The 144,179-nt window shown below is 37.8% G+C and overlaps 2 protein-coding genes and 1 non-coding gene across 4 annotated transcripts; 2 read left to right on the top strand and 1 right to left on the bottom strand.

Annotated features, from left to right (window-relative positions):
- Positions 1-45,089: 45,089 nt before the first annotated feature.
- LOC136220870 (shaggy-related protein kinase epsilon-like) lies at positions 45,090-53,383 on the top strand. Of its 2 annotated transcripts, none has more exons than XM_066008698.1 (13): positions 45,090-45,457; positions 47,168-47,416; positions 47,510-47,602; positions 48,696-48,755; positions 48,872-49,147; positions 49,261-49,335; positions 50,640-50,696; positions 50,792-50,932; positions 51,578-51,628; positions 51,721-51,816; positions 51,907-51,990; positions 52,108-52,210; positions 52,867-53,383. In XM_066008698.1, exons 1-13 carry the CDS (start codon positions 45,395-45,397, stop codon positions 52,935-52,937), a joined length of 1,419 nt encoding a protein of 472 aa, XP_065864770.1. In that variant the 5' UTR covers positions 45,090-45,394; the 3' UTR covers positions 52,938-53,383. The 2 variants fall into 2 exon arrangements, with proteins under 2 accessions (XP_065864770.1, XP_065864769.1); XM_066008697.1 differs by lacking the exon at positions 45,090-45,457 and adding an exon at positions 46,876-47,004.
- A 2,746-nt stretch (positions 53,384-56,129) lies between these two features.
- LOC136220945 (pentatricopeptide repeat-containing protein At4g21065) lies at positions 56,130-58,894 on the bottom strand. The gene has a single exon (XM_066008802.1). The coding sequence runs from the start codon at positions 58,862-58,864 to the stop codon at positions 56,441-56,443; it is 2,424 nt and encodes an 807-aa protein (XP_065864874.1). The 5' UTR covers positions 58,865-58,894; the 3' UTR covers positions 56,130-56,440.
- An 18,473-nt stretch (positions 58,895-77,367) lies between these two features.
- On the top strand, positions 77,368-77,438 carry TRNAG-GCC (transfer RNA glycine (anticodon GCC)). Its single transcript has one exon. It is a non-coding gene; the product is annotated as a tRNA-Gly (tRNA).
- The last annotated feature ends 66,741 nt before the right edge of the window (positions 77,439-144,179 follow it).

Raw genomic sequence — 144,179 nt, forward strand, 5'->3', positions numbered from 1 at the left:
TTTACATCTTATCGTTTCGTATCTATATATTAATCCTTAGATTAATATAACCATATAGAACGTCGATTATGCATGTTCCAATTATTTTGATTTCAATTCATTTAACATTTTGATTTACAACTTGGTAAAAACAAACTTTTAAACGAATTTTTCATTCGATAATCAAAACAGAAACTATTGATTTCCGAAACATATATATATATATATAAATTATTTACAAGCCGATTTTAACAATTAAAATCATGTGGGATTCGGGTAGGGGCCCGAAACTGGGCTGCTGCCGTTTGGCAGCAGCCGCGCGACAACGGCTGATCGCGCCGTGAGGCGCGACCCGAGCCGCTGTCGTATTTTATTTTTTATTTTTTTTAAAATATATATATATATATATATATATATCAGATTTAAAACGATTTTAAAAAACGATTTTCAGAAATAGGAAAAACTACAATAGATTTCTGTTTTATCTTTTAGAATTAATAAAACTAATTTTATTAACCTAACTATAAAACAAATAGATTTTGTTACAATGATTATCAACCGAAATAATTAGGAACACACGCATAATCAATTTTAATTAACAATTAACTAAAATTTATTTATCTTTAGAATTAATTAATCAAACAATTTGTTAATTAATCCTAACCATAAATATTTATTCAATCCTATTGAAAAACTTCTAAATTTTCATATATGAAATAACGGATTTAACGATGGCTCTGATACCACTGTTGGAAATTAGGCTAGGGTATAGCAGCGGAAATATAAAAATTTTAGCCTACTTCCTTTTAACCATAGGATCCGTTAATCGTTATTTCATATAAAGAGGGATAAGAAGGAATACCTTTTGATGAACAATCTACCGTTGTTAAAGAAGCGCCCACAATTCTTCTCCGAGATTCCAACCACGAAGTATAACATGGTGAGGTTAAGATGGAATCAACCCTTATGAGATGCAACCAAAATAGATTGCCTCTAATTAACCAACACAAGATCAAAGAGAAAAGGAGATGAATGAAATTAATCAATTGACGGAAGCCGTATGAATTCTTGTCCACGAACTTGGGGATGCGAATTCACTTTCTCTCTCTTAATGTAGGTTTCGAAAATCACATAGAGGGGAGTAGTATGGCTTAGTCGAAATTCACACATTAAGGGGGTATATATAATAACTTGTATCTAAACCCTAGTTAGATAGGAATAGGTTACTTAATAGGAATTCAATTCGGAATAGGATTCCTAATTATTATCTTATAATATATCTAATATATTTGGGATAATAATAAATAACCTAATTGGATAATAATAGGAGTATATTAATCTAATTAAAACTCCTAATTTAATTATCTCTCTTAATTAATTTAATTCACAAACCTAATCAAATTAGGATTAAGGGAATTAAAATAATTCCTAACTTATTATATACAAATTTTGGCCCCCCTAATTAAATGGGCTTTACTGGGCTCATTTGGGCTTCCATCTATTAATGACATCCATCTCTCTTTTGGTTCCAAGTCTTATGTGTGATCCATTAGGTTCTTACTACTTCTGGCCGTATGCAACTATTAAATTAATTTCTTCAAGAATTATATTTAATCCTTGCATAACAGAATGATGTACTGAGTATGTTATTGGCAAGTCTGTAATCATTCTCCCAGAGTCCGTTAAGAAGACAGGTTGATTCTGTCGTTAACCCTTCCGTATTAGTTACAATATAATTCGATCCTTTATCAATTATATCCTTGAACTGAATCTTATGACTATGGGTGATGTCAAGTCACATATAGCGAGACGTTCATTTTACTTGTTCAGCCGAGTCAACTCAAATAGATAGGTTAAGTGAAATCTATATTTCAAGTCTTAAGCTATCACCTTGCAAGGATTTAGAGTCGAGTCTTCCACAAGCGATCCTTGGATATATCTCCCATTAATCGGGAGTGACAAATGCTCAATCCAATGTATAACTACCCTGACATTACTTCCTGTGACACCCAACCTTTGTAGTTCACACCCCAGAGTCATCTCTGTTAAGGATCGTGGAACCACAGGATCAAAGTCTCACATTCAGTAATTCAGGATGACCAATTAACATTCCTTTGAGTCTGAGGATTACTTATACCTATTAATACCAATGAGATGAACAGGTGACAAGGATGAATCTACCCATCCTGTTATCTCAAATCGGATCCCCAATCCTAATGAACGACGTTTCATCGGATCTATGTAACTGTCCAGATATCTATATATATGAAGCTTGTGAGATCAGCTTTCTGTCGTACAGAAGACATTGTTACATACAAGTCTCAACAGTGATATATCAATCCTAAACATATCACTTGACTTGGGGTGGTTTTAAGTTTATTAGTTTATTATAAAGTTTTGTCTCACTTCATGCTTGTATGAATACTTTATAATCACTTTAAACAAACTTACGGATTTCCTTTTATTAGACTTTATTTAGTGCTTAAAAGGGATTGCCTTTATATAGTTATAAAACATATATCTCATTAAAACAAATGATATAAAGAACAATTCATTTACATTAAGTTTGTATCCTGCAACAATTGTCTATAGGACACTAAACCCCAACAAATCATTTTTTTCTAATAATATTAATACAAAATCATTGTAATTATAAATATCATTATTATTTAGATTTGATTCTCTTAAAGAAACTTCTCCTGACTAATTATATCATTTGAGCCCATTTTTATTATAACATTTGCATGTATATTTCAGTAAGCTATTGCATGGATTTGAATGACGAACTATACTAAACTCCATAACCTGGTGAACAAATAACTTGGAAATTATTGGTTTTTGAATTTTTATATGTTTTAGAACGCGAAGTTGGAATAATGAAACGAATTCAAATGAAAAACAGAAGAGAAAAATTCTCTTATTGTTGTAGGCAACATTTGAAAAGATTCCAGCTTTATAGTTAGAAATGCATATGCTTTTTGTTAACTTATTATTATTAGTTTTTTATCTGACCATTTATTCATTACGAAAAACTATATGGAGATGGTATGCATTTATTATAGCACTGAGATATTTACATGTTCACAAGTTAAGCTTTCATTCTATTTTTTAAATTAGGTTAATACACATATTTGTCCTTATGTTTTCGCGGAAAAACAGATTTACCCTTAAATCAAATAAACCCACAAAACTATCCCTAAATTTTCCATAAACTTACAATTATACCCTAATCTGACGGAGCTGCTAAACGGCGATGACATCAAACCTTATTGTTTCCAAAAAAATTGGATGACGACAATCAAAATTCATTTGGTTTCTTATTGTTTTTTATTGCTATTGCTTTTGGATTAATTAGGAGGTTTAGACGCCATTTTATTAGGTTGATTGAGTTTTTATGAAAATGAATTTTGACCAATCTGTTCTTCTAACTTGCTTTTAATCGAAATTGAATGTGCATATTTTTTTCTGTTTGTGATTGATTGTTCTTTTCTGAAGTTTTTCTGGAGATAAGAAGGTTTGATGTCATCGTCGTTTAGCAGCTCCGTCAGATTAGGGTATAATTGTAGGTTTATGGAAAATTCAGGGATAGTTTTGTGGGTTTATTTGATTTAAGGATAAATCTGTTTTTCCGAAAAAACACAAGGGCAAATATGTGTATTAACCCTTTTAAATTTATGTGTTTTTTTTTTTTTGTAAAGGGATATATTATCTAGGTTTTAGAATAATGTTAATATATTAATTGAGCTATACAATCTCAATTTTATTTTTTACACTATTAGAATTTACCTTTATCAAATTGAAATAAATTAGGTCTGTAAAGAGTTTTTACTTAATAAACTAGAAATGAATTGAAGTGTTGGACCTATTAATAGTAAAAAAACAAATTTCTTTCACTTTTTAAATTTCATATATAAAAAAGGAGAATATATATATCATATTGTCCGGCTTAATCTAAAGTAATAAAATATAACTCTATTATAATATTATTAGCTTCGAGCCCGTGCATTGCACGAGATTTTTTTTCCATTTGAGCTAATATATTTATTTATTAAAAAAAATATCTTATAAAAACTTCAACTAAAAAATAGCAACAAACACTAAACAATAACAACAAACCATAGATAAATCAAAGCGGCTCTTGATAAACGAAACTGACTCTTAGACATAGTGCAATATGGTAATAAATTGAATATGAATCCTATTTTCTTAAAAAAAATATGAATCATTGTAACATCTCAATTTTGTGCATTTCATTTCATATAGACATATGCATTACACGACATTATTCAGGATATTAGAAAATAATATTGCATTTTACATGTCATTATGTCATTGGATACATGAAAATTTATGTAGATACTAATATTAGGATAAGTGAAAGTATATGAAATGGATATTTAAGTTTGTCTTAAAAATATAGGGACTAAATTGAATAATCTCAAAAGTATAAGGACTAAAATGTAATTTTCCAAATTTATAATTTAATAATATTATACATAATTTCAGATCTAATAATAATAATAATAATAATAGGAATGATAATAAGATAGTGGTAGTGGTAATAAGAGTATAAACTCATGGGTAAATAAGGAATTGTGTCCAAACCCATAAGATAATCTTGTGGAAGGATTAGGTGAGTCATTCATCTCAAATTCTTCAGAAAATTTAGAGAGAGAAACACTTTTAAGAGAGAGAAAGTGAAGAAAAAAAGAATAAAAAGAAGATGAAGTGGTAGAAGAAGAGAAAGGTTTGCTTAGACATCTTTTTGCACAAATTATTTCATATTTTTAGAAGCTGATTTTGAGGAAGTTGAAGAAGAGAAATTTTTGAATCTATGTCTTAGGTAAACTACAAAATTCGTTTCATATTATTTGGGTAAGTATCCTAGGAGATATGGTAGTATCAATTAGACTAGGTCTAATCTGAAATCTGTACTTGATTTGTTTCTTCTTGAATAATTTGGGACATCTTAGGGCTTGATTGGATGAAGGGTAGGGAATGGTTAATAAAGGAAGGGTAAAGAAGGGTAGGGAAAGGTAAGGAAATGGAAGGAAGGGTAATTTCTAACCCTTCCAAACCCACCAAATTGGAGGGTTCAAAATTGGATGCAATTTGTTAAAAAGAAACCCTTCAAAACCCCTCCAAACCCTTACCCTCCTAATTTTTTTGTGTTCTAAACATGGGTTTGTAGAAACCCTTACTAACCCTTCCTCCTCCCAAACAATGGTTTCTATCAACCCTTACTAACTCTTCCCTTACTAACCCCTCTAAACCCTCCATCCAATCAAGCCCTTAGGTTCCGAATTTGAGGAAGGTATAAAAATAAAAATTGATCCTTTATGTGTTTAGTAAACCCCTGTAAAGTTTGGTTAGTATTGAATAAGTAAGTAGTGAGAAACTCACTAAGGAAATGTAGGTGTGCTGTGTTGCATAGGTGCTGAAACAGGGTCAGGTTGTAAATTTTATTGTAAATTATTTAGAGCTCCTAAAATTCTGATATTTGGATATGTTATACCTCTGTATGTCTAGTTTTCTTACCAAAAAGAATCAGAATATTTGGAATTATATCTTTTAAGTTATGAGTAAATTAGCAAAACTGGTACAGGCGAGTTGATGTTGAGATACGACTTCAAAAGAAATTTTGCCATAAATCGGCTGGTTCTGGAAAAATTATCAAATTTTAATATGATCTTCATATGTGAGCCAAGAGTACAACAAAATAAGAATTAGGTCAATTGGTTTAGTATAGAGAGAGTTACAAGGTTTTTGCTATTGATGGGTTATTGAGAAATATTATTTGATATTGAAGTTTATGGAATAAAAGAAGAATAAGAAAATGAAATTTGGTAAATAAAGAATGATGTCTCTTTAATCATATGTTAAACTATACTTATAGGTACTCAAAACTTTGAAGATATTCCGGAGGAAGGTACAAGTCGCCATTAAGGAAGCTAGCGGCTTAGTTGTGAGTATAAACATGATATGAATATTTTGGCTTTTGAAGTTGTGATTGAAATGTTGATATTAATTGATATTTTGTGATATTGTGAATTGTCTTGCTATATTTGATGTGAATTGATACTTGATTTAATTACTTGTGATGGAATGACTTAAATGCAAAGTATGTGCACATGTTGCATAAAACGTAAATGGCGTTGTGGCATACCAGTCTAGACACTTATGACTACTTGATTATATGGACTACTTGGACCTATATGGTCAGATATATGGGCTACTTGGACCTATATGGTCATTTACATGGACTAATTAATTACATGGACCGAAAGGTCGAATTATGAAATTACAAGGCTGTACAGCAATACATATGTTACCGTTTACCTGCTACTTGATCCCGGGAAGTGTCTAGCTGGTGGTGTCACAACAAAATTAATAAAAGGCTTATCATTTACATATGCATGAATTTGTACGTGTGTATGTGTATGTGCTTTGTAATTCATTGATTGTTTATATTCACTGAGTTGCGACTCATATAAATCGCTAATTTTCCAGCTAGTTGAAGTGAACATTAGACTGGGACTCTAGAAGTTTAAAGAACTGTAGATTCCATGGAGGAAAGGTCGGTCTGCTGGGTTCCATCTCATTCTCTCTCCTCTCCTCACAAGCATGTAGTATAAGTAAACTTTTGGACTAAATAAGTTTGTAAACTTTGTGTATAAATACATATGTATACTTAACGTGTATGTGTTTTATATTACTACGGGTATAAGCATTAATAAATGCTTCTGTCTACTGAATAGTCTCGGTTTAAAATAAATACTTTATCTAATGAATAGTCTAGAAAAAAAAATTATACGCATAGGGTGTTACAATCATAGTCACCAAAAGTAGTGACATTATAAATACTCCAAAATTTACAACTCTACAAATTTGGTAATGTTAATCTAAAAATTAAAATCTATATACAATTAATTTAAATTAATTTGGCAAAAAGCACTCTAAGAACCTGATTTTTCATTTTTTAAAATATTGTTAAAGATTCAAGTGTCTATCAACCTAACTTGATTATGTTGGTCCCTTATAACGTTGCAAGTATAGTTCCAGGGGGGGTTAAGAACTATTTAAACTTTTTCTTAAGTTTGGGCAAACTTTTTTTCTTAAGAGAAAAGGTTTTAACAGCGGCGCTGAGTGATCAGTAAGATACTGGCTTAGTCAACTGGTGACTAGGTCAGTTTCTTGACTTGAGTCAGGAGATAGCACTTAAAGTCTATTCCTGAGCTCAGATGTTCGATGCGCACAACTCAGCTTGACCTTTTTACTTGGTCAGTTTTGGTTATTTAAGCAAGCAATATATATAAGGAGTTTAAGGTAAGAAATACGTTACTCAGCAGATTTATCCAGGTTCGGCTTCTTCTAAGCCTACGTCCTGTCCCCGGAACACGTTCTGAGATTTCAAATCCTCTACTGAGCTCTTTAAAGGTAGAGCCTCAAACCTTTTACAATCTTAGCAACTGAGTATAACAAGAGTACCTTCCTCTATACCTCTACTCAATCCTAATCTCTTGCTGAGTACTATAACCGAGTACTCAGCCTCTCCTTTCTAATCTCTAGAAATGATAAGTGTTTGTCCTAAACAATGATTTGCTAAGACACCTTAGATGATTGAATAATCACTCTAGACTTTTACACAAAAGATATTGAATGTAGTGTAAGATTGCTTTGCTTTTTGCTTGCAGAACTTTGCATAGAGATTTGGTCAGCGTAATGGCTTGATCAAGTTCTGTAAAAAAAAAGCTTCTGATGGCACTCTATTTATAGAGACGTCTGGGCATCGGTCATTTCGAATTTCAAAATAACCGTTGGAGGGAAACGGCTTCCTGTCATTGTCATCCTGACTTGCTCAGAACTCTCGGCCAATCAGATTTGTGTATCTTCTGTTTTCGATCAGCTCAGCAGACTGTCTCTCCTTTTATGGTAAAGTCAACTGGACAGCATACTGTGTCGTCTGATCTTTACCCAAAGAGGAAATACTTTGTCTGGAAGTTTTCCTTAGCCAGCTGCTGTCTTGTACGTTTGTCGAGTCTACTCAGCAGCTTCATCTTGAAGTTGTTCCCGAAGGTCTTCTAGATCCTTCTTTAGCTGAGTTGCGTTTTGTCCAAAACGACAACGTTTTGACAAACGCGGGCCGACTTGTACTGAGTTGTTTGACTTGGTCTTTGACACTTGTATTGGGCTTGGGCCTTTTAATTCTTGTGTCTTATAAACAATTTAACTCAACATTGAACAAACACATTAGTAGAATAAATCAAAGCATTTAAACTTAGTGTGTTTAGAATATGTATTTCAATTATACTTAAACAATTTTGTCAAATCAAAATTATGTGGAAAGGTGTTTCAACAAACTCTCCCATTTTGATGTTGGCAAAACTATTCAGCGAGGAACTCAGTATTGAGCTCCCCCATGATAGTTGACCTATTATACCTAGCAAACTCCCCCGTAAGGGTTGAGCTACTGACTTAGTTTTACTCTAAACATTTACAGGTTTAATCGAGTAAGTCTAAGGTCAGTTTTCAAATATAGGTCAGCTTATATAGCATATTCTATTTACTCGGTATAAAGTGGAAGGTTTAAACATTTAGAGTGCGCTGAGTAATTTGTTGTTCAATGAGTTCTATAAGACAATGTTATATAGGCATATAAGTCAATGTCAAACATGTTATCAACATTTGATTCAATCAATAAGTTTCATAAGTGTTAAACATAGCTGATTTAATTGAAGATACATAATGACTCAGTACACAGCAATATATATCATAGAATGAAGGATGCAGATATGATATATTGATATCGGTAGTCAGTGTTTACAACAAAAACTTAAAGACAAGGCATATAGATTACATCGTACTTAGTCTATACTGAGCTAGCCTAATTCTATTTCCTTTTCTTTTGTTGGGACTGACTAGACCCATGCTGTGTTCTTGCTGGTGTTCTCGCTTGTTCTTTCTCCCCCGTTTTGTCAGCATTGGGAGGAGGAATCCTAAAGCTGTCGGTTAAGACAGCCCTGGTCAGTTCGTTGGACAGCGCTTTAAGGCGGTCAGCGCTTTCATTTACACCATAAAAAATGGCAACTCCCTGTCCGGAGACTTCAGCAGGTATATTGAGCTCGGCAGCGCTGATCATACTTACTATGAAAGCTTCAGACTTACCAATCCATATAAGCGCATCAGTCAGTCCAGCAATGACTTGATGGAAGGTTTTAAGTAAATAGGTGTCATAGTACTGACGCTAAACATTGCTGTGACGGATGTGATTGAAGGTTTGCCTTGTGATGGACAGCATCTCGTTTTGTTTCATTTGGTCAGTGTCCATCTCCTGCTTGTTCAGATTTAGCAATCGAACAGCTTCACCAATTTGCTCCACTGAGCACTGTGAGTAAGAGACCATTTGCTCATTGGTCTTGAGTTGCTCGGTGTGAAGCTGAGCAAAGAGCATCTTGACCTCAGCAGAGGTTGCATAGCCTTGGTTCGCAGCTGACAAGTTTTGAACCTGTTGTTGTAGAGAATTCAAGTGTTGAACGGTTGTCAGCTGGATCTCAGCCAGCTTGGCGATGGCGTCCTGCTTAGCTTGCTGTGTTTGATAAGTGATGATGACGTTCAGCAAGTCCTTGAATCCCTTAACTTCGTTGAGAAGCTGAGTGACCTGGGAAAGCTGAGTAGTCTCAATAGATGAAGACCCAGCAGCAGGAGGAGTGGATTGTTGAAGGTCTTTGATCAATGCTTGCACTGAGTCGATTATCCTTTTACCGGACTCAGTGGCATTCAGATAGCTTTGAGAGCCTTCAGTGACATCAGTGTGACCGGTAGGAAGAGGAGTCAAAGGAATGACATGGTCAGTGACTGGAATGGTGTTTTCAATCTGCACTTGGTTCATATGAGTTGGAGAAGTAGCAACGCGAATACTGTCAGTGCTGACGGGGGCGGATATGTTTGGAGTCAGCACCATGCTTGGAATAATAGCATTTACTGTAATCGGCTCAACTTGACTGGTTGAGTTTGCGGAAGCACTTAAGTCGGCATGTTCCTGTTGAGAAGAAACAGAGGCTTGCTTTTCGATGGATGCCGCAGGCTTTCTACCAACAAATTTGAGTTTTAGGGCAGAAGGGTCTTTCGTTGGTTGTTGAACGGCAAATGTAGGAAAAGTTGATAGTTCAACGGGAGTCTCACTGACTTCTTTCTGACTTGCCTTGATGAGTTTTCTTCTTCGAGGAGGAGTAGGAGGTTTGTCAGCTTGAATAGACTCTCCTGAGTGAGAGGGAGAGGTTTCTTCCTGATCATGATGAGGATGGTCAGCTTGCTTTTGGACTTGATCAACATTGTGTTGGTCAAGTTCTTGCTCTTCTCCAGCAGCCAACCCAGTATTGGCGTGCTCAGCTTCGATTTCACTAGCTGTCTCCTCGGAGTCAGCATCATCGTTGTTCTCATCATCGTCTTCAGAATCCCCATCCAATTCTTCCTCAACTTGTGCAATGAACTGGTCGTCCAAATGCACCTCATCTTCTTGTTCCTCAGACACAGTTCCTAAACATTATGTGTAGTGAGAGTCACCAGGCACAACGATGTTAGTAGGAATAGCATCGAGGGGAGTCAGTGTAGAAGACTTCTTCTTCTTCTGAGGTTGCTCATTAGTGTCCTCAGTTTCAGGCTCATCTTGCCTGCTCCTTTTCTCAGCTGACTTAGCAGCTGACTTCTGCCTCTTAGCTGGAGACTCAGCATCATATGAGGTAGTCTTAGTAGCTTTTCTTTTTCGGGAAGCTGGGGCCTTAGTCCTTCTTCCTTTCTGTGGGACAACAGTTCCCTCAGCAGCAGCTTTACCTTTCTTCAAAGGCTGACCGAACTTCAACGCTCTCAGCGAAGCCGCTGTGATCTCAGATCCTCTAGCTGTTTCTTCATCGGTCAGGTCTACCTGATGATCAATGAGGATCCTGATGATGAGCGATCCTAGCCTCAGCGTGCCAGTACTGCGTTGGAAGCCAGCGATAAGAAATACTGGCATGTTGATCGGTTTGTACGTCAGCATATGCCAGATAAAGCATTGTTCGAAGTTTGTTGCTGAGGTAGTGCAGTTGATCTTCGGATAGATAAAGTAACTCAGTAGATAATGAGCCATCTTCTGGTGCTGACCCATAGATGAAGCTGAGACTTCTCCTGAGTGGCCCTCATGTTTGCAGAAGTTGACCTCGTACGCAGTACCATCCTGATCTTCTGATCTCCTTAGCCTTGCTCCCTCAGTCTTTAACTGGAGCAAATTTCCTAGGTAGAGAGGGTTGACGAAGATGGTTTTCTCTTTCACTACTGTTACCAGATAGTCCTGGTTGTCGTCAGCAACGCGAAGGTTGTGGTAAAACTCCCTCACAAGGTCAGGGTAAGTAGAATCCCTATTGAAAATAACCCAGTCCATCCATTCTGTGAAATCCACTCACAGAAGGGCTGTTCGTTTTGTACGAAGGCTTCAGATACCCATCTTGAGGGCTCAACCTTCCATTCGCGGATGTTTTCGAAAACCTTTGTATAGGTCCTGACTTTTTCAGGCTTTCCCTTACCAGAGGAGGTTTGGCCAGTTTTTCCTTTGCTCGGTGAGGTGACCTTGGTGGATTCCGGCACAGAGGATTGCCTGGAAGTTTTATCGGAGCTGGGCTTAGCGTGGCCAGCACCGGAGATGTTGAAGGTAACTTTAGTCATAGTTTTGGAGAAGAAGGTATGGAAATATCCCGCTATTCCGCTTTCTTTTCTCTATGTGGTATGTGGTGTCTTCATCCCCCGTAGCTGTATTAGTAGTCCCTGGTAATGGGAGTCTTTCCCCAAGGAAGGAAGCCTTTCAAATCTCCTTCAAGCAAGTAAAAGCTAGCAGTCGTAGGGTAAGCCCTTTAGTCAGCCATTGAGCAAGTGAGCTCTTTTTTAGCCAGTTCGGAAAAAGAAAGTGCCATCTGCCCTTGTGCTATGAATAAGACAGTCTCCTAGCTCGCACCTTAGTGATATCTTAGAGAGAGTGTGTGTTTGGTGAGAAAGCTTTCTTTGCCTTAGTGATTCGATAATCGTAAAGAATAAAAAATGGGGAATTACCCATTATTTATAGAGGTGAGGTGTGGATTTTATCGAATCCATGTGTCAGTTTTGCCTTGGGATTGTCAACCGACAAAGATCCTAGCATTTATGACACATACGGCGTATACGTCATCCTAGAGGCTATACGCGTGCTATTGCATTTATTCTAACGGATCTAACACTCAGCATTTAGAATACTAAGCGTTTGATATTCTGAGTGGTCAGTATTGCATGAACGGATGATTTCTAAGTTTAAAACTAACTTACTCAGTGTGCAGGTTTACTCAGTATTTGCTGTTCAATTAATTTCAATGAGCACACAGCAAAACAATCATTCAGCATAGTAATTCACTCAGCATGCATATTCATTTAGTTCAGGAATTTACTGAAGAGGATTAAACATACCAACAGCTTCTCTCAGTATGTTGAACTGTTCACGGGCCAGTGGCTTCGTGAAGATATCCGCAAGCTGCTCGTCCGTTGGGACAAAGGTCAGCTTTATCTCACCTTTGAGTACATGGTCTCTAATGAAGTGATGTCTGATGCTGACATGCTTCATTCTGCTGTGTTGAATTGGGTTCTTTGAAAGATCAATTGCACTTTTGTTGTCACATTTTGACTTCAATTGTCTTTGTTTGAACACCATAGTCTTCAAGCTGTTGCTTAATCCATAGGACTTGAGCAACACAGTGACCAGCAGCAATGTACTCAGCTTTAGTGGTAGACAAAGCTACTGACGCCTGCTTTTTGCTGAACCAGGATACAAGACAACTTCCTAAGAAGTGACATCCTCTAGAGGTGCTTTTACGTTCCAGCTTATCCCGTCCATAGTCAGCGTCAGTGTATCCGATGAGTGTGAAATCATGAGTATTGGGATACCATAAACCTGCGTTCACTGAGATTTGCAAATATCTAATGATTCTTTTTACAGCAATGTAATGAGATTCCTTAAGGTTAGATTGATATCTAGCACAGTAGCATACTGAAAACTGAATGTCCGGTCTACTGGCTGTTAAGTAAAGTAGAGAGCCTATCATACCTCGATATAATTTGCTGTCTACTGACTTACCATTCTCGTCAGTGCAGAGGACAGTGTCAGTGCCCATAGGAGTGGATATTGGCTTGCAATTTTCCAAGTCATATTTCTTTAATATCTCCTTGGCATATTTGGCTTGACTGATGAAGATGCCATTCTTTCCCTGTTTAATTTGAAGACCGGGGAAGAAGTTGAGTTCTCCCATCATGGACATTTCAAACTCAGTCTGCATTTATTTGCTAGACTCCTTGCACATTGATTCGTTAGTTGCACCAAATATTATATCATCAACATAAATTTGGGCCAGCAGGGTATCTTTACCCTTTCTCTTAATGAATAAGGTTGTATCAGCTTTGCCCCTGACGTAATTTCTAGTCAGCAGGAAACTGGTCAGCCTCTCATACCAAGCACGTGGTGCTTGTTTGAGGCCGTACAGAGCCTTTTTAAGTTTGTAAACGTGGTTTGGGAATTTAGGGTCCTCAAAACCTGGAGGTTGATTAACATAAACCTCCTCGTTTATAACTCCATTAAGAAATGCACTTTTGACATCCATTTGGAATAATTTAAAGTTCATGTAAGATGCATATGCACATAAGATTCTAATAGCTTCTAGCCTTACCACTGGGGCAAAGGTCTCACCGTAGTCAATACCTTCTTGCTGACTGTAGCCCTGAGCTACAAGTCTTGCTTTGTTCCTGACTACATTCCCTTGTTCATCCATCTTGTTCCTGAAGACCCATCTTGTTCCAATGGTCTTTTGACTCTTTGGATGAGGCACTAGCTCCCATACATCGTTTCTTCTGAATTGATCGAGCTCCCCTTGCATTGCGTTCATCCAGAATTCATCTTCCTCAGCATCAGCGAAGTTCTTAGGTTCATGTACTGAGACGAAGGCTACATTGCTGAGGTACTTCCTGAGTTGATTCCTCGTCATCAGGGTATTCCCAGCAGAATCAAGGATTGCACTTTCTGAGTGCCCTCTTGGAATCCTTATCTCTTTAGGTAGATTTATGTCTTGTGTTGTCTGTGTTTCAACAATCTCTGCAGAAGTAGATGGGTCAGTAAAAGTAATCTTAGGTTCACTCTTACTCTTGGTCAGCCTTTTCGTGAACGACTCAGTAGCTGGTACTTGGTCAGCGGTTACTGAGTGTGGATCATCTTCGGTCAGCGGCTGGTATCTACCTGCAGGGTTAGTTTCGTCGAACTCCACATGTACTGACTCTTCTAGAACTGGAGTTCGCTTATTAAAAACTCTGTATGCTTTGCTGTTTGTTGAGTAGCCCAAAAAGATAGCCTCATCAGCTTTTGAATCAAACTTTGCTAAGCTATCTTTGGTATTTAAAATAAAACATTTACAGCCAAAGGCACGAAAGTATCCAATATTGGGCTTTCGTCCTTTCCAAAGTTCATAGGGGGTTTTCTTTAATATAGGTCTAACTAGAGCCCTATTAAGAATATAGCACGCTGTGTTAACAGCCTCTCCCCAAAAATACTTTGGAAGCCTATGCTCATCCAGCATTGTCCTGGCTATTTCAACCAGAGTTCTGTTCTTCCTTTCAACAACCCCATTTTGTTGAGGTGTTCTAGGAGCAGAAAAATTGTGGTCAATGCCGCTGGCTTCACAGAATTCAACAAACTTTTGGTTTTTGAATTCTCCACCATTATCGCTACGGATGTGAGCTAATTTTAGGTCTTTATCATTTTCAATTTTTTTAACCAAATTTGAAAATGTCTCAAAGGTCTCATCCTTGCTGGTCAGCAAGATGACCCACGTGTACCGAGAGAAGTCATCTACAATGACCAAGGAAAATCTTCTTCCACCCAGACTCAGCGGCTGGACTGGACCGAAGAGATCCAAGTGTAGTAACTCTAACGGACGCTTAGTTGAGACAATATTTTTGCTGTGAAAAGATTGTTTGGTTTGTTTTCCAGCTTGGCAAGTGTGGCATAATTGATCTTTTTCAAATTTAAGTTCAGGCAGTCCCTCAACCAATTGCTTTCTTGCTAGTTTGGCCAGGAGGTCCATGCTTACATGACCAAGTCTCCTGTGCCATAGCCAGGAATTCTCTTCCTTTGTTACTAAGCACACAGTTTTTAAAAACTTTTTCTCTAAGTCTAGCATAAAGACATTATCTATGCGAGGGGCAGTTAAAATTAACTCATTTGATTCACCCTCGTATATTTTACATCCAGTAGCATCAAATATAACTTTTCTCCCATTGTCACATAGCTGAGCTACGCTGAGTAAGTTATATTTGAGTCCGCTGACTAGGGAGACAGATTCAATAGTAGGATTACCTCCAATGGTTCCTGACCCTACTATCTTACCCTTCTTGTTGTCTCCAAAACTTACACTTCCTCCTCGTTTACGCTCAAACGTGATGAACTGAGTTTCATCACCAGTCATATGCCTCGAGCATGCGCTGTCAATATACCACATCTTTGACTTCTCGGCACATCTCAGGCTTACCTGCATTGTAACTAGTTACTTTTGGGTACCCAATTCTTTTTGGGTCCTTGCTTGTTAGGTGCAACAGGTAAAGCATCATATTTTATTTTATGGCGACATACTTGGACAGTATGGCCATTCTTTCCACAGAAGTCACAGCTGACCTTCTGTTTAGGATGTTTCACTGACTTGTCAGCACCCCAGTGCTGAGCGTGCCAGCACACCTTAGTGGTGTGTCCTTTCTTCCTATAAAAGTCACACTGGACTTTTCGCTAGGGATTCCATCTCTGCTGAGTACCTTGGTACTGAGTTCTCAGAGGAATGTTTCTTTTATTTGGAACCATTAGTTGGTTCTGGATAGTTGTGACGTCCTTTCTCAGTTTCTTTGAAACTGATTGGACTTCAGAGACAGACTCATGTATGATCTTCATGTTATCATGCAGAGTTGAATTGTCCTGAAGAAGGAATCTGAGGTCACTCAGTTTGACCTCTTCCACTTCATCACAGCGCCTGTTGAGTGCTCTAACTTTCTTATTACACTTCTTGACAAGTGTGTAGAGATCACTCAGGGCATTAACCATATCGTTTCTGAGCTGGGGAAGAGTAATTACCTCATTTGATTGCTCCTCGTCATCTGATGCGACGGATAGGTCAGCATGCTCAGAACCGCATGGCTTAGCAAGTTCGTCAGCCATGAAGCATATCTTCGCTGACTCGGTGGCCTCAGTTTCTGTAGATGAAGACTCATCACTGTCGCTCCATGTAGCCACCATTGCCTTTTTGCCGCTCTTCTTGTCTTTCCTCAGTGTGGGGCAGCTTGACTTAATATGGCCGGTTTGATGGCACTCAAAGCATGTAATGGGCTTTGAGCTGTCCTTTTTGTATTTGCTGTCGCTTGAGTCAGCCTTATACTTATCAAACTTTCTGTAAGGCTTCTTAGAATATTTGTCATTCTTCCTGAACAGCCTTTTCATCTTCCTTGTGAACATAGTCATCTCCTCATCATCAGTTGAGCTCCCGTCAGTGGAGTCAGCTTTCATGACAAGAGATTTCTGCTTCTTGTCTTCAGATTTTTCCTTCACCTCGAAGTTTTTCATAGATATCTCATGGGTCAGCAACGAGCCGATGAGTTCGTCATATTTGTAGGTGGTTAAATCCTGAGCTTCCTCAACAGCTGTCTTCTTTGCTTGCCAGTCTTTAGGAAGACTCCTGAGTATCTTTTTGACTTGTTCTTCCTCAGTGAAGATTTTCCCAAGTCTCTTGAGCTCATTAATGATGTTGGTAAACCTTGCATTCATGTCTGAGATGCCCTCATCATTGTTCATCTCGAACAGCTCGTACAGTCTCATCTGCTGATTCACCTTGGACTCCTTTACTTTATTGGTTCCCTCGTAGGTGACTTCCAGCTTTTTCCAGATCTCTTGTGCCGACTCACAACCTGAGATTTTATTATATTCTGCAGCATCGAGCGCACAGTGAAGCATATTGATAGCCGAAGCGTGATTTTGAAGCTTCTTAAGATCATCCTCTGTCCATTTGGCCTCAGCTTTTACAACTGTTTGGCCAGCCACAACTTCGATAGGTACAAATGGGCCTTGAACTATAGATAGCCAGGCACTCATATTTGTAGCCTGAATGAAATTTTTCATCCTATTCTTCCAGAAGGTATAGTTAGACCCGAAGAATAGGGGAGGCCGAGTGATGGACAGCCCCTCAGGCAGTATCTGAGTTGTTTGGTTTCCTGGGAGAAACCGAGTACTGTTTTCGCCCATGGTAGGGATCAGCTTAAGGTTGTTAGACCTTTTACAGAGAGCTTTTAGGCTCTGATACCACTTGTTGGTCCCTTATAACGTTGCAAGTATAGTTCCAAGGGGGGGTTAGGAACTATTTAAACTTTTTCTTAAGTTTGGGCAAACTTCTTTTCTTAAGAGAAAAGGTTTTAACAGCGGCGCTGAGTGATCAGTAAGATACTGGCTTAGTCAACTGGTGACTAGGTCAGTTTCTTGACTTGAGTTAGGAGATAGCACTTAAAGTCTATTCCTGAGCTCAGATGTTCGATGCGCACAACTCAGCTTGACCTTTTTACTTGGTCAGTTTTGGTTATTTAAGCAAGCAATATATATAAGGAGTTTAAGGTAAGAAATACGTTACTCAGCAGATTTATCCAGGTTCAGCTTCTTCTAAGCCTACGTCCTGTCCCCGAAACACGTTCCGAGATTTCAAATCCTCTACTGAGCTCTTTAAAGGTAGAGCCTCAAACCTTTTACAATCTTAGCAACTGAGTATAACAAGAGTACCTTCCTCTATACCTCTACTCAATCCTAATCTCTTGCTGAGTACTATAACCGAGTACTCAGCCTCTCCTTTCTAATCTCTAGAAATGATAAGTGTTTGTCCTAAACAATGATTTGCTAAGACACCTTAGATGATTGAATAATCACTCTAGACTTTTACACAAAAGATATTGAATGTAGTGTAAGATTGCTTTGCTTTTTGCTTGCAGAACTTTGCGTAGAGATTTGGTCAGCGTAATGGCTTGATCAAGTTCTGTAAAAAAAAAGCTTCTGATGGCACTCTATTTATAGAGACGTCTGGGTATCGGTCATTTCGAATTTCAAAATAACCGTTGGAGGGAAACGGTTTCCTGTCGTTGTCATCCTGACTTGCTCAGAACTCTCGGCCAATCAGATTTGTGTATCTTCTGTTTTCGGTCAGCTCAGCAGACTGTCTCTCCTTTTATGGTAAAGTCAACTGGACAGCATACTGTGTCGTCTGATCTTTACCCAAAGAGGAAATACTTTGTCTGGAAGTTTTCCTTAGCCAGCTGCTGTCTAGTACGTTTGTCGAGTCTACTCAGCAGCTTCATCTTGAAGTTGTTCCCGAATGTCTTCTAGATCCTTCTTTCGCTGAGTTGCGTTTTGTCCAAAACGACAACGTTTTGACAAACGCGGGCCGACTTGTACTGAGTTGTTTGACTTGGGCTTTGACACTTGTATTGGGCTTGGGCCTTTTAATTCTTGTGTCTTATAAACAATTTAACTCAACATTGAACAAACACATTAGTAGAATAAATCAAAGCATTTAAATTTAGTGTGTTTAGAATATGTATTTCAATTATACTTAAACAATTTTGTCAAATCAAAATTATGTGGAAAGGTGTTTCAACAGATTATACATTTAATATTGAAGTTTTGGGTAAAAAACAATAGCTAATTTAGGATTGATATCCACCAGAAGCAAAAAAATTAGAAAAATCTTTTAGATGAAAATACATTATTTATACAACATAAATTGTTTATATTTAATTTAGGGTTAAGGTGTAAAAATACCCCTAACGTTTTGGATCAGGAACAATTTACCCCTAACGTCTAAAATGGTGCAATTTTACCCCTAATGTTTATAGCCAAGAGCAATTTTACCCCTAACATTGATAATATGGGTCAATTTCACACACTATTATAAAATACAGATATTTTTGTTTCTTATTTTACACCAATTGCATATCAATTCGTTCTAAAAAAGGATTTCATGTTTTTTGTAATTTAATAATAGAATTGGAGATTAATATTTATAAATTTGGTGAATTTGTTGAATTTTTTTGTCTAATTCGTACAAAAGACTGTATATTTTATTTATTTATTTATTTTCACATCTCAATATATGTTTGTGATTTGTTACTGATAAAATGATGCACGTGTGAAGTGTAGATGACAAGATTTATGACCGAGAAAGCAGTTTGATGAATTATTTCTCAAATTGACCATATTTATCAACGTTAAGAGTAAAAACTATTCCTTGGGTTTTTAAACATTTCTAGATCTCAGTTGGGGCAAGTGCCCCCCATTGCTTCCACTATAGATCCGTTCCTGGTGATATCTATCCAAAATAGTGTAAATATTCTTTTTTTACTAAAAAATAAAGTGGATATTTAACAACTAAAAAATACTTTAATTTAGAAAATTACATATCATTTGAAGCCTCCTTATTCATCCACCTCAGTTAAGTAAATCTCTAATTTATCGACACGTGTTATTTTGTTCCACACTTTATATATATACTCTATTATCTATATCTATATATCTATTAAAAGCTGGATACTAAAGCAGCCACTTGGCAGAACCTTAGGCATTTAGCTGATGTGTAATTTTATCAATTATTTTTAATTATTTTAAAATTATTATTTTTGTTGGTTCTAAACGTGGATTGATAGAAATCAAACTGTGGCGTATAAATCGCCGACTCGGAAGAAGGGGGGTCAATATTACTGACGTTTGTCCATTTTGCAGGTCTGAACCAGAAACGGAGGAGCACATTTTCTTTCAGTGTACTTCAGCAAAAGAAACATGGCGAGAGATGGGAAGCAATACCCCGAACCTGCACAATGCAGATACAACGGACTGGTTACTCGCACAATTAGCGAACTTGACAGTCGACAGTGTGGTGCGTGTTATTATCAGTCTACAAGTTATATGGAAGAGGCGGAACTAGGGCTGGGCATTTGGACTGAAGATACTGGACTGGACCGAATATCCGAAACAAAATATCCGAAACTGGACTGAACTGTTGACTTTTTTTAAAGAACCGGACTGTTGACTTTTTGTTAAAGAACTGGACCGAACTGGACCGAAATTATCCGAAACTGGACTGATAACCGAATTGGATTGAATTGGACCGAACTGGATTGAAAAAACCGATAATTTATTGACATAAAATTTATCATTTCAAATTTTATTATTAATTTTATATTTTATAAATGATTAAATGGATAGCATAATAAAAGGTTCTACAATTTGAAGATTATTCAGTTAATGGGCTTCAAATTCTAATGATTAAACCCAATCCAATTCAAACTCTACCCCAAATAAAACCCAAATCTAACCTAACTAAACTCTAATTAGAAGCAACCCTCACTCTCCCTATTTTCTCTGCGACTTTCACTTCCAGAAAAACGTACTTCCGCCGCTCCTAGGTCGAGTCTGAATTTCACTTCCAGACCTTATCCATCTACTCTCGTGGTCGTCGTCCCTTCAATTCGGCGGCTAGTCATGGCCAGGAAGAAGCTTCGGGTCTCCTATGTTTGTTAGTGTGATTTTCAATTTCAGATCAAGTCCCTCTCCTCTAGTAGCCGTTCCCTTTAATCAGGTGATTAATCATGGCCAGTAAGAAGCTTTATGTCTCATACGTTTCTGATAAGCTCTAGGAGTGTAGGAAAAAGAAGCTTTATCTTTTTTGTGCCTTTGTTGAGATGCCTATATTTGTTTGGTTTGAGATGCACCTATGAGTTTGTTCACTGTGTGTTGGCTTGATTTTTGGTTGTAATTATTGGATGGCTTTGCTGCGTTTTTGGTTTTACTGCATTTTTAGTTTTACTGCGTTTTTGGTTGATTAATTGAATGCTTGCTTATTACAATTTTGTAAGGACTCCTTCACTCCTTACACTGAAGCTTTTCACTGATGGAGTTTTTTTACCAAATTCTTATTGAAATTGGGATTGAAATTGGGATTGAATTGATTGGGATTGAAATTTCTATTGAAATTTCTATTAGTTGAAATTACTCTCATTTGAATTGCTGTTAGTTTAATTACTGTTTGTATTTAGTTGAATTGGGATTGAAATTGCTGTTATTTGAATTACTTTTTGTATTTAGTTGAATTGGGATTGAAATTGCTGTTACTTTTTCTCTATATTTATGTGTGGGGGTGTGCTGTTATTGTGATTGTCATATGCCAGGATGAATGTGTTTTTGAGTGTTAACGAGATAATTACTCTTGCACATTAGTTAGTATCTATGGACAAGTTAGTAACCTTTATCTTTATATCATGTAGCCTTTTTAGACTTTGCATGAATACATGACATTTTGATGATGCCATCTGTGTCTGTCTACTTTTATTTTCAATTTCAGTTTTGATTGTTAACCCTTCACTTTTGTACTTCTTGTTGAATTAAGCCATTGGCTGTCTGTCTGTTTTGTATAGTTAGTTACTACATAATTCAATTTTTTGGGATATTGGTTTAGTAATTCATTTGAACTAATGTTTTTGTAATTTAATGAAGGAAAATGTCTTCTTCGGGCATCAAGCGGAAATCAACGTGTGATAGTTCATCAACAGATAGTGTTAAATTTAACTCTATGCTACCACCCCAACCACAATCACATGCTGATAGTACTAGCATCGGTGGACCAAATAACATTGTTGGCTCTTCTCCATCTCAAAAAGGTGATGCATCTCTTTCTCAAGAAGATAGCAAAACTAGATCTTTTGTGTGGAAACATTTTACAAAGCTTCGTGATTCACAAGGAGAGTTAACTGGTAGAGTAATTTGTATTTGGTGTCATGGAAATTATCAAGGAATAAGTGGGAAAGGCACTTCAAGTCTATGGAAACATTTGAGAGAATCTTGTAAAAAATTTCCACATAAAGAAGATTTGACTGAAGCACAAAAAAATAAAGATAAAACTCAGCCAATTTTAGTATTTAGCAAACCAAATGATAGTAAGAAAGCAAAATTGGTTTGCCATAGTTTTGATCAGGAGCGTTGTAGAAGAGATTTGGTTAGAATGATTGTAATAGATGAATTGCCATTTAGGACTGTTGAAAAACATGGGTTTAGAGATTTTTGTGCTAACAATCTTACAGAATTCAAAATCCCTTCAAGGAGAACTATCACTAGGGATTGTTTTTCTTTGTTTAACAAAGAGAAAATGAAATTGAAACTTTTAATCAAATCCCAATGTCAAAGAGTATCTTTCACTACAGATACTTGGACAAGTCTCCAAAATGTGTCATACATGTGTTTAACTGCTCATTTTGTTGATAGTGAATGGTGTGTGCAAAAGAAAATTTTGAATTTCTGTGTGGTAGAAAGTCATAAAGGGATTCATCTTGCTAATGCTATTAGTTCTTGCATGGAAGAGTGGGGATTGACTAGGATAATGTGCATAACTGTTGATAATGCTTCAGCTAATGATGTTGCAGTTGAACAATTGAAGAAAAAATTGATTAAAAAAAATGCACTTGTGTTGGATGGAGTTTCTTTTTATATGAGATGTTGTTCTCATATTCTTAATTTGATAGTCAAAGATGGTCTTCAACTAGTTGATGAATCAATCGAGAGAATAAGAGCTTCAGTTAAATACATTCGTAATAGCCCACAGAGACTTGCTACCTTCAAACGTTGTTGTGAGTCATCAAACATTAAGTATACAAAAGCATTATGTTTAGATTGTCCTACTAGATGGAATAGTACTTATTTGATGTTGGATGTTTCATTAGGATATCAAAAGGCATTTGACAAGTTAGAAGATCTTGATAAGAAATATGCAGTGTTGATTTGTTGTCAAGATTGGCTAAGAACCTCGACTCTAGCGTTCAAATATGAAGAAGAACTTGACGATCTCGAAGCTATTGAACAAGGTAATATTTCCTTAAAGAATTTATTTTTATTTATTTATTTTAGTGTCAATATGAATTTATTATGTGCATAAGTTATTAGTTATAAATTTTGATAAAATTGAATTAAAAAAGAATTAATTAACCATTTGTCTTCTTTATGTTATACTGATTATGTATTCTGTTATAAAAAAAGTTTACATATTCAGATGTATTCTTAATATGAATTTATTTTTAACTTTGTTCTCTAATTTTGCAGAGATTAGTTCTGATCCTGATGTTGCAGCGTCTCTTACATCCATATTTCAATTGGATTGTTGAAGTTTTTCAATGTAACACAAGCACATCGATTTTGTTTGACAATTAATATATATTGTAAACAAATGTTATTTCATTTGGCTAAGAATTTTTATTTTACTTAAATATTTTTATATTTTGATTTTATAAATTTAATTTTTATTTCATTAGAATATTTATCCGAATAACTGAATAACCGTATTGGATTGAACTGGATTGGACCGGAACAGATCTCCGAATCTCCGAACTGGATTGAACCGAACTTTTTAGTACAATCCAATCTTGGAGATTTAATCTTTCAATCCAAGTCTGGAGATTTCTATTTTGAAATCTCCGAACTACAATCCAATCTTGGAGATTTTTGAATCTCCGGATTGGACCGGACTGTGCCCAGCCCTAGGCGGAACCAACTGATATGGACAGACAATGTTCAGACAATACAACAGTGCTGCAGAATTGTGCAAGAAAGCATCAATGATTGGCGAGCTTTCCGGACGGGCTGTTCGAACATCCCCGCCAGCATCGTTAGAAACAACAGCAGCAGCGGTACCCCCTGGCAGCGACCACAACAAGGCTTCGTCAAGTGCAATGTAGACGGAGCGATATTTAAAGACGAAGGAACAAGCGGAATAGGAGCGGTGGTACGAGATGATCAAGGGAATTTTGTTTGCTGCAGCAGCAGCATTATAGCGGTTGTAAAAGAACCAAAAATCATCGAGGCCCTCGCAATCAGAACAAGTATATTATGGATGGCGGGAATGGGATACACTCAGGTTCAGATTGAATCAGATGCCAAAATCGTGGTCGATCATATCAAATCATCCAGGTTTGATCTATCCGAGTTTGGGTTATTAATACGAGATTGTGTTTCTATTCTTAGTTGCTATCCGGGTTTTAAAATTTCTTTTAGTCATCGAATAGCGAATGGTGCTGCTCATGCTACGGCTAGGCAAGTCCGTTCCAATGCTAGCGATTTTTGTTCTTCTTCTGTGCCACATTAGCTCATAGATGCTATTGTTAAGGACGGTATTATGCCGGTTTCATAAATAAAGTCATCTTTCTGTTCAAAAAAAAAAAGATAGAAATCAAACTGTATTTCTGAATCCTAATCTAACACAACTTCTCTGTATTCATTGATTTCGTCAACTGCTTCAATCCTTTAGCATGTGTTAAATGCTCTTTGTGAATCTCTGTACTTACCGAGGATGGTAATCCGCGGTCGTGAATGACGTAGCACTGAGCTGAGCGACGAACGAAGGGGAGAAATGGTTATACCACACGTGTCGCGGCCGCGGGTTGAGGATCCACTGTCGCGGCCCGGCAAGTTTTCTTACTTCTTGCTTTCGTTCGTGTCCTCGACTTGGCGCTTTCGATTTACGTCGTCTTTGACTCCTTTTGTAGGGTTTTTCTTCTGTTTTTTATCCTTTTTCGTTCCTATTTGGATTTTACCAAATATTTAGGTACCTTGCAAGAAAGAAAGATATTTGAGAGTAAAAGTAATCTAAACAGATATAAATAACATAAATTTGTAATAAAAATGATATAAATATTAATGATATTTTAGGTATATTTTGGGCTTAACAAATCTCCACACTTAATCTTTTGCTAGTCCCGAGCAAAATTTCACTGAATTTATTCCTTAACTAATCTCTTTATAAAAATAAAGCATATATCTTTGTGTTTACCTTTTAAATTAGTTAAGCCGAAAAGACTAACTTCGCATGGCAAATTTATACGCAAAACATCAAACTAACTTAGTATAAATACGATATATCATTCGTCTTGTATTTCAATTTTTAAATTGAAGTATTCGGGACGATGTAAGCACGCATGTTATTGAGTTTTCCATCTCAAGGCATTTCAAAGCACCAAACTTCCTTTTCCCAAACTTGAATTATTATATATGAGTATTTAGTTTAATTTATTTGCTTAGTTACGCCCGTGATAAGGGTGGTCTCGATCGTAACTTAATATGTAATTGTTTTGTGTTCGCTTAAGAGGTACCGACCATGCCATGGGTGGACGCAATCGTTACTTTAAACTTTAAACACGCTTAATTTTTTATTTAAACGTTCCTTCCATACCTCGATTGTGATAAGGGTGGTCGCAACCGTGGCCAAAAGTACGCTTACTTATTAATTTCTTCCCTTTCATACCTCGACTGTGATAAGGTTGGTCTCAATCGTGGCCAAAAGTTAAGAATATGATTTATTGATTATAACTTGGGAAAAAGAAAATTAGCACATTCATCCTATATTGACTTAAAATTCAACATGTATTATGGCTATAGTTTCCTTAAAAACTTCAATTGGTGTTAATGTAAGACAAAATCAAAACCGAGCTAAAAAATTGTTAGTTCAATTTAATGCCTATAAACCTAATTGAAAATTTAAAATAAAGAATTTTTTACTTAAATATATTTACTCGAGACAATTTTTACTTAAAATCGTGTCGAAGATTTGTGAAAAATTTGAAAATTTTGAAAAATATTACCCATATAGAAATATATTATTTCTATCGATAATGATAACCTAAAAATAATCATAATCTATGTTTTAAATTTATGATTAAATTATAAATGTATAAAAATGTTAAATTAATAAAATAGTGTTGCAATATATGTTGATAAATTATTCTTATTCGTTTCATTTATTCATACTAAAAACGATATATGTAATATCTCCTCCCACACTTAAATTGGACCATGTCCTCATTGGTGCAAAATTGATAAAACATGAAAAAATGGTACGAAAATAAATCATACGAATGAAGAAAGAAAAAGTATGAAATTAAAGTAGCCAAATTAAGATATTAAAAGTATACCAAACATAATATAAAATAGGTGTATGGTAACAAATCAAAATAAATGAGTAAAGAAAAGATTAGATATAACCTGATTACGTGATCGTGAATCCGGTGGAGACGGTGTGGTCACTACGCCTTGACGACGGAAAAATGATAATAACCGACGTCGGGTTGACGTGTGTTCTCTCCTTAAAGTATGTTATTGGCACCCACCACGGATCATCTTTGGAATGCTTGTAACAATATCATCTAACCATACTTTTGTGCTTGTGTGTAGAAAACAACATGCTCTTGTGCTTTGCATGCTCTACATTTCCATCATCATAATGCATATCGTCATCCCAAAAAAAAAAAATGGGTCTGCTCATTACCATCCTCTTTAATACCATTACCATGTGAACTTGTAGTACCAAAATTGAACTTCTAAACTAACCAACATTGGCGTAACCACTAAATGAATGTGTAAAAATATGAGGCATAATCCAACATTGGAAAATAATTAGGAGTAAGTGATTGAAAACAATTCCACGATACCTGTAGCATCCAAAACAATAAATTTGGTAAAAGTAAAGGTGAAATGGTGTGGAATGTGTAATTTGGGTAAAATGGAAGGTGATGTTAGGTTTGTGTAAGGGATAAGTACATATAGGGTAAAATATAGGTGTTTAGGAGTTATGGAAGGAATAGGAATTGGCTCAATTTAAGTCAAAAATCCGGAACTGGTGGCTCTACAGGCCGTGGGTCGCGACCGAGGATAACCATCCGCGGCCGCGGCACGCGGTATTCAGAGAATTTGTTTTCTTTGAATTGTTGTGGGAATTCGCTGAAGTTACCGAGAATCCACTATTCGCGGCCGCGAATCGCGTTTGGCAGCGAATTTTTTTTGTCTGAATTTGGAGTGAATTTGCTGAAGTTACCGAGAATCCATTATTTCTCGGCCGCGGATCACCCTTTGGTCACCCAATTCTGCATATTAACTCCAATTCGTGTAATTTCTTTGATAAATTTGATCCTGGACTCCTGGACAATGTAATCTGTACTTAAGAACATAAATGTAAAACATTAAATGATAAGGAAAACCAAAGGTTTATCCTTATTAATGAAAAAATAAATGAAAATGCTTTAATTAATGAATGTTAAAATTAGAAATATGAAAGGTTTGGAACTAAAATTAATTGAAGCATTTATGTGCATTTAATTATGTAAGTTTAAATGAATCTAAATTTAGTCATTTACATTTAATTTAGTCATGTACTTATTAATGTCTTATTTAATAGATTCATAAGATGTTAAATATAAACTGAGAATTATTGTCATCGATTAATTATCTCTGATAAAATTCAAACAGACATAAAACTAGTACTCAGACCAAACAAATAAAAAGAATGGATTTATTATAATAGCATGAACAAATAAAATAAAATATCAAATATGAATTCAATTATAAACAAACAAACCTATTTACATACTGTGTGAAAACAAAAATACTAAACAACACAAAGGCAAATTAAAACATCATCCCGTTGAATTGTGAGCCAATCCTGAAAACTTTTTTAACCAGGCCCGATAACGATCAATCTTCGCCTGCACGAAGCTCTGTCTTTCTTCTGCAGAAAGAAATTGTGGGCCAATCCCAAAAACATTTGTAACCAGGCCCTCTTTTTCCATGTATTCATAATCCAGAAATGGAAAGGGTTTTGGATCGGTCCACGGAACATCGACTAATCCTTTCGCTCCGAGTATAATGCCACAGATTATATTCCCATATCCCGTTGACTCTCTCCCTTTCAACCTAGAAGCGGCAACCAGACCATCCATCAAAATCTTCGATGAATTCACGGTATTGCCTCGGAAGATGTCGCCTAAGACATACAGGTCTGTGTCTTGGACCATACTACTAGAAGTGCGTCCAAACAAACTGTGACACAAGAATTTATGTAAATAAACCATAGAATTGGATTTGATACTCTTATTATAGGCGAGGCTGGGATTGAAACGCCAAAAACCAGTTAGCATTCGCCAGATTTCTCTAGACGTCATATTTTTGCCAAGACGATGTGTGGATGTATTCCGTAGGGGAAAACCAAACCAGGCATGTAACTCTAGGTAGCCAAATGTGTAAGTTTTGTCGTCGTGGCGAAAACTAAGACGCATCCGACGTTTGTTAACAAAACGTACAGAACAGAGAAATTCCAGAATCCAATTTCTAATTATTGGAAATTTCATATGAGCAAACTTAGTCCACCCCAATTTCTCCAAATAGCGATTCATATCGTCGCTTATTCCGAGTTCATAATTCAAGAACTCGTCCATATATAACATCCCGACGGGCATTGTATATCGAAATTGATAATAACGGCATCATTCATCATGATTATACACCGGAAAGAAACAACCATAGCGTGCTGACAAGTCAGGACGTTTATTGTCTGAAACAGAAGTCATGGTGTTTGAAAATAGGTAAGGAAGCAAAGTTCTCTGAACTTTGTTTCTGGTTAATAAAGATATAAGAAAATCAGAGATTTATGACAGAGATGAAAAGAATGTAACAGAACTTTGATCATCTATAACTTATTTATAAAATCATAGGATGAAAGTAGGTGTTGTTTTGATGTGAAAAGGTGTTAATCAAACCTCCTAAAGATGAAGAGACTCAATTTTTCGTTTCTGAAAAGTTGTGTCTGCAGGAAAAGAAGAATACAGGTCTGATTCTGCAGGAACTCACCGTGTCGCGACCGAGGATACTGAGCCGCGGTCGCGGCACGCTAATTTTTTTTTTTTCGCTGATGTTACAGAGAATTCTGATCCTCGGCCGAGGATTTCAATCCTCGGTAAGTTCATAAATTTTTATTTTCTCTTCATTTCCCTTGAAATTTTGAAATTCTGAATTCTCAACTGAGAATTCAGATTCTCTGTAAGTTCAGAAACATTTAAGGCTTTGAAAATAAAATTCTCAACTGAGAATTCACATTCTCAGTAAGTTCAGAAATATATTTTTTTTCTTCCTTTTGCTTGGACAAACTTAGAACATGACTTAAATAAATTTTATTGATTTAAAACTTGACATACGCATATTTAAAAACTAAAAATTATAAATTATAAACAAATGTAAATTAAATTTAAAACAAGTAAAGATGAAAATAAAACAACAAATAAGACTAAAGATAAACAACAAAAGGTTTGAAAACTTACCTGGAGATAATTTCAATTTGGAATCAAAAATTAGAATTGCATCCCAAATCTTTGAAATTATTATTATATATATTTTTTCTTTCTTTTGGGTTTTTTATTTTTTTTTTGGTATTTTCTTTTTTTTGTTTAGGCCCTTTTTTTTAGCGTTTTCTCAAATTAAGGATCTAATGATTTCGGTTCAATGCCTGAACTTTTGGTTCCGCGCATGAACAAAAACTACGCACATGAACCGAAACTTTCAAAACTATGTTAAAACTATACAATTCCTTCCAGGCGGATAAGGTAATTTCTTCCTACTTCTGATATATCTGTCTGAGAAGAGTTGATCGGCTGTTTCTTAGAGAGATAAATGTAGGTGTTTAAGGAAGTGATAAAAAGGAAATTATTTGGGTTATGTGTAGGAATTGAATAAATTTCTTAACAAAGAGATATGATATTTTGGTGAAGGGTTAAGTGTATAGAAAAGAGATAAAGGTGTTTGGGAAAAGGTAAATTTTCTGGAAAAGTCATATGTCACGTCTGACATCCTGTTTCAAAAATTTACTTTCCTCTCTGATGTATCTGTATACTGAATTTCTTTTCTGTAGACTCCTTCTGTGTATTTATACTGATGATCAAATCTCCAGTTTATCTTTGAAAAAACTTGGATTTTCTTATCTGCAAACATTTAATTGCAAACGTTAAATAACAACGAGGATTTAGTCCTAGTGACCATCCTCAAAAACTAAATAAAAACTATAAAAATAAATAAATAGATATGTAAACCAAAGTTCGAAATAAAACATGAATAATATAAATTTTTGTGAAAAAAAAATTTGGCGTTCCCCGGCAACGGCGCCAAAAACTTGTTGAGCGATTTCCGCAAGTGCACGGTTTCGCTTGTAGTAATAAAAATATCGATCCCACAGAGAACGCTTTTTAACGAAAACTTATATTAATTTAGTTTAAATACGACTTAAGGTTTATTAAATAGATAAACTTTATTTGAAATTGGATTTAGTTTTGAAATTGCTAGAAATAGAATTAGATTAGAGTATTTTAGATGTTAGAAATTATTTATGATTTAAAAGTTAATTTGCAAGACAGGAACGTTTAGAACTTTTAGAAAAACAAATAAATGTATTCGTTTGCATTAAGCAAAGAAAACAACTTTAAACTTTGTATTAATTATAATGATGAAATAAATGACGGAACCTCTAATTAAGTGGCTTTGAACGCGACAAAACCCTTTCGGGATAGTTGCCCTTACTCAAATTAAAACTCTTTCGAGATGATAATTTGCCTAAGTGTTCAACAAAGTTTCCTTGTAATGATTTTGAATTCAACTGCGTATTAATGAAAACACCAGCCTCATTTATATTGGATTGGTTACCATAAGTGTTGCATAACGATTTGTCGAATAGAACGGACTTTATTAGATGAAATATAAATTGATACAAGTTTACAGAGTGAAATCGCATGGACCCTTCGAGGGCGTGCAAGTGAACGGCTTGATCGGTTCCTTTCCTTGGGTTTCCTAAGAGGTTGTCAGGCTCAGGGGCGGATCCTTTTACTAATTCTTCTCGCCGAATCTTTGGAATGAAGAATAATCTCATCTCCCACCAAAATGTAAACTAAACTGGAACAATGTCTAAACGCTTCTAAGTTTGTTATTATTGAGTAAACAATGTGTGTACATCATATTACTTTGAACAGAAATAAAATCTAAACTCTGACTCTTTTCTGAGTCAGAGTTTCTGCATAAACTCTGCACTAATCTCTCTCTATATTACATAACATAACATAACATTTCATAACAACTCTTAACATCTTTTCTCTCCATATCAACTCTTTATTTATAGATGTTGAAGGGTTGTGACTGAAGTGATGTGTCCTTTGTGAAGAGTCGTATCCGTTTGTGAAAGGACGTCTTTATCCACTTGAACGAACACGTTTCTTGGATTTTTAGCATGTGTTAAATGCTCTTTGTGAATCTTTGTACTTACCGAGGATGGTAATCCGCGATCGTGAATGACGTAGCACTGAGCTTAGCGACGAACGAAGGGGAGAAATGGTTATACCACACGTGTCGCGGCCGCGGGTTGAGGATCCACTGTCGCGGCCCGGCAAGTTTTCTTACTTCTTGCTTTCGTTCGTGTCCTCGACTTGGCGCTTTCGATTTACGTCGTCTTTGACTCCTTTTGTAGGGTTTTTCTTCTGTTTTTGATCCTTTTTCGTTCCTATTTGGATTTTACCAAATATTTAGGTACCTTGCAAGAAAGAAAGATATTTGAGAGTAAAAGTAATCTAAACAGATATAAATAACATAAATTTGTAATAAAAATGATATAAATATTAATGATATTTTAGGTATATTTTGGGCTTAACAACTTCTCTTACTGATGCCCTAACCTAAGCTGCCACTTCTCAAATCTCAGAATTCCCTCAATGGCTCAGCAATCACTCTCTAAAATTTCAGTTTCAACTACAGATCCATAATCATCGATTGGAAGCTCATTGTTGGCTGTCTAATTCAGCTTTCTGTAATTCCAACATCACTCTCTTCAACCTTAATTTCACACTGATTTTCTGCTTTTTACCATTAGGCATTTTTTAGCTACCTTTTTTCACAGTTTTGGTGTTGGCGGATTTTTTGTTTCACCCATTTAATAGCTGTATTTTTTCTTTTTGATTTTTCTCACTCCCTTTTGCAGGTTGGTTTTTCTTTGAATCAACATTGAGTTTTGCATTTTTCTTTCATATATATTTCAATTAAATAGGGAAATAAGAAAGGCTACTGAATACAAATATATATTTTGTTATGCAATGTATCAGTTTGGTCATACAAATGATAATAAGCCATTTAATGTATCTTTTTTCTATGTTTAAGCTAATTGGTTGTTGATATGTGAAGCCGAGTTAGAAGAAGATAATGAGCAGGACCTCCCCTGCCTGCTATGGTTGCTGAAGCTGAAACAGAAAATGAGGCAGAACGTCCTTCAAAGAGGTTCCTGGTTTTATTTCTTTTGAATATTGTTCCATAGTTTGACTGTCTTTTATCTTATTATATTAATGAGAATGTGTAGTAGTACTGATTTGTTTATCTTTTCTGTCAAATTGAAGTTTATAGTTAACTCCGCCTGTGAGGGTCACTTGGTGGCCTTTACAGCCGGTCCCAAGCCCGGACAAAGGAGGAGGGTTGCGGTAGGTTTGTGGCGGCCAGCGTAAAACTTAGTCACATCTTATGACATGAACCATAATATAAATGTCGTTGGGGCGTTCCCTACTCAGCGACGCGCTGCACTTCATAGACCCGGGTGTAGTGATAAATGTGCAAGGGTTGCTAGGTCGTCGCCCCGAAGCGGCGCGCCACCCCAGGACCCGGGGGTGGTGTCAAATATGCAAGGGTTGTGGGTAAATAAGCTAGTCCACGGTAATGGTAGGGGTAAGGGTAGTAGGTTACGCTTTGGGACATGGAACATAGGTTCTTTGACAGGAAGATTAGCTGAAATTGTAGATGTTATGAAGAGGAGGAGAATAAATATATTATGCCTACAAGAAACCAAGTGGGTTGGAGCTAAGGCTAGAGAGATAGCTCCTTGGGGTTATAAGCTTTGGTACTCAAGAAAGGATAAGGGTAGAAATGGAGTAGGTATTCTTATTGATAGGGAGTATATTGATGAGGTAGTAGCGGTGTCTAGGAAGAGCGATAGAATTATGAGTGTTAAGCTAGTGATAGGGGATGAGGTTGTGAATGTCATTAGTGCATATGCGCCACAAATAGGATTAGATGTGTCTATAAGACAAGCTTTTTGGGATGACTTAGAGGAAGTGGTGCAAAAGGTTCCTAGGGATGAAAAAATGGTACTAGGGGGTGATCTCAATGGACACGTGGGTTCTAGGCGAGATGGGTTTGAGAGTGTTCATGGAGGGTATGGTTTTGGAGATAAGAATGAAGCAGGAAATGATATTTTGGAATTCGCATCAGCCTATGACTTGAGTATCATGAACACATGGTTTATGAAGAGAACATCCCACTTAGTGACTTATCGGAGTGGCGGTAATGCGAGCCAAATTGACTTCTTCTTAGTAAGGAGTGCTTGGAGAAAGAGTTATATTGATTGTAAGGTGATCCCTGGTGAGAGTACGACAACCCAACATAGAGTAGTGGTGCTAGATTTTCGAAGTAGGAAATGTATAAGAAAACAAACACCTCAAGTAGAGACTAAGATTAAGTGGTGGAAATTGCAAGGGGAGAATCAACAAAAATTTGTGGATGAGATGACCAAAAAAGATATTTGGACTTGCAATATGGATTCAGATATAGATTCGATATGGAATAAGATGGAGCATAGTATAAGGGAAGTAGCGAAGGAAGTTCTAGGGGAATCTAAAGGTAGCATGCCACCGGGTAAGGACACATCTTGGTGGACAGAATAAGTACGACAAGCAGTAAAGAGTAAGAGAGAATCCTATAAACTATTGGGGAAATGTAGGAGTGACGAGAACTACGAAAAATACAAAGAGGCTAAAAGGGAAGTAAAGAAGGTCATACGAGATGCTAGAGCAAAGGTGAATCGGGATCTGTATACAAGATTGGATACGAAAGAAGGGGAAAGAGACATATATAGAATTGCTCGGATGAGAGATAGGAAGACGCGAGATCTCGGAAAAGTTAAATGTGTGAAGGATGTGGACCAGAAAGTCCTAGTTGGAGATAAGGATATCAAGGAACGATGGAGGTCCTATTTTGATGACTTATTTAATGGAGATCACCAACAAGATGTTGGAGATATAAGTATCCATCACGATATGATAAATCATGAATGCCTGCGGAGAATTCAAAAGGGTGAAGTCAAAATGGCATTAAGTAAGATGAAGTTGAAGAAAGCAGTAGGACCTGATGGCATCCCTATTGAGATTTGGAGATGTTTGGGAGAAAGAGGAATCGAATGGTTGACGACGTTCTTCAACAAAATTTAGAGGAACAATAAGATGCCATCAGAATGGAGGAAAAGTACCTTAATCCCTTTGTATAAGAACAAAGGCGATGTCCAAGATTGTGCCAACTATCGGGGAATCAAATTAATGAGTCACACTATGAAACTTTGGGAGCGAGTGATTGAACAAAGGCTAAGGAGGACGGTGAAGATCTCAGAAAACCAGTTTGGCTTTATGCCGGGAAGATCAACTATGGAAGCCATCCATCTAATGAGACAATTAATGGAGCACTATCGAAATAAGAAGAAAGACTTGCATATGGTTTTCATTGACTTGGAGAAAGCATATGATAAGGTACCAAGGGAAGTACTTTGGTGGGCCTTGATAAGGAAAGGCATTTCGCGGAAATATATTGACATCATAAAGGACATGTATGAGGGAGTATGCACGAGTGTACGTACTAGTGTTGGGAAGACTGAAGAGTTTCCTATTACGATTGGAGTGCATCAAGGTTCCGCACTAAGCCCATTTCTTTTTGCCATCGTTATGGATGAACTAACAAGTTCACTTCAAGATGGTATACCATGGTGCATGCTGTTTGCAGATGATATTGTGTTGGTTGAGGAGACGAAAGAAGGAGTGGAGATGAAGTTGGAACTATGGAGGCAAACTCTAGAATCTAGAGGCTTTAAGTTGAGTCGAAGTAAGACAGAATATTTGGAGTGTAAGTTTAGCGGCCGTAGGAGTAGGGAGGCAGGGACAATCATCCTAGATGGGAGAGTTGTTCAGGCCTCGGATTGCTTTCGGTATTTAGGATCTATTATCCAAACGGATGGAGAAGTAGATGGAGATGTTGCTCATAGGATTAAAGCTGGTTGGTCGAAGTGGAAGAGTGCTACGGGTTTCCTTTGTGATCCCGGCATGCCTAATAGATTGAAGGGAAAATTCTACCGGACGACAATTAGACCAGCATTGTTATATGGTACGGAGTGTTGGGCAGTGAAACACTGCCACATCCATAAGATGTCGGTGGCGGAGATGCGTATGTTGAGATGGATGTGTGGTCACACGAGAAAGGACCGGGTGCGTAATGAAATAATTAGGACAAAAGTAGGGGTCACATCTATTGAGAATAAAATGAGAGAAAACCGACTAAGGTGGTTTGGCCATGTGAGACGTAGAGCGCTTGATGCGCCGGTTAGGAGAACCGAAGAGTGGCAAAGGGATGTAGTGGTGAGGGGTAGGGGAAGACCTAAGCAAACTTGGAGGAGGGTGATCGAGAGTGATATGAGTTTATTGGGAATTGAGGAAAATATGGTAGTGGATAGGACGGAGTGGAGGGAGCGAATCTGTGTCGCTGACACGACTTGATTTTCACGGTTTTATATGATGGTTCATGTTAGCCGACCCCGAATCATTTCGGGACTAAGGCTTTGTTGTTGTTGTTGAAGTTTATAGTTCTGAATGTTGCTTCAAAACCTGTTTTGGAGTCCTTTAAATTTCGGTCAGAAGCACTAAATGTTCTCATGTATGTTATTATTAATCTCATGGGAGCATTGTTTTCATTTAAAAGTGAAATTAGATGAGCTGTTGATATGGTTTCTATTATGTACAGGTAAAGCGCCTTAATCCTTTTCCTTTGGCCGAGATTAGGCATTCGAAGAGGCCTTGACATATTTCGATTTGTACTGAAATTGCTTTAAAGCAATATTCTAATCTTTATCCATCGAGTTGTTGGAGGGTATAGATATATTTAAGGAATTGGAAATTCGACATTGAATTTGGATGGTTTTTTTACAAGTAGACCATCTCATATAGTGATGTTAAATGCAAATACAAGTTCAACCATATCATATTATCAGTTATCTTAATGAACAACTGAACCAGAACTCCAGGCTGGTCAATTTGGCATTTTTGATGTTATAATATTGTAGAAATTATGGTTTTTTTCAGTACTTGGTGCTCTCTAAATTTTGTAGGCATCTGCTGCTTACAAGGTTTCTTCTGTACTTGGTTGTTCTTGGTGCACTCCACTAAGAAAACATGACCAACTCCTTCAGTCTGATTCCAATAAGGCCAATTTGAAGAAGTAATTTGGATGCACTTCTCATAATTCTTGGTGACATAAAAGGTAAAGGCTATTTGGGGCAAGTGGTGTACATGGGCATGGAACCAATTAGTCTCCTAAGGATTCTTTTGATAAGAGAAAACGGTGCACAAAAATCTCAGCAGTAAATATGTGCTTAAGAGTCAATACAAAATTCAATTGCAAGACTCCAACTTAATGAGACTTGTCGGCATTATCTAAATAAATATATAAGTGAATAAAAAGTAGCATATTTTGGTGATTTAATGGTGAAAACCACACCAAGTAACGGTACTTTGTAAAAAACAAAGTAACCATAGCGGGCACCTAAGTTCATCTGTATTTGAAATTATTAAAAAAATATATTTTTACAGTTTTTGTACAACCACATTACACATCCAAAACTGCATTCAAACAATGAAAAAAGTACAAATTTCAAATGCAGGTGTTAACCGAATTTTATGTTCAAAATTACTTTTTTTGATCTTAAAGGGCTTAATGAGACAAAAAAAATAAATGATCAGGGACTTAGTATCCAAATAAATGATCAAGAGTTTAATGAACCAAAAAACGAAAGATCAAGAGTCTAATGATGTTTTGGCCTACTTTTTTTTTATGGTTAAGTATATGGTTAAATTTTAGGGTAATTAATTTATTAGTCCCTATATTTTGACAAAACACACTGTTTAGTCCCTGTATTTTCAAAAACACACGGTAAAGTCCTTAACGTTTTTCTCGGTGAACTGTTTAGTCCCTAACGTTTTTCTCGGTGAACTGTTTAGTCCCTGCCGTTAGACTCTCATAAAGATTCGGTTAGTCAATTTGGATTTGCATTTTTCTTTTCCTTTATTTTCCTTTCCTTTAAACTCTGATGCATCTGAAATCAACTTTGAATGTTCTTCTTCTTGATTTTTTTCTTAATCGTTCAAATTCGTAAGCATTGGGTCTGTTCTTTTTCTTGTTCTCCATACAAATAGTTTCTTTTTCTAAATTGGATTTCCTCTTCTGAAGTTTGAAGGTAAATAGTAAAGGGTACTTTAGTCATTTCTGAAGTCATAAACGGTAAAAAATCTAACAAACAGACAGAATGACTAAATAGTTCACTGAGAAAAAAGTTAGGGACCTTACCATGTGTTTTTGAAAATACAGGGACTAAACAGTGTGTTTTGTCAAAATATAGGGACTAATAAATTAATTACCCTAAATTTTATGGTTAATGAAGTTTGGTTTCAAAAAGTTCATTCAATTTTTTCCTTTATAATATAATATTCTATTTTTCTTTTTATTTCAATAAATTCATTCCGATCAATTTTCATAGAAAAATAAGGCATTGTAATAATAATATGGTAACTACGTTAAAAAAATATTAATTTTATTTATAACATTATAGTAACATGAGAATGAAAAAATTATATTTTTTATTCACTTAATTTTTTGAATCTCTTGATTGTTTAATTTGGTATGATAATATTTAGGGTTATGATATATACAGCTCTTAGGGCTATATATAAGCATTCAATATGGTAATATATTTATATTTATTATTGTATTATTTATATTTATTATTGCATTGAAGTTTTAAATACAACAAAATCTATTAATGTAAATATTGAAAGTATACAAATATTCACAAGTTCAATGCAATAATATATATAAATATTAGAAATACACATAAATATACTACTATATTAAATGCTTATATAGAGTCCTAAGGACTGTATATATCATAACCTTATTCACTTTATTATATTTAATTACTCAAATCTCCTAATTCTTTATGTGCTCGGGTGCTGAAGGATAAATATTTTCCTCATTCTCCTTTTCTGGAAGCGTCAAGGGGAATAAAAATAAGTTATTTGTGGCGTGGTATTTTAGATACTAAAGAGCTATTGCGTAAGGGCCTAATGTGGAGGGTAGGTTCTGGTGCTGATATCAAAATTTGGGAGGATAATTGGGTTCCTGGACTAAATGCCAAGCGACCCTTGATTAACTTGCATAATCATAAACCGATATGGGTAAAAGATCTGATCCAAGAGGAGAATGGTGAATGGAATAGAGAGGGGTTAATTAAGTTTTTTGTTCCGGGTGAGGTTGCTGAAATTAAAAAAATTCCGTTAAGTTTTCGTCGGCCTCTGGACGAACAATATTGGGGTTTAACAAGAACGGGAATTTTTTCTGTTAAATCAGCTTATTACTTGGCTGAACGAGTTCGTGTTGCTCAGGAAAATCGGGCCTCAACGTCTTATCAAGGGAATAAAGGGTTATGGAAACATATTTGGTCCCTCGACGTCCCGTTGAAGCTGTGTCATTTTTTGTGGAAATTTTGTAAAAACATTCTTCCAACTCGAGCTGTAATTGCAAAACGTGGAGTTATCTGCTCAACCGAATGCCCAAGATGCTCATCGTCAATAGAAGATGGTCTTCACGCGATCAAAACATATAGGGAGAATAAGCACGTTTGGAAGAATATGGAGTTTTCATTTAGGATTGACAAAATTGTTGCAACTGATACACTGTCATGGATTCAGGCGTGTATGGATGTGCTTCCACCTGGGGAACAGGTACGTGCTGTGTGTGTCATGTGGTGGCTCTGGTTTCGCAGGAACAAACTTGTGCACGAGGAGGAATGGATCGATGATGCGGTGCTCCAAACAAAAATTTTCGAATTTATGGTTGATTGGCGAATTAATGGCAAAGGAAATGTTCGTCGGAATTCCGAAACTAATTCTCTTACTCCTGACAAGATTTGGTATCCACCCCCGCAAGGGGTCACAAAAATTAATTGTGATGCTTCTTTTGGGGATAATGGATTAATCGTAAGGGTCGGGGTAATAGCGAGGAATGAGGAGGGACAAGTTCTTGCATCTGCGGGATTGCCAATTGATCCGTGTGCAGACATTGAAGCGACAGAGTTATGGGCTATAATGGAAGGGCTTAAACTAGCCAATGATTGTTTTTTCACCCGTATCTGCATTGAGTCTGACGCTCAGATTGTTATTGATACGCTTTTAAAGAGAAGGTCTCCTATGGCATCCTTGACTTTTCTTTATGATGATGTTTTACAGTTCAGTTCGGGTTTTGAACGTTGTACTTTTAATTTCATTCATAGGGAGGGGAATGAATTGGCTCATAAGATGGCTATTTGGGCTCGAGATTTTAATTCTCCATTTGTTTTCATTGAGGATTCTCCATCTTTTGTATGGGAATCCATTTGTAAGGATGCTTCAAGAATTTGATTTATGTTAGTTAATTTTTCATCAAAAAAAAATAAATAAATAAATAAACGTATTAGTCAAAATGGAAAAAATCCGGGCTCAAAGCTAGTAGATAGATAATAGATTTAAAGATAATTAGATTATGTTAAATGATTTTAATTTTTTATTAGAATAAAATATAATTAAATTATCTTAAAATCTAATTATATACAAATAATTAAGGAATAATGAAGTGAGTGTTTTTAGGAAAAAAAAGACCGAGTCCATATCCCTTATCATCAAATTTCGGCCCCCTCTCCATATTAGTTAGTCAAATTTTTTTCCGAAGAGATTAAAGAAAGAAAGAAAATAAAAACTTTCAACTCGAACTAAAACTTCGGACTTTTACTCTTTCTTCAAGATAATGAAAAATTTAGAGTTTATTTCTGCCAATAAGATAAGGCAGCTCCAAGTAGCTACCGACTACATCAACTAATATTTTTATGTTCAATACTTATTTTTAGATCTGTTCACGAGCTCGGATACCCGTCCGATCCGCCAAGACCTGTATCCCCTAGACCATACTTGGATATGAAAATTTATCTTTCGGTCTAGGTCCGCAAAATCCGCCTCTTTTTTGGACGGGGTTTGGGATTTATAAAAATAGCACGGACCGGCCCAGCTCGTTCCGTCTATTAATATTAATTAATAAATTTATAAATTTATATATTAATATTTATTTTTAAATATAAATTTAATTTTTTATTATTAAAAATTATACATATATATTTAGGTGAGCTTATATGGACTAGGCTTGTGATTTGATTTTTGAACTTTGTAATTGATTTACAATGTTATTTTAAAGAATAACCATTTTGTTTTCCACATACTAAATTTCATTTTTCTCATTGCTATCCATTATGATTTTTTCTTTTTCTTCATCTCATATCATATATTATATAATAATAAACTTATGCAAATTTCGCAGTCCGAGCCTACCTAAATTAACAGCGGACTGAACTGAGCTAGGTTTGGACTAAGCATTTTTAGACAAAAGCCTGATGGGCCCTGTCCAGCTCAGCCCATGAACAAGTCTACTTATTTTTAGTATTTAACAAACAATTGCATTATTTAATACGTTTAACACTTAAAATATTCAATACTTAAAATTTAGTACTTATTTTTTCAAACATTTAATTTTCAGTTTTATTAAATAGTACCTTAATTACAATTTTATTAAACAGAACCTTAGTCTGATGAGAGATTTAGAGCTAGTTTGACATTACTGTTGCCAACACAACCTGATTTGAAAGAAAATAACGTGGAGAAAAACTGACGAATGTTTAGTAACACAATAACAATTCTAAAAGTCAAAAAAGTAAAAAAACTTATACTATTAGATTATATTGAAAATTATTACTATTTTTATCTGATTTTTTTTTTAATATTAGCTCTCTCGATACGTTGCGTAACTACTTTCTTCAAAAACTATAAATTATAGTTTTTTTAGGCCTAATGCATACCCAGCCTCCTAAAGTTGTCCGTTTTGTTCATTTAACCCCCTCATCTTACGGGACAACCCCCTAAACTCCATAAAAATGGTATTTCTCACCCCCTTAACTTGTCCATTTATCTCCACAACTCATAGAATGTTCTATTTACCTCCTTAACTCCATAAAATTGGTATTTTTCACCCCTTACAATCCGTTATCGAAGCCTAAATTGATAACTTTTTTTAAACGTTAAACCTATATTTATGTTTTCCATAAAAGTGGAACCTAAATTGATACTTCCCCAAAAATCATAGGCCCATTTCGGTACATTATCCCTACATATAATGTATTTAACTTGTTTATATTAATGTTCTTGTTATTTGTATTTTTTTATTCGTTCTTTCTCCATTCAACTTTTTTTACTACTATAAAGGGATAAGAAATATCATTTTTATGAAATTAAGAGGGTAAATAGGATCATAAGTGGTGAGAAATACCACTTTTATGGAGTTAAGGGGGTAAATAGGATATTCGATGAGTTGAGAATGGTTAAAATGACAAATTTGGACAAGTTAAGGGGGTGAGAAATACCATTTTTATGGAGTTTAGGGGGTTAAAGGGTTGTCCCATAAGGTGAGGGGGTTAAATGAACAAAACGGACAACTTTAGAAGGCTGGGTATGCATTAGGCCTTTTTTTTAAAGTATTTTTTTTCCAGCTTTAAAAAAAAAAATTTGCAATTACCTAATACTACTTTTAGATTATGAGAAAGTAACGCCTTTAAATTCCCAAATGGTGCTCACCACCTTGTAATATCTAAAGTGTAATGTTGACGCCGCAATGTTCAATGACGAGGGAGCTATTGGTGCAGGAGCAGTTTTGCACGACTGTATGGGTAGTTTCATCCAAGGCTATAGCACACATCAGTTGGGTGTGGTATCAGTCAAAATGGCGGAAGCAATGACACTTAAGGAAAGTATGAGTTGGGTTCTATCTTTAGGTTATAATTCAGTTATGTTCGAAAGCGACGCAAAGGTTGTGATAGATTCAATCCGAGCACAACATCGAGATCTTACTGAGTTTAGAAAAATTATTCAAGACATTAGAGATTTCATTCAGGATCACCCAAATCTTAAGGTGAATTTTGTTGCAAGGTTAGCGAACGAAGTAGCTCATGCTATGGCACGAAATGCTCGTTCCTATTCTAATTCTTTAACTCATTGGTCTAGTTCTGTATTTATTCAAAGCATTCTAATTCGAGATGCTTCTTGCTATTATTAATATATTGAGTTTTTTCTTTAAAAAAAAATCCATTTTTCCTTTTAATATTTTGTACTATTTTGGTTAACTTGAGCCATTCAAACAGGCCCATTAGTGGGCCTCTTGCACAAGGCCCATTATCCTCTGCAGGCCGAAAGAATTGTCAGAAACCAGTCAAATCATGGGGAATATTCTGCTCTTATGGATCCGGATCCGAAATCCCTTTCTCGTAAATAATTTAAAAAAGAAGGGTATTTCTCTAACTCATGTCCTCCACAGCTAACTTAAAGTATCATTTTTTATTATCCGCATTTGGTATTTTATTGAGATAAGGATAAGGATAAAGGTTGGAATAGAGATAAAGATAAATGATTGAAATAAGGATAAAAATATGATAGTCAACAATTATTATTAAATATTTGATATATGGGATAAGGATGTGGATAGGGATAAAATAATATATTTTATTATTTTAACTTTATTTAAACTACATAATATTAATTTGAGGGATAAGATGGACTTTTCCCTCTTATTAAAATCCCATGAGTTTTTCCCACCCCCTTCTGGGATAAAAATTATTGGGATAGAGATAAGGATAAATGATTCAGATAAGGATAAAAATATGATAGTTAAGAATTATTATTAAATATTTGGTATGTGAGATAGGGATATGGATATGGATAAAATAATACATTTTACTATTTTAACCTTATTTAAACTACATAACATTAATATGAGGAATAAGATGGACTTTTCCATCCTATTAAAATCACATGAGTTTATCTCACCTCCTTATACCACCCCATTCTGGGTATAGGATTTAAGGGATAAGACTCGTATCCCTCTCTTATTTTCCTAGCCTATCTCTAAAACAAATATGTGATAACTCATCTCAGTTTTTTTTATTCCTATCACCGTGTCTTTATCCCCTCTAACAAACATATCAATGGAAAGTATTAACCTTTAAACTTTCAAAGTAAGTTAAATGCGGAAGATGTATTGTGCTGTTTTAAAAAAAATAGTAAAACAACCTAGATCGAGGTATACGGTTCTAGAGGTGGCAAAAATACACACGACTCGGTTACTTGACACGAAATCGACACATAATTTTAGTGTTTGAGTTTTTCTTAGTAAGTAATGTGTTATTTTTGGGTTGACACGGAACTGACACCTAAATTTTTGGGTTGGGTTAGAGTTGACATGTGAACCCGAAAACGACACGAAATCACATGACTATTGAAAATTATTGTTATATTCTTTCGTGTTTTTTATGTAACTTTATTCATAAAGATAATAAAATTATAATTATTACTTTCAGATATTGATTCGAACCTCCGAAATTGTTATAAATACATTACATGACCATCTAACATGATATTAACGAACTTTTCAATGGTTAGTGTTAACATACTAATCTAAAAATGATATAAAATATTTAAAAATAGTCTAATATCTTCTTATATTTTTACAAGTTGTCATTAATATATATGTATAACATATTACATGTAACCCGAAAACATAACATGAAATTAACACTAATCCGAACAGGTTAATACGATTGTGACACGAAAGTTTTTGGGTTGGGATTGAGTTTACTCTTTTTGATACGAACCCAAAATGACACGACACGAACACGATAATTGTCAGGTCTATGCGGTTCTAATATCATAAAAGTCAAGTTTTATAATTGAGCAAGTAAGAATTTCATTTTTCAGCTATTATATGAATCATATAATAACATTATAAAACTCGTGCAATATATCTTCCATATTTAACTAATTTTTTTACAACAGAATAATTAATTGATTACATTTTACGCAAGACAGAAACTAACTAAATATTTTATATAAATTTAGGGTAAAGTACACCTATGGCCACTGAATTTTATCCATTTTCACATTATGGCCACCGAACTTCATTTCTTCCCGGTATGGCCATTGAACTTTACACTTTTTAACACTGGTGGTCACTTAACGCTTCAAAACGACCATTAACGGTTAAAAATAAAAAATCCAAAGCGTTAATGATATTCTAAGGAACTTTAATTCTTGAAAATTTTCGTTTTGAGATCATTTAGGTGTTGTTTGGTTAGGAGAGAGAAAGTGAATTTTTAGAGAGAGAAAGCTCCAAAAATGTGATTTTCGAAAATAAAAAATGTGGTTTCATAGTAAATATCGTTCTGAACAACTTTAATTCTTGATATTTTCATTTTAAGGTCGTTAACGATCATTAACGGTCATTTTGAGAAGTTAGTTAAAATTGAGTAGCCACCGGTGTTAAAAAGTGTAAAGTTGAGTGGCCACGGGAAGAAATGAAGTTGAGTGGACATAATGTGAAAATGGATAAAGTTCAGTGTCCGTGGATGTAATTTACCCTATAAATTTAGGGGTTTATCAAGATACTTTGAAATTTTAAGAGTTAATCAAGTTTTTTTTGGGACAAGTTCAAGTGTTGTGTGATAAAACTGAAAATTAAGTGCTGAAAAAATAAGCATTGAATTTTAAGTGTTGAATATTATAAATGCCGAAAATATTGAATGATTTAATTTTTATAAAAATATTAGTTGATAATATTTAACTTAAAATGTTAAGTTAAATATTTTAACTTATCAAAGTAAGTGATTTTTAACTTAATTAAGCAATTTAAGTGGTGGAGAAACAATCATTATCAAATTCACTTAAATTAAATAAGTGTTTAATATTTTAATCTAAACAATTAAGTGTTTATCAAACAATGCGTAAATGATGTATTAAGCCTGAACAAATCATACCCGCCTGATCACTATTATGGATAATCAACGGTCACAAATCGCCGTTTGACCAAAGGACAGAAAAGCTTCAAGCTTGGAAATGATTGGCTATGGCCCTTGGGGTCGAGCTTTGACCACGGAATAAAAAAAATAAAAAAATAAAAAAAATACACATGGAGCTTCACAGAGCAAAGAAGAACTATTGAAAGAGGGAAAATTTTCTTCAGAGAGATTCAGAAAAGACTTAACCGAGGGAATTTGGTGTTTATTTTATTTTTAATCCTATAATTCCTGTTCTTTACAATTCCTTCTCTCTCACTCTGTTGAATGCGGAGGGAGAGAGAAGGTTGAGTTGAGTTTTTTCATCTGCCTGTGAAGTTTCACATATATTGCTTGTAAATTCTGTTGGAACATTTTTCCGATTGTTTTTCTGGGATTCAAAAAAGTAAAATTAAGATTTAGTTTCGTCAGATTCAGAAACCATGAATGTGGTGCGTCGGTTGAAGACTATTGCTTCTGGTCGAAATTCCGTCTCCTCCGATCCTGTAAGTTTGAATATCTTCTTCCTTTTGTTATTCCTTCGCAATGTATATCTGTTTGGTAGCTGAGAAATTAGGCGAACGATGATCGGATTCGTGATTGTGAGATTTCGTTTTCTCGGTGTCATGGATAATCAAATGTGTTTGGTTAATCGATTTGTTTTGTTTTCACCTGATTAAGCTGTATTATAATTTGAATTTGATAGTAAATATTCATTGTATAATTAGTCTTTCTAATCGCTTTTATTTACGGCGCTATCTTCAATTGCGCCTTTCTGAGTGTTTTCCTTGGCTGAGCAATTTTGGAATGCGACATTGTAGCCAAGAATGATGTTCATGTTGCCTGTTTGGTAGCTGAGAAATTAGGCGAACGGTAATCGGATTCGTGATTGTGAGATTTCGTTTTCTCGGTGACATGGATAATCAAATGTTTTTGGGTAATCGATTCGTTTGTTTTCGCCTGATTAAACAGTATTGTAATTCGAATTTGATTGTAATTAGTCTTTCTAATCGCTTTTATTTACGGCGCTATCTTCAATTGCGCCTTTCTTAGTGTTTTCCTTCCAACGGTTAAGGAGTTTCTATTGCTTGGCTGAGCAATTTTGGAATGCGACATTGTAGCCAAGAATGCTGTTCATGTTGTCTGTTTGGTAGCTGAGAAATTAGGCGAAAGATAATCGGATTCGTGATTGTGAGATTTCCTTTTCTCGGTGTCATGGATAATCAAATGTTTTTTTGAGTGTCTTCCTTTCAACCGTTAAGGAGTTTCTATTGCTTGGCTGAGCAATTTTGGAAGGCGACATTGTAGCCAAGAATGCTGTTCCTGTTGTCTGTTTGGTAGCTGTGATTGTGAGATTTCCTTTTCTCGGTGTCATGGATAATCAAATGTTTTTGGGTAATCGATTTCCTTTGTTTTCACCTGATTAAACAGCATTGTAATTCGAATTTGATAGTAATTATTCATTGTAATTACTAATTAGTCTTTCTAATCGCTTTTATCTTCAATTGTGCCTTTTGGAGTGTTTTCCTTTCAACTGTTAAGGAGTTTCTATTGCTTGGCTGAGCTATTTTGGAATGTGACATTGTAGCCAAGGATGCTGTTTATGTTGGTGTTACATTACAAAAGTGATGCAAATGCAATATCTCTCTCTAATTATTAAATTACTTCACTTGATTTTCTTACGTAGAAATCATAGATTAGTGGTTGGCTTTTTCTGAAGAGTAATGTTGGTGTGTGGTTGTTGATAGGTCAATTTGTAATTATTGGTTTTTTCCTAATAAACTGAAGTTGAGAGAGAAGGATGGAGAAAAGTGCTTGATAACTTATTCATACAAGTTGTTGGCTATTGCATCAAAATGTAAACTAGACTACAAAATCTTATGATTGATTTGCACTTAATCACATTTAATCTTATAAATTAGATCTGGCTTTTAAATGCTTAGTGGATGAGGTGTTAATCAGGGTGCTACTCAAATTAATGGGTTTCTGGAATCAGCCTATATGTCAGTTTTTGCTTCATTATTATTGGTCCAATACTGAGGGAAGATACCATGTAATAGATTAAGATGCTTTTCAATTAGTAAATTCTATGATCGCATGACTTTACCGTATCTTTTTTAATTTGGGGATTTCATTTTGTAGTTGGATTTTATTACAATGAAAAAACATGTGATGAACTACATATCTAGAACTGAGATTTTCTCTTTTCCCTTTAGGGTGGAGACTCCTTCACAAAGAGGGTGAAAGTTGATCAAGCAGCAGAGCAGAAGGCCAATGGAGAGTTAAATTTAGATGAGAGAAATACGACAGGTCTCGAGCAGCATATGGCTTCTACTTCTCTGGATAATGCTGCAAGCACATCAAAACCATCTACTAAGAACAGAAATGAAAAATCAGGCCGTGATCAGCTTCCAAAAATGCATGAAATGAAGATCAGAGATGAAAGAACCAACCATGATGAAAAGGTATTTTGCTTTTGAACACCCTCAAAATGAACAAGATTGAGAACAGTTTCAGTTGATATTTAACAGTTGTTACGTCTATTGTGCAATATGAAGGACATAGAGTCCGCTGTTGTGAGTGGTAATGGTGCAGAAGCCGGACATATAATTGCAACTACAGTGAATGGTCGGAATGGACAACCAAAACAGGTCAGTTAATTGTTCAACGGAAACGGGCATGCAGCATTTTTCCTGTGTTTCTGTTAAATTATAGATAGACCAATATAAGCCACTGACTTTTGAATCAAGGAGTATATTTAAAGATGTGAAACTGATTCCAAGGCTCTTGCCTACTAGTTTGAGGTTTCTGGTTGATTTTTTTTAAACATCAGTATAATTTTTGATTTGTTTCAAATCTAGATTATAGTGATGCCACTTCAGATCAAAATTGTTAAAAAGGCGCAAGGCGTACTAAGGCGCTAAGGGGTCCTGGAGCCTAGACTTATGGCGCAACGCAAGGCGCGCGCCTGATTAACACGAGGCACAGTAAAAAAAATATAATACTCTATTACTTGTTAAAGCATATCAATATTTGATATCAATATCACTAATACTCTATTACTAGTTAAAGCATAAACCAAAAACACACACTTTAAGTTCATACTTCATAGAGAAGTTAACATATACATATACTTAACGTCTTAACCTAAGTACCTAACTAGTGCTACTAAACTAATAACCATTCATTGTCAATAAATGAGAATGAACAAAAGAACACTAATAATCATCATCAAGATTAAAATCGTCTACTCCATAATCTCCACTATCGTGAATCTGCTCTTAATCCCTCTCTAGTCTTTCTATATTTATGTCTCTTGATACTCTTATTTAGATCAAGGGTTAAGATTAAGTTTATTTAATTTAGATTAGTGGTTGAGATTAATCAACCATTTGTTTTACATAAAACAGTAAAAAAAGAAAACCCTAGTGAAAACAGTATATGTTACTGAGGCGCGCCTTGACTCAGGCTCCGAAGCCCAGGCGAGACGCAGAAGGCAAGAGAGCCTTTTAAACTGCACCTCGCCTTGTGCAATCAAGGCTCATTACCTTGAGCCTTGAGTAAGGCGCGCCTTTAACAACTATGATCAAGAGTATTTAAATATGTGAAACTGATTCCAAGGCTCTTATCTATGCTTTTGGGGTGAGTTAGGCCTATGTTTACAGTTTAGAACCTTAACCTTAAGCCTATGCTTTACATGTATTATTGTACGTTACTCACTGGATTTGTTGTTTATTGTCTCAGACAGTCTCCTTCATGGCAGAGCGTGTGGTTGGCACTGGTTCATTCGGTGTTGTCTATCAGGTATGTCAAATCAGTTAGCGCACACACTATAGTATGAGATTTGTTTGTAGTATCTGAAGATAGATATTGATTTTTTTCTTTTTTTCACCGCATTTAAATACTTGTTTATGCAATAGGCTAAGTGTTTGGAAACTGGTGAAGTAGTTGCAATAAAGAAGGTCCTGCAAGATAGGAGATACAAAAACAGAGAACTTCAGATCATGCGCATGCTCAATCACCCTAACGTTCTTGAACTGAAGCATTGTTTCTTTTCCTCTACTGAAAAGGATGAACTATATCTTAACCTTGTCCTAGATTATATGCCGGAGACCGTCCACCGAGTTTCTAGGCACTATAGTAAGATGAGCCACCAGCATATGCCTACCATATATGTGCAACTTTACATGTACCAGGTACAATATTCCTTGTTTTTTACTAGATTCTTGCCATGTATAGTATGAAGTTGATGGGGCTAATTCAGAATAATCATTGAACCAATTAAGTGTGTTTCTCTTTGTTTTTGTAGATTTGCCGTGGTCTAAATTACTTGCATCGCGTCATTCGTGTGTGCCATCGTGATATTAAGCCACAGAATTTGCTGGTAAGATTTGCCTGTAGCTTTTAACTTTTCTCTCATCACTTTGAATTTTTGAAGAATTTGCTGGTAAGATTGTGATGGAAACTTGCAATTTAGGATAATTTTATGATAATAGTAAGATAGGAAATGAGAAAAAAAAAAGATGAATAAACCAGATAGCTCGTATTGATTTAAGAAAAAGGAAATAAGAACACAATATGCTAACCAGCACCTCTCCGAGAACTCTTCCTTCTCTCATTAGGAGCCAAAATAGAATAGTAAATCTTCTCCGCTATTAGCTATTAGCTATAGGTATTTATTCAAGAGGTAAAGAGCTCAAGGAAAGCTAATAAAAGCAAATACAATTACTCCTATTAACTATTGACTATGACTATTTAGTATTAAATGACTATTGACTATTGACTATTGATTGTGACATTTAGTATTAACTGACTATTGGCTACTTATATCTATTCAAACTGTAATGCCGAACTTATGCCACCTCACCGTAACGAAATAGAGAATAAATCTGAGATCTTAGGCTTTGGGCCCACTGTGATAGAAACACTGAACAAATAAAGAAATAGAGAATTGTATTGATTAATTTGTATGAAATAAACAGAAAAGGAAAGATAGAATGAGCCGAGAGTGACCTCAACTCCCATAGGAAGATGAAGTTCCCTTTCTGCTCAAAGAACAGAGCCAAACACACAAATGGTGCTAACTAACATAAATATTTCCATCCCCTTTCTTACTCTCCCTACTACCTCAATTCCTATATTACCCTTATGCCTATTAGCATATTCTCTATTACATTGTTGGTGGCGGCAGTAGCACTTCTCTATCAGATTTGCTTGTAACTTTTGGCTCTATCCACTTTATTAAGATGAACATCGTTTCTTATGCATTTTTGGTTGAACAGAAAATATATTGATAATTGAAAGTAAATAGTAACGATAGCCAGAGAAGCAAAGCTAGAATGTTTTTTTGGGGGCCTTTCTATGCTGTTGGACTTGAAAATGCTTTCCACGTAAAGGGGAAATAGTTAAGAGCAACTATGTTGCACGGAAACTGAAACTGAAACCAGGAAACATTATTTCTAAGAAAATTTAGCTAGAAAACGGTAATGGAAACGGACACGAAGCGCGGAAACACTAGTGAAGAAAGAGTTTCCGTGCAACATAGAGTAGAAGTAATTAATGCAATAATCTCCTAGAAACAAGATTACTACGGAAGCTGCAGCAGCGAGAGATTTTACCTTCTTAAAGTTTGATGCTTGTATATGCTGTCAAATCATCATTGGTTTAATGTTGTTATGCATTCTGCAGGTTAATTCCCGTACTCACCAGCTAAAGATTTGTGATTTTGGAAGTGCGAAGATGCTGGTATTGTTACTTGTGTTTCCACGTGTATTTTTCCCGCCGACGTTTAATTTACTGTTGATGAAATGAACTAATAACAGTCTGCCATTAATCTCCAGGTACCAGGTGAACCCAACATATCGTATATTTGCTCCCGGTATTATAGGGCACCCGAGCTTATATTCGGAGCTACATCTTATACAACTGCAATTGATATGTGGTCTGCTGGTTGTGTTTTGGCTGAACTTCTTCTCGGTCAGGTCGGTCTCTCTCTCTCTCTGACTGAATATTTATGGCTAGGGATGGCAACGGGTAGGGTACCTGCGGGTAGTGCCAATCCTAATCCCAAACCCTTACCCGTTTATTTTTTAATTATCCGTATTTGTCCCATTACCCTAACGGGTATATGCTTTGCATCCCATACCCCTCCCATTTAATTCACGGGTACCCGCGGGCATCTTTACCCGTTAAGAATCAATAAATAAGATAAAAAATATTACAAATTTAACAAAGTATAAATTTAATAAATCATCCATTTAAAAATTATAAACATTGAACCTTAATCAATAAAAATAAAGTAGCTTAGCTTAGTGGTATCAGTTAACGGTTGAAGAACAAAAGGTTGGTGTTCAAATCTCACATCTTACATCAAAAACACAATAATATTTTTTAATATATAAAAGAGTTATGACGGGTAACGGGTACCCTGGGGGTATTCCCATACCCGTCCCATTACCCTAACGGGTAATGGTTTTGATACCATACCCGTCCCATACGCTTTTATATAGGGTACGGGTAGTCCCAATAGAGTCGGGTAGTGTTGGGTACCCGCAGGTAGAGTATCCGTTGCCATCAAATTGAGTGAATATTCTTTGGTTGCTTATCCTTCCAATATACATTTTCAGCCAATGTTTCCTGGGGAAAGTGGTGTCGATCAGCTAGTGGAAATTATAAAGGTACATTTTAGTCGCTAATTCTTAACGTAATTTTGTATGATCTTCGTTCTGACAAACTTATATTTTTTCCCTCTTGTATTGTATCTGAATAGGTTTTGGGAACTCCAGCCAGAGAAGAAATTAAGTGCATGAATCCAAATTACACTGAATTTAAGTTCCCTCAGATTAAAGCTCACCCGTGGCACAAGGTCTGTTAATATTTATCCGGTTCTTCTTTTATCCTCAAAAACGTATTAGCATTACTTTTCTCTGATGGTGGAAAGCCACATTGTGCGCAGATATTTCACAAGCGAATGCCTGCTGAAGCAGTCGATCTCGTATCAAGGCTGTTGCAGTATTCACCGAATTTACGTTGCACTGCTGTAAGAACGTTAATATTACCGTTTGAATTTCGGGACAGTCGGGAAACTCCAACCCTTGCTTGTGTGTATGTTTGAAGGAAAGTCTAATGATTTATTGTATATTTTTCCGGGTCTCAGCTGGAGGCGTGTGCTCACCCTTTCTTCGATGATTTAAGAGACCCCAATGCGTGTTTGCCCAACGGACGAGAGCTACCTCCTTTGTTCAATTTCACAGCCCAAGGTAGGCCGTAAAACCACCTTTAGTTTTACCATAGTTTTTCTTGTAGGTTGTTAAATACCGCCTCCAAATTACTTATCACCGCTCCCATTTGGACTTTTTTACCCTTCTCATAATTTTGATCAAAAACTGAAAATTCTCTCTCCAAAATCATAAACCCGAATAACAATAATTGAAATTATGAAAATAATTGATGTGTGACAACCCGAACTCTGGAAATGGATGATTACAAGTCGAAAACATTAAAATTTACGTTTTGTTATCAAAGAACTCATGAAAATAATATATAATTTTTTATGACAATTTTGTATTTTTCGTCACAAAAAAATTGGAGAATTTTGCATTTATCGTCATAAAACGATTTAGTATTATTCGTCACTAAAAATTTTACAATTTTGTACCGGTCAAAATTTGGCCTAAACGGATGCCGCATCCATTCGGCCCATGGCGATAACGGATGCCGCATCCGTTCGGCCCAGGGTGATCCGTTTAGGCCAAATTTTGGCCGAATCTCTCAAATTTTTTTTTCCCAATTTTGAAAAAAAAAAATATCCAAAGGGCAAAATTGTCCAAATGGAGACGGTTATAAGTAATTTGAGGGCGGTAAATAGCAAAACCCTTTTTCTTTTTGCAATTGCTTATGACAAGTAACCCTGCAGAGCTGGGCGGAGCATCTACTGAACTGCGCAAGCGTCTCATCCCGGAGCATGCAAGGAAAGAGGATTGCTGAGAAGCCAAATTATGTCAACAATGTGATTCAAAATTTTGGATATTCATTCATACATACACCCATGGAAGCCCGTCCTGCCTACTCCTTAGTTGCGAGCACCTCGACTGTCTACTAGCCTTCACGTGGGAGTTCAAGATACAGATAATAGGAGAGTTTTGACAATACATTGACCGTGACTACAGACGTACGGATGGACGAGCGTACGAGACATCCCCGGTTGATGAGGGGGGCTACTGCTGGGCAAGGAGATTCTAGTGAGTTGTTTTTTTGGCTACTTCACTAGCATTATTTATATCATATTTGTTGTATACACAGTGTACCAGCATTTAGTAAGAAAATCAACTAAATGCATCCTTTTAGACGAATTAGGATGTTTCTATGTACATCTTATTTTTGTACTTTTTTGTGCTATTACAAAATCAAAATTACATAATCTCTATTATTTATTTCTTTTTTAGTTGTTGTCCGATCGATAATATCAGAAGAAATCTTGTTGATATGGAATGATTTTGTGCTGTTTCGGTTCCAAATGGAATGTCGAACTTGTCGTGAAAAATATAATTAAAACTAGCAAATTAATAATGAGTGAAAAGTTTGACTGTATGTTTTTTTGAGACTTTCTAGGGTGGTTTGCGACCAAGATCAATCATGAGAAGACACGTTAGCGGTGGTGTTAACTTTGTTTTACCAAAAATTTTAGGTTTAATACATCATTTGTCTCTGAACTTGTCCAAAAAGTTTCCAGAGGGCTATCGAGATATTTTGAAAGTTCAGGGGCCAATCAATCTTTTTGGACAAGTTCAGGAGGCAAATGATGTATTAAGCCAATATTTTAATTAGATCACTAAATTTGAATTTTGTTAGAATAAAATAATTTGAGTTCGGTTATTAATGTCATTGTATAATGCAACCGATGTGGGATGCATCATCCCCAACCCCTTAAGACTCGATCGTCTCGATCCCCCTTAAGACCTGACCGTCTCAGTGGGTATCCATCGAACCCTAAGCGACACTGGTCGACACCGTTACGAGAACCCTTATCTTCGTTCCAAGATGCCTTTAAAGGGGAAGGTTTGGACTGTGCCTTATTGCACAAGGCCAAGATACACTTTGCAACTGATGCGGACGCAACAAATATCACCCATGCAACAAGAAACATTTGAAGGAAACTATAAGGTATAGACAATTTGCAACCAATGTGGGACGCATCATCATCCCCACCTACTTAAGACTTGACCTACTCGATCGAGGATCCGTCGAACCCTAAGCGACCAGTCGATAGAGTGGTGTCTATGATACCAACCAAAAAGACAAGAACCCTTAACTATTTTTGTCGTCTGACCCTTCTTCTTTTACCAGAAGAAATCTTGTTGATATGGAATGATTTTGTGTTGTTTCGGATCCAGACGAGACTTCAAACTTGTCGTGAAAAATACAATTAAAACTAGCAACTTAATAACGAGTTAAAGTTTGACTGCCAGTTTTATGAGACTTTCTAAGGTGGTTTGTGACTAATTGGTCGTCTAAGAGTCTAAGATCAATCGTGAGATGACATTAGCGACGGTGTTAACTTTATTTTACCAAATATTTTAATTAGATCACTAAATTTGAATTTTGTTACAACAAAATAATTTGAGTTCGGTTAAATTTTGAATATCGTATTAATGTCATTGCATATTGATATTGCAACCGATGTGGGATGCATCATCCTCACCTCCTGAAGATCTGACCGCCTCGATCCCCCTTAAGACCTGACCGCCTCGGTCGAGTATCCATCGAACCCTAAGTGACACGGGCCGACACCATTACGAGAACCCTTCACTTTGTTCCAAAACGCCCTTCAAATTGTACCATCTTGTTGATATGGAATGATTTTGTGTTGTTTTGGTTCCAAATGGAATGTCGAACTTGTTGTGAAAAATACAATTAAAACTAGCAACTTAATAACGAGTTAAAAGTTTGACCGTATGTTTTTTGAGACTTTCTATGGTGGTTTGCAACTAATTGATCGTCCAAGATCAATCATGAGATGAGACGTTAGTGATGGTGTTTATTTTGTTTTATCAAATATTTTATTTAGGCCACTAAATTCGAATTGTTACAATAAAATAATTCGAATTCGGTTAAATTTTGAATATTGTATTAATGTCATCGCATATTGCAACTGATGTGGGATGCATCATCCCTAACCCCTTAAGACTCGACTGCCTCGATCCCCCTTAAGATCTGACCGCCTCGGTTAGGGATCCATCGAACCCTAAGCGCCACTGGTCGTCACCATTATGAGAACTCTTAACTTCGTTCCAAAATGCCCTTAAGACCCAACTGCCTCGATCGGGGATCAGTCAAACCTTAAGAGACACCAATCGACAGATTGGTGTCTCTAATATCAACCAAAAAGATGAGAACCCTTAACTTTTTTGTCGTCAGATCCCTCACCTTTTACCAAAAGAAATCTTGTTGATATGAAATGATTTTGTGTTGTTTCGGATCCAAACGGAACTTCAAACTTGACGTGGAAAATACAATTAAAACTAGCAACTTAAAAACGAGTTAAAAGTTTGTCTGCCAGTTTTATGAGACTTTCTAAGGTGGTTTGTGACTAATTGGTTGTTCAAGATCAATCATGAGATGACACATTAGTGATGGTTAAATTTTGAGTTCGGTTACAATAAAATAATTTGAGTTCGGTTAAATTTTGAACATTGTATTAATGCCACCGCATATTGCAACAGATGTGGGACGCATCATCCCCACCCCCTTAAGACCTGGCCGGCTTGGTCGGGGATTTGTCAAACCCTAAGCGACACCGGTAGACAAGTGGTGTCTTTGACACCAACCAAAAAGACAAGAACCCATAACTTCGCCCTAAAACGCGCTTAAAAGGGAAGGTTTCGACCGTGCCTTATTTACAAGCCCAATATACACTTTGCAACCGATGCGGGACCCCTTAAGGTTGAACCCTAAGCGACACTAGTCGACAGAGTGGTGTCTCTAATACCTACCAAAAAGACAAGAACCCGTAACTTCGCCCCCAAAACGCACTTAAAGGGGAAGGTTTGGACCGTCCCTTATTTACAAGCCCAATATACATTTTGCAACCGATGTGGGACCCTCTTAAGACCCGACCGGTCGGGGATCCGTCGAACCCTACGCGACACCGGTCGATAGAGTGGTGTCCCTGATACCAATCCAAAGACGAGAACCCTTAACTATGCCCCAAAACGCGCTTAACGGGGAAGGATTAGACCGTGCCTTATTTGCAAGCCCAATATACACTTTGCAACCGATGCGGGACCCCTTAAGACCCAGTCGACAGAGTGGTGTCTCTAATACCAACCAAAAAGACGAGAATCCTTAACTTCGCCCCCAAAACACGCTTAAAGGGGAAGGTTTGGACTGTGCCTTATTTACAAGCCCAATATACACTTTACAACCGACACGGGACACATCAAATATCACCAACGCAACAGGAAATATTTGAAGGAAACTATAATAAACTATTACCAGTAATCTCTACAAGAACATTCTCCATTTCTGAAATGATGGAAACAATTTGAGTCCCTCAAAATAATATGCCGAAGATATACTTTCGATATATACTTCATAGCAGTATGGCAATCTCCGCAAACCCGAAGGTTCTTGAAAATGCGTATCGGTGCACCCTTTGGCACGGTGAGAAGCCCGAATGAAATTGCTAACTTCTCGCTATGATAAGCCAAACCAAGCTCCTTGCCTTCTCTGTCCATGTCGTGAAGGGCGAAATTCATATCCGCAACATAGCCGGCTTCCTTAATTAATCTGATTATCTCATCAATATTTGAATAAATCTCATTCATCATTGGATGATTCCTATCCTCAGACATAAAAACGTGAACTTTGCTGTTCCATTCCGTCCAACTGTACCCGGGTTCTTTACTAATTCCCTTGGCCTTCATCGATCTTCGTATTCTTGCAGCGTCTTCCCATCGGCCTGCAACAGAATACATATTCGATAACAGTATGTAAGGCATCGAGTTGTTCGGTTCCAGTTCAAAGAGGTTGTTTGCTGCTATCTCCCCCAATTCCAGCTCCCTGTGCGTTCTGCAAGCAGCGAGCAACGACTTCCAAACCGTTGCATCGGGTTCTACAACCATTTGTTTAAGTAATTCCTTGGCCTCGGCTAGCTTCCCTGAGCGTCCGAAAAGATCGATCATACACGCGTAATGTTGAGGACCTGGCTTGATCCCGTATTCCTTGTCCATTGATTCAAAGTAGCGGCGACCATCCTCCACAAGACCGGTATGGCTGCAAGCAAATAGTAAACCAATGAATGTAATGAAATCTGGTTTTATGCCCGTAACGATCATTCGATCATAAAAACGTAGCGAATCTTTTCCTCTACCATTTTGTGCAAATCCAACTATTAAAGCTGTCCAACTGATGACATCTCGAGTTCGCATAGAATCGAAAACGCAACTCGCATCTTCTATACTCCCACACTTTGCATACATTGTCAAAAGAGAGTTATCTACCGATAAGGACGAACCAAGACCGGACTTGACGATGATTGCGTGAACTTGCTGACCGAATTCCATGACTGTTAGTTCCGCACACGCACTCAGAACACTAGCAAGAGCAATCTGATCCAGAAACACACCTACATTTCTCATATTACAAAACAACTTGACAGCCTCTTCGTGAGAGCCGTTATACGAACACCCTGTAATCAACGAGGTCCATGAGATAACATCTTTCTCCGGCATCTGTTTAAACACCATAAACGCGCAATCTAACTCCCCTTGTTTAGCATACATGTCGACAAGAGCATTGTTCACGAGCTTATACGCAGCAAATCCAGCTTTAACTATCAAAGAATGGATAGATTTCGCATTCTCTACATCCTTCATACCTGCAAAACAATTCAAAACAGACGGATACGAGTATTCATCGACTTTCATACCCCTCATGTGCATTTGATGAAACAACGACAACGCTTCCTCTTGAAACCCCAACCTAGCACACCCTACAATAATCGAATTCCACGAAATCACATCATCGACATCCATCTCCCGCAACACCCTCTTTGCACTATCCAAGCTCCCACATTTTGCATACATATCAACTAATGAACTTTGCACAAATATATTCGCACCAAAACCGCACAAAATTACGCAATTATGTACCTGAATCCCAAAATACAGAGCTGAAACTCCCCCACATACTGTCAAAATGCTAGGAAATGTGAATTGATTAGCCTCAACTCCTGCAATTCTCAAATCCCTAAAAAACTCCATTGCTTTCAATCCATCTCCATTATGAGAATATCCACCAAGCATAGCTGTCCAGGTCGCATGATTTTTCTTATCTCTCACCATTTCAAAAACACACTCAGCTTCCAAAATGTACTCGCATTTCGCATACATATCAATCAGACTAGTAGCAACAAAATCATTGCAATCAAGTTTAATTTTAATCGCATACCCGTGAATCTGTTCACCTCTCCGAATCAACCCCGTTCTCGAGCACAATCTAAGTAAACTTCCGAGTGTATACTGATTCGGCCGGTATCCTTCGAATTTCATTTTCCGATACAACTCAAAAGCTTCAATTTCGCAGCCATGTTTACAGTAACCAGATATAAGACTAGACCAAGTGATTGAACTCTTCAATGGAGCTTGATGAAATAGTTGATTTGCTTCCATTAATCTGCCTGAATTTGCATATGCGGCAAGCATTATGTTCCAGGAAAACTCATCTCTGTGTGGCATTTTGTCGAACAAGTGGCGTGCATCATCTATGTTCCCCCCTTTTGATAAATCATTCAAATGTCGATTGAAATCAATTGTTGAAGAAGAATTTCTAGTTGAATATAGATTGCGGAAGTGATTGGTGAATTTGATTTGCTCAGGATGCTGATGCAAGTATAAAGTTCGTACTTTTTGCATACCCGCCTTCTTCACTGCGTTTCTGCTCAAAATTTTGTTTATAGTGCAAGTTATAATACAGGATAAACATTCCGACCAATTTTACTATTGTTGGGTAAATTACACCCATGGCCACTGAACTTTACCTATTTTAATATTGTCGGAATGGAACTTCAATTTTTAACGTTATGACCACTGAACTTTACACTTTTTAACATCTGTGGCCGCTCAATGCTTCAAAACGACTGTTGACGGTCTCAAAATTAAAAATTCTAAGAGTTAATGATATTCTAAGGAACTTTAATTCTTAAAATATTTCGTTTTAAGGTCATTTAGGTGTTGTTTGGTTAGTAGAGAGAGTGAATTTTTAGAGAGAGAAAACTACAAAAAAGATGGTTTTAGAAAATAAAAAATATGGTTTCATGATAAATGTCGCTCTGAACAATTTTAATTCTTGAATATTTTCATTTTGAGGTTGTTAACGATTATTTTGAGGAGTTAGCAAAAATTGAGTGGTCATCGGTGTTAAAAAATATAAAGTTTAGTGGTCATATTGTTTAGTGGTCGTCGGGATGACGGTTTTAAACCATCGTCTAAAGGGGTTATCGTCGTAGTATATATAAATGGGTAGTTCGAGGACTGCCGTTAACTTTTGTACTTTAACTGAAATCAGGGACATTAGTAGAAAGCAGTCCTACCAAGATTTAGCTTTTTCTAACCTCCAGAGCCGGTCTTGATAATTTATGAGCCCTTGATGATATAAGAAATAAGGGCCATTTAATTAAAAAAAAAATTGTATATAAAAATTTAAATATATTCTAATAAATTAATAATTATACAGTACGTATTATTACGTTCATTAAAATATAATTTTATTTATCCAAAATTATAAATATATTTCACAATTTTTTAAATTAGTTCTTAATCCATATTTAAAAAATCAATTACACCTTTTGAATTTAAAATGTCAAATATATAAAACATCACTCCAAATGTTTAAAGAAGTCAACTTATTGTTATAAGGTTTAAAAATATATTGTGCATTTAGTGATCATCAACCATGAGTGGTCTAGTGGAACGATGCTGCCAGGGTAAAGTACGGTAGAGACCCGGGTTCGATTCCCGGCTGTGGTGTAATTTATTTTTCTTTTTTTATTATATATTTAAATTTTCTATTTTCTTTTCGATTTTCATATTGGGCTGCTAAACTCTGCTTTCTTTCTGTATTTTTTTAAGGGTAAATTACATCCTCGGATACTGAACTTTAATTCTTAACGGCATGACTACTGAAATTATACTGTTTAAAATCGGTTACCACTTAACGCCTTAAAACGATTATTAACGGTCTCAAAATAAAATGTTTGAAGAGTTAATAATATTCTAAGAAACTTTAATTTTTGAAAATTTTCGTTTTCATGCCATTTAGTTGTTGTTTGGTTAGAAGAGAGAGTGAACTTTTAGAGAGAGAAAGCTCCAATAAAGGTGATTTTAGAAAACAAAAAATGTGGTTTCGTGGTAAATGTCGTTCAGAACAATTTTAATTCTTGAATATTTTCATTTTGAGATCGTTAACTATCATTTTGAGGAGTTAGTTGAGTGGCTACCGGTTTTAAAAAATGTAAAGTTCAGTGGTCATGCCGTTAAGAATTGAAGTTTCGTGGCAACAATGTTTACATTTTCTATATTTTTTCAAAGATTAATACCCTTAATTAACGTTGATAGTGAAGAAAAATTTTACATCTAACGTCTAAAATGGTGTCGTTTTACCAATAACATTATAGCTAAGAGCAATTTTACCCCTAACATTGGTATGTTGGATCAGTTTCAGATTTCATTATAAAATACAAATGTTTTGCTATTTATTCTACATGAGTTACATATTGGGTAGTTCTAAAAAAGTTTTAACATTTGTTTTTGTGATTTAGTAATAGAATTAGAGATTAATAATTTTCAATTCGACGAAATATTTAAATTTTACTGTTCAATTCGTACAAAATACAGTATAATTTTTTAATTTTATCTTTTTCGCGTCTATTCATGTATTTGCGATCTGTTACTAATGAGTAATAAAATGATGCACATGTAAAATGTAGATGATAAACTTTGTGGTTGATAAGACAATTTCGTGAATTTTTTTCAAACTGACTCAATTTATCAATGTTAAGGGTAAAATTACTCTTGATTGTCAATGTTAGGGGTAAAACTGCATAATTTTAAATGTTAATGATAAAAAACATTAGGGATATTTTTACACCTTATCTGATAAAAAAATAAAGAACAGTAATAATAATAGATATAGAAACTAGTTTAATTTTTTGATAAAAAAAATGCCTTAATTTCTACCAAAAAAAATTCTCTAAAATTAATTTGATAATAAACGAATAGTAAATTAATTAAACATATCGAAATGTTTCTCATCAAAAAATAATATGAATTTTCACTTATCGTGTTAGGTAAAGTGCAATTTTATACCTAACATATAAAACGATGATATTTTAATTCAACCTAACAAAAAAAATTGAACAAAGTGATTTGACTGTTACATTAGACCTTTCAAAAAAAAATTATCTATAAATTAAAACAGTTTCATGGTTATTTGTAATTATGTTAATCACGTGATAAATATGTGATAAGAAGTTGAGACTTAGATGATTTCTTACGTCTCCTATAGTCCTTACATTGAGAGCGTTCCTTGGGATACACTCTGACAATCAAGTTTATGGGCCTGTTTGTTTTACTTACTGTTTGCTGTTGCTGTTACGGTTTGCTGTTTGCTATTTGAAAAAACTGCTTTTCCAAAAAGCAGAGATTCTCTGCTTTTGTAAAAGATTGCTTTTCGGGTGTAAAAGGCAAACATGAGATCACTAATTAACCAAACACTCAATGCTGCTTTTCAGATATAAAAGGCAAACAGGAGGTCACTAACCAAACACCTAAAACTCTTCCTTTTGAAGTGAAAATGCAAAAAGGAGCATGAAAAGGAGCAACCAAACACTCCATATATGTTGCTAGTGCAAAGACGAAAACAATAATATAAGAAAAATGAGAGAGTGCAGAGAAAAAAACCTAATAAGATCCTTTACTCAAGGGTAAGATTCTTTATTTATAGGCATGACCCTTAGGATGACTAAAAAGTTTTTATTACACCTGGCTTATAATCATCTGACACTGCTGAATGAGAAATGTTCCCTTTGTTTGTTTGATCTTTCTCTGACTCTAGATTATGAGTTGAAAGGCGAACTTCCTCCACGTTCGCACTTGCAGAACAACAATAGGACACGACTTTTAATTGCGGTAATGAAATCTCTGTATCTGGAATCAACCCGATTGGGCGAATATACACTATAGCTTCTGTGTTTATATTGCTCAGTTCTTAGATTTGTACATGGAGGCTTGAGTCTAATTCAACTTTCATTAATAGCTTAACCCTAGATTTAGTAAAATAAATCACTATATACTTTTTTTTGTAAGAAAAGGAAAGAAAACAAACAAACAAAAGCCCCACAAATTAACCCGGGATTAGCCTAGGAAAGCTAACCCCCACCTGATCATCTGAAAGTAATGAAAAAAGGATGTCCAGAGGAGAAGAGAAAGTTGAGACTCCCAATAACCTCACATGACAATCAGCAGCAAGGCGGTCTGCTACCCGGTTCTGCTCCCGGTAGACATGGCCAAAGCTGATGGTATCGAAGGAAACACACAATCTTCTGATTTCTTTAACTAAATTTTAGCAACCTAGACCATAGTCTTATTATCAGGGATCATTTTGACCGCTTCAAGGTTGTCCGATTCCACGAGAAGTCTTTTCAAATCCAGATTTTTGGCGAGCCTAAGCCCAGAGAAAATCCCCCAGAGCTCAACCCCAGGTTCTGAGCAAAGCCAGACACCCAAGTACCACCCTCATTTCTCAAAACACCTCCAGCCGCAATTCTGCCGTCTGCAAGACAAGAGCCATCAGTATTTAACTTAACTATCCCTTCACCAGGTCTACTCTATCCAAATAGATGAACAATAGTTCTCTGGATAGTACTAAATAAATTATCCTCTTTGAAGCTATTAATAATAGTATTGATAAAAAATTTAAAAGGAAAAAGACAAAAAATGAACCCGCGATATAGCAAAATACATCGCGATACCGCCGCCATCCCGTCTATCAGAACCTCCGCCGTAAAGACCTGTTAGCTCCGACGCCGACCCGTTGTCTCTCTCCACCGCCGTCGGTTTGTGGGAGGTCGTTTGTCCTTCCGGCGTCGTGGTGTCTGTGGGGGTTTTAGTTATCGCACGGTTCTGTTTCCTCTCGTGCGCGGTTTCGATTTGTCCGATCTTGAGGTTTTCTTGATCCACCGCTCCTGCTGCCGTCTCCTCCGTCGCCCGTCGGTTCTGGTGTGCCATTCTCGCCATTCCTCTGCTTTAGGGCCGTTGTTTGGTCTCGTTTCTTCATCCTGTTCGGCTCCGTCTCTACCGTTTAGGTAGCCGGGTTAGTTGCTTCTATCTTGATCTCTGTGTTTGGGCTTGGTTGGATATTGTGCTGCAATTGGGTGTGTTTTGATTGCTTGGTTTTGCCTTGGCTCTTGTTTTGCTCAGTGTTGTTAACATTGGTCAGTGTATTGGATTTTAGAATTGTTTGCTTGGTGTTTAGGCTTGGGTGTTCTGCTGTTTGGGGCTGTTTTGGTTGGGTTGAGTGCCCTGCTTTTTGGTTGTTGGCCTGCTGTCCGGCACTTCTGTTTTCTTAGTATTGTTGATAATTATGGCTGGTGTGGAGAAGGCAATAGGCAACTTGTCGTTGTAGGATGGTGAGGAGGAAGCTCTTGACCTTAGTGGTCCGTCTTCCAATCCTATTGCTAAAAATGGAGGCCTAACCTTGATTGGTCGGTTTCTCACAGAGCGTTCTATTAACACTATAGCCATGAAGACTAGAATGGCCACGATATGGAGGCCAGGCAGGGGAGTGGCTATATCAGAGCTCTCCAACAATAAATATGTCTTTGAATTTTACCATGCTATTGACTTGGCACGTGTGGTGGAAGGGGGCCCTTTGGTCTTTTGATAATCATCTGCTTGTGGTTTCTCTCTGGAAAGATGAACCGTCACCTGACTTGGTTGATTTGTATATTGCCGATTTCTGGGTCCAGATTTATGACTTGCCTATTGGGTCTATGTCGGAGGGAGTGGGTAGACAGATTGGGGATTTTATTGGTAAATTTCAGGCTTATGATATCAATAATACCACCGGGTTACGTAGGAAATTTATGAGGCTAAGAGTCTCTATTGATGTGAGGAAGCCGTTAAAGAGGATGAAGAAAATCCGTAAAGGGAAGGAGGAGTGGGCTTATATTTCGTTCAAATATGAAAGACTGGGATCGTTTTGCTATATATGCGGCCTGTTGGGGCACACTGATAGATTTTGTGATAAGATCTTCACTCTGAAACCTGAGGAGATCACTAGGGAGTGGGGGGACTGGTTGAAGGCGCATGTACGCAGGGGCGGGGATGTGTTGAGTGTGAAGTGGCTGAGAGAACCGGGTAGTCAGGCTATGACCTTCAATTCTGGGGGTGGACCTACCTTGGAAAACACTGTTAAAACTCTGAGAGCAGGGCAGTCGAGTGGGGGTAAGGAAGCCGGGAAGGAGAATATCCCCGGGGGTCAGGAGGGGGCAAAGCTGAAGGGTAAAATGGTAGCAGGAATAGGGAACCCAATTATTCAGCCAGTGCAGGAGGGGGAGATAGTGAATATCGCCATGGATAGTGATGATGAGGGACTTGAGTTGGCAGATGATCGAAAGCGTAGGCGTGCAGGCCCAGATTCGATATCAGTCCAGGCTATTGTGAATAAGCTGCAGGGGAATGGGTCTGATCAGGTACTTAATACTCCGAAGGGGACAGTTTCTACAAGCCAAATAGATTCTTCTTCTTCACATGATACTGAAACGGCGAGGTCTGTGGAGCAGGCCCGCCGAGGATTAAGAATTGCCTAAGCTGGAACTGCCGGGGGTTGGGGAACACCCGGGCAGTTCGGTCTCTCGGTGAGCTTGTTAAGACAAGTAAGCCGAATTTGGTCTTCCTGATTGAAACTTTAGTTACTAAATCCTGTATTGATGGGCTAAGGAGGAAGTTTGGATTTGAAGGTTCTTTTGCAGTCGATTGTAGAGGTAGGAGTGGGGGTATTGCCCTACTTTGGAGGAAGTCTGATATGGCTTCAGTGGTTTCTTTCTCTGATCACCATATTGAAGTTCAGATGCATGATGCTGAGAAGGGGGATTGGAGGTTGGTAGGGTTCTATGGACAGTCTAATCGGGCCAATCATGTGTGGTCTTGGAGTCTCTTGAGTCAACTGTGTTCATGCTCGATTCTACCTTTACTGGTTATTGGGGATTTTAACTGCATTCTTTCTGATTCAGAGAAGGTTGGGGCCCCATGCTACCCTCAAGGGTTGATGCGCCGGTTCAAGGAGGCGGTGGAAGAGAATCTTTTGATTGATCTCCGTACACAGGGCAGTCAATTTACGTGGGAGAGGAGTCGGGGTTCTAGAATGTGGGTCAGGGAGAGGTTGGATAGGGCTATGGTCACTAGTGCCTGGGCGGACAGATTCCCAGCTCATCGGCTTCGTACTTTGATCTCAGCTTATTCTGACCATGCACCCATTTTCTTAGAGTTCGATAATCCGGTTAGTAATGAGAGGCGTAGCCACTTTCGATTTGAACAAGAGTGGCTTTTAGATCCTGAGTTCAAGGTGTTGGTGAGAACCTGTTGGCTAAGTAGTAGCTGTCATAACATTGCTGCAAAGCTGGCTGCCTGTGCCAGCAGTATGGAACAATGGGGAAAGAAGTATCGACTGAGGTTTAGAAAGCAAATTGAGGGATGCAAGAAGAAATTGGATAGGCTTGTGGATAGCAGTGTCCCGGCTGATGTGGTCAGCTTCCTTCAGGCCAAGAGTGAGTTGAATTCCCTTCTTGATTGTGAAGCTATACATTGGCAACAAAGGGCTAAGAATTTCTGGCTACAGGAGGGAGATCAAAATACTAAGTTTTTCCATGCCTGTGTCAAAGCTAGAAAGCAGAGGAACACCATTCGCCACCTTAAGGATATGAACGGTCTGGTAGTGGAAGGAGTGAATGATATGGGGATTATTGCCAAAGATTATTTCTCTGATCTGTTTGCAGGCCCTACTAGCCCATGTTATGATGTCGTGGATACTCTTGTCCCGCGTGTTACGCCTGAAATGCAGGCTGACCTGTGCTCCCCTTTTACTTCTGAAGAATTCAAGACTGCTGTTAGACAAGGTGCCGAACGGCCTCGCCCGGGCGGATCGGGGGGTGGACACCTCATGGCGACGTAAGCGGTGATTGGCGCCGAAAGCAACCAATCGTGGAATCAAGCTGCTCGGCAGGATCGGAGCTCGGAGTATGGAAGAGTCGCCACCCACGAATGGGAAAATGAACACCGATCCCTTACGGGAGACCGGTGAGGGTTCGGGAAACTTAGGTACGAGCCGAGAAGGCTAGCTCCTTTACGGAGAAAGGCTACTAGGCACCCCGACATCGCCCGGTTATGAACCACCAGCCTCCTACTTAGCGTGTTAGGCGATAACGGACTAATCGTATATTTCTTTAAGTTTAAAATTCATTTGAAACCTTTTCTTTCTCGCGTTGGAAACCGTTTTGAGCATATTATCGAAAGCCATTTTATTAAAGAATCACCCATTTTGCATAAATTTAAAGTATATAGGAGAGAGAGGGGGAGAAGAAAGAATTGATTTATTCACAGTGTGATTTATGCTTTATACCATATATTACATCTACGCTAATCTCACTCCCGAAAAACGAGTTTATTTACATGGTTCGTGCCTTAATCGCCGTTGGAACGATTTAGGCACGTTTCAAAACCCTGTTGATTTATATGGTATCTACTCGAACCGCCGTTGGAACGTTTCGAGTATTTGAAAACGTGAGGTAAGAAACCTTGAACCAAAAACGTGATTAATCATACAAGTCCATTTATTTTTGTACAAAACTATTAAGAAGATGATTCAAAAACTCCATCATTTACAATGAAAACGATTTTACTTACCAAGTTCGCTTAATCCGTCGTTGGAACGGATTAAGGTTTTAAAACATGAGATTGTTAGAAGTCGTTTGAAGTAGAAAAAGAAATTAAAACATTTTATTTACATTTACAACATATTTAAAAGGCGTTGGATTAGGAAAACCAAATTAAAACCTCCTTATTTACTACCTCGTTCCCTCCTTTGGAATTAACCCTCTAATATCCCCAAACTATTAAAAGATAACCATAAAAGTCTTCATGTCAATCCAAAAATCATTTATCCTAAAATATCTAAGCATATATATATATATATACCCAAATGATGGAAAATACTTAGTAAACATCTACATATATGTATAAGGAAAATAACTATTATACCCCTACGTCCTAAACGATTAAAATAGAGTAAAAAACTAATTATATATATATATATATATATATATATATACAAAATGAGATTAAAAGTATCAAATAATACCCTAATATACCCATATATATATATATATATATATATATACAACACTTTAAACCAATAGAATAAACACCCAAACAATTAATAACCTACTGATTTATTAGACAATAAAAAAAACTCAAATACCCATAAATTATCTACCCACCTACATATATGTATAACTAATAATTAATATACTAGCATATATATACATAATAAAATATAACCAGCATCCTATAGCACATATGGGCCAATTAAATATCCAAAACCCAAAAAAACACTAATACTACCTATATCCTTATTCAAATTAACGATCCAACGATAACCACGACATAATTTCTTTTTGAATACCCTAAATACATTAATCATATTAAAGACCACAACACTAACATATTTAATTGGCAAAAAAAGGAAACAGGAGCTCAAACGGACTTTTGGGAAATTCCGGCCTATTCAGTGACAGAAAATCCGTCACTAAATTACCATTTATGACAGAAAACCATGAAAATCTCAGAAACAGTCCCTCAACATTCCAGATTTATTAAAAAGCTTTAGATCTAATCTATTCTATCATTTTTGGCCTCCGAACTACCCAAATCGGGTCATAGTCTATAACGGAGAATCCCAAAACGATGTTTTATCTTAAAACGTTAATTAAAACATTTTCTAAATCTAGATCTACAACGTTTTAATCCCGAACTACCCCTAAATGGGGTCACGGTTCGTATTGGGACATAAAACGAGGTTTTTATTTTAGATCCAAACCCAAATATTAGTAGAATCAAAACAGAAAATTAATTTGACAAATCTAAACAATAAAAGTGCAATAAAAGAGTAAATGAATAGATCTAAACAACAAAAAATGAAATAAAGATTAAACGGGTCTAGTTCCTCGGATTATTACCTCTCAATCGGTAATGGGAATACCAAATCAAGTCGATTGATTGTGTTTTGAGTCGGTTTTTTGTGTTTTTGAAAGAATTCGGGTCTCGTTAAATTTTTCCAGAGATTCGGGTCCAATATTTTTTCTTTTTCCTATGCATTAGGCTCCATGCTATTTATAAGCATGGAGTCCTAAAAAGGTAATTTACCTTTGCTTGGAGCCTACCTCGGCTCCAAGCAAAGATGAGCAGCTTACCCTTGCCTTGGAGCCAAGGGTAAGCTGCCAAAATCATATTTTAATTTTTCCTTTTTAAAAAAAAAAAAAATAGAAATGATGGATAAATAATGCACTTGGCATTCGGCCCACACTTGGCCGGATGCCAAATGCCATGGAGCTGGGCCTGGGCGGCCCAGCTCCCGTCACGGGCCGTCCGACGGCCCGTGACGAAAATAGCGGCCCCCGACGGAGCCGCGTTTATATATATAAAAATAAATATAAATAAAATACACCTAAAATTAATCAAAACTAACAAATGATTTTTATCAAAAACATTTTTACCAAAACCGATTTTATAAAATTGGCTTTTATAAAATTAGTCTTTTTACAAAACTCTCTTTTTATTTTTTTGAGTTCTAAAACAAAATCCTTATTGACCCGAAATTTTATTAATAATAAAATTAACAAGAAAATGACACGAAATACTCCGAACTCGGCGAGACGGTTTAAGATTTCATTCGCGGAACCGATTCGACCGTCGCTCGATCTAATTTTCGAATTCAATCAAACCAGCCTCCACGGTTCCTTCGAACAACGTTTTTTTTGCTTATTATTTTTATTGACTCATCGTTTATTTCAATCGGCTGATTTGGATCCCATTTTATAATTTTTCTTCATCGGTCCTCCGACCCCGGTGTCTACAACTGCCATGTTTCAAATGCACCCTGATAAGTCCCCTGGTCCTGATGGGTTAAATCTGGGTTTCTTTCAACATTTTTGGGACCTCATTGGCCCCGAGATTGTTAACGCATGCAAGGGCTATCCGTAAGGAATTTCCCCCACATCTAAATGACACAATAATTGTTCTTATCCCTAAGATTGATAGGCCTGAGTGTATGAAGGATTTTCGCCCTATTTCCATGTGCAATGTGCTTTATAAATTGATTGCCAAGGTCCTAGCCAACAGGCTCAAGATTGTGTTACCTTTCCTGGTATCTGAGTCTCAATCAGCTTTTGTCCCTGGCAGGTCTATATCTGACAGCATTATTGTGGCTTTTGAGTCTTTACACTTTATGAAGAGAAAGAATAGGGGTAGAATTGGTGAGGTGGCTCTAAAATTGGACATTAGCAAGGCCTATGATAGGGTTGATTGGACCTTCCTGAGACTTGTTATGCAAAAATTAGGCTTTCCTGGGCTGTGGATTGATTGGATCATGTTATGCATTTCTACCGTGGAGTACTCTGTGTCGATTAATGGTACATTTGTGGGCCCGATTAACCCTGGCAGGGGCCTGAGACAAGGCGATCCTCTGTCACCGTACCTATTTATACTGTGTGCTGAAGTCTTATCTAATCTGATTACTAGGGCGACGAATGAGGGTTCCCTCCATGGATGCCTCATTGTTAGGGGTGCGCCAACTATTACACACTTGTTCTTTGCAGATGACAGCTTCCTGTTCTTCAGGGCCTCTATGGATGAATGTAATAAAATTGGGAGGATTCTATCTGAGTATGAGGCAGCTTCTGGTCAGGCTATCAACCTGCAAAAATCTGGAATTTTCTTTAGCCCGAATGTTGGCCTGGATCTGCGAAATGAGGTATGTAACTCTCTTCAAGTCTTTCATCCTCTGGATACTGGTCGCTACTTGGGTCTCCCTTCACTTATTGGGAAGTCCAAAGTGGCAATTTTTAGTTTCCTTAAAGATAGACTTAGGAAGAGGTTAAGTGCGTGGTCCTTTAGATTCCTTTCTGCTGCGGGTAAGGAAGTGCTAATTAAGGCGGTTGCTCAGGCTCTGCCAACTTTTTGTATGAGTGTGTTTAAACTTCCTAAATCCCTTTGCCTGGATTTGGAGAAGATTATGAATTCCTTTTGGTGGGGTATGAAACCAGGGGGCAGGAGATCGATTCATTGGCAAAGTTGGGATAGGCTTAGTAGGGATAAGAAAGAGGGAGGTTTGGGTTTTAGGAGCCTCCAAAAATTCAATCTTGCCTTATTGGGTAAACAGGCCTGGAAGTTGATGGTTACTCCAAATTCTTTAGTGGGTAGAATGTTCAAAGCTAAATATTTCCCTAGAGACCTTTTTCTTTCCTCCAAATTGGGCAATAATCCTAGTTTTGTTTGGGGGAGTGTTTGGAGAGCCATTGAGGTATTGAGACTGGGTGTTAGATGGAGAATTGGGGATGGTAAGTCAATATATGTGTGGAAAGACCCATGGGTGAATACTGTGGCACCTTTTAGGACCCAGGGTGATGCTGTCATGCAGCAGGATGATACAAAAGTGGCTGACCTGTTTATTCAGGGTAGGAAAATCTGGGATAGAGGAAAGGTGGAAGAGATGTTGACTGAGGCAGATGCCAGAATTGTGTGTAGGATGGTATTACCAACAAGAGAAGTAGAAGATGGACCAATGTGGAATTTTACCAAAAATGGCATGTACACAAGTAAATCAGGATATAGAGCGCTTTGTGATGGATATGGTGGTGAGAATCAGGATGATGGGTGGAGTAGAATTTGGAAGATGCATGTTCCTCCAAAAGTTAGAATGTTTGTGTGGAAGTTGGCTTCGGGTTGTGTGGCCACTAGACATAGACTGGCAGGGAGGGGGTTGTCAATCCCAACGCAGTGTCCCTTCTGTCACTCTGATACTGAGCATGACCATCACCTCTTTGTGGATTGTGTATACGCCCAAGAATGTTGGAACCTATCCGGGATCAATACGGATGTATTCCAACCTGATTATCTAACGGGTTCTATTTTGCAGGTACTTTTGTCCAATGATCAGGAGACCATAACCAAGATGGCAATGACGCTTTGGGTCATTTGGAATCAAAGGAATCAGATAGTCTGGGACAGCAAAATCCAACTACCAGAAACGGCAATCTTTCTTGCGGGTAACTACCTTGCTGCCTGGCGCCAGTCCCAACTGAAAAACCTCCCAGTGGCTGTCCGTCACCTGTCCACGCCCTCAGTGGTCCAATCCGAAGCCGGCATCGCACAGAATCGCCCAAATCCAGCTCCTCGGGCAAGCCAACCGGTCACCGTCCGCCCAGCTGCGCTACGAAGGTTGCCCACTTCCATCACCATCGACGCCAACGCCAACATTAACACTACTGCCCATCGCATTGAACATTCAGCGCGGGCGACAATGCCACAGGTACGACATATTAGCTGGTCTCGCCCCCCTTTCGGCTTTGTCAAATGCAATTGTGATGCGGCTACCTTTAAAGCTGAGTCTCGAAGTGGGGTGGGAGCTTTACTTAGATCTTCTGATGCATCTTTCATGGCTTGTCGTAGTCGCATAATCCCAATTGTTGATGATATTAGGGAAGCTGAATCATTAGCTCTACGTGAGGCATTGCATTGGTGTGTCCATCTTAATTGTATTAATGTCTTGTTTGAAAGTGACTCTTTGATTGTGGTTAATAGTGTCAAATCGGTTGATCTAGACTTGTCTATTTATGGGTCAATTATTCAGGATTGTAAGGTGTTGTTAAGTAGTCGACACGATTATAAAGTGTCTTTTTCTCCACGCCTAGCGAACAGGGGCGCTCATGTTGTTGCATGACATGCCCTGTCCAATGCTAGCGAGTTCGTATCTTTTTCTGCTCCGGTATGGTTGCAGGAGACTATTGTTGCTGATTCGATTTAAGGAATGAATTTCATCTTGTTTCAAAAAAAAAAAATAGTATTGATTTTCTTAGAGAAGAAAACAAGTAAATTAGAAATAACAATAGCTTCATCTCCAAAGATATCAGCATACCTTCACTGCCAAAGCTGGTGACAGACAATGGCAAAGAGGATAGTACCAATTTAATCCAATTAAAATAAAATAAAAAATTATTAAGCCAACTTTGTGACTTTTTTTATTCGTTTAGTTAACTTAAGTTAGGCTGAACTTTATTTCAATTCAATTTAATTCCTCTTTTCATCTAGTTTCGTTTCTTTTCAATTTCACTTTTGATATTTTTTATATTTTTTTTATATATATTTATATTTTCTATTCAAGTTGTAAAAATTGGACTACTAAATCTTATTTCTTTCTATTTTTTTAATATAAAAAAATAAAGTGTAAAATTACCCTAACATTTATAGCGAGGGGTAGTTTTATCGTTAACGTCTAAAATGGTGCAATTTCACTCTTAACGTTGGTAGTCAAGAGCAAATTTACCCCTAACGTTATCAAATTAGATCAATTGAAGACATTATTATAAAACACATTTTTTGTTCTTTATTTTTTACCAATTGCATATCAGTTTGTTAAAAAAATTTATATTTTCTATGATTTAATAATAGAATTGAAGATTAATATCTGTAAAATATTTTGGATTTTTTTGTCCAACTTGTACAAAACACTATATTTTTTTAATTTTTTTTACGTCTAATCATATATTTATGATATGTGACTAATAAGTGATCAAATGACTCACATGCAAAGTATAAATGACAAGATTCATGATCAAGAAGACATTTTGCTAAATTATTTCTCAAATTAATGCAACTTGACAACGTTACGGATAAAATTGTTCTTCACTGCCAATGTTATGATTAAAATTGCACAATTTTAGAGGTTAGGGTAAATTGAATCTCAATAAAAATATAGGGATAAAGTGCAAAAATGCTCATAATGTTTACCTTCAGGAGCAATTTTACTCATAACATCTACAATTGTGCAATTTTACCCCTAAAGTTGGCATCCAAGTGCAATTTTACCCCTAACATTGGCAAGTTACGTCAATTTTAGATATTATTATAAAACAAATATATTTTATTCTTTATTTTGCACTAATTTTATATTCATTGTTTAAAAAAAGATTTTATATTTTCTGTGATTTAATTATGGAATTGGAGATTAATATTTATAAATTCGGTGAATTTTTTTGAAATTCTTTTGTCAAATTCGTACAATAGACAGTATCTAGATTTTAAAAAAGTTTCACGTCTAATCGTATGTTTCGGATCTGTTACTAATTAGTGATAAAAAAATGACTCACATGTGAACTATAGATGACAAGATTCATGACCGAGAAAACAGTTTGATGAATTACTTCTCAAATTGACTGAACTTGGTAACGTTATGGGTAAAATTGTTCTTGACGGCCAATGTTAGGGGTAAAATTGCTCATGAGACCAATGTTAGGGGTAAAATTGCTCCTGATTTTAACGTATTGCACCTTATCCGATAAAAATAGAAACAAAATAAAGATATAGAGCCTCAAATTTTATTATTTCTACTATTTATTTTATTTTTATTTAAAATAGAACCCAACAAATTTCAATCGGATCACTAAAGATATATAAACTCATATTGAAAATCTAGCTGATTCCCGGTTCAAATTTTCGGGTCCGACAACATTGCAATTCATTATGCAACTAATCTAAATATAAATTGGGATCAGCTAATTAAGTTGGATAAATGTTTGCTAGTGCCAACTTAATTTCTAAAGTATAAATATTAAATGGGCATTTAATTTGCATTTCCCACCAGTGGTCTAGTGGAATAATGGTGCTGTGTCTCAGGACACTATGGCACAGATCCGGAGTTCAATTCCCCACCTGGTGGTTTTTTTTTTCTTTTTTTCTCAAACTCCACTTTTTATATTAAAAAAAAATATTTACGTTTTCTATTTTGTTTTTTATATTTACATTTTCTATTTTCTTTTCAATTTTGATATTTACATTTTCTATTAAAAATGGGGCTGCTAAGTCTTCCGTCTTCCTATTCTTTTAAGGGTAATTACACCCACAGCCACTGAACTTCAATTTTTAACGGTATGACCACTGAATTTTACACTTTTTAACATCAGTGGTCACTCAATGCCTCAAAACGACCGTTGACAGCCTCAAAATAAAAAATTCAAAGAGTTAATGATATTCTAAGGAACTTTAATTCTTGAAAATTTTCGTTTTGGGGTCATTTAGGCGTTGTTTGATTGGAAGAAAGAGTGAATTTTTAGAGAGAGAAAGCTCCAATAAAGGTGATTTTGAAAATAAAAAATATGATTTCATGGTAAATGTCATTCTGAACAACTTTAATTCTTGAATATTTTCAATTTGATGTCGTTAACGGTAATTTCAAGGAGTTAGTTAAAATTGAGTGGTCCCCGGTGTTAAAGAGTGTAAAGTTCAGTGGCCATACTGTTAACAATTGAAGTTCAGTGGAAACAATGTTTACTTTTTCTAAATCTTTTCAAAGATTAATACCCCTAACATTGACAGTGTGGAGCAATTTTACCCATAACGTCTAAAATAGTGCAATTTTATTCATAAAGTTGGCAATTAAGAACAATTTTACCTCTAACGTTGGTAAGTTGGATCACTTTCAGATTTCATTATAAAATACGTATGTTCTGCTATTTATTCTACACCAGTTACATATCAGTTGGTTCTAAAAAAAATTTAACATTTTTTTGTGATTTAGAAAGAAAATGATTGATTTGCATTAAATTTATAGAACATAGACTAAAATACCTTTTATCTCTCTTTTGTTAATAATTCTCATTTTTTGTGCCACTTATTAAATTGAACCATTCTCCGCACTAAAAACTTAAAATGACAAAAAAAAAATGTAATTAATAAGGGTAAAATTGGAAAACGTTGCATGGAAAACTAAACCTGACTAATAATATGAAATAAGAAAATTTGATCAAATGTGACAATTATTTTGAAATTGAGTGAATAGCTAATAACAGTAGCGTTCACCTCAACCCTGAATGACCAAATCACTGTTAGCTCTAGGCTCATTAAATCTACATTTTCTATTTTCTTTTCAACTTTATATTTTTCTATTTTCTTTTTAACTTTATATTTACATTTTCTATTTTCAAATTTTATATTTATACTTTCTATTGAAGTTGTAAAACTAGGTTACTAAACTTAGCGTTGTAAATAAGCTCGATTGTGATCGAACCAATTTATAAATGATTCGAGTCTGAAAACGGTGGAATTCAGTTCGAAAGCTTCTGAACATACTCGATTATAATATTTAAGAACACGTTCATGAGCAAGTTTGGAAACAGCGAAACTCGGTTCGAAAGCTTCTAAACATACTCGAATATCATATTTACGAACACGCTCATGGGCAAACCTGGTTCGATTATTTTTAATAATAATATTTTTAAAACAATGTATTTTGTGTTAAAGAAATTTCAAATAAACATTAATTAATGAGTTATTTGCTAACAAAGTTCATGAACTGAATTAACAAACTACTTGCAACCAAAACTCGTTAACAAATTCGTGAGCAGCTCACGAATAAAATATTGAAATTGAGCTCGAGAGCTCCTCAATTTTTTAACAGGCTGAACATAAGTAAGTCAAAGCTTAGATCGCCTCGGCTCAATTATAACCCTAACTAAGCTATTTTTTCCCCTAACTTGTATATTTCCATATTTTTTCAAAGTTTATATTTACATTTTTTTTTCAAAGCTCTATCTTTCTTTTTTTTTCAATTTTTATATTTACATTTATATTTCTTTTTCCAACTTTGATATTTACCTTTTCTATTTTTTTTTCAACTTTTATATTTACATTTTCTAATTTTTTCCAAGACTTAATATATTATCAGTTTCCTAAACTTGTCCAAAAAAAATGATTAGTGCCCTCAACTTTCAAATTATTCCGATACCCCTCTTAATATATATTTAAAATATTTTATTAGCCCCTTAATTTGTTTTTTATTGGTTTGTTGTCCTTAATTAGCATTGGACAAAATTTACTTCATAATTTAGATTGCATTCTCAAACAACTCGACTAGCAGACAATATACTCTTAGGTCCCGTTTGGTAAGCCGTAATGAGCATCGTAATGAAATGCCTATTACAATGGAGGTCCATTACGATGTTTGAATTAGTCATATTGTTTTATCGCAATGGAATCACAAATACATCACTCAAGTTTTCTTTACAAATTTATGTAATGAGCATTACATAAAGAATAAACGTGAATTCTCATTACGACTAACTCTTGCATTTTTATTATTAATACTTATTATGCACAATTCTTATTAAACGATAAAACAAAAAAAAACTAGAAAAACATGAAAAATGAAAAAAAAACATGAAAATTGGAAAACACGAAAAACGGAAAACCCGAAAAACGTGACGAAATATAGGTCGTCTTATTGAATTTTTTTCATGTTTTCCGTGTTTTCCATTTTTCGCGTTTTTCACTTTTCCATGTTTTTTGATGATTTTAACTGTATGAATAAAATTTTATGATTACATTTTAACTAAGCAAATATAAGTATTGTAACGATAATTAAATTCCATCATTTTTTTAGTTTGTCAACCAAACATAGTAATAGAATCACTATTCCATTCCATTACATTACAAGGTTGATTACATTACATTGCATTACGTCATACCAAATGGACCCTTAACGTTTAAGTAATTTTAACTCTAATATCTAAAATAAAGCAATTTTATTTTAATATTGATAGTTAAGAGCAATTTTTCTACTAACATTGATAAGTTGGATCAATTTGAGAAATAGTTCTTCAAACTGTCATTTTGGTCACGATTCTTGTCAAATACACTTCACATTTGCGTCATTTTATCACTCATTAGTAACCAATCACAAACATATTTTAAGACGTGAAAAAAATTAAAAAATATATTGTCTTTTCTACGAGTTGGACAAAAGAAATTTGAATATTTCATCGAATTAATAAATATTAATCTCTAATTCTATTATTAAATCACACAAAAAAATATGATTTTTTTTAGAACCAACTGATATGCAATTGGTACAGAATAATGAACCAAATATATGTGTTTTATAATAATGTCTGAATTGACTTAACTCGACAATATTATGGATAAAATTTCATAATTTTAAACGTTAAAGATAAAATTGTATCTAGCTACAAACGTTGAAGGTGTTTTTGTATCTTATAGATAAATAATAAATTTATTCAAGTCACCTTCATCTAGCACCAGTGGTCTAGTGGTAGAATAGTACCCTGCCACGGTACAGACCCGGGTTCGATTCCCGGCTGGTGCAATTTCGTTGAGAGCTGTGATGATAATTGCGCAAATATTGACAGATGGGGTCTGTCTAAGTTGTCAAAATGCGCTGCTGAGCCCTAAACTTTTTTTTTTCCCATTTTCGAAATGTATAAATGTTTTTTTTTCATTATTATTTTAAACTTTTTACTTAATAATTAACTTTTAAATATTGTTATGCGATTTTTGGTAAAATTTTTATTATTATTTTCCGATATTTTTATGGATAAATAATTTATTAGTCCTCTCATTTTTACCTAACCCACTATTTAGTCCCCTATTTTAAAAAACAGATTATAAAATCCATATATTTTGTCAATATTAAACCTTTGGTCATTCGGTCTATTTTTTCTAGATTTTTAACCGTTATATTTGGCATAAACAGACAGACAGAAAATAACTGAGTAACATGACCATTTTGTATTTACTATGGCTATCTTGAAAGATATGTTCGGTTAAAAATCTAAAAAAACTAGATAGAATGATCAAATAGTTAATATTGACAAAAGATATGGACCTAGTCTCATTTTTACCTAACCTACTATTTAGTCCTCTATTTTAAAAAACAGATTATAAAATCCATATATTTTGTCAATATTAAACCTTTGGTTATTCGGTCTATTTTTTCTAGATTTTTAACCGTTATATTTGGCATAAACAGACAGACAGAAAATAACTGAGTAACATGACCATTTTGTATTTACTATGGCTATCTTGAAAGATATGTTCGGTTAAAAATCTAAAAAAACTAGATAGAATGATCAAATAGTTAATATTGACAAAAGATATGGACCTAGTCTCATTTTTACCTAACCTACTATTTAGTCCTCTATTTTAAAAAACATATTATAAAATCCATATATTTTGTCAATATTAAACCTTTGGTCATTCGGTCTATTTTTTCTAGATTTTTAACCGTTATATTTGGCATAAACAGACAGACAGAAAATAACTGAGTAACATGACCATTTTGTATTTACTATGGCTATCTTGAAAGATATGTTCGGTTAAAAATCTAAAAAACTAGATAGAATGACCAAATAGTTAATATTGACAAAAGATATGGACCTTAGAATGTGTTTTTCAAAATATGAAGACTAAACATATTTTTATGGATAAATAATTTATTAGTCCTCTCATTTTTACCTAACCCACTATTTAGTCCCCTATTTTAAAAAACAGATTATAAAATCCATATATTTTGTCAATATTAAACCTTTGGTCATTCGGTCTATTTTTTCTAGATTTTTAACCGTTATATTTGGCATAAACAGACAGACAGAAAATAACTGAGTAACATGACCATTTTGTATTTACTATGGCTATCTTGAAAGATATGTTCGGTTAAAAATCTAAAAAAACTAGATAGAATGATCAAATAGTTAATATTGACAAAAGATATGGACCTAGTCTCATTTTTACCTAACCTACTATTTTAAATATTGTTATGCGATTTTTGGTAAAATTTTTATTATTATTTTCCGATATTTTTATGGATAAATAATTTATTAGTCCTCTCATTACCCACTATTTAGTCCCCTATTTTAAAAAACAGATTATAAAATCCATATATTTTGTCAATATTAAACCTTTGGTCATTCGGTCTATTTTTTCTAGATTTTTAACCGTTATATTTGGCATAAACAGACAGACAGAAAATAACTGAGTAACATGACCATTTTGTATTTACTATGGCTATCTTGAAAGATATGTTCGGTTAAAAATCTAAAAAAACTAGATAGAATGATCAAATAGTTAATATTGACAAAAGATATGGACCTAGTCTCATTTTTACCTAACCTACTATTTAGTCCTCTATTTTAAAAAACAGATTATAAAATCCATATATTTTGTCAATATTAAACCTTTGGTTATTCGGTCTATTTTTTCTAGATTTTTAACCGTTATATTTGGCATAAACAGACAGACAGAAAATAACTGAGTAACATGACCATTTTGTATTTACTATGGCTATCTTGAAAGATATGTTCGGTTAAAAATCTAAAAAAACTAGATAGAATGATCAAATAGTTAATATTGACAAAAGATATGGACCTAGTCTCATTTTTACCTAACCTACTATTTAGTCCTCTATTTTAAAAAACATATTATAAAATCCATATATTTTGTCAATATTAAACCTTTGGTCATTCGGTCTATTTTTTCTAGATTTTTAACCGTTATATTTGGCATAAACAGACAGACAGAAAATAACTGAGCAACATGACCATTTTGTATTTACTATGGCTATCTTGAAAGATATGTTCGGTTAAAAATCTAAAAAACTAGATAGAATGACCAAATAGTTAATATTGACAAAAGATATGGACCTTAGAATGTGTTTTTCAAAATATGAAGACTAAACATATTTTTATGGATAAATAATTTATTAGTCCTCTCATTTTTACCTAACCCACTATTTAGTCCCCTATTTTAAAAAACAGATTATAAAATCCATATATTTTGTCAATATTAAACCTTTGGTCATTCGGTCTATTTTTTCTAGATTTTTAACCGTTATATTTGGCATAAACAGACAGACAGAAAATAACTGAGTAACATGACCATTTTGTATTTACTATGGCTATCTTGAAAGATATGTTCGGTTAAAAATCTAAAAAAACTAGATAGAATGATCAAATAGTTAATATTGACAAAAGATATGGACCTAGTCTCATTTTTACCTAACCTACTATTTAGTCCTCTATTTTAAAAAACAGATTATAAAATCCATATATTTTGTCAATATTAAACCTTTGGTTATTCGGTCTATTTTTTCTAGATTTTTAACCGTTATATTTGGCATAAACAGACAGACAGAAAATAACTGAGTAACATGACCATTTTGTATTTACTATGGCTATCTTGAAAGATATGTTCGGTTAAAAATCTAAAAAAACTAGATAGAATGATCAAATAGTTAATATTGACAAAAGATATGGACCTAGTCTCATTTTTACCTAACCTACTATTTAGTCCTCTATTTTAAAAAACATATTATAAAATCCATATATTTTGTCAATATTAAACCTTTGGTCATTCGGTCTATTTTTTCTAGATTTTTAACCGTTATATTTGGCATAAACAGACAGACAGAAAATAACTGAGTAACATGACCATTTTGTATTTACTATGGCTATCTTGAAAGATATGTTCGGTTAAAAATCTAAAAAACTAGATAGAATGACCAAATAGTTAATATTGACAAAAGATATGGACCTTAGAATGTGTTTTTCAAAATATGAAGACTAAACATATTTTTATGGATAAATAATTTATTAGTCCTCTCATTTTTACCTAACCCACTATTTAGTCCCCTATTTTAAAAAACAGATTATAAAATCCATATATTTTGTCAATATTAAACCTTTGGTCATTCGGTCTATTTTTTCTAGATTTTTAACCGTTATATTTGGCATAAACAGACAGACAGAAAATAACTGAGTAACATGACCATTTTGTATTTACTATGGCTATCTTGAAAGATATGTTCGGTTAAAAATCTAAAAAAACTAGATAGAATGATCAAATAGTTAATATTGACAAAAGATATGGACCTAGTCTCATTTTTACCTAACCTACTATTTAGTCCTCTATTTTAAAAAACATATTATAAAATCCATATATTTTGTCAATATTAAACCTTTGGTCATTCGGTCTATTTTTTCTAGATTTTTAACCGTTATATTTGGCATAAACAGACAGACAGAAAATAACTGAGTAACATGACCATTTTGTATTTACTATGGCTATCTTGAAAGATATGTTCGGTTAAAAATCTAAAAGAACTAGATAGAATGACCAAATAGTTAATATTGACAAAAGATATGGACCTTAGAATGTGTTTTTCAAAATATGAAGACTAAACACATTAGTAACACTAAATCAAAGCAAAGTTCTTACACTACAAAGTCTATTCATTTGTGTAAAAGTCTAGAGTGATTGTTTTTCAATCATCTAAGGTGTTCTAGCAATTGTTGTTTAGGACAAAATCTTTATCATTTCTAGAAGTAGAAAGGAGAGGCTGGGTACTCGGTTTTAAGTACTCAGCGGAGAGATTAGGATTGAGTAGAAGTATAGAGGAAGGTACTCTTGTCATACTCAATTGCTGATATTGTAAAAGGTTTGAGGCTCTACCTTTAAAGAGCTCAGTAGAGGATTTGAAATCTCGGAGGTGTTCCGGGGACAGGACGTAGGCTTAGAAGAAGCCGAACCTGGATAAATCTGCTGAGTGAAGTATTTCTAAACCTTAACTCCTTATTCATATTGCTTGCTTAAAACAAACTAAAACTGACCAAGTAAAAGAGGTCAAGCTGAGTTGTGCGCGACAAACGAGCAGGTTCAGGAATAGACTCTAAGTGCTATTTCCTGACCTAAGCAACGAAGCTGTCCTAGTCACTAGTTGACTAAGCCAGTGTCTTGCTGAGTGTTAAGCGCCGCTGTTTTATAAACTTTTCTTAAAGAAAAGAAATCTGCCCAAATTATCTGAAAAAAGGTAAAATAGTTCCTAACCCCCCCCCCCCCCTTGGAACTATATTTGCAACCTTACAAGGGACCAACAAGTGGTATTAGAGCCTAAAAGCTCATTACTAAAGGTCTAACAACCTTGAGTTGATCCATACCATGGGCAAAAACAGCACTCGGTTTCTCCCTGGAAACCAGACAACTCAGATATTACCTGAGGGGCTGTCCATTACCAGGCCTCCCCTATTCTTCGGGTCAAACTATACCTTTTGGAAGAATAGGATGAAAAACTTCATTCAAGCTACAAACATGAGTGCCTGGCTATCTATAGTCCAAGGCCCGTTTGTACCTGTGAAAGTTGTTGATGACCAGTCAGTTGTTAAAGCTGAGGTTGAATGGACAGAGGATGATCTTAAGAAGCTTCAAACCCATGCTTCGGCTATCAAGATGCTTCAGTGTGCGCTCGATGCTGCAGAATATAATAAAATCTCAGGTTGTGAGTCGGCACAAGAGATCTGGAAAAAGCTGGAAGTCACCTACGAGGGAACAAACAAAGTAAAAGAATCCAAGGTGAATCAGCAGATGAGACTGTACGAGCTGTTCGAGATGAACAATGATGAGGGCATTTCAGACATGAACGCAAGGTTCACCAACATCATTAATGAGCTCAAGAGACTTGGGAAAATCTTCACTGAGGAAGAACAAGTCAAAAAGATACTCAGGAGTCTTCCAAAAGACTGGCAAGCAAAGAAGACAGCAGTTGAGGAAGCTCAGGATTTAACCACCTACAAATATGACGAACTCATCGGTTCATTGCTGACCCATGAGATATCAATGAAGAACTTTGAGGTGAAGGAAAAATCTGATGACAAGCAGCAGAAGTCACTTGTCATGAAGGCTGACTCCACTGACGGGAGTTCAACTGATGATGAGGAGATGGCTATGTTTACAAGAAAGATGAAGAGGCTGTTCAGGAAGAACGACAAATATTCCAAAAAGCCTTACAAAAAGTTTGATAAGTATAAGGCTGACTCAAGCGACAGCAAATACAGAAAGGACAGCTCAAAGCCCATTACATGCTTTGAGTGCCACCAAGATGGCCATATTAAGTCAAACTGCCCCACGCTGAGGAAAGACAAGAAAAGTGGGAAGAAGGCAATGGTGGCTACTTGGAGTGACAGTGATGAATCTTCATCAACAGAAACTGAGGCCACCGAGTCAGCGAAGATATGCTTTATGGCTGATGAACTTGCTGAGCCATGCATTTCTGAGCATGCTGACCAATCTGATGAGTCAGATAATGAAGAGCAATCTAATGAGGTAATCTCACTCTCTCAACTCAGAAATGAAATGGGTAACGCCCTGAGTGATCTCTATACACTTGTTAAAAAGTGTAATAGGAAGATTAAAGCACTCAGCCGGTGCTGTGATGAAGTAGAAGAGGTCAAACTGAGTGACCTCAGATACCTTCTTCAAGACAACTCAGTTTTGCATGAAAATATGAAAATCATTCATGAGTCTGTCTCTGAAGTCCAGTCAGTTTCAAAGAAACTGAGGAAGGATGTCACAACCATTCAGAACCAATTAAAGGTTCTAAACAAAAACAATTTTCCGCTGAGAACTCAGTATCAAGGTACACAGTACCAAGGTACTCAGCAGAGAAGAAATCCCCAGCGAAAAGTCCAATGTGATTTTTGTGGGAAGTTAGGACACACTACTAAAGTGTGCTGGCACGCTCAGCACTGGGGTGCTGACAAGTCAGTAAAAAATCCTAAACAGAAGGTCAGTTGTGACTTCTGTGGAAAGAATGGCCATACTGTCCATGTATGCCGCCATAAATAAAATATGATGCTATACCTGTTGCACCTAACAAGTCAGGACCCAAAAAGAGTTGGGTACCTAAAAGTAACTAGTTACAATGCAGGTAAGCCTGAGATGTGCCGAGAAGTCAAAGATGTGGTATATTGACAGCGCATGCTCAAGGCATATGACGGGTGATGAAACTCAGTTCATCACGTTTGAACGTAAACGAGGAGGGAGTGTAAGTTTTGGAGACAACAAGAATGGTAAGATAGTAGGATCAGGAACCGTCGGAGGTAACCCTACTATTAAATCTGTCTCCCTAGTCAGCGGACTCAAATATAACTTACTCAGCGTAGCTCAGCTATGTGACAATGGGAGAAAAGTTATATTTGATGCTACTGGATGTAAAATATACGAGGGTAAAACTAATGAGTTAATCTTAACTGCCCCTCGGATAGACAATGTCTTTATGCTAAACCTCGAAAAGAAGTTTTCAAAAACTGTATGCTTAGTCACAAAGGAAGAAAATTCCTGGCTATGGCACAGGAGACTTGGTCATATAAGCATGGACCTCCTGGCCAAATTAGCAAGAAAGCAATTGGTTGAGGGACTACCTGAACTTAAATTTCAAAAAGATCAATTATGCCATGCCTGCCAAGCTGGAAAACAAACCAAGCAATCTTTTCAAAGTAAAAACATTGTCTCAACTAAGCGTCCGTTAGAAATGCTACACTTGGATCTCTTTGGTCCAGTCCAGCCGCTGAGTCTGGGTGGAAGAAGATTTTCCTTGGTCATTGTAGATGATTTCTCTCGGTATACGTGGATTATCTTGCTGACCAGCAAGGATGAGACCTTTGAGACATTTTCAAACTTGGTTAGAAAAATTGAAAATGAGAAAGACCTAAAATTAGCTCATATCCGTAGTGATAATGGTGGAGAATTCAAGAACCAGAAGTTTGTTGAATTCTGTGAAGCCAGCGGCATTGACCATAATTTCTCTGCTCCTAGAACGCCTCAGCAAAATGGGGTTGTTGAAAGGAAGAACAGAACTCTGGTTGAGATTGCCAGGACAATGTTGGATGAGCATAGGCTTCCAAAGTATTTTTGGGGAGAAATTGTCAACACAGCATGCTATATTCTGAATAGGGCTTTAGTTAGACCTATACTTAAGAAAACCCCATATGAACTTTGGAAAGGATGAAAGCCCAACATTGGATACTTTCGTGCCTTTGGCTGTAGGTGTTTTATTTTAAATACCAAAGATAGCTTAGCCAAATTTGATTCAAAAGCTGATGAGGCTATCTTTCTAGGCTACTCAACAAACAGTAAAGCATACAGAGTTTTTAATAAGAGAACTCAAGTATTAGAAGAATCTATACATGTGCAATTCGATGAAACTAATCCTGCAGGAAGATACCAGCCGCTGACAGAAGATGAACCAAACTTAGCACCTGCTGATCAAGAACCAGCTACTGAGTCCTTCATAAAACGGCTGACCAAGAGTAAGAGTGAACCTAAAATTACTTTCACTGGCCTATCTACTTCTGCAGAGAATGCTGAAACACAGATAGAACAAGACACAAGTCTACCAAAGGAGATAAGAGTCCCAAGAGGTCATTCAGAAAATGCAATTCTTGACTCAGCTGGAAATACGCTGATGACAAGAAATCAACTCAGGAAATACCTCAGCAATGTTGCTTTCGTCTCAGTACAAGAACCGAAGAATTTCGCTGAAGCTGAGTACGATGAATTCTGGATGAACGCAATGCAAGAGGAGCTCGATCAATTTCGAAGAAATGATGTATGGGAGTTAGTGCCTCATCCAAAGAGTCAAAAGACCATCGGAACAAGATGGGTCTTCAGGAACAAGATGGACGAACAGCTGGCGGATATCTTCACGAAGCCACTGGCTCGTGAGCAGTTCAGCATACTGAGAGAAGCAATTGGTATGTTTAATCCTCTTCAGTAAATTCCTGTGCTAAATGAATATGAATGCTGAGTGAATTACTATGCTGAATGATTGATTGTTTGCTGAGTAACTCATCGAAACTGACTGAACATCAAATACTGAGTAAACTTGCACAATGAGTAAATTAGTTTAAACTTAAACTTAAAAATCATCCCTTTATGCAATGCTGACCACTCAGAATATCAAACGCTTAGTATTCTACACGCTGAGTGTTAGATCCGTTAGAATGAATGCAATAGCACGCGTATAGCCCTAGGATGACGTATTCGCCGTATGTGTCATAAATGCCAGGATCTTTGTCGGTACATAATCCCGAGGCAAAACTGACACATGGATTTGATTAAATCCACACCGCTCATTTCTTCTATAAATAATGGGTAATTCCCCATTTTTTATTCTTTACGCTTAATCAAATTCTAAGGCAAAGAAACTCTTTCTCTCTCAAAATCCTTCTAAACCTTCCCCATCCTTGAAAATGACTAAGATTTCCTACAACGTCTCCGGTGCCGGCCACCAAAAGACTAGCTCCGATGAACCTACTGGAAATCCTCCTACGCCGAGCAAAGGACAAGCTGGCCAAACCTCTGGTCAGGGAAAACCCGTAAAGGTCAGGACCTACTCCAAGGTTTTTGACAATGTCCGCGAATGGAAAGTTGAGCCCTCAAGATGGGTCTCTGAAAACTTCGTGCAAAATGAACAACCGTTCTGCGAGTGGATTTCACAGAATGGATGGACTGGGCTGTTTTCGGTTAGGGATGAAACCTATCCTGACCTGGTGAGGGAGTTTTACCACAACCTCAAAGTTGCAAATGAAAACACTGACTACCTGTGCACTGAGGTGAAAAACAAAACCATCTTCATCAACCCTCTCTACATAGGAAATCTTCTCAAGCTAAAAACTGAAGGAGCAAGGCTGAGAAGATCGGGAGATCAGGATAAAACTGACTATAAACACAACTTTTGCAAACCTGAGGGTCACTCAGGAGAAGTCTCAGCTTCATCAATGGGTCAGCACCAGAAGATGGCTCATTACTTGCTGACCTATTTCATCTACCCGAAGATCAACTGCACTACATCAGCAACCAATTTCGAGCAATGCTTTATCTGGCATATGCTGACATACACCCCCATCAACATGCCAGTCTTTCTTGTTGCTGGTTTCCTTCGAAGCACTGGCACGATGCGGCTTGGATCACTCATCACTAGAATCCTCATTGACCATAAGGTTGATCTCGAAGGTGAGGAGAAGACTCAAGGAACTGAGATCACAGCTTCCTCTCTGAGAGCCTTAAAGTTTGGACAGCCCTTGAAGAAAGGTAAAGCTGCTGCTGCTGGCCAAGCTGAGGAAACTGCTGAGCCAAAGAAAGGGCGAAGGACTAAGGCCCCAGCTTCCCGCAAGAGGAAAACTGCTGAGACTCCTTCCAAAAACGTTGAGTCTCCAGCAAAGAGGCAGAAGTCAGCTGGTAAGTCAGCTAAGAAAAGAAGCAGGCAAGGTGAGCCTGGAACTGAGGAAGCTATGGAGCAACCTCAGAAGAAGCAGAAGTCTTTAACACTAACTCCACTGCACGCCATACCTACAGACTTCGTTGTACCGAGTGACTCTCACTTCACCCAGTGTCAAAGTACAGAAGCTGAGCATGATGAACATGAGGTACAACTAGATGATCACTTCATCTCTCAAGTTGAGGAAGAACTTGACGGTGACAGTACCGAAGAAGAAGAAGAAGAAGCCAGCGGTCAGGATGACGCTGAGGACTCTGAGGAAACGACCAGTGAGATTGAGGTTGAGCATGCCGATACTGAGTTGGCCGCTGGAGTTGAGCAAGTACTCGACCAACACACTGTTGATCCAGCTGAAGAGCAAGCTGACCAGCCTCATATTGAGCAACAAGAATCTTCCCCTTCTCACTCAGGAGAACCTGATCATACTGTCACTCCACCTCGTAGAAGGCGAAAGTTGGTCAAGGCCAGTGAGAAGCTAGTCAGTGAACCTCCTGTGCACCTACCAACTCTTCTTGACTTTGTCGTCTCAAAGACAACTAAGGACCCTTCTACCGTCAAACTTAAGTTTTTCAAACGCCAATCCACTTCCACTACATCGGCGCCATTAGAAAAACAAGCCTCTGTTTCTTCTCAACAGGAACATGCCGACCCCAATGCTTCTGCAACATCAACCAGTCAGGTTGAGCCATCTACTGTTCATGCTATTTCCTCAAGCATGGTGCTGACTCCACACACCTCTGCCATCAGCACAGACAGTATTCGCATTACAACTTCTCCAACTCAACTCTCTGCCGATCAATCAACTATTCCTACAACTCAAGTGCAGATTAAGCATACTATTCCAGTCACTGACCAGGTTACTCCTTTCACTCTTCCTCCTTCCGGTCATACTGATGTCCCTGAAGGTTCACAAAGCCATCTGAATGCCACTGAGTCCGGCAAAAAGATCATTGACTCAGTGCAAGCATTAATCAGAGACCTTCAACATTCCACTTCTCCTGCTGCTGGATCTTCAATTCTTGAGACCACCCAGCTCTCCCAAGTCACTCAGCTTCTCACTGAAGTTAAGGGACTCAAGGATCTGCTGAATGTCGTCATATCCTTCCAAGCACAGCAAGCTAAGCAGGATTCAATTGCCAAGTTGGCTGAGATCCAGCTGACAACCGTGCAATACCTGAACTCTCTCCATCAACAAGTCCAGAAATTGTTAGCTGTGAACACTGACTATGCCACTTCATCTGAAATCAAAATGCTCTTTGCTCAGCTTCATACTGAGCAACTTAAGACCAACGAGCAAATGGTGTCGTACAGTCAGTGCTCAGTAGAGCAAATTGGTGAGGCTATAAGGTTGCTTAATCTGAATAAGCAAGAGATGGATACTGACGCAATGAAGCAGAACGAGATGATGACTCTCGCACAACAAACTTTCAACCACATTCGTCATAACAACATTCAACGTCAGTATTACGACACAGCTCTCTTAAAACCCTTCCACCAAATCTTTGCTGGCCTTACTGAAGCTCTTATCTGGCAAGGCAAAGCTCAAGCGTTCAGTGTAAATATGCTCAGTGCTGCTGATCTCAAAGTACCCGATGAGGTATCAGTTGATGGAGTTGCCATTTTTGATGGCGTAAATGAAAGCGTTGAGAAGCTTAAGGAGCTATCCCAAGAACTGACTCGCGCTGTATTAACTGATGCTTTCAGACTCCCTGAAGTTGACAAAACGGGGGAGAAAGAACATGCAGCTAGAGCTCAGCATGAGCGAAGTCAGTCATCGCAACACAAGAAAAAGAAATAGATAGGCTAGCCCAGTTTTAGACTGAGTCACTTGTAATCTAATTCTATTTGCCTTATCTATAAAAATTTTGCTGTGTAATTACTGACTTAGTTTTAATTGCATCATTTAAGAATTTAAATGAGTGACTAAATGATATGCTGATAACATGTTTGACATTGACCTATGTGTTTATAAACCATTCTGATAAGAACTCATTAAACAACAAATTACTCAGCACGCTCTATATGACTAAACCTTCCGCTTAATACTGAGTAAATAGAATATGTTGATATAGCTGACCTATATCTGAAAACTGACCTTAGACTTACTCATTTAAACCTTTAAATGTTTTGAGTAAAACTAAGTCAGTAGCTCAACCCTTACGGGGGAGTTTGCTAAATTATACTAGGTCAACTATCATGGGGGAGCTCATATTGAGTTCCTCGCTGAATAGTTTTGCCAACATCAAAATGGGGGAGTTTGTTGAAACACCTTTCCACAGGATTTTGATTTGACAAAATTAATTAAGTGAAAGTAAATATTCTACAACACACTAAGTTTAAATGCTTTGATTTAGTGTTACTAATGTGTTTGTTCAATGTTGAGTTTATAATTTATCATAAGACATAAAGATCATAAGGCTCAAGCCCTATATGGAAATCAAGGCCCAAGTCAAACAAACCCAAGATCACTCAGCCTGCGTATCTCCAAAACGCTGCCGTTGAAGTAATGAAACGCATGCTGAGCAAAGAAGGATCGAGAAGATCCACGTAGACAACTTCGGTATGAAGCTGCTGAGCTGTCTCGACAAAGCGTACAAGACAGCCGCTGACTACAAAGCAACTTCCAGACCAAGTATTTCCTCTGTTGGTAAAGAACAGAAGACGCAGAAAGCTGTCTGTTTGACATTACCCGATTTGGAGGAACATACTGCCACACTGACCGAAGAACAGAAGATGCTGGAATCTGATTGGCTAGGAGAACTGCTGGTAGACTCAGTGAAAGCGACCTGTAGCCGTTTGTCTCCAACGGTTATTTCGAAATTCGAAATAACCAGAAGCTCTCATAGCTCTCTATAAATAGAGCATTCAGAATCCACATTCTTTAGAGAACTTAGAGCAAGAGCCGCTACGCTGACCAAACGTATACAAAAGTTCTCCATCAAAAGCAAAGCAAAGTTCTTACACTACAAAGTCTATTCATTTGTGTAAAAGTCTAGAGTGATTGTTTTTCAATCATCTAAGGTGTTCTAGCAATTGTTGTTTAGGATAAAATCTTTATCATTTCTAGAAGTAGAAAGGAGAGGCTGGGTACTCGGTTTTAAGTACTCAGCGGAGAGATTAGGATTGAGTAGAAGTATAGAGGAAGGTACTCTTGTCATACTCAATTGCTGATATTGTAAAAGGTTTGAGGCTCTACCTTTAAAGAGCTCAGTAGAGGATTTGAAATCTCGGAGGTGTTCCGGGGACAGGACGTAGGCTTAGAAGAAGCCGAACCTGGATAAATCTGCTGAGTGAAATATTTCTAAACCTTAACTCCTTATTCATATTGCTTGCTTAAAACAAACTAAAACTGACCAAGTAAAAGAGGTCAAGCTGAGTTGTGCGCGACAAACGAGCAGGTTCAGGAATAGACTCTAAGTGCTATTTCCTGACCTAAGCAACGAAGCTGTCCTAGTCACTAGTTGACTAAGCCAGTGTCTTGCTGAGTGTTAAGCGCCGCTGTTTTATAAACTTTTCTTAAAGAAAAGAAATCTGCCCAAATTATCTGAAAAAAGGTAAAATAGTTCCTAACCCCCCCCCCCCCCCCTTGGAACTATATTTGCAACCTTACAAGGGACCAACAGCATATAAATGACATACTAAGCAGAAGCGCGTGGACTCAAAATAAGGGAAGGGGGTAAAAGGTCGTTCACGAAGTTGGACTTACGCTCGGGATACTATCAAATAAGGATCGCCGAAGGAATAAGTCCCAAGGCGAAAGGAACTTAGCAAGAGGGAAGGTAAGGAACTGTAGCTCAAGGGAAGGGAAGGTTGACTTTTACAGAGGGTTAAGGTTTTCCTTTTCATTTGAGAGGTAGTGAGCTCGACCTACAGCACAGACTGACTTGCTTTACTGTAAAAGAGAGAGATTGAGATAGCTAAGCTATTAAAGAATAAGAATTATTACCTTACTCTCTCATCTATTAACTGTTGAGAGATAAGGAAGTACTAGTATTTAAAATGGCAAAGAGGAGTCTTTTTCAAAAGCAAGCTATATATAGGATGTAATAGCCTGGGAGTAATATCATCTAATAGAATTTTATCCCCCGTTGATTCTCCCAGTAATCTAAGTATGAGTGTAAGTCCTCCTAGTGGCCATTGCTCCTAGTATGAGTAGTTTATAGCCCCAGGATAAGTCATTTAAGTGTCCCCCCGCTCTACTAAAAGAAAGCTAGCATTCGGAATAGCCGGAAACTAGGGCTTAGTATGAGAGTACTCACCTAACTGCTAGAGAAAGGCTAAGTGAAGTACTTCTCGGGCCTTCTCTTTTCTCAAATTCTTCTCTTCTTGCTTATCATCGACTTTCCGAGCGTAGTCTGTAGTAGGGAGGGCCATTCTCGCAGGAGTTGGAGTAGGAACATGACAAACCATTATAATGCATTCTCGCATTAAGTAGCATACTCATGTTGCCTGCTTTCGTTCCTTTCGTCTCGAAGGCCGGTTCAGTAAAAGTTAAAATCCTTCTAACTGGCTAGTGCATTAAGGTGGCATGTCTTACTCCGCGCCAGCAGTGAACGAAGTGTTAAAGTAGAGAGAGCTAGCGTTCCGTACTCAGCCGACCAAGCAAAACTCCAGCTAAGCTAATAGCTCTCATTGTGGGGATATCTAAAAAATATGCTCTTGTTTGTGTTTGTGGCCTTCCTTCTCGTGAGAGTTCCCTTCCATCCCGCCCAGTAAGAGTAACATTCCTTGGGGGAACGACAAGCAGTCAATGCATTTAACTTGATATTTAAAAGAGAAATGAAAGACAGTTGCGTAAACAGAGAAATTAGGCTCCAAACCTGCTATTTCTCCTGAAAGACAAGACCAAGCTATAGAATAGGAGATCCATAATTAACTATTCTTACTACAGGTAAAGAACCTTACCTATTATTTTTCTTACTAGAGGGGTGGTGAATCAGAGTGAGAGGAGCCCTCGTTGTCAGGTGGTAGGTGACTGCTCTTAGAATTGTTTAGTTTAGATAGAATTGAATCTTCGATCTCTCGAACGTGGTATGTGGTAAAATCATTTCTTGATTCAATGTAGGCTTCTCGCTTCACTCAGTAGGTGGCGGCTAGGTCAGATCATGCTATCGAAGGGCTAAAGGTGGGGTAGCGCATTTTGACTGTCTAAGGGCTCAAGTTAGGTTGGCAATCTGAAGCTACGACGGTAGGGGCATCTCACTCAATAACGGCAAGTCGTGCGTACTAGGTCCCTAAAGGCGCTTGGGGCAAGCCTTCTAACATAACAAGAATAACATAACAATAGAAGTTCCCCGCCCGGAGAAGCGAGATCTACTGTGGTAGGATTTTGTTCTAGAGTTTCCACTAGTTATCCGGGTAAAATGGACATAAATTCATATTCGATGCCTTGACTTGAGTTTCGGATTCATTCGAACTAAAATGAACTATCCCATTACAATAGGGTGACGGGCAGCCAATCAGATTTACTTTGTGCCGTTACGGATTTTCCTTTCAATCTGATACGGCTCGGTGTGGATGGCAGGCAGTCCTATAAGTATCAGTCTTGGTTTAGTCCAGTAAGATCATACTTTTCTTGGTGTCGTCCAGGTTTTAGTCCAGTAAGATATATAGGATACTTTTATCTCAGATTCATACCGTTCTGTTGGACCCGAGCGACTATGACCAGGAGGAGAGCTCAAGTCAGTGGCAGGAGAAGGAAATTTTAAAGGTCATGAAGAAGTGGAAGAAAGGATGAGTGGAGAAGAAGAAGCTGTTACAGAATTACCAGAAGTTGGATCTGTAACAGCTACATCAAATCCTAACAATCTTAGCGCCCTAGTAAACTATACCTTATACCTGGAAGCTATCCTGAGGCATTGAAGATAAGTCTTCCCTCTTCCTTGCCTACAAGAGGTGAAGAATGATGCCTCTTTTTTTCTTCGTAATGCCCGGCAGAGAGCCTTTCAAAAGAAAGACTTCTTTAAGGCTTTCCTAAGTCGGAAGATTACTGGCTTGCTGCTTTATCTCTTGAACAAGATGCGAAAGAGTCATTCAATCAATCTCTTTACGTGTAAGAGGAAAAGAGTCGGAATCGGAAACTTAATTTCTTATTCCGGGAGAAGAGAGGGGACTAGTAAGAGAGGAGGCTTTCAACTGACTATCTCCATAGATAGAGGATGCTCCTCCTTCTCAGGTCGGGATGGGATTCTAACTAAAAAAGAGTCTCTTCCGGGAAGAGACGAGATAATTTTTCTTTCTATGACATTTCATCATAAGTAGCGATCATCTTCTATTCTACGGCTTAGAGGTCGAGTTAAGTAAAGACAGACCTTCCGTAAGACCTCCTAAAGAGGAGAGAAGAAAGATAATTAGCATTTCATCTAAGGGGCGAAAACCAGGGTTATTTGATTTCTTATTAGTTTCGTCTCCCTTAAGGTAGTAGGATCAGACTCAATTAGAAGGCATTGCTTCTTTCGGATCAGAATCTCTGCTATGGCAGCCCTCAGTCGGAGGGGATTTGGGCATTGGCATCGAGGAATTGCGTATGAAAGGTTGAGACTATCTAGTACGATCGATCCAGTCATTCAGTACAGTATCTTCGCTAGGTCTTTATGGAATTCTTATAGCAGGTCGGTCTAGGTAGTTGATATTGCTCCTGATAAATTAGTTCTTCCAGTTTCCTTTGTGCAGCTCTCTTTCTTGAAGAACCTAGCCGGGAATGAACTTCCGCTCGGAATGAATTTCCGTATCATCTTTCCGGAAGTGATAGATTAACTATCCTTTCTTACGTTAAGGAAGATGCCTTCATCAATCTGGCAAGAAAAGGTGGTTGTTCGCTTCCTTTCTTCAAAGCAGGAAATATGCGCAAAAGGATGAAATCGAGGGCTTACAAATAGTAAATGCGGCTATTCGTAAGATACCTTGCAGAGTTTGCCAGAATAAGGCAAACGTTATCCCCTGAACGTCTCACCTGATACCTTCTTTTCCCTCAGTAAAATTGTAGGCAAAGGCGGATCTCTTCGTATTAACTTCCACCATCGGTGCCTAGTGTTGGTTACACTAGATTACTGATGGGTTAACGGTTAAGGATCTAGGTGCCTTCCAATGGTCCACCACGAGATGGATCATCTAGGTGACTCCTCTAGCCTAAGTTGAGCTTATCACAGATGTTATTTCAAAGGTGACGCGCGGGACCTTTGCTGGTCTGTGGACCAACTAGGCTCGGCGCTCCTCTTGCTAACTTGACAGAAGAGAGAGAGCTCATCTATAGTTGACACGGCCAGGGCGAGGGCCCGCCAAAGATTATTAAACAAATGAAACAGATGTTTAACAAGCTCCTTAGGATTAGGGTAGTTCATTGGCAACGGCTCTTAGAGCAGCCATCCACCATGCAGGGTTACTTCTTGAAGGTAATCCTACTGCAGGCCGATGGTCTCACCAAGGAAGACTGCATCGCGGCCTACTTACTAGCACGGTCAATTGGGAAATTGGTTAGGCGGTCAGGACTCTTACACACTGCTCTATATTTTTAAGAGTGTGCTTCATGTCTTCAACATACTTATAGTGGTAATAAATTCCCCATGAAGCCCTTCCTCTCTCTCTCAACAGGGCCGGGCTACTATTATCCCTGCTTTCCATCGTAAGATTATTATGATGAGAAACGATAGGTCTGAGCAGTTGGTCAAACTCTATCTGTCTTTTTTTTCCTTGAGTAAAGTTGTGCTCTTCAAGGGATACGTTCTCTTCCATTCTTAGTCCTCCGACTGACATGGATCGAGTACAGATTCTCGTAAGTGAGATTGAACTTTCCAAAAATATTTTTCTTGTATTTACCTCAAATCTCTCAGATACCTCTTCACCAGGGATTAGAGTTTACACCCACAAAGATTAACAAACCCTGTAAATCAAAGGTTAACGAGAAGATGATGAGCAAGACTCAGGAGAAACATCGTAATTAGCCGAATCAAGGTCCCAGGTAGCGGCGCAGTAACTTACTTTTATGGACTTTCTGAGGAGAAAGAGACCAAAACGAGTAAAAAAGGTCCGTTCAATAGTCGTTCCCCATCTTGTTCTAGGCAAATAAGAGTAATTGGTAGTAAGAAATCAGAGAACTAAAGAAAGGCACAAAGAAAGATAGAACGAAGCTCGTATTGGATAGATCAAAAATTTCCTTGTAAATGGAATGTATCGCTTTCCCCCGGGTGAGGAAAAATTTAGAAAAGTGAAGCTTCATTCTTTCTTCTCCCCGAAGAGATCATTGTCAACCGACGCCTGCTTATAAGTGGATTCGAGCCACTGACACAGAGCTCCAGACTAGGCAAGATTAGTCATTCTGACCCACAAGGACTAAAATAAAAGGTCTTTAAAGACAATGGGATCCACGAAGAAGACTAACCACGAAGGGCGAAGGAAACCCGGCTTGTTGATCAAAGTCAATAGCCCTACCTTCAAAGTCGACCACTCTAACGAATGAGAAACTCTCTCACTCACGATGACCTTGTAGAGAAAGGTATAGGAGAGGTAGGTTAGCTAGTGCAATAAGATTGATTTTACCCCAAGAAAAGAAAAGAATGCCCATACAAAATCTTGCTTTACTGCAGAAACTATTAATCACTTCTTCTTAGACTGCTATTGGTCTCCTGGTATGCTTCCCGGATCTTTTCTCAATGGTAAAATAAAGGTAAGAAAGATAGACTCGTCGAGGTCTACGGCATCGAGATCTAAAGAAGAAAAACCGGAAGAAAGGGAAGACTCAGAACTAGACTCGGACATAGAAGATTGACGGATCCCCCTAGGGGACATATGAACTATACCTTCTCTTATCACTTAGCTCCTTATGGCTTCGCCAATTGGCTCGTGTGGCAGCCTTTCTCCTTGGTAAAATTAAGACATCTCTGATGGTTCCTTCCGGGTAGGACTTGGTTCATTCTACTTTCTTCCCGAGCTCGCGGGCCCTTGTTCTGACCCTCTACTATTAGTGTATTAGTATCCTGTACCGATGAGAGCTTCTTCATCTATGGTGAGACAAAGACTGGAGCGAGTAGGTAGGGTTGCTGGTTCACGAAATGAAACTGACGATGACAATCTCATTTACTTGCTTTTGAAAGAAAGTGGATATTCTATAAGGGGGTTCCCCCTATCTAAAAGTAAGATCTTTCTGGTAAGCGTATCTCCTCTGGCTGGTATAAGTAAGATGGCTATAGAGCAAGGGGCATAACAAAAAAAAAAGAGTTTCCCTGAGGAGCTGGGTTGGAACTGGTGTCCTGGGAACGCTAAGTTAGCTAAATAGTAAGATGGACAGAACGTAGTTCGCTAGGGCATAGGTACTCGGTCTTTCTCAATAAATGAGAAATTGGTATGGTATGTATCTGGATCAACGTACTCTACGGAAGCAACTGGATCCCTTAGCATTGACCCCAGTCACATCCATCCTTATATTATGGCAAAACTCTTCGAAGGCGAGGTTACGGGGAGTTGAAGCCATGTAGCCGCTATTCTTAGCCCAAGGCTACGGATTCATTTGCAGAAAGCTCTTTAAGTAAGAAGGCATCCCCGGCAGTAAGTACAAGCAGTGGGGGAAGAGAATAGGCATTACGAGACAGACTCATAAGACAGTAAGGAAGAAGACAGATCAACGCTTGTAAGTAGAGGTCGAAGAGGAGAAGAGTAGAGAACGATAGCCGCCTTTTATTATTATCTACGCAATTAGTTTGACCTTTATCCGGTACAGTGTTATGTATGACCCGAGTAGGAAGAGATTTTCTCAGAAATAAATTGTTGACTTAGATATATAGGCCGAATCAAATAAGCGAGTGCGGCTATTTCATCTGCATCTCTTCTTGTTGAAGGGGCAATCATCCGCATCTCTTCTTCTCGCATGGGCGAAGAAGAGATGCTAGTACTTTTATCTTCTTTTGTTGAAATAAGGTAACGGAGTGGATCCCGCTAAGGAAGCTGATCGAAGATGTCGCTACATATGTACGACTCCATATAGCCTGTACCGAGTCGAAGGTGCGTGAGGTAACTGACTGTCAAGTGCTTCCTTTTCTCGTATAGCCAGCCCGTACCAAAGGTGGCTATCCGTAGTAAGCTAAGCGTAAGTGGCTATCCTTAGCAGACAGCCCGTACCGAGGGTGGGCGCTACTAAGACGGATAGTCTAGCCGACTACCTTTTCTTAGAGTTGGGGGTCAATAGCCAAACTGCTCAGAAGTTTGCTACCGAATATTCGGCGGAGCCGGCTACGGAGGCTGTCGGAAATCTCCTGTCTTGCTTAGATCCAACTACTTTGGACTAAGGAACTAATAGATAAACCAAGCCTTCATTTGAAGCATGGAATTAGTCTCAACGAGTTCTGACCGTCTAAAGGCTTTCCTCCAGCAGAGAAACTGCTGGCAAATTGATAAAGAGGAAGCTGGCTGGAAATGCCAATTTCGAGCTCCGAATCGGAAGGTAAAGGCAGAGTCTGACTTCCTCACCGACCTGCCATAAGCCCGAGACTGAGTTCCGTCAATCAATAAGGACCGGTGGGATCCCTTCTTCACATTCATTATGTATGGGCTACCTCTCTTCTCTCTGTGCACTTTCTATTTAACTACGTCCTACCTTGCCTTGACTTCAGCAAGCAAAAGGCTTAACGTTAGTTATTATGCCATCGAGTCGAGACCAGCAAGCAGCAAGCTACGTCTTTAAAGCCAAGTTGTGTGGATTCTATGCAAATCGGTATCTATCCATTCTAGCTCCTCACTACTAAAGAAAGGATGGTAAGGTTGGAGAAAGATAACTCATTGTCTCGCTACGCCGCGATGCCGCTACAGATGTTGAGTCATAGGGATGGGGTTCGGAGGAGGACTTTTTAAGGGTTTATTCTCACTACCTTTCCCGAATTCATTAGATTGCCACCAGTTCCAGGATTGGGAGAACATAGGATTGGTAGTTGGGCTCTGCTCGCTTGGTTGGTCATTCCCTTCTCTCTTGGTTGATGGATAGGTGAGCGCATGCGGTTACTTCCGAACGAACCGGTCGATGGCAAGCTTTAGCTTAGTGGCTAGCGGAACAGAACATGGGTTAATGGGCTCTTAAGGCTTGGGATTTTATCCACTTGATAGGGAACGAGAAGTAGCACTTCCCCTCTTGGCTAGGATCCTACTAGTAGCGGTTATCCGGCTTCGCAAGACCACTCTTGGATCTACTCATGGCTAGGCACCTGGAGCGCTACGTTCGTGATCGCTACTTAAAGGTTGAATTCCATAGATGCGCTTCTTCATTTATCTTTTGATATTATTGTTTGAGGTTTAAATTCCTTATTTTTTGCTATGAAACTTCTCCTTCCTAGTTCCGGGGGATAAAGGGTGGAATTCTAGTCCAAATCAAGTAATTGACTTCTTTCTGCTCAAGCCAATCGAGAATTGAGGAACTACTGGCTTTAACACGGGAATGTGTGCTTACTAATATATTTCTTATATCGGAATTCCCTCAACCACTGAAATTGGAGAAAGAAGCCTAAATGAGTAAAGAAATGCCTTCCTAGTTGACCTCCGAGCAGTTTGTGAATCTTACAACATAACAAATAGAGAAGGACTGGGACTATTCGAATGTTTACAAGCAGTTAGACTCGCTAAGTATACTGACTCCTCTCTTAATCAAAAGTAAATTTCTTAAAAAAAAACCGAATGAAAAGATAGCCTAAACAAAGCTGTGAATCGAGAACGGCTAACTACCAAGTTAGGAGTAAAAACCAATCTTCTTTCTAGTGAGGTGCCGGCGCTACTAATCCACTTTTTTCTCTCTAAGCGTAACCTTAGCATTCCTACGCTCTCTGAAACTTCTTTCGGAAACTCTAGCCGGGGTGGCCTTCTCGCTTGCTACCAGTCCTAAAAGAATACCTTCCACCTTATATTCTACACAAAGACCTGTCAATACTTCTCATCTACTTTTTTTTTCTAAGAACATGGAATGAAACCGATTCGAGAATATCCAAACCTCCTAGGCAATGCACTTGCCCTGGCCTAATGCAAAAAAAAGAGGTGAAGATCTCTTCCATTAAGATGTGTTAAGCATATTGATAGAGGCTTGATCACAGGAAAAAGAGACTTGCTTCCTATCCTTGGACTTGCTTAAACCTTGAGGTGAGGGGAAAGCACTATCACTGCAACTCTAGGGACTTAGCTTACAACTTACACTGGATAGGCCTACCTTACTACTGCAACTCCGAAGGCTGACCTTCGAGCTTACCTTCTTCTTATGCTGCATCTTTCATCCCGGGAGTCTGCCATCACTGAACCAGGCGCTATCGCTGAGTAAAGTACAGTGTTGTGGTAACTGCTATCGTTAATCTGCTTCTCCTTACTTAAGTTATTTCCTGAATGTGGAAATTTCGATATGAAAGAAAGGAAGAGTGATCCATAGTAGTGAACGGTGTTCTAAGAACTTCCAGCAGGCTTTGCTCCTTCGATGCGCTTTTCTTTCGGCAGCTCCTTCAGGAAGTTTCCGTTAGGCCTCTAGGAAAGGAGGGGTTCTTTACTTGAATTCAAGCCTTGCTTCTAACTCCCACCCAACTGCCTATATTGTATGACGCTTTCGTTTTCCTCTTTCTTTCTTGGCAACGGTAAACGCTCCTTAGCTATTTAGTTACCCAGCCTGCTAATCTATTGAATGAGGATACGGGATGAAATCAATCCTATATGATAGTAAAAATAGGATTGTTTGTTGGACTGGCCAGTGATTCATGCCCGACTTGAGAGCCTCTTAGCTAGAAGATAAGTAGGATGATGCGAGTTAATGCAAGTTTCCTAGCAGCTCATTGAGTTATCCAGCAAGCCTATTAGCAAGATCGACTTCATGAACACTATGCCAATCCAGCGAGTTCCTCAGCTAAGTGAGTTCAGCGAGTCTCTGATTCTGGCTACTCGTTTAGCTATTAGCAGTTCGCGAGTGTCTATCTATGTCACACTTTGATCTCAGATACTCCTTGCATTTCATTCTGGAAGTTCTCGCTGACCGAGCCACGCGAAGTGTACCTGACTGGTGCTTGTACGTCTGCCCATTCCAGGGTCAATCGAGTCTACGAACGGTCAAATAAATGAATTGTTTTTCGAGCCTGTTGTCAATTATGGATTGGTTTGTCCTTGTCTGAGCGCTTGGAATATCGGGTTTTGAGCTCGATGGACTCGACTGTGATGAGCCTCGTACAAACAAAGGTTTACCTTAAATTAAATCAAATGTTGATTTCCTATTGTTTCGTAATTCGATCGTATAGTGATGGATCTTTGAGAGGGCCTCTGTGCGATTCGTGCTTCTAAGTCAAGGACTGAATCTTGTGATAACGAGAGGAAGGTCCTTGAAACGACTGTAAGCTCACAATGACAGATGCTCACTCTTAGATCTGACTGATCACTGGTGCTACCCTCTTGATTGCGTGTTCACTCAATGGCAAGGCTTTACAGGCTCGTTGGCTTCCTTTTCTTTTCATAGTATGGGATAGGAAGACGAACCTACGTGATGGCATCCGAGAAGCTTAAGGTAAAACATTGACTTTATCACAGTTTGAGTCTAAGTCGTCCTTTCTCCCAATGTAGTGCGGATGAAGTCTTTTCCATCAAGTAGCTATTCCTCGATACCAAAAGGTGCAACTGGAGTGAAAAACAACTTTATTTCTCGTTATTGGATTGGAGTCACATCGCCTCCCGATAGTTTGAAAGAAAGCCAATTAATTTGGAGCTCGGATGTCGTATTCAAATTCGAGGAATCTGGTAACAACTTTCGATGATATTGATGCCAACGGTCTTTCCTCAACTAACTTCTCAGGAGTTGGAGCTTTTGAGACTCATATCTTCCTTGATTCCCTCGATATGTGAAAGCTATACTCTCTAACTGATCTGATGTGATGGAAGCGGGAATGCCGGAAGCGATAAGGCGGAAAGCTCGATGCTTTTTTTCGGATTCTCCCATCGTTGATTCGTTGGATGGTGTGCTGCTATTCATCAAAGGATGAATAACTCGCTTTCAAAGCAACTTTCATTCGGTACCAACTTCCCCTGCCTTTGCTTGGCCTTGGGTAAGGTCCTGGCTCCAGTACTGTCGTTGGTACTACGCTACGTACTGTTCACAACACAAGCCTTCTCAAGGATGTTTACCAGTCCCTGTGGATGTATTGGAAGGATTTCAGACTTAACTTAAATGCCTCTGCTTCTCCTACCATTTCTTGAGCTTTTTGAGCAATTTTCCTTTTCTTTGCTTCTTGCATCAGTTGTTCTTTCTGCTAGTCAAGAGTCTGATTCTTTTCGTTAATAAGATTGAACTCCATTCTCAATTCTTGTCCTCCTTCACCCAACTCCCAGAACCTGGATTGTAGCCTTGCACATTCTTCTGTCAGGCTTTGAATGGTCTCCTGATGGAAAAGAAAAGGTCTTAGTGGTTTAAATTGTTTATTGAAGTAATCCTTGCATTCAGCTGCTGATTGAAAACAGTCAGTGCTTCAGATTGTCTTGTGGCACTGTCAATATACTTACTGGTAAAGTCTCCGTTTCCCTATCTAACTCCTCTTGGAATCTCTTGTTTTCAACAAGGAAAATTGAATTTTCTGCTTGAAGTTTCTCAGTGGCTAATTCATACAAGACTTCTTGCTTTCATTACATTATCTTTCATTGAACATTGAAATAGGCAGATCTGGACTATAGACTGACGGAGCCAAAAATCCTTTTCTTCGCCCAGCATCCCATGCGGGATATTCACCAGTAACCCCTATTATAAACTTTCCCGGTGTTCTCCTGTGCACTTGCTTCCATTCCAGGCTTAAGCTCTTTTTTTTACTTGAGTCATAATTCCCTCATCTTCATAAGAAAATTCCAATTGCTCTAGTTCTGGGTCATAGGGATGAATTTCTTTGATCTAATCTGCCTCCTAACCATTGTAGGTGCATAGCTCCCCACAGCCCGAGTATAAGGAACTTTTAGGTTTCTAGTTAAAGTAGCATTTGAATTGTCCGGAAATTCAATTCCAAGATTTGGCAGCTATATGAAATGAAACTTTTTTCAAATTACGTATAGTTTCTAAGGGAATAAAAAATGGGAATTGAAGAACGCTCAAACTCTTTCAAGGGTAGACTAAGTTCAAGGGAAGTAAGTGGAGGACAGGATAAGGAGGCTACTCACCTTAACGGCGGGAACTCCGATCGGCAGCAAATCCCAACTAGAAAAGGGATAGAGATGACAGGTATCGAACTCCTTCAGTCAGGTATCAAGTCTTCTTAGGCCTTACTAGATCCCCATTACTTGATCCGAGAAATCCAATCTAGCTCTGTCCAGATTAAGAATTAGGGATTGATTTCCAATACTCGTCTTGCTCTATCCCCAATTAGTGAAAGGATAAAGGGACTTACTGCCTGAAGTGAGCATGGTGGACACAGCAAGGGGCATAAACAGAACAATTCCTGTCCCTGGGGGTGTGCTTGCGCATAAAACAGGTTGAAGGGAGTAGATTGACTTTACGATGTGGCAACCCGGTTTGTTTGGTTCTATGCAGGCAGGAAGGTTGAGGGTTGGGCCTCCGTAGATCGTAGAGGTCGGCCCTCCCGGGTTATCTCCATTTCATATGAACTGGGATGGAACTAACTAAGCATCCAGCCACCCCTACACATCTTAATCCCCAAAGTTGTACATAAGGACACTCCTCCTGGAGTTCACCCCATCCCATGAATGGTACGCCATCTCAATGTACGTGCCTACGGGTTCTAACCTCAATACCAACGCGCTCCTACAGCAAACAGCTGCATTCCCCCTACAGCTGTAAGAAAGACTCTCTCGCATCAAATCCCAAGAGCTCCATGACGCAATGCCGCATATTCTCCTTTAGCCCTTCGCTAAGGATTAAACACTACAGAACTAGACTCAGGTGCTGCCAAAACAGCTAAACAATTCTATTTCAATTTAAGCAAAACACACCAACCCCAGTGACCGCTGCAGTATGGGCTTTAGTCGCTTCAACGCAAAGGGAAGATGAAATAGCGTCGACTGCACGAATTCATTTGCCGCCTTAGAACAGCATTGGAGGAGGAAGTTTGTAAAAGACGTATATAGAATGGAATTCCTTTTCTAAAATTCCCCGCCCTTCCTAACGAGACCAACTCGTTTGTAAATAACCATGGGCCAGCAAGCCGGTTACAGTGGGAGAGCAAAGCAGACCAACTAACGAAACAATCCATACGGAGAGAGCGAAGATCAAAGTCATCAATAGTCAGAGATAGGATCGTAGGGCAGACGGTGACCAGCTTGGCGGGCATCTAAACCACTCAAGGCTAAGCTCTATTGGGCGCTGCTTTCTTGATTCACTCCATGCCTAAGGGGGCTCTTTTCTACGTTTTCTTCTCTTAAGATATTTTTTGATAGTGACAGCTGATAGGGAAAGCTTACTCTTTGATCGACCAAGCCGAAAGACAGACACATTTCCTAAAGCCACGCCCCTACCGCCTGTCCTTTCCTGACTCTGTCGATGGTATGCTTGATGATAGGATGGTAGGATTGATGGTATACCTGAAATGGCAGTCTTTCTCCTTGGCTTGTACTCTAGATTGCCTTTTTGTTCGAAATCGAGATCTTCGCCTTTGAGAAAGGGAACGAAGGAATTCCGTCTGTTGTCACAAGAATTGTTCAAGTTAAATGCGAATAATCGATTGAATCCGATCTTTGAAGGCTTCAAAGAATATCCCATGTTGGCGGTAGGGGCGCTAAGAAAATCCTCTCTTTAAACTCTATCCCTTCTTGGTCCCAGCTAACCAATCCTTATGAGCTCAGAGTCGGCTAAGAGGAAAAAGAGCTTATTCCATCATTCCCATAGTCACAAGGGGGAACCTAAGCCGAGTCCTTTTATTCCTTCTTTATACCCTAGAGCCCTACACGGCACCCAACGGGCTAACTTCCCAAAGGCCCGATCTCTATTCTATCTATTCGAGTTGCCTTCTATGAACTTTCCGAAATATTACCATCTATGTCTTCCTCTGAATCAGCCCCGGAAGGCCCCTTACCGAAGAAAACGTAATTTAATGCATTTGTCATGAGTAGCACGCGCCCTATACAAAGATTAGGTACGCCAAACAGACATCGTCAGCCTAGCCCTGATGCATTGGTTTTTTTATCAACAAGCTCAGTCATTCATTCATTCAGCAGCTTTGACCTCATTCGTGGCTTGATTCTCGCTGTTTTTGAACAGGTAAGGAAAAGTCCTAGCTGACATCCTGAGCTCTACAACTACCAGTGCGGCCTTTTCAGGTTCTGGATACTCGCATTCTGTTGAGCGAGATTTTCTTCTCTCATCTAAGGACTTAGAGTCGAATGGTCTCGAAATTGGCTTCAAGAATAAGCTAAATTAAGTAGGTATATATAGATATATCTTACTGGCAAGCTCTATTATCATTGGCTTTCATTGGTCCTTTGTTATATGCCAACTGATATCGCATTGCCAACAACGCTTGCTTTGCCCCTTTTCGTAAGGTAGTTTACTTGCTTGCTTCTTCTTCTTTTCTTAGAGTAAGGCTTATTTGGTGACTTTCATTGGTACATATAGTAAATGGGGCTATGCATTCTGTACGGTCCATTTTCTGCTTGATAGCTATACCCAAAGACTTCTGCCTTAGTCTTTCGATCTAGTTCCCCTTTTCTGTTACCTCTACACCACCCTTTGATGCCTTTCCTGTTACCTCTACACCAGCCTTTATTGCCTATCCTTTGGCGCCTTTCCTGTTAGCCTAGACTTTTGACTAATACCTAATGGAAACTGTTTTCTTACACCCTATTAAACACATCTGGTCCTGGTCTAATTCCTTCTGTCCCTGAGGTTTGAGTGCCAGTTCTCATTGATCCACTAGCCTTTGCAGTCTTAAGGTCAATTTCAGTTGATTCAGCAGTTGCTCTTTCTTTATTCCTAGCTGGTGTAGCAGGAGTTCCTCCAATCTAGTAAAAAAAAGATAGAAAAAGAGAGGAGGATGAAGGTAGTTCAGTTCCATTCCTTGCTTCTCCGGTTGATTGCCCAGCCCGCGTCACATCTTAAAAAGCTGTGGAACGGCAGTTTCATTTACTTCTCACAGACATTGGACCTTCTTAAAACTGGCCTTTGAACTTTAGCAAAGAGTCTATTGGATATGGATAGAACGGGGAGCTATTTGCTAATCGAGGGCTTCACTTCCCTGCTCTGGTTCAAGACTAGCTGGGTATCCTCCTCAGTATCGTTACCAACTTTCGGGGGACGCGGAGCCACTGTTATCTACTCTTAGTGAGTATGCCAACTCCTCTTATTGGCTGGCTGGGGATGTACACAGCAGTCGAAGCAACGTATAATAAGCGTCGATCGTGATACGCCTTCGATCACCCGGATAGATTGAGTCAAGTAATGGCATCCACTGAGAGCTTACCTTAACAGGCATGACATTTAAAGAAGGCTACGTCTAGACCTGAAGAATCCCTTAGTCTTCCGGTCGAGGCATATTATCTAAGCGACTCTCCTAGTGCTTAGTGGGCCAAGTGTATTTTTTCTTTTAGTTAATCTACCCCTTTTACGGCCGGTTTCTTATTATCCTTCGCTTGTAGCGACTGAATCTTGTTTCCGATACAGCACCATTGATTGGTCTATTGGCAAAGGAAACCCGGGAATTAAAGATTTTGTTCTGTCCTCCGGACATTTATTATGCTGTCACTACTGCTTGTCAATATGAATTGCATCAAAGCTCTCGTTCGAACTTCATCTACGAGAATTCTAAACAAGAACTCGAGACTTGAAATGAATCCAAGTGGAGGTTCTTTCTCAGGGCGTAAGGAATAGCACGCAAAAGACAGCCTGGAAAGACAAAGACAGGATTTCTTAGCGGTGGATGAGCGGTAATGGCTGGGGAAGGGGGGCAAGTACATCCTTTTGTTCTCAGTTCGTGGGAATTGCTTCCATCACTAACCAGTTCAGCTCGGCTGGTGGGCTTTTGTGTTCTAACCTCGAATCCGGACCTGTTCGACAAGACCAGATCCATCAACAAACCTAGGTCCAATATTTGCTTGTACGAGCTAGCCATCAACAGACGGACATCCTTTTACCGCAGCCTTTTCCCCTATTGGGCATAGCCTTTTTCTCCGTTAGGCTCGGGCGGGTATGAGAAGGGTCCCCCTCTCCCTTGTCAAAGCTTAGTTATCCGTGAATGAGAACTCGTTTTGCTTGTTGGCTGGTAGCTCCATGGTTGGTTAGCTCGAAAGCGAGTTTTGACTCTTTGATCGTCGAGGAATAAAGGTGTGATTACCTGAGGTGAGGTTGACCTTCTTTCTGCCTTATAAGAGGTCTAGTTTAGGTCAGTGCTCTATTTTTCTATAAAATATCTTTCTCTTTAGTCAATACCTATGAACTTAGCTTGGACTGAATCCGCATCCGCCTCTGTAGCTCTTCTATAAGAGCGGACCTTTTTCCAGTCCTATTCTTTCCTCTTAAGTTCCTTTTGGAACACCTCATGTTGGGACGTCTGCACCTCTTTCTATTTTGAGACGACCACAGGTTCCACCAATCCTGCTCTATCCAGTTTGAGGTTGTCTGAACCTGATACCCTGCTCCAGATTCCACTCTGCTCCTACATCAAATCCTTCCTCCTCCGTAGTTCACGTTCATAGAGGGAGACTTCCCAAACGAAGACTCCAGGTCACTGAAACGAACACAAGGCTTTAGCAAGCCACCCAATGTAGGACGAATTACCTCCCATCCGTTCTAGCTACTCCACACTGGCCTTAAAAGCGCCTACTTTTCTTTCTTCACAGATATGTAGAAAGAAAAGTAGATTAGTTCGATCACCTCAAATATCCTAGCGTTCTACGTAGCCGAGTCCGCTCGTTCACAAAAGGATGATTATCTGATTCGTATAATGACAGAAAAAGACCATATCAACTGACTGAGAATCCTAGCATTGAACAAAAAGTAAAGCAGGGATCTGTTGATTAACCACCTAGGCACTAAACAAAGAAAGGCGAAGTTTTCATGCTTTATGCAAGGCATAGCGGAGAGTGACTCAGTCCGAGGATATTGAATGAAAAGAATAGAAAGAGAAGGGTCTAAGGATCTTATGGGCTTTTCTCTTATGAGGGTTGGGGAATTACCCGAAAAAAAGTCTTTTGTTGTCGCAGTTCGCAGCCGCCGGAACCTTCATTCAATTGAAGAAAAGAAGGAAGCATTACGAAAAGATAGCCAAGACAGGGTGACAAGATGTGACAACCAGAAGGACAAGCGGAAGATATGGATGGAATAGAGTCTTTCCTTGCTTTGGCATTCAGTAAGTAGTAAATAGGCTAAAGGGGCATGTATGCTTTCTTGCCGTGAAATTATTCCTTTTAGGACAGAGAAGTATTGACCATTTATTTGAATGCAGTTTACTCTATGAATGCAAAAGAATAACTGGTGCTTTCAATAAGAAGGTGAAGCCGAGAGGAAGGAGATCTAATCCCGAAGAGAAGGAAATGCGAGCACCTCTTTTTGACCCTAGGGGCAAGTTCAAAGCGAATTGGGCATAGAAAGGTGGTTGTTTAGGGCTAAGGTATCCATTTCCGCTTTTTTCAAGCCACTCAGAATGCCGGCCCGCCATTCCTGACTTAGGAAGGAATGGAGTAAGAGACACCCTTTACTTACCTCATACTTTTCTCATAGTCTTTTTAGGAGTGCATCTCGTTGTATGGCAATTTGGATGTAATCCGAAAACCGGAGGAGGGATTTCTGTCGTTGGAGAGTCCAGTTGCCCTAAACAAGTGAGTTCGGGCACTGATTCATGTACGAGTCCAGATTCGCATAAAGGGTGTGAGAAAGTGGTAGTCGATTCAACACAAGGTTCCTCTTCATCATCTTCATTCGCTGCATCTTTATAAAGATTAGCATAGCATCGGCGCAATAAGCTTCTACTTACTTAAAGGCTTTCTTATCAGCAAACACCCCGATGCACTTCTTGTTTCTCGTCCACATACTTGACACATTGGTGGAGAGTTTCTTTTTTCATTACAGCTAATGCCTTTTGTCTACCATCCAGAATGAGCATTTAATTTAGCTCATTAAGGGAACGTCTTCTTTTTTTCTGTTTCGAAAGACTTCGAAATGCCTCGTGCACATAGTTTTTGTGCACACACCGGTCTAGGCATATGCTATCTGCCGAGGTAATAGCCCGCCCAAACTCTGACTCCTTATTTTGGGCCTGTCGATCTTTTCCTTCGTCGAGCCTTCAAGGCAGACTGCAATTCAAGGTGGTACGATCCAATGCGAACTAACATCTTGAATCCCACCTCAATTGTCTCCCTTTCCTGGCCATCAATCAATGAATTCCAATCCACTTGGCACCAACAAATCCCATTCGAGCGGGTCCATCCGGAGAAGCTGCATCCGAAATGGGTAGATCCTTTCCCCAAGCTTTACTCTGAGGAGGGGGCAACCAAACAACGACCAGCTCATTCACCAGAATTTGGTTAGGGCACAAGGGTATTGAACATCTAAGTGCGAGCCAACCTCCGCTAGTCTAGATCGCATTCTAGAAAAAGGATGGGGTGACGTATGATTTGTAGAAGCTGACAAAAGGGACGAAGTAACCGCATATGGGGATGTCCTAAGATAGGTTTTTATTTCTATGTGGATGGGTGCAGCCTCCCCTACTTGAATGGGGCCTGCGTACGATATATGAGCTTAAAGCGAGTACCCCTTGTTGGTATACGCTCGATTCCGAATAGATATAGTAGTTGGCTCAGAGGATTCAATCGGGTACTACCCCAATGTCAATGTCATATGCAGCTCTGCTGCTCCTGCATCCCTTATGAATATAAATACTCTTCCATCGCGTGCAAGGGGGATCCCCGGCTCAAACAAAATATCTCGCCGAAAAGCGCGCTCCTTTTTCTTGAGTAGGCTCCGGGGGTTAAAGTAGATTTTTCTAAGAAAACAAGATTGAAGTTCAGCAACTGCAAGGGATAACGTTTTGTCGGTCCGATTGATGAAGGCATATTCATGAAGAGTTTGCCAAGAGATTCTTGGTGGATTGCTTCCTTTTAGAATGACTGGTGGTACCCGCACAAGACAAGGGATAACGTTTTGTCGGTCCGATTGATGAAGATATGAGGGTGATAGCTATACCTCCTAAAAATCTCTCTAAAGATGTGCGTGGCTCATCAGGATACCTTAGCCCGATGCCCTACCCAAAGACTGAAAAGGGAGTCACAGGACTCCCTTCTAACTTCCAAACCTAAAACTGTATTTTCGTGCCTGCTTCCTATCTGACCTATCCAGAAAATAAATGTTATAGTTCCGCGATACGAGCTTGACTCTCGCTCTGAGACAGTAGATTTATTTATTAAGGAAATAAAGGCTACTGATCATACAACAAATGAACGTGGTTAGAAAGATTGCACATTGATCTTCTGTACCGAAAGCTGTTCGTGCTGCGGAACGAAGACAAATCGCCTTGGAGTTCATTCCTGCCTCCTTAAGCTCATGATGAAATTCATTCTCATTCTGCTTTCGGTTACTAGACCCCAATAAACCTTCCCCGCCCTACCATGTGGAAACAAAATCTCAGCTTGCACTAGTCATCGATTGCTCTTCAGAGGAAAGTTATGGAACTAGGTCGAATACTCTTCCGTCAGGCTTCGTAATGTATGTGCCAAAGTACTTCTCTATATACTCAAAGGAGTTCTCCAGGGCCGTCGACTTTAGGTTTGGTTTAGGCACTCTATATGCTTAAAGATTTGCTCCGTGCGTTCCAGAATGCTTTCCCATTTTCTCTCCTCCACAGTACTGGCCTCAGGATTTCCACTAGCCATGACTTGATCTTTTAAACCGGATACCAACTGTCACGACGTTTCCTCAAGGCATCAAGCATCGTGCCGGTCCGCTGCAGCAGAGTCAGCCTTCCCTTTACACTTACCCACTTGACCCCTGCCACTTGAAAGAGCACACACACATCAAAGGCAACCCAAAATCTAACCAAATGAGAAAAAGAGACCAAGCCTTTAAAGACAATCAGAGGCACTCTTAATGAACTCTACTTCTTCTGTTTACTAAAACATGACAATAGTAACTACTATACAAAGCACTCTACTATCAGACTCAGACTAATAAAGTCGTGGTGTGTATCTCGTCCAGTGCCTGTTGAGATAGACCAAGTTACTTTCCGCAATAGCCAAGCAACCGTCAGCGTCAGAGTCACCAAAGAATCATACGAATAAAGGTGGATTTTCAGGTTCTGTTATCTTGTCTCTTTCTAGTATCTTTTCTTTTTCGGGTTCTAACTTTTCGATTGCTAATAGGAAGTAGGGACGTATTCATTTAGCAGCAAACTACGGAAGCCGGAATCGGACAGTTCACACCTTGGACTACTTGCTTCTGTCTCAAACCAACTCAAAGAACCTAATCCTAATCTCAAAACCAAAAGTGTGAGTCGGGATTAATTTTGCTCCGTGTACTTCGTATCTATCGACTATTACGTTCTTCACTCCACTATCAAGCATTCCCTACATCTTGAATCAAGCCGAAGAGCCGCTGGAAAACTACAGGGCTAGCGATAGCTGTAGCACCCCTATCACGTAAAGCCGGAATGAAAGAAGCATACTGAAAACGCATTTTATTCGATCTTGAGCAGGCGAAGCAAGAACTTGAAGAAAACTAAGCCGCTGACAGAAGAAGCAACGGATTCGCGCCCTGACAACCTACTACAAGTGGGACAGATGCCGGGGGAAGAAGACCGTCAGGCAAGCAAACTAAGGAAGCCAGAAGGGAAGTCAAAAAAGCTCAAAGCAAAACTCTTATTGAGGCAAGTTGGTTTCCATAAGCCGCTAGTGGTCTCAGGCTTCTGTCTCCTACTACTTCTCACAGCCTGGCCCCCTAAGCCCCTGACTAGGCAAATACTACTTTGACGACTTATACCAAAAACTACCAACTACACGTGTCCCTTTCGAGCCGACTTGCCTACAAACTACTAGGCGAGTTCCGGAAAGAAGACTACTTGCGGGGGGACGGAACGGAAGAAGCAAGAAGCCGGAGCACTCACTACACTATACTGACAGTGGAAAAGTGCCATCTGCGGTTTCACTCTCGTATAGGGGTGGCATTCCCGTTCCAAGTCGAGTTTCATATTCAGTAGTAGACTTTCTTTTAGGAAAGCAGATGGCACTTTTCAATGTTAGGGGAAATAGGCAGCTACAGTCTTTGTTTCATAAAAAGAATAAGTGAGGTTTGTTTCAGTTGGCTTGAAGTTCATCGAATAAGAATAATACAAAAATGGTGTACGCGCCTTCACTCTGGGGCTCCGGTACCTAGCTGTTGTAAAGTACTTTCTTATTTTCTTAGTCAAAGTTTGAGTGTGTTCAGTAAGTCAGGTGATGGCGAAGCCCCAACTACCTTTGTTTTCAACTGTGTGTTAGCTGTCCCTCTCCCTCTGACTTCCTCTCTTCTAGCCGTTGTGTTGTCCATGAGGAGGCTCTTTGACGTGAGGCGGGAAGAGATTGAAATTAAAGCACGAAGTAGTGAGCGCTGCCTGCCTGTTACATTAATACCAGACATGAATCAGCCCCTGATTGGTATATAACAAAAGTAGGTGTGGGTGAGGTCAGCAGCACGATTAGCTTCCTTTGTGGCAGGTGAGCTAATTTCCTTTTTCTCGTTTCGAAAAGGTGTTGGCTCATGTAGTAGTTCCCACCAGGTCCGACCGGGCCAGGTCAAGAGTCGAGCAAACGCTTCAATGGGAGCAAACGGCTGTCCAAGTGGAAGCATGAGGGTGGTCCAGGTAAAAGCTTTGATCCATGGGCTAGCTAAAGGCCAGCCAAACCAAAGTCAAAGACGTACTCGTAGGTCTCCTTGATGAGCGAACAAGCACAAGGCCTAATATGAACTTGGAGCTGTAAAATCCCAAACAAAAGTAGTTCTCCACTCATCCTTTCTTCCACTTCTTCATGACCTTTAAAATTTCCTTCTGCCTCCCCAGTTTAACAATAGGATTCTATCTTCTGGTTAAGAAAGATCTTAGTCATTTCGCCTCTGTACTTTGTTTAATATTAGGCCTAAGAGTGATAAAGGATTCGGATAGGCGAGTCAAGGCCTTTGTGTGATAACTCTATCTTTCTGGAAGCTACCTCCCCTCTTTTTTATGCACTTGCCTAGAAGGCTTATGGGTCCGTGGGTAAGCAACCGCTGCTTATCGATTAATAGAATAGAGCCAACTCCGCGTCCGAGCCTTAGAATAGAACAAGACATTTGAATTCTAGCGCACTAGCCTTAGCTAGACTCCTGCTTCAAGTGCTTGATTTGAATTTCTTAGTTGAAGGAGAGAGAATAGGCCTAAGGGAATAATCAATCCTGGGCTTCCTTTTGTCTCACCATTGGCTTCATTGGGATCATTTTTTAAGTATAGGAAGCGGATAGGAGTGGGTTTTAAAAAGTCCCTCCGTAGTCCAGTCCTTGAGTTGAGTTCTTTCTTTGGAAGTAGTAAATGTGGTAAGAGGTGTATAACAATTACCCTTTCCTTAAGTCATGAAAGGGCTATTTCTCCTACCTTTCTTTCTAGGCGCAGCCCCTAGTGCTTTGTGTCCTTCTGAGGGGTGAAAGCGAGATTGAGTGCTCTAAGCTGAGTGTAAAGGTTGAGCTCCAAAAAGTACTTATGTATCTTTCTTAGTGGTCGACTAGGATTTTAAGTGAAGGTTAGCATTCAGATCCATTTTCAGCCGGAACACCTTTTCCTGGCTTTCCAAACAAAGCCCATCGAAGTCCAGTCCATCTAATTCATTTTATTCCCATTCCAGGACGGCCCAGGCCGCTATCCGAGTGCAATCGGCAAAAGCAAGTTTACCTTACTTATTTTAATAATATAATTCGCTCCGCTGTCAAAAGTAGGGGATAGTGTCTGATCCTTTCAATCAACCGATAGAGGCTGAGTCTTTACTGCAATCGCCTACGCTAGGACGGAGCTGCTGTCGAGTGAGGATTGGCCGAGGGGAGTGCCATCATGTAGCCGGGTACAAATAAGCCAGTGAAATAGGACTAGGAAGTGTACGACGAGGCACGCGTGGTACGTAAGCGAATATGGATCACGTGGGTTTGTACTGATCCGCTTTCGAGCTGTCGAGTGAGGATTGGCTGAACGTACTTTGTCTCCACTAGTCTGACAGATTATCATCGGTGTCAAGCCACGTTTCGATACCCGTGAAAAACAGGGGTCGGTCCGTCGTCATAAGCAAGACAGGACACCACTATATATAATATAAAAAAGGAAAGAATTACTAATAATAATAAAGAGTTCAGGGCCTCCAACGCCTATAAATAGGACGCTTCTTTCTCTATTTGGCAAAGCAAAGGGAGATGGATCCAGCTACCGTAGAAATACTTTCTCAAATCAATCAAGAAATTCTTTTAATCGAGAACGAGAAGGCCGAACGGCAGCAAACCCTGGCTGCCTTTTGGGAGCACCTGCCTCCTATTGATCCGGAGGTGGTGGCAAGAAGGATGCTATTTTTACAGGACCGCATTCGAGCTCTGGAAGACAGGAAACGGGCCCTCCTCCTCGAACAGGAGGAGCTGATTGTGCGAGCTGCGGCAGCAGCTCCCCCCTGCAATCCCCTGAGAAATGAGCATTAGCTCTTTTTATAAAGGGTCCATCGACTCTTTCTAGAAGATTGAAATAAGTGTCTGTAGACGCAAAGTAGTGTGTTTTAATGTATGGTTTTCTTTTAACTTAATATGTTGTTTGTTTTGTTTACTTTGTTGTAATGTTATGTTTAGTTGTTTGGCTGGTCTATGTGTGTGTAAGTAGTTTCCCATTGCATTGATGTACTCCTATTGCTAGAATGAATCAAATCTGCTTTGTTTTAGTTATTTATTTTCCTTCTAGTCCACGAGAAGGCCTCTTTTACGGAGGATCCAGTTTTCATAGAGAGAGAGTCAAAAGCATAATAGGCTGGCAGAGAAGTTTCTTACAGAAGAAGAAGAAAGCCAGGCTAGGGATAAGGGTGTAACGGGCCTCACCCTATATTAAATTATATAGAAAGCGGAGTGCTTCTCAGATACGAAGCACGAAGCGAAGTGATCACTATCACTCTTATTACCCGTAGGTATATCAGAAGCCAAAGCCTGAAGAGAAGGTTTGTGTAAAGCAAGCAAAATAGGGTTGTTTTGAATCGGTTTACCAGATAGGTAGAAAAGAGGTTTTGATTCGCAGAATCGCATGTTTTGGATCGGTAACAGATCTTGCCGCAAGAGAATAGGCTTCCATAGGAATAGGAATAGAAAGGCATAGAAATGGATATTTGTTAGAATAAAACATAAGGTATTTATGTGTCTAATTACAAGATTAGAGAGAGAGAAGAGAAGCCGGGCTAGAGGTGAATAAACCTAGGGTTCCAAAGGGAGATCGGGAGAAAGGGTGTAACGATGAAAAGAATAGGGAAAGAAAGCCTAAATCTAGGGATCGGGAGTCTGCTAAGGTTACCGGATCTAAACCAGACAGGTAAGAATGGCCTGGCAGAGAAGTTGCTTACAGAAGCAGAAATAAGGCTAAATAAGCTGCCTGAAGAAAGCCATGGTCCTAGGGCTCATAGGCGGTTCGGGCTAGGGTTCCTAAGCGGGAAAGGCGGCCCATAAGTTTACCATAGGAAATAATAGATTCTACGAACTCTAAAAGAAATGGGATAAAACCCTGTTAGGCTGATTAGACAAAACTAAGTTCTAGCTTCACCGAATAGGCATAGAATGTTGGCACTGGTCCCGGGTAAGAATGTTGGGTCTAAAGCCAGGTAGGACTCGAACCAAGCTAGAGGTAGGAGTCGAACCAAGCTAGAGGTAGGAGTCGAACCAAGCTAGCCCGATCTCTTGGCAAAGAATGTTTACGCTACACTTCTTCCTGCTTAGATCTTCTCTCTTCATTAGACCGTGAAGTAATTATATCATAAGAGAAGAGAAAGCTTTCTAGCCTGAAGTCTGTTTACGTTCGAAGTAACGAATAAAGTCTGAGCGAGTCTGGTCAAGAGTAAGGAAGTAACGAATTAAAGTAAGTAAACCTTACCTTCTTTGAAGACTTTCTGGGTAAGATACCTTTTCTTCATTGGTACATATAGTAAATGCGGCTATTCGTAAACTTCAACGGGATCCGGTAGCAGGTGCCCCAGACTTCTGCCTTTTCTTCTGATGTAGTCGGTTGTTTTTATCCGTGAACTACTAGGAGCATATTCATGAAGACTCCCGAAGAAGACTTTCTGACAAAAAGAAGAATCCAAAGACGATACATTTAGTAACTCTACGGGTACCACCAGTCATTTGCATTTCTGGATTTCGAAATAGAACATCCGGCTATTTCTGTAGGTTGTTGACCAGATACGCACCTGGGAGTCTCTGTCTCTATCAAAGCGATTCTCTTTTTTGCTTATGATCAACATTTTAGCAACGGAATTCTGTAATCACCGCATTACCATATAAATGGAAGAAAGCTCATCAACAACCGTAGGCGCTGCAGTTGTAAAGACAAGAATGGTTTGGGCGCAGCCATTGTAACATTATACCTCAAACTGACTAATTTCGAGAAGATCGGCCCGGAAAGATGGTTTCCTTCTTTCAGTCTATCTATAGGCAGATGCCTCTTCAACCAGCCCGGATCAGTCTATTAAGAAAAGGATGCCTCACAATTGAAGTTGGTTGGAAAGACTTTGGGACTTAGTCTGGCTATTACATCATCCGAGAATGAGATCTCTTATCATAAATAAGACTATTCCTCAAATAAGAAAGATATTAGCTGTGCCCGACTCATAAGGAGGCTAACTCGCTGCAAGTGAATAAGTTATTACACTTCCTAATCATCATGACTCAAGCTTAGGCACCCTCTCAATCCGGTTTAAGAATCAAACCTCGCAAACGGTTCTGCTGGACGGGATTTCACCTCCCTAAATGGAAAAAGATTCCCACTTGGATACGGAGCTTTGCCTTTATCTTTCTATGGATTTCTTGCTAATTGCTTACGAACCAGGAGGAAGGATTTGAATGCATGCTATGTATTGAATTGAGTATTAAATGGAAGCGGTTTAGGTACCAGAAACTTAACTAACGTAATGGGTTCTGTACCGACACCACCCACTACCATACTCCTTGTAGCTCATGCGGCTGTTCCTGCTCTTCTATCCGTTCCTCTCTACTTGATCTGAGTAACCATTCTATTCTTTATTACTCGCTTTATCTATCGCCCTTCGGTCTTATCTACTAGCTTGCCCTCCGGTCTTCTCTACTAGCTTTATCGCCCTTCGGTCTTCTATAGCTTTTACGTGAAGAACAAACTACCCTACCTTTTAGGTTCAGTGAAGAACTAACCTCTTTTCTTTACTTGTTTGAAGAATGTAATATGTGGGGTACTCTGTCTGACAGAGAAGAAGGTCAAATAGCTGCTTTTACGTAAAGAAGGAGAGATTACTTATTGAACACTTTAAGTTTTGGTAAAGAATCTGCATGCTTGAAAGAAGGGAACTCTTTAGCGAAAACTGCTCGATATCAGCTTTTGGCTTGACTTTATTACTACATTTCGTAAAACTTGACTTTCATATGAGCCTTACCTTAGCGAAAAGCATATCTCAAAGCTTACTTCTTCCCTAGCTTGACTGAAAGGAGAGGGTGTGGCCACCCCTTACTTCACTTCTCTAATGAGACAGACTTTTCGTATGCACGGTCTTAGTTCTCGCTATCGGAAAAGCAAGTCTACGAAAGAAAGCAAGTCTACTTCCTATTCTCTTACTCAAACTTCGTGAACTTCTACTTCGTAGACTACTCAAGCTTCAACTTGCATGTGTTAAGCAGTACCTTGAAGTAAAGTAGTTCATGTCTTAAGCAAGTCAAATAGAATAGCTATACTATTAGCAAGAAGTGAACGAATATTCATTCTTACTTTACGTAAAACTACTATTCGCTAAGCTACTGCTACTACTATTATTTAGCTAGCCTAGTAAACAACTATTCTTTAGCTACTACTACTATTCTTTACAGCCTAGAACAGCCTAGAATCCGAAGCAAGCTCAAAAGCGTGAACTCGATCTTCAATCAGTTTTCGTTTTACCGGCCGTAAAAGAAATGAAACTCGATAAAGAGATTTTCAATCTTTAAAATTACGTTTTCCCGTGTTTTTTGCTTGTTTTAGGACATCCGAAGGATGCAAGTCAGTTGCTGCAGAAGAAAGCGGAGTTTCTGAATCAAGTAACTCGAAAGTACCTTTATTAGGTAATTTCGTTAAACAGGAATATGAGTCTTTCCCAAAGGAAAGTTTAAAGCAAGCCTCAGAAAATAGAGGTTTACCTCGCGGAACACTATCTAACTAGCCCCGTAACCATAGAAGGAGTGAAAAGAAGGAGCTATTACTTATTTTGTAAGCAAAAAAGTAAGCAAAGAAGAAAGCAGAGTTTTTTCTCGTTTTTCATTCTGAAAATGAGTATTTACGAACTACAGAAAAGAAAGGAAAGGACTGGACTATGAGACTGGTAAAGAATTGATCTTTGAAGATCAAATGAAGGAGAATAATTTCTCTGTTTACGGGACTCTCTTGATCAAATAGGAGCTTTGGACTTGATCAAATAGGAGCTTTGGAGCGAGTTCTAACGGTACAAATAGCTGCTTTTACGCTCGTTCTATAGGTTCTTTTCCTTCTAACGTAATGCTAGAAATAGCTTTAGCTCGTTCTAACGGGATAAAGAGAAGCGAAGGGGCAAATATCAGCTTTTCCGGTCCTTCTATAGCAGCTTTGGGTATCGTTCTAACTCTAATTTCTTACTGCTGTAAGTAGAATTTCCTACTGTTCTAAGCCCTCTGGTTCCGTAGCTATGCTATAGGGCCCCTCTACTTACTACGCTATGGGCGTTACCTTAGGCATTTCGTTCTGCAATAGGGGACTTCTTTTGCCTGTACTCTCTTTACTTAGTCCGAAGTAAGCTTGTCGAGAAAGCAAGATTGCCTCATCTTTTATTACTATACGATATAGTACTGGCTTAGCCGTAACAGTACCTTACCTTCAGGTACAGACTAGACTTCCCTTACCGAATTGAGAGGTTCATACGCTATGGGGTCATACGCTACACCAATTGCTTCCGTTCATACGCTATGGCTATGGGTTCCGGTTTCCAGTAAGACTAGACTTCCCTTTCTTCCGAGAAGAAAGACATTTCTTTCTGAGTTTACATTTAGCGTCTACTCTTTCCTCGCTAGCGAGATTGCAAATATCATAAGATAGCATCTTTTCTAAAATCATAGATTTTCATCGAAAAAACCCGGCTTTTAGCAACTTTTTTCATCTAAAATGATAGATTTAGAACTAGATTTGGAAGTGATTCGCCTAGATTGCTTAGCAAGGGATAAAGAGAAGCGAAGCGAAGGGGAAAATAGGTGCTTTTACGCTCGTTCTAAGAAAGCAGAAAGTACGGGTAAATAAGCTAAGCTGCGGGTTCAACAGCAGATTCAAACGCATAATAGGCTGAGAAGTTACCAGAAGAAGAAAGAAACAAGGGTAAATATAAGAAAGTTGGGCTAAGAAAGGTGGTAGGAAGAAAGCCGGTAAAGGGTTACTAAGCTAAATAAGGCCTAAAACTGGGCGCCAATATTGGATTACGGAAAGGTAAGTTTAGGGCTATAGGTAAGGAAAGCAAAGCAGCAAGCCAGGCAAAAGGCTTCCTAAGCAAGATTCGATCGGGAGAAAAGGGTGTAACGTAACGATGAAAGGAGTTTGCTAATGTCTTGAATTTAAGGTCAAATAGCTAGATGCTTTTACCCGTAATTGCGAGGCCACATAGGAGAAATGAGTGTTTTACAGGTCTCAGATGCGTTCGAAGAAAGAGAGTTTCTGTTCTAAAGTTAGGGGGAAATAGCGTAATTGATGGGCGCAAATAGGAGCCTTGGGTCTCGGGAGAAGGAAAAGGCAGCAGAGAAGGAAAAGGCAGCCCCACAGTCTGTTTACGTTCGAAGTCAGGAAGAAAGTAAAGCTAGTCCTGCGAAGCCAGAGAAGTAACGAATTAAGTTACAAGTAACGAATAAAGTGGAGAAGTAACGAATGTTGCAAGCAAGTAAGTGAACTTCTTTAGGCAAGGTAAGACAAGGTAGCTGCGTAGACTCTATCTGTCTAGTTCGTGTTCAGTAAGCTTAGTCTAAGCTCGATTGAGACAGAAACAATATTTCATATTGACTACTATCAGTAATCCAAATAGCACTGGCTAGGTTCCGGAGCGTTACCTTAGTGTAAGCCTGGCGTTACCTTAGGCATTTCGTTCTATTCGTTTTTCTCTTCATTCGACCGTGAACTAATAGCATAAGAGAACAGAAAGTATGTTTACGTTCGAAGTAACGAAGAAAGTGAAGAGTTACGAAGTAACGAAGTAAGCTTGATTTCATCATATACAATATTTCATATTTACAGATCTCAGTAATTCAAATAGGTTTAGGTGTAGTAGAGAATAGGAGCCGAGAAGTGAGTACCGAATAGGAGCAGAATAGGTAACCGAATAGGGGACTGTCTGTTGTGAGATTGACTTACTTCAGTAAGCTCGAGAAAAGAGAAGTTTACGCTTGGAGCAAAGACTAACGTAACGAATAGAAAGAAAGAAGGCAAAGGCCTGCACGAAGCCAAGCGCCAGCCACTAACGGATCGATTGACTTGGGCTACCTTTAACCGGCCCCTCCTCTCTCCCGTCTACTGACTCAATGAAGGAATGAAAAAACTGTTGTTCCTGACCAACATCCTCGTATACATACAATTTGATCAGATTAGGCTAGGGTCAGCCCAAAACCAACGCGCACCTATGTTACTCCTTCGCTCACTCAGAGGGGTCACTGGGCAAGGCTTGGGTGGTCTCCCTCGTAACTGGCTTGACAAACTGCGCAGCTCTTCCAATTGGCAAGACCCCGTCATTAATTCCCTCTTCTACTGTTCGGTATTTTCTTTTCTTATCTTATTGTTGGATGGAAAACTTTGTCGGTTGTTAGCAGCCAATAAGGAACAGAAGTGTATCCGCCCAGTCTTTTGAACCTTTACTTTCAAAATCTTACATACCGAAAAAGCCCATTCATCTCTTCTTTCTCGGAAAGATGGAATTGGAATCTATTTGGTAAAGTCTGCCATGGGAAAGCCTTAGCGACTCGAATAGATAATAGTGATCACCTAGTTAAACGTATAGTTCCACCTCTGGTAACACGGTTGGATTGCTAACTTCTTTTCATTAGGGACAGGTCTTTTCTTCCTCTTCCCTCTGACTAATCTAGCTTATCCGCTACCTGGGGATTGAGGGTATCCTATTTTCATTCCAATTTCGAATTGAGTGAAAAAAAGTACTTTAATTCACTTTTTTGGCTGAGATAACTAAGTTGGTCCAATCTGAGGTTTGTTTTTGATTTATCTATCTTTAGTAAGGACGCTTTGTAGAAAGCGGCTTGTTTGTGGACAAAATCCAGCCTCTGATAGCTGATTCATGAATTAGAAATCTAGTCAGTCGATAGTTTTCTCCATTCGCCAATACTGGACTGGACAAGAAAGGATGAAATTCAAGCCAACGCCTTGAAGCAGGAAAGGAAAGGAAAGGCAAGCTATTTTAATAAGAGTAGTAAGAGGTGCCTAGCGCTGAATCGGTTCTTGTGCTAGAATCCGCAGCTATTCCTCTGCCAGTAGACATGCCAAATGAAGCTAGCTTTTCTGACGCTGACGTAAGTAGGATCTGGGGACTAGACTTTGGGTGCTATCGGTGACCCGCCCCGGAACTTCTTTTTCTACCTTTGGTTTGTAAGGACCACCCACCAACAACAGAGAATATTAGATGTCCCCCCTTTCAGTAGAAAACTCCGTTCTATCGCTTGTGGGAAGGTCCGAACCGCACCTAAGAGACAGAAATCTTACTTCAAAAGCCAATGGGTTAGCAATGATCCTATCAATTGACTAGTTAAGTTTCGGAACTTCTCCTGAAAAATGACCAATGGAACCCGCCAAGACTGCTACTACTCCTGTTGGAGCTGCAACCACTGGAATTGGCTAAACTATTACTCGAACTGGTGTCGTGGGGGTACTGGAGTGACTTGTGCTAAGGGAAATATACCTATTAACTGGAACTGGTACTTTCACTTGTGTCGGAAAGTATTAACTCAACCGGTACTGGAGAGACTCTTCCCGGGTGAACTCTTCCTGTAGGAAGTCTTCCTGGTGGGAGTGAACTTAGATTCTTATTCTTCTTATATCCGTTGCTCCACTCAGAATGTCTACTGGACAAGAGTTGGTTGGCGAGACCCCGGAACATTACTACTCTTTATGAGGCAGATCTGCCGACCATATTTTTATGAGCCCACCAAGCCGATGCTCTTTCTTTCGAAGTCTATTGAAAGGTTCTCTCTTGATTCTGGTTGTCCTCCCCGACATTACCAGAAATGGATAATCGTAGTAGTCTACCTACTCGTAGAGGCACCTTTCGGACCAAGGCAATAGCAAACTCGCCCCTTTGTGGGGCCCAATTATTGTGTTGAATGTGAAGCTTGGCTTAGGCAAAGCAACCGGCAGTCTACTCTTATCGAGTACCGGGGCTAATCTCCCTGGGTTTCTATGTTCGGTAGCTATACTAGTAGTCACAAGTTGGGCTATACGCTGGGTTCACTTCTTAATCAAAGTTATGTCCGTACGTTTGGACATGGGAGACTGATCAAGTTGTAGGATTGGGTATCTGTGCAATGGCCCAGAAAGTCCAACGAGGGCTTGTTAGAAAAGGGATCTTCAGGGTAAGATTTCTTGCCTCATATCTTATTACTATACGATATTTATTATTTACTACGATATTGCTTCCTTTAACTGGAACACCCCAAACCCTCGCCGCTTATAAAGTCTTACATATGCCTTATTCTGGCCAAAACTCTTTCATAGCCTTTCTTTCGATCTGAAAGTAGGTCCGCTTTGGTCTCGTATAAGAAGGTCACAGGCCCATTTATCACAAGAATGCTCATCCTCCAAGTGAAAAATTCCTTTTTTTCTAAGGCCGTTCACAGGTCAGGAAGGAAAAGAAAGAGGGGTTCCCAAGAAAGAGGTGAAAGGCAGTGTTCGGTCTGTTATAGGTAAGACATCGCACCAAATTTCATATAATGAAGTAAAGAACGGAGATTAGCACCTCATGTATTATCTGAAACCCAGGCTATTTGTTTCTATGTTCACTGAAGTTTGAATTGATTGACTGAGACCTTATTGTCACAACTTACTCCCTCAATGAGGACATTTCCGGTGCTGGAAAAGATTGTATTCTTCCCTACCGAGAAAACAGACACTCTTCAACGGATCTTCCTTGAATCAACTAGTAGATCACCATTTCTTAAGGGTTTCATACTACTACGAAAGTGATACGTGAATTGCTCAGGAGAAGTGTAGCTAACCGGAAGGAAATCGTGAGACAGTTCGGTTCTCTAGACCCATCTGCCGCCGGGGCGCGGTGTTGAAATTGTTGAACCAGAAATGAGAAAGGAGTGGAACGAAAGCAGACAAGTGAAGGACCAAAAGAGACAGGCTTATGACTAAACACTACCTGGAACGAAACCCAATCTTTTCGAGTCGATCAGTCGAACAAACAAAGACTGTAGTTCGCAATCAAGTCGTTCGCTTCTATAGCGGTTCGGAAAAATTCTGTAAAGTTGTTCAATTGATTCAAAAAGGATAGAAGGGAGCAGGGATGTTTGTAGGGGAGGGGCATCTTGAATGGGATGGCTTTTTTGGATGACCCAGAAATGAGGCCCCCACTCTATGTTATAGCCTTCATGCCCTCGATCCGACGGTCCTCATTCTCCCCTCCCACCTGGCAAGCTGCTACTGTGAACAACAAAGTAAAGGGTGCTTTCAGAAAGCGTTTAGGTTCTTCCTAGGAAGATTCTTTCTTTCTGTCCTATTGAGAGGATGATCCCTGGCCATCGCCTGTGGGGTTAGATCTCGTCAAACCAGTAGCATGGGAATAAGTCTCCTAAATCCTCCATCTTGTGGGATGGGCGCCCTTCATCTTAAAAGAGACCATGGGATATAAGCGAAGCCCTCGCACTTATTGAATATCACGTTAAAAGAATAACGTATAATAGAGGTAATTGTTGTGTGGTCTTAGATCAGAAAGGTGACCTTCCGAGGTTGCCCTAACCTAACTTGATGACACGCTTATAGAGTAGAGTTTTCGGGCGCTGTGTAAAGCATCTTTCTTGCTCGGTGATCAGTCAATTCAGTCATTCTGGATCCCTGACTCGTCTCATTTTAGGCCTTTGTCCTCTTTGACATTGGGTAAAATCTGTCTGGCATCGTCCCTTCTCTTGATCTATTTCGGTTACAACTTTATCTACGGTGCGATCAAACCAAGTGCGAGATTAGCTTCGAGAAGGCAGGGAACCAGGAGCCTAGCCGTGTGTAGATCGAAATGATCTCGCTAAGCCGGTCAACCCCATGCTGTAAGAACCGATCTCAAGCTTGATGAACAGCAAACCAGAGTGCCAATCAAATATCAAAGATACTCTTTTTTGTTTTATGATACGCTGCTGCTTGTGTTTTATAGGATCAGTAAGAGCTTCTAGTGGAAACAAGCAGCGGATAGGATCACACCTACAACGGTTATTGCCAACAGTTCCCTACGTTCACATTTTAAATCGAAGAAGAAAAAGGCATAGATAGAGTTCCGAAAGGACCAGGAGATCAATTCATCCACTGCCCTGCTATGAGTTGACAGTCTCAGAGGCAGTCTTCCTCGCATTTACTCGACTTACTTCGCAACTAGCTCAATCTGAACCGATTAGTCTGCTATTCAAGTCTTCTCGGCAGAAGGAGCGGATTAGTGACATCTAAGACAAGTTTCGCTTCGTTACTCGCTTACTACAGCAGCTTATTTAGCCGGGTCCCAACAGGACATTCATTCGTGAAACCTCTTTTGGCATACGCCTCTTCCTTGCTCGCACTAGCTTAGCGAAACGGAATACAGCCAACTCTATCGCGGAGTGAAGTCAAGAGATGAGGCTTCAACTAGGCAGATCGACGAGATTACTTACTCAAGGAATTCCCCATCATTATGCTAGAAAGGGGGCTGGGTCGGAAAAAAAAAATTACTATGTATGATAGCGAGATGAATGACAGCTTTAAAAAGTCCACCAACCCGGTTGAATACCTCTTTACACCATATTTCATATGTATGGCTAATAAGCCGTTAGGGAGGTAGTAGTTGGATAAGCAGCGGAGGGTGATAAATCACTATGACCACAATCCACCAAGAATCTCTTGGCAAACTCTACAACAGCTTGTGTCAGAGATCATTTAGAGATCTTACCCTCCCCTGGCACAATCGAAACTTTTTGAGATCAAGAAAACAAGCCTTTTGGTGCTAAAATAACCCTGGGGTAAGGATGTTTTGGTAAGGACTTCAAGAATATACGGCCGAGGTTTAATAATTAATAAAGAAAATTCAGTGATCGGAGGAGGAGTCCCCCCTCGCCTTTACTTCAAACTCCTAAGAAGAATTCCTATTCCTTCGAGCAGAACTCAAAGCGATCATAGCGCGGATCCCCTTACCTACATAGGTATTCTTGCGGATCCGGGCGTGGTTGCAAGATTTTGCTTTCAGTTCGTAGAAAACGGTTATTCGTAAGAAAGATGGGCTTCCTTAGAAAAGGGAGGTTGATTTTCCTTCTTTCTTTTGTCGGTCCGAGGGCAGGACTCTACAGTTCTTATCCAATGTCCTATATGGCTCCCAATAAAGCGCTTTCTCTTAATCAAAGGAGAGTTTAAAACCTCACAGATGATGCAGTTTTTCTTTGATTCCGCCCGTAGACGCTTACAAATAAGTAAGAAGCAAGTCCGATAGTGTGAAGGGATAACTTGGTACAACTCTCATGTGGACGTCCTGCTTGATACAAGCAATCAGTAGAAAATAAGACAATAGGTAGAGGCTGCTATTAGTCAAGCGGGCGATTCCCTTAGGAATTTTGTGAATATGATACCTTCTATTCTATTGATCTGGAATTGGGCCAATACGATTGATAGGTAGTCGCCTTTGGCTAGAGGATTTCACTCACCTCTGTCCACGCGTGGACTAGACCGATTGGAAGGAAATACTGGTATTACTCTCCTAGAAGAATGGACGTGTAGAAGCATCTCGATTAGTTTTTACCATTTCTAATTGGTAAACGAAAAGTCTTGTTGATGCTCTGCTTGTACACAAGAAGTAGAATCCAGCCAGCTTCATTATTAGGAGTATGGTATGCTAGGCTTTTGGATGATCATAGGCCCTCAGATAATGATTGATTGTGTCAGTGTATGATGATTAGATTTCCGAAATATATAACAAGGCCTCCTCTTTCTTTCTCTTTCCTATTCAAGGAATGCTTACCGAAAAAGTCCGCTTACTGCTTGGTCTTCTTTGGCAGCTGCTTCACACAATCACTATCAATAAAGTCAAGTTGTAAGTTACAATTAGTATCACTTGTTTTCGGTACTCAATCTATAGGAAATTAGCTTAATCAGCACACTAATCGGCCCCCCCATTCGAATCCCGGTTCGGGACACCTTTTTTCTCAAAGGTTGCTTTCTCTCACCTCAAAGGTTGCTGACTCTGATAGTGGGCATAGATTCGAAAAGCCAGTCGACCTTCCAATTCAAGGTTCTAAACCCGGTTTAAATGCGGTTTAAGGCAGGGTTTAAAGGCTTTGTTACTATTAATAGTAAGAGAAACTGTTACTTAAACGAGAAATAGCTTTAAAAAACGGTTACTAGGAAGGATAAAAGAAAGTCTCAACTAGAAAGGCAACTATCAACTATCTAGTAGTCTGTAAATTATCATTATTACAAATAAGAAAAAGGTCTATTTCATAGGAGTCTAAGTCAAGCAAGCCATTAGCCTTCTGTAAACTGTAAACTAGAATATTCCAGTTCCAGTAAGTATAGTCTGCTCTTCTCTCATCCGGCAAGCTCTCTAACACTAGCTAGCTAACCTCTCTTTAGCCTATCTGTCCTCTTCGCTACCTCACTTCTCAAGAGTAAACTAGTCGCTTAGCTTTCTAACAAAGCAAGTAGCTAGCGCATCTCTTCCCTCTCGACAAGAGCTAAATAGCGATGCTACTAGGCTTGAGGTCGTTCCCTAAAGAATGTTTTTACTGGAGCCTGGTAAGTTAAGTAAGGACGTTGCGGGGTGATTTCACTCAAAACGAATTGAAGGGGGTCGATCCTTTCAGTTGCCTAGCGCTTCCCCTATCTAGTTAGTGACTTTGCTACCTTTACAGAAGACCGAGAGTATGGATAGGAGCTTGATTGTAGGGTTGATAAAGGACAGATTGCCCGACCTAATTAACCTTTCTCTTATAGCAATTTATTTCATAGGCTGCAAGGACATCTAAAATAGATCTTACATATGTCCCTTAGCCAATTAAGCCTTTATGTTATGCCCAAAGATCGGATCGTACTTATTTCGCTTACTCCGCTTCCTGAATATTCCGTACTGTCTCACTAACTGTGCATTTTTGAACAATGGAAAGCCCGTATTATGGTTATTTCGGAGCTATTCTACGTCCGTTGCGAAGCCACTCTTGTCTGCTTCCGAGGGTAAGAATAGGGATGTTCTGAACTTATGCCTGATGCGTAGGACGTGACGCCAGGGGTGTTTACCACCGGTCAGCAAAGGAGCAAACTAAAGACAGGTCTAAATGCCCGTAGGACTAAGATCTATACGGGCAAATAATAGTTTTATAGCTAGCCGTAAGGCGTAAGTCCATACCTAACGTCATAACGGCTAACTAAAGACAGCTTAGCAAGCTTCTCTTTCTCTTCAAGCTTTTCATTCTCAGCTTATTCGTATTCACATATACTAATTATTCAACATTGAGGCAGCAGTAACCTCCGGAGTTATATTCTTTTCTATCCGAGTTATTTCCTTCTTTCCATCTATACTTTTCCTACTCTTAGTTACGAGAAGGAGATGTACACGATAGTGCTGGCTGTGAAAGACTGGAGGCACTATTTGCTCGGGAAGTTGGTTCCACCTTCCAAGGTTTCAACACAAGAAGAATATCCAGAAGAAATAGACGCCATCAGAGGATCAACTTAACTTACTTACCGGACTTACTCCAGTCTCATAGCCCACTCCCAAGGAACTCTGCTCTACTCTAGCCAAGGATGCCATTGAAGATGGTTCCTTCTTAACTGGATTACCTAGGAGCCTTAACCTACTCATTAGGCAAATCCCTGAAACCAGCCTTCTACATATCGGTTAGCCCTTGCTTGATCCCTTCCTAGCTTTCTCTACTTCTTCTTGTATATGTTCCGGTGTCAGACACCCCTTGGGACAGTTCCTATCCGTCTGTCTGTCCGTCCTTTGAACCTTATGTACTGCCCTTCTTAATTAATAAGACAATTAATCCAGCTCCCTGCCCATATTCAAGCTAGAGGAACTTTATCCGTCCAGCATCCTTTCTTGCCTTTACTACATAACCCGCCCAAACAAAGATGTTCAAGGTACTCCGCTCTCAGGGCAAGGTAAGGTGTCCAAGCAACTCACCCAAGCAAGGAAGATGAAAGAGTTAGCAGAAGTTAAGAAGGATTAGCTCAATATCATTTACTGGAATGCAACAACTCTATCTCTATAAGTTAAATTCACCAGAGAATACTGCCCTAAGCACGCAATAAGACAGTATAGAAGCTCAAGTAGCAGCGATCAGTTCCCCAGGAGCTATACAAAATAGAGTTTCAAGCTTTTCCAGAGAAGAGAAAGGGATAGTTTCAAAAGGCTATAAGCCAGTTCCAGATTCAGGAGAGCTAGATTCCTGACCGTAGGAAGTTTCATCATTTCCAAAAATCCACTTGGAGTTCATGCATTCGTAAGCTGGTGTCCAAGCATTAGGCAAGCTTTATCAGGTTTCTCTCAATGGCTCGTAGAAGGATCAGTTTCAGGGGCAAAAAGGAAGCACCACCAAGGGATAGGTAATTGTATTCGTGGCGTGTACCGCTTATGACTGACCTGGCACGGGCTGGCGGAGAGCTAACAATGGATGTAAGAGAAGTTCGAAGAGATGGAATTGAAAGACTGACTACTATGGAAAAAAACTCCTGAGGCTGGCGTGCTTTTCGTTTTGGTCCTAGTTCTGCATGGCGATTCCTTTAAATAAAGATTTCCTACGTCCCCTCTTAGTCTTGGTCCTACTAGGTCTCCCACGATCACGATGGATGGATCCTCCCAGCTTTCGAATCTTGCTCATCCATCTTCCTTGACTGGATGGTAACTTAGAATACCTAGCAGAAGATTAAGAAGGCGGAAATGCAATATCATAATTGAATCCATTGGTTGGGGCTTTCTTCGATTAGAAGACGAATACGATAAAAGGTGTCAGGAATGCAATAGAGGTCACAAGGTCTAACAACTACAGGAATTACCTTACTTACAGTTAGGGGTGCACATGGTCGGTTAACCAGTCCATTAACAAAAACCATTAACCAGTCCATTTAATTCGGTTAACCATATTTCGGTTAATATAAACTTCGGTCGGTTAACCTATATTTCGGTCGGTTAACCATTAGTGACTTTTCGTAGCAAATATCACTTTACATTTATAATTATTCACTTTAAAATAAGTATATAATTATTTAAATATTAAATAAAAATATGTAACTTCAATTTTAATTAACAAAATTGCCAAAACAAATAAGTTTTAAGTTATTTTGATATTTTTAACTTAAAAATTAAATACAAATATGTATATTTATAGATTGATAATTAAATTTCTATATATATTTATACTAGTTTTATGTATATTAATACATAATCGGTTTATTTTTCGGTTTCGGTTAACCATCGGTTTTTAAAATAAAAACCGTACACTAGTCCATCGGTTACGGTTAACCTATTTTTCGGTTTGGTTTCGGTTTCGGAAATCGGTTTTTCGGTTTTCCGGTTAGTTTTGTGCAGCCCTACTTACAGTGATAGGTCAGTGAACTACTGGGGATTGGACCAGGGCAGGTCTGCCCGAAAGCTCAAAGCTCTAATAAAGTCTTTCACCAGAAGTAAGAAGATGATACGTAGTAGCCGGGAGAGGAAGCCTAGGCTTTCTTCTTCTGATAATTACTTATCTGGCTAATCCACTTTAGAATCGGAAAACTCTTCCCTTGTCAGGTTTTTAACCGCTAACTCCGCCCTCGGATTACCTCAATTAGAAAATCGTAAACAACTCTACTTCTTTCATTCGATCCCTAATTACATCGTCCTAGGTAAAGTAAAGGCTTAGTTGCTAGCAAACAAGGCTATGGCTATATTGGATTCAAATCCTTCTCTTTCTCTTCTCTTATAAGGAACAAACAGCTTTACTTATTTCGAATGCAGTGCAAACAAAAAAAATAGAAAAGTCATTCCAAAGTTTATCGAAAAAACACGGGGTTTCGAATAAAATATAGCAGTCCCCGCTCGGGAAGACGTTTTTCACCTGATCCCAGCTAGGTAATTTCATAAGATATCGGATTTGCTAAAAATGTCCATTTATATCGAAAAAACACGGGGTTTCGAATACTTTTTCTAGCTTAAAAAAGTGTTTTTACGGAGAAAAAAATAAGGATTTATAAAGTGTTCAGCGCAGCAATCCATGCCTTTTAGCCTATGCTTTTACCCTAGACTTTGGCCGCCTTTTCTTTATCGCTAGCTCGACCTGGACTGCTAACTCTTTCATCGCTAGCTGGACAGCTAACTCTACCCTTAGTCTTTCGATCTAGTTCCCCTTTTCTGTTACCTCTACACCACCCTTTGATGCCTTTCCTGTTACCTCTACACCAGCCTTTATTGCCTATCCTTTGGCGCCTTTCCTATTAGCCTAGACTTTTGACTAATACCTAATGGAAACCGTTTTCTTACACCCTATTAACTCGGTACCCTCATGCCCTCTTTCCGCCCTATTAACGCTTACCTACTTCCTACCTACAGTGAACTACGCTGCTAAGAACCTCGTTCTATTTTCACTTGATCCTTGAAATTTTATATGGAATATCACCTTGATCTCTTTCTCCTTTACAGGAGGAAGGAAAATATATATTGAATATTGATTGGGCGGATCTAGTCTCATTTTTACCTAACCTACTATTTAGTCCTCTATTTTAAAAAACATATTATAAAATCCATATATTTTGTCAATATTAAACCTTTGGTCATTCGGTCTATTTTTTCTAGATTTTTAACCGTTATATTTGGCATAAACAGACAGACAGAAAATAACTGAGTAACATGACCATTTTGTATTTACTATGGCTATCTTGAAAGATATGTTCGGTTAAAAATCTAAAAAAACTAGATAGAATGACCAAATAGTTAATATTGACAAAAGATATGGACCTTAGAATGTGTTTTTCAAAATATGAAGACTAAACATATTTTTATGGGTAAATAATTTATTAGTTCACTCATTTTTATCTAACCCACTATTTAGTCCCCTATTTTAAAAAACATATTATAAAATCCATATATTTTGTCAATATTAAACCTTTGGTCATTCGGTCTATTTTTTTCTAAATTTTTAACCGTTATATTTGGCCTAAACAGACAGACAGAAATAACAGAGTAACGTGACCATTTTGTATTTACTATGGCTATCTTGAAAGATATGTTCGGTTAAAAATCTAAAAAAACTAGATAGAATGACCAAATAGTTAATATTGACAAAAGATATGGACCTTAGAATGTGTTTTTCAAAATATGAAGACTAAACATATTTTTATGGGTAAATAATTTATTAGTCCTCTCATTTTTACCTAACCCACTATTTAGTCCCCTATTTTAAAAAACATATTATAAAATCCATATATTTTGTCAATATTAAACCTTTGGTCATTCGGTCTATTTTTTTCTAAATTTTTAACCGTTATATTTGGCATAAACAGACAGACAGAAAATAACTGAGTAACGTGACCATTTTGTATTTACTATGGCTATCTTGAAAGATATGTTCGGTTAAAAATCTAAAAAAACTAGATAGAAGGATCAAATAGTTAATATTGACAAAAGATATGGACCTTAGAATGTGTTTTTCAAAATATGAAGACTAAACATATTTTTATGGGTAAATAATTTATTAGTCCTCTCATTTTTATCTAACCCACTATTTAGTCCCCTATTTTAAAAAACATATTATAAAATCCATATATTTTGTCAATATTAAACCTTTGGTCATTCGGTCTATTTTTTTCTAAATTTTTAACCGTTATATTTGGCATAAACAGACAGACAGAAAATAACAGAGTAACGTGACCATTTTGTATTTACTATGGCTACCTTGAAAGATATGTTCGGTTAAAAATCTAAAAAAACTAGATAGAAGGATCAAATAGTTAATATTGACAAAAGATATGGACCTTAGAATGTGTTTTTCAAAATATGAAGACTAAGCAGTGAGTTAGGTAAAAAGGAGGGGATTAATAAATTATTTACCCTATTTTTATTTAATCATTTTCTTTACTTGTTTCTATGATATGATTAAAAACTTTAAAGACACTGTGTTATAGTTATCGGTGAATTATATTGTTTTAATAATTCACTTTTAAACATTATCACATGATTTTTGATAAATTTTATTTATGATTTTTCCATTTTTTTAATTACATCCTTTACTTGTTTTCATGATATGATTCAAAACTTTAAGAATAATATTTCATAGTTTTCGATTGTTACAATTGATAGACTCAAAATAACATAGTGAAGCCTAAAGCAGAGGATTACATCCAATAGAGGTTAGATAGTTTGTTAGGAGGTTTCTAGAACCTGTTAGCTGTTATTCTTCCTGTGTATAAATAGGACTATGATCATATTCTGTAGATTTATTCTGTTGTAATTTCTGTTGAGATAATAATACAATTCAGTCACATTCTTTCCTTCATACTTTGAGTTTGTAGGTGGTATCAGAGCTATCAGGAAAGAATAATTCCTGGTAAATTCCGCAATTCTTGATTAACCACTCATGGTCAAGAAGGATCGAAATCGGAAAGCTAATTCATTTGCAGATTTGTTTATTGAAGAAGAAGAAAAAATTGATTCTCATTCTCAAGCTGGAGAAATGGTGAATAATAGAAATATTGAAAATCCATGATGGGGGAATAATGGTGGAGACAATCCGGGCGATCAACATGAGAATTCCAGAAATCGTGATTTCTCATTCATGGATTTGCAAAATTCAGATAATCATTTGTGCTTCTAGTTCTTCTGTAATGAAAAACAGTTTGTTGTGGTATTATAGGCTAGGTCATGTATCATGGCAAAAGTTGAAACATGCATCTTCAGTGAATAGTAATGAAACTTTACAGTCTTGCAATGTTTGTCCATTAGCAAAACAACATAGGCTTACTTTCCCTAGTAGTCAAACAAGTTCTAAAATGATTCTTGAATTGATACACATAGATCTTTAGGGTCCATATCATAGAGAATCAACTTCAGGTGCAAAGTATGTGCTAACCATTGTTGATGATTATTCAAGAGCTTTATGAACTATATTATTAGGGTCAAAATCTGAAGTAAGCATGGCATTGCATAAGTTTCTGTTACTTGTTCATAATCAATTCAACTGTAAGGTAAAAATTATACGCAGTGATAATGGGACAGAGTTTACCAGTAAGCATTGTCAAAGCATTTTTAGTGATCTTGGTATTCTACATCAAAAGCCATGCCCTTACACTCCTCAATGGAATGGAGTTGTAGAGCGAAAACATAGGCATCTTTTGGAAGTTGCTAGATCACTAATATTTCAGTCTAGAGTAACAAACAAATTCTGGGGAGAAGCAATTATGGCTGCTACTCATATCATCAATCTGCTGCCTGTTGAAAGTCTGAAATGGCTTACACCATTTGAAAAATTACATAACAAAACTCCTCATTATGATAACCTTAGAGTTTTTGGCTGTCAATGCTATATTACAGATGTCCATCCACACAAGGATAAATTTTCTCCTAGAGCTTATAAAGGTATTTTTCTGGGCTACAAAGGAGGTCAGAAGGGGTTTGTGGTATACAATTTGGATTCAGAAAATATTGAAGTTTCCAGAGATGTTATCTTTGAGGAGCATATTTTTCCTTGCAAGACAAATCCAAAGTTGATTGTGGATTCTGATAAGCAAGAAGTTGTTTTACCTCAACAACAAAAAGATGAATTCTTTACTAATCATTTTTCTTGTAGTAATGTTGATGTTTCGGGTTCAAATGAACAGATAAATCATTCTGACCCTATGCCTACTGAGAAGATAGAGAACGTTGATACTGTTGATCATACAACAAATGTAGATAAAGGTGTTGATGCACAACAACTGAACATAAGAGAAAATATTTATATAGCAGAACATGAACACAACAGCAGGCCCCAAAGGGCTATAAAGAAACCAACTTGGCTTAATGATTTTGTAGCAGTTGCAGTGCACAACTCTCAAAACTCATGTCTTTTACCAACTTTCAGTCCTTCACATGCTTCATTCTTAGTCATTTTGGCTGAAGATAAGGAACCTAAGTCATATGTAGAGGCAACACAATATCCAAGGTGGATTATGGCAATACAACAGGAACTACAAGTATTGGAAGAAAACAACACCTGGAATCTAGTTCTTCTGCCAGAAGGGAAGAAAGGCATGGCATCAAGATGGGTTTTTAGAATTAAAAGAAATCCAGATGGAACTGTGGATAGGTTCAAGGCGAGATTGCTTGCTAAAGGTTATAATCAAGTGTATGGCATTGATTATAATGAATCATATTCACCTGTTGCTAAGGTTGTGACAGTTAGAACATTTCTATGCATAGCAGCAGCTCACAACTGGCCAGTTCATCAAATAGACATTAATAATGCATATTTGCATGGTTTCATTGAGGAAGAATTGTACATGCTTCCACCCGAAGGATATATTAAGGCAAAGAAAGGTCAAGTATGCAAATTGACCAAATCTCTCTGTGGCCTGAAACAGGCTGGAAGACAATGGAATAAAGAGATGACAACTAAGTTACTTCAATTTGGTTTTAGCAGATCAAAACCTGACTATTGCTTATATACTAAAGTTGAAAGAGAAGAGTATACTGCTATTGTTCTTTATGTGGATGATCTCCTGATAACTAGCACTTCAGAAGAAGAAATAATCAATGTCAAGGCTTTTTTACATAAGGCATTTACAATCAAGGACATTGGATATGTCAAATACTTCCTTGGTATAGAAGTGGCAAGGTCACAGTGTGGCATGATTATTTCATAGACAAAATATATAAAAGATCTCATAGAAGATGCAAATTTTAGTGCAGCAACAATAGCACCTTCTCCACTACCATCAAGATACAAAAACTATGAGGTTATAGAGAAGTTTGATTCACCAAAAAAATTTAGGAGATTGATTGGGAGATTGTTGTATTTGGGGTTTACCAGGCCTGACATTTGTTTCTCAACTCAACAGTTAAGTCATCATATGTCTGAACCTCACAAACATCATATGGAAGCAGCTCTTCACATCTTGAGATACCTTAAGTGTACGATAGGAAGAGGGATTTTTTTATCCAAGGCAAACATCTCTAACACTCAAAGCATATTGTGATGCTGATTGGGCAGTTTGCAGGAGCTCAAGAAGATCAACAACCGGTTACTGTGTTTTTATTAGTGCTTTAATGATAACATGGAAAAGCAAAAAGCAGTCTATTGTAAGCACTTCTTCAGCAGAAGCGGAATATCGAAGTCTTGTAGTAACAGCTAGAGAAGTGAAATGGATTTCTTTCCCGATGAAGGAATTCAAAATTCCAGTTACATTACCAATATCAATCTACTGCGACAATACATCAGCCATAGCAATTGCAGCAAATCCAGTAGATCACGAAAGGACAAAACATTTTGACATAGATATACACTTTGTTAGAGACTATGTGGAACAAGGTTTTCTTGTCACACCTCATATCTCAACCATTAACCAACTCGCAGATCTCTTTATAAAAACAATGACAAAAGCACAATTGGACTCTTTCTTATCCAAACTTGGTATTGTGGATCACATACCAGTTTGGGGGGGGATGTTACAATTGATAGACTCAAAATAAAATAGTGAAGTCTAAAGCAGAGGATTACAGCCAATAGAGGTTAGATAGTTTGTTAGGAGGTTTCTAGAATATGTTAGCTGTTATTCTTCCTGTGTAGATCGATGAATTATATTACTTGTCAATAAAGTCGCCTTGATCGTCTAGGCAATGATCATAAAAAAATGTTTTTTTCATTATTATTTTAGTTTCTTACTTTAATAATTCACTTTTAAATATTGTTACGTGAATTTTTAGTAAATTTTATTTAATTGTGTTATTTACTTGTTTTCATGATATGATCGAAGATTTTAAAGACAATACTTTATAGTTTTCGATTAAATATATTTTTTATCAACATTATTTTTTTTAATTGTTTATAGATGTGTCAATAATATTATTATTGAAATATTTTTTTATACATTTTTTAAATATATATTATAAATATAAATGTTTTTCTATATTAAATTATTTTATATGGAGCAATCTTAAATCTTTGAACCAGTTGTCCCACCCATTTGAGGTGCCTAACAACCAGCGAACGAGAATTAATCTGATATGGACATGGTTTAAAGATTCCGCCGCGATGGTACAGACCCTCTAGAATTACCTCGTGGTTAGACAAAAAAGAATATTTTATTTTATTATTTTTAAATAATATAATACATATTTTAATTTTAATTGCATTTAAATAAGAAATTACAAAATACAAATCTAATTAATCTACAATTAAGTACTAACTAATACCCAATTACCAAAAGCCATGTTTAACTAACTAGCGCATAACGTTTTTTACAACCTTTGACGTAATATATGAGTCTCATGAACTTGGTCCAAAAAATTAATTGACCGCTTTACAGTGATATAGTGACCACTTTAATTTATTTAAATGAATTATTGAACTATTAAACTTGAATTTACTTAAAGTGACATAATTAATTTTAGGCATAATACATTAACAACTCCCTAAACTTGTCCAAAATAGTAGATTGGCTCCCTGAACTTTGCAAGTGTCTCATCAGCTCCCTAAACTTGCTTATTTCGTATCATCGGCTCCCTAAACTTGTCCATAAAAGTAGATTAGCTCCATGAACTTTGCAAGTGTCTCACCAACTCTCCAAACTTGCTTATTTTGTAACAACTAAATACAAAAACCATAATACTAACTCTCGATCCTCATCCATTCAATCTTTCAAACTTGCAACACCAACTCTTATAATAGATTGAAAGGTAGGAGAAGTGAAAATTTACCTCTCGAATACATGAAGACGTATTTTTAGAATTTAGGTTTAATAAGTTTTTGTATTTAGTTGTTACAGAATAAGCAAGTTTAGAGAGTTGGTGAGACACTTGCAAAGTTCAGGGAGCTAATCTACTTTTATGGACACGTTTAGGGAGCTAGTGATATGAAATAAGCAAGTTCAGGGAGCTGACGAGACACATACAAAGTTCAGGAAACCAATTTACTATTTTGGACAAGTTCAGGGTGCTGGTAATATATTAGACCTTAATTTTATAAATCCTTTTGAGAAATTAAAAATATATATATCATAGCACAATTTTTTCTTTACTTCTTACTGTAAACAATTTTGATCCCACTAACCATTACTCAATTTTCTCTAAAATAATTAACTCTTAATATATGGATCACCTTAATTTGTTTAAAGTGATGTATCGATCACCTTAATTTGTTTAAAGAGATATCTTAGTTCCCTAAATTTATTTACATTCACGTACTCCATTATCGTCCTAGATAATTGTATCCACGTTCAGCACGATCTTTTACCGATAGCTCACAGGTAACTTCCTCCCTTATTCTTATAAATAGGTTTAAAGCTGAAGAGGAAAGGAGGGCTTTTAGAGAGAAAAGAATACTATATTTTACGGTATCTGACTTAAGCATCGGAGCGTTTGTGGGAAGACCGCTTCCCACACTGTAACATGTTTAATCCTCAAGGAAGATCAACCTTCATCCAGGGACGTTCAACCTTCATCCTGGAGGTTCGATCCTCAAAGAACACCGGCTGTCATCATCCTGATTGGAAGGACCGCCTTCCTTCAGAAGTTCAATGATTGATCTCCCATCTTACAAATTTATTGTTTAGTTCAGGCTACAACAGATTTAAAAGCCGTTAAATTTGCTTGAAATGATAGACATTTAATTTGTCCAAAATACAATCTTATTTTGCTATATGGATTTACAAAGTTAATCATGTCACTTTAAATAAAATCAAAACAACAAATTTTTAGATCAAGTTAGCGGGATTCTTAATTCTTAATGTATTAATTAAAAAAATTAATGAGCCATAAGAAACAAAAAGACAATTATATTTGTGCTAATCAAAACCACTTTCACTCTTAAAGTTATAAATGGTACAAGATGATTAGTAGCGAATACATGATTACTCGATTGAAGGGCCGATTTTACATGTGCGTTTGGGAAAAAAAATTGCTAAATCGAACTTGCTTTGCATATATGCATGTTATAATTTGAATGGTCAAGAACCAATTTTAAGTATTAATGTACAGTAAAACCTCTATAAATTAATAATGTTCGGACCATAAAATTTTATTAATTTATAGAGGTTATTAATTTATCGAGTATCAAATTAGTGATATGGCCCAAGTCGAGACCAGAAGAAATTATTATTTTAAAGAGGTTATTAATTTATCGAGTATTAATTTATGAAGGTTTGATTGTATAATTTCTCAAAATTAAGCTAGATTTCATTTAATAGTCCTAACATGTAAAAAAAATTGGATTTAGGGATAACTGAACATATAAAAATATTAAAAATTTGATTTTCAGATGGCCTACCACGCCAAAAAAAAAAGTAATAATTTGGATATAAGGAGGCCTAACAGGCCAAAAAAATTAGAAATTTGAATTTATAGAGGTCTAACAAGCCAAAAAAATTAGAAATTTGGATTCAGAGAAGCCTAATAGACCTTAAAAAAATAAAAATTTGGATTTAGGTAGTACCTAATAGGTCCAAAATATTGAAATTTTGAATTTTGGGCAAGCCTAACACGTAATGATGGGATATATTCAATTTTTTTTTTAGTCTCAAAAATAAGAAATTAATTTTTTTTAATGGAAAATACATAATAAAAATAAGTTCAAAAGTGTTATGAAAATAAATAAATTAGTTAATAATGGTAACACAGTTTTATAATTATTGAAAAATAAATTAAGATTGGAGAGAATTGAACCTATATAACCTTTAAAAAAAACAAATGGTTTCAACCATCTCATCTACCTTTAAACAATGGAATATTACTACATAGAGTCTATATAGACTAATATTAGGAGGGACCGAAACTACTCGTGACTAGACCTGGGTATGGGTCGGGCTCGGACCGAGCCTGTCGGGCTTTTAATAAAACCTGACGAGCTCAAGCCCAGTCCAGCCCAGCCCGCAAGAAATTTAGTTAGACTCGGGTTGGGCTCAGACCTAACATATGAATCCCAAACCCGCATGTCCAAGCCCATCTGTATATTAAAAAAATACAATTAAATTTAAAATGTCACACCAACTTTCTTAATAAAAAAATAGTAAATACAACACAATACTTAATAAGTTTAGAAAAATTCTTTTTTTGAATCAAGTTTAGAAAAATTCTAATAAACTAATTGTCTATCGAAACATCAAATCCAAAATAAATTACAACATAAAAATATATGTTTATAAAAATATATTATAAATTATAAATTACAACAACAAACTTAAGTATATATGTGATGAGCTGACGAGCTCAAGCCTTGCCAACCTTTTGTATGAGTACGTTCCTCTTACCTTTATCTATCTGTGATGAGCTGCAAAAATTAATGAATTCTTTTTGGTGGGGTATGAAACCTGAGGGAAGAAGAAACATTCATTGGTTTGATTGTGGTAGATTGTGTAGACCAAAAGATTCAGGCGGGATGGGTTTCAAGGACCTACATGTGTTTAACCTAGCAATGTTAGGTAAACAGGGCTGGAAATTACTAAAATTCTCAAATACTTTAGTGAGTCAAATGTTCAAAGCTAAATATTACCCTAAGGAGGACTTACTTCTCTCCAAATTAGGCAATAATCCTAGTATGGTTTGGAGAAGCATATGGGAAGGCATCAGTATATTGAAAGCAGGGGTTAGATGGAGAGTGGAAGATGGTAGATCAATCAGAGTTTGGGAGGATGAGTGGGTTCCTAATCTAGAGGGTTTTCGCATAAATTCCTTTTTGGTCCCTGGAATGGAGAATTTGATGGTAGCAGATCTGTTCCTTGAAAACGGGAGAGGGTGGGACATGCAGAGACTCAATGGCTGTTTTAGCGAAGTGGAAGTGCAGGCTATTAGTGATATTATCTTGCCATACAATGCAGGGGAAGATATGAGGATCTGGAATTGGTCAAGGGATTGACACTACAACGTTCACTCAGGCTACTTAACAGGTATGGGGCTAGTAGAAGCTAGCAGAGCCCAAGAGGGCTGGAAGAGGTTGTGGAAGTTGATGATTCCCCCTAAACTAAAACAGTTTATTTGGCGTCTGTGTTCAAAGTGTTTACCCACTAGAGCTCGGTTGGCCCAGAGAAGAGTCCCCATTTCAACTGAATGCCCAGTATGTGTGATGCAAGAAGAGACGGATAACCATTTATTTATTGATTGTTGTTTCGCAGGTGACATTTGGAGTGTAGCAGGTGTTCCTGTGCCAAGAGTGGATAACAGTCACCTTGACGAGTGGCTTCTCCAAGCCTTAAGCAACTCAAATCTGGAAGAAATAATCAGAATCTGTTGTGCACTCAAAGCAATCTGGGATCACAGAAATAGAGTCCTGTGGCACATGAGGTGGTGGCCGGCAGACACGGCTTGGCGAATCAGCCTGGAGATTGTTCAGGATTGGAAGGCCTACCAACAGAAGGCACCAGCGTTGGGCAATCAGTACACGAACGCAACGTACATACAGACGGCCCTGCCAATGGTCGCCCAGCCACTCCCGCAGGCACAGGGCACGCAGATGAGAGGTAACCACCCTTTGCCAAATCCTCTTCATAGATGGAACACGCCTTACCCGGGCTTTATCAAATGCAATATAGATGGGGCCATATTCAATGAACTGGAGAGCAGTGGCATGGGAGCGGTTATTAGGGACGAAAGGGGAGCATTTCTTTTTTGTAGTAGGAGTCTTATCCCAAGCATTAAAGAGCCACGTGTCATTGAAGCTCTTGCAATCCGCACAAGTTTGTTATGGATTGCTAATTTGGGTTATTCTGCTGTTATATTTGAATCTGATGCTAAGGCTGTGGTAGATGCTATTCACTCTGAAAAGCAAGACATTTCTGAATTTGGCATGATTGTAGAAGATTGTCGAGCCCTGCTAAGATCCACCCCTTCTTTTAAATTAGTTTTTATTTCTCGCCTAGCGAACAGTGCGGCTCATTTGGTAGCTAGGCTTGCCTGTTCCAATGCTAGCGATTTTGTTTCAACTGTTGTGCTAGAGTGGCTTGTGAACATTATTTACATGGATGCAAATCCATCATCTATTTAAGCGTCTCTTTCAGGTTCAAAAAAAACAAACTTAAGTATATACCTTTAAAAAAACTTATTTATATTTATGTTTATTAAAATATATTATAATTTATATGTATATATATTATATAGTATATTGGACCGGGAAGAGCCAATGTAAAATTCATAAAGCCCAACCCGTTCAATTTTTGGCGGGCTTATACAGGCTTGGGTTTGAACCGGATCGAACCTGACAGCATTTTCATATGTCCAAGCCTGGCTAAACGGGCCTGGGCCTGGACCTGGATGGGCCGGACAAACTCGTCAGCCCATGCCCAGGTCTATTCGTGACCATAGTGGTTCCGACGGCCGGAGAGACCCGATCCCCTATCTCCACCCCTGAAGATGATATCCACATATCACGTGTGCTCACATATCTTTAATTTGTTGAGTCATAACATAACGTGCACGTAAAGTGAAATAACAAAATTCCTAACAAATTAGTTTAGTTTTTTTCCCTTACTCCATTCATTCCCATTTATAATCCATTCTATCAAATTAGTTTTTTTCTTAAATATAAATCATTCTAGTTTTCCATGAATTTTTTGTTTAGTTTTTTTTGTTTCAAACATTAAATTTTGTCTTTTTGAATATTTCAATACTTGTTCCCCAATCATAACAAGAGAGAATTTATTTTTATTTAACCAATGTAAATTCATTAATTTGACTTATATAAAGAATAGAGGGAGTATAAGTTAGGGCTAATTACTAATCTAGTCCGTTTGAAAGGGTCCATTAACATATTTGACACACTTCCCTTTCATCCACTTCGGAGACTAAACATATCAAAATACGCTGAAGGTGGAGGCCGAGTTAGTATACAGGACACTACAGGGAACAAAGACTATACCTTCGTTATATGTCCGCCTCTAACGTCTAAAATTGTGCAATTTTACCTCTAATATTTGTAGCCAATAGCAATTTTACCCCTAACGTTGATAAATTATATCAATTTCAGACACTATTAAAAAATACAGTTTTTTTTTTTTTATTATTTTGCACCAATTGCATATCAATTTGTTCTAAAAAAAAGGATATAATGTTTTTGTAATTTAATAATAAAATTGGAGATTGATATTTATAAATTCGGTGAATTTTTTGAATTTTTTTTGTCTAATTCGTACAAAAAAGACAGTATATTTTTAATATCTTTTTCTTATTTTTTTCACATTCCAACATATGTTTGTGATTTGTTACCGCATGTGTGAAGTGTAAATGACAAAATTCATGACCGAGAAGACAGTTTGATATATTATTTCTCAAATTGACCCAATTTATCAACGTTAGGGGTAAAATTGCTCTTGGCTTCCAACATTAGGGATAAAATTGCACCATTTTAGACGTTAGGGGTAAAATTGCTCCTGACCCAAAACGTTGGGAGTATTTTTGCACCTTAACTCGAAATTATTTACTCTAATTTTTAATAGAATGACTGAATTTGTAAACTACAAAACACAAAACTCTATTTGCAAACTTTTAAACAAAATGTCTTTGCAAATCGGCCAAACTACAAGTTCTATATATGTATCTTTAAAAACATACAAATATCAACATTTCAACAACAATATCATTGAAACAACTCAAAAATGAATTATAATAAAGCAAAAAGAAATCACAACAAAAAACGCATTTGTTCATTGTCGGTTAGGCACCGCCTAGGCAGTGTAAGTAGCTAAAAATCGTATAGAGGACAAAAAAACAAGAGACTAATCGGACAAAATAGAAGTGGATTTTCAATTTCGAATACCCAGACAGGGCCTAAACGGTCTAAACGCTATGTTAAACGCGATGCTAGGTGATCCTTAGTGTAGTTAAAAGGACGTTTGCTTTATATTGGCCCTGTTTGGTAAAGAGCGTTTTGGGATAAAAAAAGCGGTTTTGACCAATTTTAGAGGTTTGACCACTGAAACCGCTGATTGGAGTTTTTGGTGGAGAGAGGTTTGGGAGAGAGTATTGGGATGAAAACGCTAATTTAGAAAAAGCTCTTAAAATGAGCTTTTTCAATTAGCGTTTTGGAATATTAAAATTAATGGACTTCTTTAACCCTAATAGATAGACTTCATCTTCTCCTACGCCAAAATTAATGCCCTTATTCATCTTTTTGCACAAACCACTATTATCAATCAGCTAATTTTTACCAAATAGATCTACACAAACAATTAGTCAAATCAACTAATGTAAACAGCTAACAGCTAATGTAATCAGCTAACAGCTAATTCCCAAACAGGGTCATTATTTCACACATCTAATCATAATCGACACATCTCATGTTTTGCTTTATCATTGCGTAACAAATCATATACATCAATTAAGCACAACATGCAGCAAAAAGAGGGGAGAAGTTCATAGGAGACCTACCTATAATTGAAATCCTTATATTCTATACCTCTTCACTGCTACTCTGATTGCTTGTTTTTAGAATGTTGAACTTCCAGACAGGGCAAGTTCCGTTTTGAGTAAATAGTCACGACAAAAAGTTTTTGACATACACAAAAAAACAGAACCCCTGTTTGCAAACTTTTAAAGCATGGAGACTGTCTTTGCAAATCGGCCAAACCACAAAGTTTATTTTTTGTACTTTTCCCCTTGTTTAATATAGAAAATACTGTACATTTGTATATATATCTTAAAAAATATGAAAACATCGACATTTCAACAACAATATCATTGAAACAACTCAAAATGAAATCACAACAAAAAAATGCATTTGTTCATCGTCGGTTAGGCGACCCCTAGGTAGTCTAGGCGGCTAAAAATCGTCTAGAGACCAAAAAAAACATCCAGAGAGACTAATCAGAGAAAAATCGGAGCGGATACTCGATTTCGAGCAACTAGACAGGGTCTAAACGACCTTGTTTTCGAACAGGTAATCCTTTTAAACGCGATGCTAGGTAATCTTTAGTGCAGTTAAAAGGACTTGCTTTATACTTTTTTTCACACATCTGGACATAAATCACACATCTCATGTTTTGCTTTATGATTGTGTAACAAATCATATACATCAATTAAGCATAACATGCAGCAAAAAAGAGAGAAGTTCATAGGAGACCTACCTATAGTTGAAATCCTCATATTCTATTCTATACCTCTTCACTACTACTCTGATTGCTTGTTTTTAGAATGTTGAACTTGGAGAGAGGGCAAGTTCCATTTTGAGTAAATAGTCACAACAATAATTTTTGGCAGAATGATTCAGTTTATAAACTGCACAAAACACAGAACTCTTGTTTCCAAAACTTTTAAACCACGGGTAATGTTTTTGCAAATCGACCAAACTACAAGGTTTATTTTTGTACTTTTCCCCTTATTTAATGTAGAAAAATACGTACATTTGTATATATATCTTTAAAAACATGCAAACATAAACATTTTAACAACAATATCTTTGAAACAACTCAAAAATGAATTATAATAAAACAAAAAGAAAAATCACAAAAAAAAAGAATTTGTTAAGCGGCGCCTAAGCAG

This window comes from Euphorbia lathyris, chromosome 2, assembly GCF_963576675.1.
Source record: "Euphorbia lathyris chromosome 2, ddEupLath1.1, whole genome shotgun sequence".
NCBI lineage: Eukaryota > Viridiplantae > Streptophyta > Magnoliopsida > Malpighiales > Euphorbiaceae > Euphorbia > Euphorbia lathyris.

Coding starts and splice junctions, on each gene's coding strand:
- LOC136220870 (XM_066008697.1), top strand. CDS start 46,930: ATGGGTTTCTGGAATCAGCCTATATGTCAGTTTTTGCTTCATTATTAT. Junction 49,148..49,260: donor TGCAACTTTACATGTACCAG/GTACAATATTCC, acceptor TTGTTTTTGTAG/ATTTGCCGTGGTCTAAATTA. Junction 50,933..51,577: donor CTGAACTTCTTCTCGGTCAG/GTCGGTCTCTCT, acceptor ATACATTTTCAG/CCAATGTTTCCTGGGGAAAG.
- LOC136220945 (XM_066008802.1), bottom strand. CDS start 58,864: ATGCAAAAAGTACGAACTTTATACTTGCATCAGCATCCTGAGCAAATC.